General features: G+C 38.1%; 1 protein-coding gene across 4 annotated transcripts; it reads right to left on the bottom strand.

Moving 5' to 3' along the window:
* Positions 1-54,028: 54,028 nt before the first annotated feature.
* On the bottom strand, positions 54,029-131,890 carry RB1CC1 (RB1 inducible coiled-coil 1). 4 transcript variants are annotated; one of them, XM_055799083.1, is made up of 24 exons: positions 131,641-131,890; positions 119,162-119,274; positions 117,175-117,302; positions 114,596-114,722; positions 114,163-114,333; positions 103,331-103,533; positions 101,771-102,206; positions 97,615-97,785; positions 90,207-90,391; positions 87,597-87,783; positions 87,435-87,516; positions 86,511-86,572; positions 85,366-85,469; positions 82,737-82,863; positions 74,085-76,000; positions 69,552-69,711; positions 67,224-67,332; positions 66,862-67,102; positions 63,768-63,819; positions 62,378-62,425; positions 60,230-60,288; positions 58,333-58,469; positions 55,369-55,439; positions 54,029-55,004 (listed from the first exon to the last, which is right to left on the bottom strand). In XM_055799083.1, exons 3-24 carry the CDS (start codon positions 117,243-117,245, stop codon positions 54,927-54,929), a joined length of 4,797 nt encoding a protein of 1,598 aa, XP_055655058.1. In that variant the 5' UTR covers positions 117,246-117,302; positions 119,162-119,274; positions 131,641-131,890; the 3' UTR covers positions 54,029-54,926. The 4 variants fall into 4 exon arrangements, with proteins under 4 accessions (XP_055655058.1, XP_055655060.1, XP_055655059.1 ...); XM_055799085.1 differs by having other exon boundaries at positions 58,342-58,469; XM_055799084.1 differs by lacking the exon at positions 131,641-131,890 and adding an exon at positions 131,179-131,342.
* Between the last annotated feature and the right edge of the window lie 12,289 nt (positions 131,891-144,179).

Raw genomic sequence — 144,179 nt, 5'->3', positions numbered from 1 at the left:
TGCCAAAATCTCTTGCTCTGCTAAACTGCGAGCATGAATCACCTCGTGTACTTGTTTTGCACAAACACACACTGCAGTAAGTGCCACTGTGGATGCACAAGCCTTGCTCAGCCACAGATCTAACAAGTGGTCCTGGTGCCTCCATGGAGACAGGCCCTTCCCCAGGCTGACCGTGGTTCCCAGGGTCAGGGTAGGAGCTTAGTGCACTTCTACCTGCCTACAAAGAAGAGGCAAACATTCCCCAAATATGTGGAAATAGCCCGTTAGCTATTTTAGAACAGATTTTCATATATAAAAAAGAATAAAATAAATATTCCCTAATAATTTTCCATATAGTCTTATGACACACAGCTGCTTAATACTGCCAGAAACAATTTTTTTCATCCATTTAGTTTTTTCAACTTCACACCAGCACATTTTATTTCTTGCAATTGGTCTTAATTTTTTTATTATTATTATTCAAGTTTCCAAAGTTTTGTTTGCTGCTCCAAGGACCTGGGAAACGTTCATTTTAATGAATGAGAAGTGACATTTTAGGCTATCTATTTGAATCACTATTCTGCTTTTACATAGAATACCAGTTTTCATCTTACTTGGTGAATCCAGGTCATACAGTAAGTATTTAGAGAAAAAAAGTGCCATCTGAGGAATTCAAATCCCAATCTATAATTAGCAACACAAATATCATGGCTGAAATTTGAGGCTTCTAAAAAACTACATAAGTTAATTTGTAGGAGGACCTAACTTCTCTCAATGTGTTTAGGAAGGTCTATAAGCCATTTACTACAAAATGGAAAAAAAGATTTCTTTCTTCCAAATCTGTTATGCCTAATTCCCTAATGCAGAATCCAAATAATGCAATTGAAGTATAAAGCTGCACACAGCAAAGATCTTTATTTTTGTATTAATTACAACACAACTGCAATTATGGCATGACTTATGGTAAATTTATGCTGTTGTCTTTCTAGCACAAACAGCTACAATTTCTAATAAATTTAGTGATATTGAGCCATTGAAGATGTGGTTAAAATTAGTTTTCAATTATTTACTTGTAGGTATGCAAATCTTTTGAATGCTGAACAAATAAATATATTGAGAGTTTCTTAGTGTGTTATTATGTTTGTTAGTTCTGTGCACTTAGTATGCTCATTAAGGGCTATTCAGACATTGGAGATTAACTTTTTAGATATTAATAAGAGGTTAGTCACTTATTTTCTTTTGCTTTTGATTGATCCCAAAATCGCGGTACAGTTCTCCTTTACACATTCAAATGGGTAGAAATCTCATGCAGCAAGCCTTCCCCTGGTGGGTTCTTTTTTTTTTTCTATCAAGGCCAATGTGATAATGATAAACAAAAATATGGCAGTCAGTGCCTTTCATTGAGACCATCTTATGGTACTTCTCATAAAATCTGTGCCATGAGCAAGGAATTTCTCCCTCAGGCAACCAAGTTATCTCATACTTGGGAATTCCAATTTGTTAATCCCCTGGAGCTCTTCCAGACAGGTGTTTTCTGTTGAAAACACGAGCACAGTCTCATGTGAATTATACAAATGGAGAGCTGAGTTGTAACAGACAAAAACATCTAAGTAACAGGGAAGCTAGCATAAAGGGTGCACATTTCATGTGGTGTAATACTTTCATTTAAAAAAAATCATCTTGAGACTCAGTAGGCTGAGAAGATATATGATCATCTTTAAGAGTGTAGCATGTTCAGTTTCAGGTCAATTATAGAATTTCTAGTGCATTATCTGTGGGACAGTAACGTTAGCTTATTTGTTACCAATAGATGGCAGTGATCACTCAGTTTCCTGCAGCAGTAAAAACTGTGGAACAAAAGGCAGGTGTCGAGATGAGTAGGTATTCAGGCAGATCCTTCTATAAATTCTGCAGTTATTGTTATTATTATTGTGCTTTTAACTATAATATTACCATAATTTCATATGTTCCGGTATCAGGTAGTCCTTGGATTAAGGAAACCTCTTTTGATGCCTACTTTGAAACCAATTCCATGTCCTGGTATTAGTCTACTGGACTGAAACCTTCCCAGTAAGCTATTCATCCCTCCTCAGGAGGTAAGCAGATAGGTGTGCTTCCTTTGCTACCATATATTACATGGTTTGTAGGCATCTCTTCTCTGCAGCCTTCCCTTACTGCTTTCTGATGTCTGTCATGCTAATAGGCAGCTACCAAGAGTGACTCATCAGGCAGTAACTGCTCTCTTTGGAATTGTAGTCAAAAGCAGAGTTGAAGGACAATAAGCTTTGGGGGGTGAGAATGGCAAATTGTCTGAATAAATGTTTTTGTGTCACTGGTGATGCAAAGAATTTCCTCAGCTGGTGTATGAGATGATAGATTGAAAATTTCTCTTTTCACTTCCTGTAAGCAAAACAGAAATCAGGATTTCTGTGCCATCAGCATGAAAGCAACAGAAAAGCAAATCTTCACCAAGTCACTGTTAGTCTTTTTCTGATCCAGATGCTACTTACTGGGCTTGAGCCCTCCATAGCTCTCAGCAATGTGGATATATTGAGTGACTCAGAGCATGCAGACATGCGTGTTCACTCCTCACGAAGATCAGCCAGCTCCTTGAAGGGTCTGAGTATGCAAATGGTAAAATATGCAGCACTTTCAAAATTTTCTTTTCCAGCACTTGCACAGCTTGCCGAGACACAAGGTGACCTCATCTCAAATCTTATTTCTGACAGCTGTGCCTTCCCCAACATATTTCAGTCCATAGCAAATCATCTCATAGCTTTAGTAAAGGAGTTAACTACTTAGTTTGTTTTAACTACTTCCATGGCCACTCTCCGTTACTTACTTTCCACAGTCTTAAAGAAAAATGGACGTTCACAACCATAGAGTCATTAAAGGACTTATACACTTAACTCCTGCTTTAAATACCTAAGCACAATCTGTAGATCCTCGAAATATCACAGTTATCACCTAATCGTGGTTCCATCTGTAGTCTGAAGATTTCTGTTTCCAGAACCTTCTAAATATTTGATGATCAGCCAGGCACCAGCACTGTAACAAAGCTCCAGCAAGATTAACAAATAAAGGCTTTCCTTGGTGAGGCAACTCTCAGGACAGCATTTACACACACCCATGCCCCACAAAAGAGAAGCAAAAGTGGCAACACATTTTTACTCATTAGAACAGTGGTTATAAATTTATCTGGAATAGAGAAAATCAAGGCTGACTCCCTCTTCTACCTGACAACCATTCAGACTACAGTTCTAAAGAGAATGCCCTAACTCCAGGCTATAAAAAGTTTAGAAATTTTCCAGCTGCTACAATCTGTAAAGCTGAAAATTCACAGGAACAGAGGCTGAGCCCACTCCCCTTCCCAAAAAACTTCCTAAGCTATTAACTCATTTTTCTCCTTTCATCTCTCCATTTATTTTTCCCACCACCATTTGAATTGCGTGGAGGTTTTCCTAACTACAGGGTAAGCACCGTAAAACAGAAATACCCTCTTTCCACCCTTGAGCTAAGCTCCTAACTTGCTAGAGGAACTACTGATGGCTGCAGATCCATGTCAGAGCCTTACAAAAAGACAAAAGGAATATCTCTCTATAGTACTGCAAGTACCAGCTTGAATTTCCACTTCATTTCTAGTACAACTAACTGAATTTGTATCCAGCACATTTTCCCTAGTTGCAAAAATCTCCCCTCCTCAGATAACTAGGTTCTCCACATCTCAGCTGCAATACATTGATTAACATGGACCAGTAAATGTGTGAGGACAACCATTTACTAATTTCAGTTACAGTGTCTCAGGCTGGGAACATTTTAGGATTTTAAGACAGATCATGGTAGGGTTGAATGGGTGTTCCTCACCTACCAAACTTCTACTGCATTATTACAAGAACTTGGATTGTAAATTTCTCCATGTGGGTCGGTAATGCATTAGGTGATAGAGTGGGGTTTTCATTCAGATCAGAAATAACACCAAAACACCTGCTTGTGCTATTTAAGTGTGCAAACACTCGCACGCTCATCTGGAAATTAAAGATCTTACACAAAGCAAAATATGCTCAGTTCATTTTTGTTAAAAGGTTTGAATGTTTGAATGTTCTCACTTCCCCTAACTCAGTGAATGCACTCATATACAAGAATTTGTGTTTTCCAGTAAGGATTTTTATTTTTTCTAGTAGCATTAAGAACTCCCAAAGTGAGACAGGAGATCTTCTGTACTAGACACTTTCAAAAGTAACAAAATCTTGCCCAAAGGGATTTTCTATATAAATAGACAAGACAGACAAAAAGGAGGAAGTGTTGCTATCTCTGTTTTGCAGATGAGACACTGAGGTACAAAAAGATGAAATGGCTTGCTTCCTTAATGCTCATAGGAGCAAAAGAAACTGATTCAAGGTCTCTGAAGTCCCACATCAGCCTCTTAAAGACTGTAAAGACAACACCCCAGGACATGCCCATTTACAGTGAAATACTTTATCAATGTATAAATAACTTACAAATGCATACAAAAGTCTTAAGGGTGAGTGTCAAGAGGACGGGGCCAGGCTCTTTTCGGTGGTGCCCAGTGACAGGACAAGGGGCAACGGGCACAAACTGCAACACAGAAGGTTCCATCTGAAGATGAGGCAAAACTACCTGCTTTGAGGGTGACAGAGCCCTGGCACAGGCTGCCAAGAGAGGCTGTGGAGTCTCAAAACTCCACATTCAAAACATTCAAAAACATTCAAAAACCTCCTGGACGCAGCTCTGTGCAATATGCTCTGGGAGAACCTGCTTTAGCAGGCGCTTGGACTAGATGATCTCCAGAGATCCCTTCCAACCCTGACTGTTCTGTGATTCTGCCATTTCTGAGTGAGATCAGAGCCCCAAGGCAGCCTGCAAATGGCGGCTGCTGTGAATATGTAGAACATGGCTAGCGTTTGTCAAATGGCATGTGTGTTTATAGGAAGCTTTAACATTGCTTCTGCCCTCATTATCACCACATTCACATTTATTCTTTTAAAGAGAAGCAATGTTGTTATTCCTGTTATAAGTCAGCTGGAAATCTGGGTGACTTGATATCAAGTTACCTAAGATCACAAAGATGAGGGCTAACTGTAAAGAACTGCAGAAGGTCTACATGACTGGATGACAAAATACCAGATGAAGTTTCATGGAAATAAATGGATGATGATTCACATGGGCAAAACTAATTCTAACTTAGAAAATGAAGCTCTGACATGACAATTAGCACTCAGGAGTAAGATGTTGGAGCTGTGAATAATAGATTCATGAAACTGCAGTTCTGAGCACAGAAGCAGTCAGAAAACCCAAACCAATTGTTAGGAATTAGTAGGAAAGAAATAGAGAAGGAAGATATAGAGCACAAATTGCCATCCTGACACCTACAAATCTTCGGTTTACTTACACTCTGCGTATATTCTGGTTCTCTTATCTCAGAAACGACAAAATAAAATTTAAAAAAGTATTCAGAGGTGGACTACCAGGTTGGTCAAATGTACGGAGTGGCTCCTACCCTGAGGACCAAAGAAGAACTCTTTAATCTGGAAAAGAGAAAACTGTGGGACATCATGCTAAAGCTCTACAAATCCATGAGTGCCACAGACTTAGAGGTTGGATTGTTCACTTTTTCTTCTATTACCAGAAGCCAGGGTGCATCAAATGTTTCTAGGACTCAGATCACCGTGCATGAGATATGTGAGCTATGTTCTTCCTTGCCACAGTGTGTTGCAGGTGATGAAAACTAACATGAGTTTAAAGGAAGACTGAACAAACCTTCAGAAAAAGCATCCATCAAAGGTCACTAATTACACAAAGAAATGTGTTCTAAAACATACACAAATGCAGATACAATTCAAACAGTTGTGAATAGGTTTGTAAGACACAGAAACACCTCAATATTTGTCCTTATTTGGACACTGTATTCAGAAAAAAAAAAAATCAGTCTATCTTTACATTGACAGTTTGGATCAACCCTTGTAAAATACATGTAAGTACCTCTGTTTGCACTATTTTTACCAGTGAAAAGTTTATATTATTCCTCTAAAAAGTTATACATTTGTTTGGCATATTACACATACTACCAAAAAACTCTTTGAACTTGGTTGCCTCCATCCTTACCTTGAAACATAAAAGAGGTGTACCTAGAGATTAGGTTACCATTCAAGAAAACCTTGTTTCAATTTGTCCTAAAAAGAGGGAAACACAAATAAACATATGTTTAATCTGTTCAGTTATATGTGGTGGGTTGACCCTGGCTGGACACCAGGTGCCCACCAAAGCTGCTCTGTCACTCCCCTCCTCAGCTGCACAAGGGAGAGAAAAAAATATAACAAAAGGCTCATGGGTCGACGTAAGGACAGGGACATCACTCAGCAATTACTGCCATGGGCAAAACAGGCTTAAATTGGAGAAATTAGTTTGATTTATTACCTATCAGATCAGAGTATGGTAGTGAGATATAAAAACTAAATCTTAAACCACCTTCCCCCCACCCTTCCTTTCTTCCTGGGCGCAACTTCGCTGCTGATTTTCTCTCCCTCCCCCCGGCAGCGCAGGGGGACAGGGGCGGCATGGGGCTGGGTCAGTCCATCACACGCTGCCTCTGCCGCTCCTGCTCCCTCGGGGGAGGCTCCTCACACTCGGGCCCTGCTCCAGCGTGGGATCCCTGCCACGGGCACGGTCCTCCATGGACTTCTCCAACCAACGCGAGCCCTTCGCAGGGCAGCAGCCCTTCCCAGCCTGCCCCAGCCGGGTCCCCCCCCCGGGCGCAGCCCCTCAGGCACAGCGGCTCCAGCGCGGGTCCCCGCGGGGGCACAGGCCCGGCCAGCAAACCTGCTCCCGCCTGGGCTCCTCTGCACGGGGCCACAGGCCCTGCCAGGAGCTGCTCCAGCGCCGGCTGCCCGCGGGGCACAGCCTCCTCGGGGCATCGCCCTGCCCCGGCCTGGGGTCCCCGTGGGCTGCAGGTGGGGATCTGCTCCACCACGGCCCTCCACGGGCTGAGGGGCACAGCCTGCCTCGCCAGGGGCTTCACCGCGGGCTGCCGGGGAACCTCTGCTCTGGGGCCTGGGGCACCTCCTGCCTCCCTCTGCGCTGGCCTGGGGGGCTGCAGGGCTGTTGCTCTCACATAATCCCACTCCTTAGGGCTTCCCCCCTCGCTAAATACACTGTCCCAGAGGCGCTACCACTGTCACTGACAGGCTCGGCCTTGGCCCAGCGATGGGTCTGTCTTGGAGCCGGCTGGCGCTGGCTCTGTCAGACCCAGGGAAGCTTCTCACAGAAGCCACCCCTGTAGGCCCCTGCTACCAAAACCTGGCCAAGCAAACCCAATGCATTATCTGACACATATAATATAATGGTGGCTGGAGATCTTTCATTTTCTTTGAAATGCTATGAGGTTTAAATTGAGTCTGTGCAACCTGTAGCCCCTTAATAACATGCCATTGCAAACCTTCATCATACCATGTTAGAAGGGGATTGCAAGACCTACATACAGCATGATACTTAACACTGACCACAGAAGATAACTGCTAAATATTTTGCTGTAAAGGCTACATTCATTTCCCCTCATACTTGTGCTGTCTGTAGCACTGCTCTAGCAGGTTTCTGCTCTAGCTCTTGCTTTAATGTGCCTTGGTCCTGCCTCCACTCCATTCTCCGCACTGACTCCTTAATCTAAACCTTGAAAGCATTCATTGTCTGCCTAGTCCATCATTGAAAAGGAGAGAACAAAGCCATAAGAGGATTTGAAAATATTGGGACAGAAATATCAAGAGGAATTCTGAACACTTTACAAGGGAAAAGACAGGAAGACTTGAATGCTGAACACAAGATGCAAGGAAGAAGGAAGATAATGAAGCCAGATAGACACTGCAAACAAAGCAGGAATATTGCCAACAGCAGCAGGGAAGGATCAGGATAACTGGAAGTTAAGACAAGTACACTAAGAGATTGGTGTAACAATGGTAGCTAGAAATGATGGGAACTAATGAAATCATCTACACACAGATAATGTTTTTCTTTGAAAATGATCACAAATTTTAATTTTTGACCTCTAGCCTGTCTCCTGAGATTTTCCCTAAGGTTATCAAAAGTGCCATAGATGCTGATGGCAGTACTTTTAGCAGATTAGTCATTATATTATACGTTACAACCACAAGTGAGTGCTTCTTTTGAGGAGGTTATGGAACAGCACATAAACAATTAAAAGGGGACAAACCCACCAGCCAGCGGAACACAAAAACCCAAGGGGAGGGAGCCTTTTCCCAAGCTATTTTTTTCCCCTGCAGACTGAGTGAAGAGGGAGTGACAGATTATCTTCAAGAAATACCATTAACATTACTTCCTTTTTGCAAGGGCAAAGCATATTTTAGGATTTGTATGTCTTTCATCCTTGTATTGAAAGGAGTGGGCTGGTTGAGAAGGGGAGGAGAAGTCTTGTCTGCAGATTAGTATCACACAGGCCACCAGCACATTACATGGGCAGGTTTGGGTAACCATGATTTGTTGTATCTTTGGTTTCACACTGCTGTCTGAAAGTATGCAAAGAAGATGAGGAAGAATTCCCTGAAATGCTGACACTAAAGAGAGGTTCTAGGAAAGCTGCTACAGCACCAAGTAGGGCAGGCCACATTCTCTGCATTTACCAGTCTCTGCAGAGCTCCCAGCAATAATATTAGCACTAAAGCTATTCTCGGTTTAAATCTGATCTTCATGAAGTTTTAAGTGTAGATGATTTTTTGATCATTATCTATGGAAAAAAACCTTTTTTTTATTTTTATGCAGAGAAGATAATGCCTTCTGTATGGCAAACAGTAGTCATATGGCCCTCTAAAGGGCCAGCTGGGACAGACAGAGAGAAAGGGATACCCAGCTTTTCCTAGTACTCAAAGCTTGTTGACTGAAGAGAGTTTTGTGGTACAGAAAATCACTGAAAGTATTTTGACTGAAGATAAGTCACCCTTGTCATGGACAGAAAGCAAAGATGGGAAGATATGTTTACAAGTCCTTTTATGTTGGTCTTAACCTAGCTGAGCTTTTTTGTTTAAAAGTGATGTTGTTCTAGGTTATCTTCTAAAACTTTTAGCTTTAGCAATACTAGGAAATGTGCAAGCAGACTTTGGCTGACTCCAGATCCTCTTACAACAGTGAATATAGCAGAACTGCCTTGCCTTAAATTAATTAATTAATTATCAAATTTATTACATATAGAAGTGCCTTACATTAAATTTATGCTCACATAAATGACTCATGATAAAACACACCAAAAGTTAAAAGTTATTCATAGGAATGCCACAGCTCAGAGAAACTAAGAGAAACCCTATTTTATTCTTTTACTCTACACTCCAAATAATTAAATTCAAGCTGTGATAGTTTAGAAGTGAAGATAGAAAATGTAAACTGAGTAACTTCAAATGGAACCTCCCTAACTGTTTTTCAGTAGAACCAGACATAATCTGATATTATTTCCCATGTAAACTGGTCTAGCCTGAGTATGCTCAGCAGAACTAATTCTTACCATGGTACAAAAAGTCCATGTAAGACAAAAGGAAAATGGCAAATAATCTGTTGTATCTCTCTCCTCAGGATGCCTCCACATGAGCTACACAGGTGAGCTGGGCAAAACCTAAACCCAAAATACAGAACTTTCAGCTATTGTCCTTTGTAATACCTGATTCCTTTATTGTACCTGTTTAGTAGTCAGTACCAATAACATCCTATCCAACATTATTCTCCTCTCAACACTATTCAAAAGAGGAGAATGCAAAAGAAAGGATAGAATGTGAAACAGAAGACACAGAAAACAAGCTGAACTTTCTTGCCTCCTGCCTTATCTTACAAAACTAATCAGCCAGGAAGCTTTTTTGAAAGTGAGTGTACATATATTGTCTTGTTACTCTTCATGTATAAATCTGTGTTTAATTTGGCATTAGATTTGTTTTCTGCTTTGAGTCTAAAGTATCAGCCTAGACTCCAAAAGAATAAATCATTTTTTTGGCATGTATTTCACTAGATTTTATTCCAGTGTAGAATCTTAACTCAGCTGTGGCCCAGACTTCCATAGCTGACTCAATGCATGACACCCATAAATATCGTAATTTATGACACAGAACTTAAGGCCACCAAGACAAAGTGGCAGGAAGTTTTCCCAGATCAGAATGCCTTTTTTCATGTGAGTCTTGATAGGTGTTAGCAATTTCTCTTTGACCTTTTCAGAAGGGAGGTCAGACTTCTCATTCACTCCTGAACTCCAGACTGCCTTGATGATTTCTTGAGTCTCCAGCCAGTTCCAAAAGAGTTGCCAGAACAACCTTACTGCTGTTTATTTATGAGTTCCACTGGTTTCTCATTCGCTTCTGAATAAATCCAGAGTCATTACCTTAAACCTGCATGAGTTTTTCATTTCAGAAACATAATCTTTTTTCTGCCTCTTATAGTAGCTCTGAAACTTTTAAGCTTTTCATCTATTTGGCTTCAGAAGAATTTTTATGGTTGCATTGACTTCTAGTTCATAGTGCCAAATTCACTGCTGTCCTCAAACATGTCTGAAAGGAGTAGAAGTCATTAAGATGCTGAAAATACACTTTTTCATTTTTAATTCTTGGAAAAGCAAGAAAATGTTACTAGATATTTAATTCCATACTGATATGTATAATAAGCATACTTCATAATGCACTTAATATGTTAGAATCAATCCATTCATAATAAAGAATAGTAAACTGAGATTATTTGTTGAGCATAGGTGTCAAACAATCTGTTGCTCTAACCAAACTTTTCTTGATTTAGTGAAAGAGCACGACAGCAGTTCATTAATGATATAACCTATTTTTGGACTAGAGACAGTTTCCTAATTAACAAGGCCCCATGCATAATATGCAGGCGTTTAAAAGGGAAAATAAACCCAGAGTAGTTAGTCACTGCCAGAAATGTATTTCAGTACTTGGTTGGTATATCACTTTAGAAAAGCAAATAATTCCAAGGGTTTCAAAGATAGGAGCTCCTCTGTCCATTGATTTTCCTCTGGTTTATAATAGAGGTTGTATTTGAGTTAGTAAAGTACTTAATTTAAGCATTAGTTGAGTTAATATATGAGAGTTATAGTCTGTTAACCTAATCTACCAGGGTGGGAGGGAGGGCAAGGTGATACAGACTGAGGCTGGTGTTATCACCACTTGGCCAGTCACCAGTCAGGGCCATTTCCAGGACACACAGAGAATTTGCAGTGAATTCTGACCCTGTTAACTGTAGGTGGTTTAGCTCCTTTGGTGGCTCTTCTAAGGTCCCTTCTCTCTTGTGTGTTCTACTCACTGACATAACTAGAAAAAAGTTTAAAGAAGACTTGGGGCTAGGTTCAAATCTATTCATTTCAAAGGCATGGCTATGTTAAACTACAAAAAAAAAAAAAATGAAGTCAACATGCCATAAACCAACAAATGCATTTAAAAATTTCACCCATAATTTGCAACTGCTGTATAGGATCTCTTCTCTCTTCTGGAATAGTCATTTTAATGACAACAAAGATTTGTTCAATGAATCATGACAGATACATAATACCTTTCTCTCCTGGTTTCTGGCTAACTTGCTATGATGCTAATTAGAAAAATCTAATTTGTAACCCCCAAACATTTAATATTAACACATAAGTATTACAATACAACACAATCTTTCTGTAAACAGGAATTAAATATTAGAAGAATAAACATGTTTTCAGGCATATAAATGGGGGCTACAAACTCAAAGAACTTTCTATTTAAACACCATGTATGGTTCTAACCTACAAAGTTCAGAAAGGGCTAACGTAATAAAGAACACACTACCAAGGCAAGATTCTCAGCTGAGAAAAATGATTCATCACCAGTCCTAACTAAATTCTGAAATGACTAGAGATAGAGTTAACCAAGTTATTAAGGGTCTGAGCCACTGCAAAGAGATAAAAGGTGGTCAAAACAGTAATGCTACAGACACAGACCTTAGGGATATACAACTTGATGGAAAGAAAAAAAAAGATTTACATGGCTTACATGCAACATTCACTTGAGAATCCAAATGCCCTGAATAAGACATTGGGAGAAAAAATATTTCCCTAGTAGGCAATATGTGTATTCCCTTCAAGACACAACATCCCTGATCCACTTCCTTCTAAACTCTGTCTCGGTCCAGTCAAGAGAAAGGGCAAGTCAAATGATCTTCATTTCAGGAAGGAGACGCTGGGAAATTAAGCTTCACAGCTGTCCAGTTCCCTCTAACTCACTTCTCTTGCCACTTTTCTTACAAAAGGGACCTGTGGCAGGTCTTCTCAACAGTTATTCATCATAGCAACACAAAATTCAGGAACAGGAGAGGCTTTACACACCTGTTCCACTGACTGTGAAGCACAGAGATAGCACAAGCAGCTGGTACCTAAAGAAATAAAGGTTCAATCTGCCTCATAAAGGAAGGAGTCTGCAGTAACTGCCAAGGGAAAAATGGGATTTGTGCCAATTGAACTTCTGGCTGGATTCACAGAGCAAAGTTTTCTGTAAACCTCTTAGTTTTCAATTTCACCAAAAGCTTTTAATGCAGATCTACTTTAAAGGTGACATTAATCCTAATTTCTATGTTTTACTGAATGAAGTCCACTACAGTTAACATAAATTCTGCAAGTGGGTAAGAAACAAGGCAGTGAGGGACCAATGGATTATACAAGGGGAGAAGCCTGATTGTGAAACATTTATGCACAAATTTAATCCCTCAAAATTATAGCAACATTACTCCATTGTACTCAGTACTTACTAAAGTAAAATTGCCCATTTTCTCTGATTTTATTGTGGTTCCATTGCTCGTTTAAACATGTCTGAAAAGAATCCTATTACATCATCATTTTTAGTAATATGATTACATTTGGACAGAGTGTCTGTCTAGATTAACTCCTATAACTGTTCAGCCAACAGGATCCTTGACATAACAGGTGAACACATTTCCACGGGGCTGGCAAACTGGCTTGCACTGTGTGATAATCAAAATGGCAACAAAGATGCCCCCTTGAGCAAAAGGAGATGGAAAAAACAGTTATGGAGTCTTCAGAACTCTTCTTTGATCCATTTGTCTCAGGAGACAAAACTTAGACTTGTCTTTGAAAAGAGTATGGGCATTTGTTTGGTTTCACTCTTATCATGTCCTTAATAGAATCAAAACCAGAACAGAATTCACAGACAATTCTCTACCTGCTTTCATTAAAAAAACAACAGTCTAAATAAACCAAATTCTTCTGTGTATCAAATCTGCAGAACTCCATTGGGTTTGATTACCTCATTGCTGAACTCAGCCTCATGAATCTACTAATTTAATTCATTGTACATTCCTCACTAGGCACAAAACTCACATATAGATACACAATTATTTCTACCCACCTTCATCCTCTTTTTCTAGGCCAGAGTCACCTTGGCCAGAGATGGGGAACACAACTGATGAGTTAAATAAAAAATACTTGCCATGGACAAAACCAAGCAAAGAAAAAACCCCTCATACTGACTGAGAAAGAGTAGAAAGATGTCATATGTTAGTTAGAGTGATTGGAAAGTATCCACATGTGTTGTATAAGACAGATAATAAGATAATGAGAAAGAAAGAAAATTCAGTCTCACAACGATATGCATTTTCCACTCCCTGTGACTGAATGCAGTTTCAGAAATTGCTGATTTACTATCAACCTGGTATTACGACCAGAAAAATAAGTACTGCTATAATTATCCTTTAAAGAGCATGTAAAGAAAGTTCTACTTAGCTACTTTTACTCTATCACTAAAGAAGGTGGCCAATACTCTAATTTAATCTCCAAGATACATGAATAAGTGAAGCAACATCTATTTGATGAGGAAAAGCAATTACCATATAAAAACCTTTCTGTTTTGTTTCTACTGACTGAATATTCCTTATGACATTCTTATCCCAGGATCCTTATAAAGTAAATATATTCTCAAGACAAAATTGTCTACAAGAACTTTTGTATAATTTAGAGAAACCTTGCCACGTAAGCTTGGGATATTAGTTATGTAGTTAGACTTCCTTTCATTTGCTGATGATTTGATGATTTTTACATAACTTTTTTTGTTATAAGGCTTTGAAATGGTCACTGTTTCTGTTAGCTGCTATGCCCTAGGAAGAGTACTCACCCTTTCACTGTTGTCATATTCTTCCTCGGACGTGTGGTTGTAAATGATTTGCCATTCCCCAGATTTACTCATGGTGACATGAAACTAAAAATGCTTCAACAAAAATGTTTCTTTCCAGTGTTTCTGTTTTCCTTTGGTGTTATTCTGGCTTGTGACCCACCAGACTGAGCTGCAAAACATGGAATATGGAGGTCAGGTCAGTGGGTTTTGGTAAGTAGAATTCAGATATCACTGTAGTTGTGCTGAGTTGACAGTTTGAGGGTAAAAAAGAATCTTTCAAATGCAAGGTCTTTTAGCCATGTGCTCTAGCATGACTGTTTTCCAGGCAAAGCATCCCTTTCTGGCAGGTTACTAGATCTCTTTTCACTGTTCTGAATTTATTGAGACTGAAATTAATCAACCCGTCTAAGGAATGCTCAGACTTGAAGAATTCTCAAAGTTTTTCTTTGAGGATCTCCTGGGAATACAGTGCCTGTCCATTTGGCAGTAGGAACAGTATATTTCGTTTAGCTAAGAACTACTAACCAGACTCATATGGTTTACTTAAGATTGACTGGGAACTCTGAGTACTTGACTGCTTTTGTGTGATCTTGGACTGCCACTCAGCCACCCTGTGACACATTTTCTTTATCTGCAAAATAGAGTAGAATTGCTTGAGTAGCACTCTGAGATCCTCAGCTGAAAGACTTTATGTAAGTGCAGTTGTACGTTTCTTGTATGCTCAGGCTAAGCAGTAATCACTGAAAGCAATAGCTGAGCTCTCAGAGCCTGGTGCCTGCAGGAATCACACTGCATGTGAGGGAATTGGGTCAGTGTCTCCTCTGGAAGTAGCCTGCAGCTAGTAAATGCTTCCTTTTCCATTAGCAAAGATGAAAGCAGAGTGAGCTTAAGCCTTGCAGGCACAACAGAGAAATGGCATTGCTTTCACCATCATCCTTCCATTACAGGTCATACTGTTCATTTTCTACTTCCCCTATATACGGGCTGATGGTCCAGCATTGGTACCATGGAAAGTGTACTCTCCACTGTCTGCTTTTAGAGGAGATGAGTGTTACTCTTTCTGCTTGCAGTTCTCAAGCTCCCTCTTCTTGTAGGAAAGTAGAGCTGGAAGCAATTATAACATTTAGCCTTTCACTCTCCTCCAAAACCTCAAACACTGTGTTCAGGTTTGGGCCCCTCACTACAAGACAGACATTGGGGTACTAAAGCATGTCCAGAGAAGGGCAGCGAAGCTGGTGAAGGGTCTGGAGCACAAGTCTTATGAGGAGCAGCTGAGGGAACTGGGGTTGCTTAGTTTGAAGAAAAGGAGGCTGAGGGGGAACCTTATTGCTTTCTACAACTATCTGGAAGGAGGTTGTAGACATGTGGAGGTATGTCTCTTCTAGATAACAAGCAATAGGACAAGAGGAAATGGTCTCAAGTTGTGCAAGGGGAGGTTTAGATTGAATATTAGGAAAAATTTTTTCACTGAAAGAAGTGAAGTCAGGCATTGAAACAGGCTGCCCAAGGAAGTGGTGGAATCACCATCCCTGGAAGTGTTTAAAAAATGCATAGATGCAGTGCTGTAGGGACATGGTTTAGTGGTGAACTTTGCAGTCCTGGGTTAATAGTTGGACTTGATAATCTTAATTAAAGGTCTTTTACAACCTAAAAGATTCTACAGTTCTGTTATTCTAGAACACACCACTGGCATTCCTGACAGATGCTTGTCCAATCTATTCTGAAGAGCCTACAGTGGCAGGCGACTCTCCCATCTCTATGAGCAAACTACCTCAATGCTGTAAGACAGTTTTCTTCCTATATGATTTACTGTCACTTATTCTAACTTAAACCTATTATTCCTAGTCCTGCTTAAAACAGGGTGAGTGCTTATTCTTCCATGTCTACCTTTAACATAATCAAGCCTTCCTCAAATCTTCCCTTAAGTAACACCCATCTCTGGGGGAGACTAGTGACTGTGCTGGTTATTTGTTTACTGAGGGCCCATGGCATAGTAGGATAGTAGGAGACCAGGAAAAGCTTTCTGGCTTTTTTTTCTTTTAATTTTTTTTTTCTCCTGACCATTGCTTAAGGCCTGACTCTGATCTGAGCTGGTCAACAACAAAGCCTGAAACAACTCCTGAAATATATCATTATTTTAGATTTCAAAGGCAAAAGTTATTGTCTGGAAATATGAAATCGTATAACTAAGAATTACCTAACCCTTGAACCAGTTTTTAAACTATGATTCACTGAAGACATCAATCAATGATAGAAATAAGTATTTTTCCAGGAAGACAGAAACACCTTAATAGAAGACTAAGGCCAATAAAAAAATCTGTCTCTTAAATCATAGTGTACCTTTCAGAAAAGCCAAGAATCTATAACATTGCTACATTACTGAAATTGCCTATTAGAGTCCTTAGAGAATTTCCCTTAAGACTTTTGAAACATTCAGACTGAGAAAGGAACAGGAAGAAAACTACTCTTGATTTTCATCCTGTGTTATTTAACTTGAAAGCAAAGTTATAACAAGGTAGTGAATTCAGCTGGGGGCATTATTTCTGGATGATGGGTTTACTTGAAATATTCTGACACCAGCAGCTGGAAAAAAGGGGAATTTTTACAGTAAAAGTATCAGCATTTTCACAGATCTGGGACTCCTCTTAGTGTTACTTTGCCTTAGTTTACCAAATCTGACTCTAGCTTTACAAACAAGCATACTGAAGGTGTTTATCTTAAACTAGGTGTCTCAAAAATCCCCTTCCTTCTCCTTCCCTCCTCTGTCCAAACTGTATGTCAATTGTCAGCCCCAAGCACGACTCTTTCAGTACATGTCTGTCTACAAACAAGACCCTTAGCTAACAAACAGATATGAAGAAAAAGTCATTACTTAGTGACCAAGCTCCTATTTTTCTGTATGCTGAAAAAACAGACTAAAAGCACAGTGTTCTCTCTAGAAAGCTCCAAATGAGGTATCTGTCACTACAAGAGGAAAGGGATTGAGATTTTCCCATAGAAATGGTATCTCCCTGTTCATACAAGCCAAAGTGAAATGAAAGATTGCCATCACTGTGTAGATGATGTACTGCCCGCAGAAGATGGATTTTCTCTCCTTTACTTACTAAATGCTTGGAAGTCCACAGAGAAAGGTGATATGATCACAATAACAAATTTTTCAGCTCTTCTGCTCTGATTTTCTGCCTGGGAATTGTAAATCACTTTTAAAATAGAAGCTTATGACAGAAGAAAAGGCAGTTCCCATTAGTATCTCTCTGTGAGCTGACAGATTATGAAATAGACTCATGGAACAGATTTGTGTAATCTATCTAGAAAAGGCATTTTGTTGCATGGTATAAATTTCTACTGGATAACCTGTAAGAAAGGCTAAAACCCCTTAATTCCTCAGTGCACTTCTTAAACCTGCTCAAGGAAAAGCACTGGGCAGGCAGGAGAGAGGTGTGAGTTTCCTCTTCCATCATCTTACACTGCTTATGAAACAGCCCAAATACTTTAAAAAGAACATATTGATTCACAAGGCTTCTTCATCTTTTTCCTGACACAAATCACTGAAATAACAGAGTACCACCACTTTGCTAAGCTCTACTGGGAAGCAGAACCTAGCTCTTGCATGTCTTGCTCTTCAGCAGCTGCAAAACAGCAGCATAGCAGTATACTCAGTGCACACCACCATGATTTTATGTCTTTAAAAACACCATTTGTAACCTGTTTTCCTTCCAAAGCATCTCCTTGATTCTCATGTATTGCCTTGCAATTAGACTGCACATGTGGGAAGTGGGTGAAGGGGCCATTTCTCCAGAGGTCCCCTAAGAGCCACCTGCAGCTGAGTTCAGCCCAGTCCTGGGCCAAGCGTGCAAAACGCTATTGTATTACAGTACCCATGCTCTAAGTAGCTAAGCCACTGGTGTCCCCCAGCCCTTTGATATTATCTGTACAGGTACCTGTTACAACCAGAATCTTCATCTTCAGTATGTCGCTTATTTGCCCTGTCAACCTGAAACATTAGTCCAGAAATTAAAGGGGAAAAATATATATGATAAAAAAATGAATGAAGTTTGATAATATGCCAATGGCATTATGGCATTTTTAACCAGCTGAAAAAGTTTATTTTGAAATATTCTGCCTTGGTTGACTTATATTGAATTATTAATATCCTATTGAATTATGGATCTTTTATTATTGGTACTTTCTGGAAAACATTCTGAACCTCTTCTTAATCAGCTAAGAACTAGAAATGTGTTTTCTTACAAGCTTGTTATACCACTGAGTACTAACTGGGAAGAGTTGGAAAGAAACAACTAGAATCATAAAAAAGAGTGGTCAAAACAAACCAAATTTTCTCTTCTAGTCTAACCTGCCCCAAACGTGATACCAATACCTAGGGCCAAAGTTTTCGAGGATGTTTTTGCAAAGGTGCACAATAAAAGTTATGTTTTGGTACCTGAAATCAAGCAAAATGTTCAACAAATCTGGAGAAAGAAAAAGAATTAAGTCAGTATTTAGGTACCAGGTCTGCAAATTTCAGGCTTTAACTATTGCATCTTACAGTCAGTAAAAAATAATAATACACAGGCTGAATTTCTCAAAATGAGTGAAGTAACGTCCATCACTAGAAGTTCTGAAACATCTTCTGACCTTCAATATTTAGCAAATAATACCCAATATATAATAAATAAGGATACTACTTGTATTTTTCCTTTAAATCGCAAAGGTACCAACTCTAACAGGGAAAAACTGGTATGGCAGGCATTATACAGATACTTAGAATGTGTAATCCCTCTCCTTAAAAAGCTTGAGTGATTAATTTATATAATATAAATACATATATATATATATGTGTGTGTATATATATAAAATATATAATTATCAAAAGTAATTTCCTCCCCGCCCCCCCCCCCCCCCCCCCCTCAAACCATTTTATTCACATAAACAAGGAGTTTACCAGTGCAAGAATGAAGGTGTAAATAAACCCAAATCTGGAAAGCAGGCTATATCTTCATATATACACCAATTTTGAAGGCTAACCCTGATATCACTAATTTCTGCCCAAGGATATGCTTATGAAAACTTTTTCAGAATACTTCTTTGCAAGTAGCAATGTTCCCTTTCTGTGTGGAAGATTCTATTTTCTGTGACTAACAAGTTAATTCAATTACAAAGACTCATTCAGCAGTACTGAATATTACAACTAAGATTGCAGTATGAGCCATTAAGAAACACTTCAAAGTGACAGCCAGAGGTTTTAAGCCCATCATCAAACATTCAGTCGCATGACACAGGGACAGAAGGTGGTTGCAGGTGTAACTCTCTCACTTGATGACTCATTTCATTGACTCATTTTAATTATTTTAATGACTCGTGATGATTCCAGCAACATAAATTCAGTTTGTTTTGTCAACAACATACAGATATCAGCTAAACGATCCAGAGGGAATCAAATAACATAAGCAGCTAACATTAAATTAAAACTTTTTTTTTTTTAAAAGAGTATTAGCATTGATGTCAAACACATAAAACCAGTTTTGTTTACAATACCTCTAATTTGCTTGTGGCATTCCTTGCAGAAGAAAGCGGCTGTTAACTTTTTAAACAGTGTTTCGCAGACGATACTCTTGCGTCTCTGTTGAGCTTGACGAAGGCAAAGCTCTGAAAGGTCTGGGCAACCACTGTTTAGCTACTGTGACTCTCAGCATGTAATTTCAAAGCATTTATTAACAGCTGATGTGTTCATGCTAGTACACTTTCACTCAACTGAATACGCTAATTGCCCTCTCCCTTTGGGAGAGGGGTGACAGGTCAGAGTGGAGAAGTCATGGCCACCCACCCATCTTCCTTCTGCAGGCTCTCTGTGGAAACTGCCAGACACATACCTGTTATTCTCGAACTGTCTGCATCTGCAGCACCCAGTTTCCCCAAGGGGTCAGTAAAACCCCAAACAAGTCTGTTATCACCATTTCTTGCTGGAGCTGAGAACTACTAAGACAGGAAATATTTCAGTCCTTTAACAGTTTTTTGTGGGTTTCTGAGTGGCTGGCCAGGAGGACACTAACCTTGTTCCCTGGGTTGCTGGTGCTCACAGAGGTCCCCAGTAATGGGAGTGCCAGAGAGATGATTTCCATACTGAAGACACAGAGAAATATTTCCTATATCACATGCAGGCTACCAGGCAACTTGGGTATCTACACATAGTTTCAGCCCTAATTACCGATAAACTAAAAACTTACAAAAAAACCCATGAACCAAATTAAAGCCATTAATTGTTAGCTCAGTAGTGAACAAGAACTATGGACAAAATGCCCTCAACTAAGCCATAGACCAGTCCTCTTTAAAATTTTCAGTACCCAAGATCTCAATTGAGCTCATCTTTAAACTCACCTTTGAAAAAGTAGGCTAGTTAGTATAAAGTTTTCTCAGACATGTACCATGCAGGAGGTTAATTGTCATCCACTTCCCTGAAATCACAAAAAAACTCTACTGTGCTGATGACAAGCCTATTCTATTTTTTTATTATTCTACAGCGTTAATATGCAAAACCTTGATGTTATCAAAAAGGCATTTTGTTTCCAGTACTGGTAAATATAACAGTAATCTGTAAAATGTATCAAGACTTTTCATCACAATTAATAGTCCTAGAGTTCCTATGCTGTTAAAGTGAAATACCTCAAATTTTCAAATTGTTATTTTGAAAAGATCAATCAAATTTTATCAGGGATATATCTACTTTTTTTTCTTTCCATTTCTTATTAACTTTAAACATCTCAGATGAGAAAATATTTAACAGCGGACTTCCTCATTACATATCTGACTATTTGAGTACTGACTTTTTGTTCTGATCTATTTCCCTTCACATTGAACATTTTCATATAGCACTTTTATTACGGATCTGTGGATAACATGTCTAAAGATTTGCTGTCACTCTTTCTGTGGTAGGTACCAACAACTGAGCAGAAAGAAAAACTTCAGACACCAGTACACTGCAAACTACCATGCAAAATATTGCACTGCAAAGAAAGTTTCGGCAAAATTCATCAAAATGTGTGACATGTTTTCACTGTTGAAACCACATCAATTTCATGTGAAAGTAATCGCTAGTCTAATGAGAAGTTACAGAAAATAGAACTAACAAAACACACATGGCTCTGAAAGTTAGTGGAAAAGACATTTTTTTCTGGGCCTGAGTCTACTAAAACCATTGCAGCCCAGGCTGCCTTAAGTCACGGTAGTCACACCTAAATAGCAATTTGATTACAGGATCTATTCATTTTAGTTCAAGCGCTCCATCCCTGATGCCTGACCTTAGCTCACCTGTTGTATTGGGTTTGTGTGGCCAGGTTTTGGTAGCAGGGGGCTACAGGGGTGGCTTCTGTGAGAAGCTGTGAGAAAATTCCCCCATGTCCAACAGAGCCAGCGCCAGCCAGCTCCAAGATGGAAAAAAACAAAGTTGTGCCCAGGAAGAAGGGAAGGGGGCGGGGAAGGTATTTTAAGATTTAGTTTTTATATCTCACTACTGTACTTTGATCTGATAAGTAATAAACTAATTTCTCCAATTTGAGCCCGTTTTGCCCATGGCAGTAATTGCTGAATGATCTCCCTGTCCTTATGTCGACCCATGAGCCTTTTGTTATATTTTTTTCTCCCCCTTTTGCAGGAGGGGAGTGATAGAGCAGCTTTGGTGGGCACCTGGTGTCCAGCCAGGGTCAACCCACCACACCTGTGTACCAGGAGGTCTGTTCTCAGAAACAGGTACTGAGCTGAGGTTTACTGTGCTGCAGGAGATTAAGTTGGAGGACAGGGAATATTTGATATCATTTTAACTTTGGAAGAATTCAGCATTAACAGATAGATCTGGGCTTTTTGTAGCGTTAGCATTGTGGCTGGGCTGAAGTAACCACAGCAGGATGAGCTTGTAGCTGTGAAGACTGCTATATTAGCAACAGCAGAAACAAAAGATCCTTCATACCCAAGAAACAGAAAAAAAGCATCAGTTCTTTTTCTGATGTCACTCTCCTTTACCCACTCATAAACAAGTGGTCTCCAAGGAATAGATATCAGTTTATTGATATATTATCGATTGGTTGATCTATGAAGTTTTTCTTAATTTTTCATTTACCACTGGGATGCATGGGCTCTGCCTGGGCCCATATATATGTACCTGTTGTGGTTTAACCCAAGCTGGCAACTAAGTACTATGCAGCTGCTCGCTCACCCCATCCCGCCTACACCCAGTGGGACAGGGAGGAGAACTGGGAAAAAGGTAAAACCTGAGGGTTGATGAAAGAAAAATTTAATAATTGAAATAAAATGAAATAACAACAACAACAATAACAATTGTAATGAAAATAAGAGAAGAAAGGGAGAGGAATAAAGTCCAAAGGGAAAGGAAAGAAAACCCTAAACCAGCAAGTGATGCACAATACGCCATTGACGCTACCAGTTGCTGACCTATGCCCAGCCAGTCCCTGGACATCATCCACTAGCCCCCGCCAGCTCCTCCAGTTTATATACTCAGCATGATGTTCTACAATGTGGAGTATTCCTTTGGCCGTTTGGGGTCAGCTGTCCTGGCTGTGTGCCCTCTCAATTTTTTGTGCCTCTCCAGCGTTCTCACTGTAAGGGCCTAAACAACTGAAAATTCATTGACTTAAACTAAAACCATCAGCGTGTTATCAAGATTATTCTCACACTAAACCCAAAACACAACATTGTACCAGCTACTGAGATGAAAATTAACTCTATCCTGGCTGAAACCAGGACAATACCCTACTGATTTGTTACTTGGATCAGTAAGCTGCCATATGGCTGTTTTAATTTCTACTTATACGGGCAGCAGTGTGACACAAAAGCCAAGGACTTGTCATAAATTGTCTTCTTTTCCCTGCTTTATTTACTGTAAATTGAAAAAAGCACCATCATCACATGAGGGAGGGTTAGTTAACTACTGCAAGTACATGGAGAATGCTATCCAGATGCATTGCTTTTTCCTTTTTTTTCTGCGGTTGCAGTCACAAACAACTGGTGAGTTGCATATAATTTAGGATAAGCCCACATCTTCCAGGAACCAAATGCAGTGTGAAGGATTTCATGACTGACCTTAAACCCCATTGCCACCAACTACTCATGGCAAGTGATTTCTTGATGAGTTGATGGCTCTGGTTTTTCGACTAGTTTTCCTTGATAAAATGGAACTATGCACTTTCCTGTGCTTGTCTGTTCATAGAACAGATCACCAGAAATAGTTAAATACGTATTTGTTGACCTCAGACATCACAGAACTTTAACAGAATCATAATTTATAGAAACTGAAGTTATTTCTCATATCTAAGTCAAACTCCCTTTTGTTTTCTGTTCTTTATCTTCTTCTGTTGCCACATCAGATCAGTAACATTAAATGCTTCCTTTCATCAAATAAACAAAGTGGCCAAGCCCTATTATAACAATGACCCCAGCAGCTCCTCCTAACTCTACTGAAAGGGACAAGACACAGATTTCCTCCCAGGACACTCCCAAAAGCAAGTGCACTGTTGGTCATGGCTACAAGTCCAACCAATTTCTTTAGGATTGTCCAACTGGAGCCACTTTTCTTCAGTACAGGGCTCCACATCAGCAGATTTTTTTCTAAGGGTAAGCAGAGGAGAGAACACCCTATTCTAATCCAGGTTTTGCAACAAAAGCAAAATAAACCATCACTATTTGGTCTTTCTGATCTGGTACCATGATGGGTTTTACAGATAGACAATTACTATTAGCTTGGTTTGGGTTTTGTTTTTGTAACAGATGTGTGTTCAGGGAGATAATTTTTCTGAAGGATCTATCTTTCTCAGAACCTTTTGCTTTTTGTACGTTTATTATAGTATGAGACCAGAGTAATGTTGGTATGGGGTAAAAATCCAATAAAAGATCACTAGACTTTAAAAATAGAGCTTTAATTTACCATGAATGAGCAGTCTGGGTTGGCGGGCATCCAAACCACTACCTCTCACCAATTTTATTTCAAAGGAAATGATTCTTAAAATAAATGTTTCTGTTTTACAATGCTGTTAGACGAGGCCAGCACTTTCACCTGATGCTGCGGCAGGCTGAATGGTGTCCAGTGAATTTGCAGGGGCTCCTGTCTTGCTCGGTCTTACTCGCTGACACTTGCTGTTGGGGGACTGTGCTGTAGTGCAAAGGCAAGTTTTGTCTGTGTGATTGAGACCAGTCCAGCAGCATTTGACTTCAAGGGGGAAATGCTAGCTTACAAAATATGAAGCTGGAGCAACTCAGACCTGCTCAGGAAGTTTACAGCTAACCATTCTGGTGTAAGACATTTCAGGGACAAGGAATCAGCATAACTGAATTGAGAGATGACCAAACAAAATTAGGAACCCTAAACCTTCACTACTTCATCAGTCAAATGGAACTATAAAGGCTTTAAAGTCAGATACATTTATGTGTGTCAGTGACAGCAAACTACTCAAGCCTTCAACACACAGAATCTACTGAAAGTTCACAGTCCTGCTGCCTGTGCTGGAACTACTTGTGCCCTCTAGCAATCCCCAAACTCAGCTGAATGGGGGCCTTCAGGAACAAGGCACTAGTTAAAATATTTAAACTTCTTTGAGATTAAGTTTAAACATCCCTTTAAAGTGGTGTCATCAGGAGGAGTTGTGAACAAGCCTTTTTGAATGGCCATCATCAGGTCTAAAGTAATGTATGAGGAATATGTCCTAAAAACGCTGACTAAGTCCAGCCCATATTAGCAATGGCCAAAAAAACCTAAAGGTGTGGGAAATCTGGGGATCAGTTCATTTTTCAAGTGACAAGACAAAGAAATAACATAGTTGTTGGAACGGATGATGGCCTGCCTAAAAGGAAATGGATGCCTACAAACCTTTGAGTCCAAGAGATGAATGTATTATGCTGGGCTTGAGCCACACTCCCTAGATCATCTGGAGGAAGCCTGCAAAACTCTGTGTTATATTGTTCCCTAACTAGATAGCAGCTTCCAGAATTCAGGGGTTCCTTTCTGTTATTTTTCCAGCAGGACTAAAGTATGTCTTTACATTGAAAACAGGGAGCAGGGCAGGGTGTAGATTCCTTGGAAGAGATTGGGTTGGTTTGCAAATACATACTGGTGAAGTTCAGACATTTGGCTACACCCTGACTTACCTACAACAGCTAAAATAAGGTCATCAGCCTGCAAATGATTTCTTGTGGATCTTGCAGCAGTCAGGTCAGGTAATAATTGCCATTTTGGAAATGAAGGCAAAACATACCCTCTGAATATCTCTGATCTATATATTATACACCTCAACTGCAAAATTTTGCAGTCTCCTTTCCAAGCTGACCTCATTATCCAACATACCCTTTAAAAAGGTGACAAAAGTTGAATTAAAAAGTGTGAATAAAATTAATTTCTTGATAAAAAGGCCAAATCAGAAGGTTCACCAAAAATTCTTTGCTTGTCAAAGAATATTTGAATATTAGTTTCAAAACAAGAATCCACTTAGATACAGTAAGTAGATTTCCACAGCTCCAAGCCAAATAACATTAGGGACAGCAATTGAAATCCCCTCTGTTTTCTGTTCATTTTTACTATTTGGAAAGGCACATTTTTTCCCATTGCAAAAAAATGTAGCATGTTGTATATTTCTGTTGTATTGCTGCTTTATTTATTCTAACAAATAGGATAAAGGAGGTCTTCAAGTAAACACAACTTTAAGAACACCCTTATGATAAATCTGCTTTATTTATTCTAACAAATAGGATAAAGGAGGTCTTCAAGTAAACACAACTTTAAGAACACCCTTATGATAAATCTGCTTTATTTATTCTAACAAATAGGATAAAGGAGGTCTTCAAGTAAACACAACTTTAAGAACACCCTTATGATAAATAATTGAATGCCTCCCATATGAAAAGAAACACTTACTTTTTGCATGTCAATTTAGTCGGTTCAGCCATCAATCTAAAGTGTGTAATTGCTTCAGTTAACAATCAGAGGACTTGGAAGCTTACACCAGCCAAGACCACGGCAGGAAATTACCCAGTTTATTGTGATTTATAAGAGATATTAAAGAGTTGAAATACTGAAGGGTTGCCTGGGAAAGGATATCTTTTCAATCAAGTGCAAGTACGCAGAGCTCAGCTTGGAATCACTCCTACTAAACTTTCTTTAAGCATTCACACTTTACTATTTTTTCTGTAAATAAGTTCCTGTTAGAATTCTTTTTTTGCTTGTACATAAAAACAGCCAATATTTCTGAAGAATCCTCCCCCTCCCAATTTAAATGTAGCAATTCTGGTTCCTAGTGTCAACAAATATTCCCTAGAAGAACAGTTCAAGCTGGTTAGGAGGGGGATGTTTTCAACAGCACCAAAAAAAATATCTAGTGAAACAAGCAAAGTGATTTTTATTCAATTAAGAATATGTAGCTGAATTTTAACCTAATCTGTCTACTGCTACTACAGCTGAAAAACATTTCAATCAGAACTAACAGAGGTTTAATTCTAGCCTTTGTATAAATATAAAGAAGTCTTAAATCGCTATTTAAAGGTGAGCAAAAAAACCCACAAGCTTCTGGAACACCATCTGCAGTGCCCAGAAGGTAATAATCAGAGGTTGCCTACTTGCTGTTTTGCCAGTTCATTTGTAAATCACAAAGCTTAAGCATCAGATCTGCACTGCACTTATGGAAGAACTTGAACAGTTCCACAGAAAATGCTGTATCACAGCAAGTAAAGAGGCAAGCAGCTAAGGAAAGATATTAAACACTTAATCAAACTGCATATATATATATACTATACAGAAGTATAGGCTCTATTTCCGATTCAGTTCTCAAACAATTACACAGTTATTTTCATTTGTGTTGTTTTTTCTAAAAAGTTGGGCTCACTCAGAGGGAATGGTTTGCCCTGTGTTAAATGGTGGAGGCAACTTAACAGAGAATTGTTCTAAGCTTGTTTTCTTTCAAGTTACCATAAAGTTTAGGTTTATATTACTGGGAAGTATAAAAATATGAACATTCTTGCAGATACTGCTAAGTCCTTTAGATTTTAATAGTTTCTGGCAGATACCGATATCTCTATTTGCATAAACTGGTCCACAATCTAGATAGAAATACACCCACAGGGAAAAAATAGAAAAACCTATTCAAATGCCTTTCCCTCAAAAGCCCCTTGTGGTCCAGAATTAATTTTAGTAGAATCTGCAGAGAAACCAGAAGGTCACTAACACAGCCCCACATCTTAAGCGGGTTGCTGGCATTTCAGTAGTTGCTTGTGTGAATGTCAGAAGCCATATATACCCCATAACTTCAATAACTAAGACAAAAGAATACTTGACTGTGCAAAAATATAATCTTACATAAATATTTAAAGAGAGTAGTGATATTTTAAAATTAGCATCAGCAGTATGACCCAGGGACTCTCTCCATAGTAGTTACAGACCAGTTTCCTCCTTGTTCCAGCCTGTTTGTTTGCTGTCCTCTGCAGGTCCAAGTGAAAAACAAAGCATGAAGATTTTAATCAAGGCAAAGATAAATCCCATTCAAATGCAACAAATTCATCACACTAAGTGAAGTAAGCTATGTCGCATGCAAATATCAAAAGAAATTTCTCTGCGGTCTGAGTCCTCTGTTAGTAGCAGGTCCCATTTGCGAGCACCACTGGTCAGACTATACCTACACCAGAGGTAAGATTGCAGGAATGGGGAAAAGGATGCATAGAGCTTCTTGGGATTTGTCTTTGTGTTTCTCTTCCAAAAGCTTTCCTGAATACACTTTACTGCAAGAACTGAAGCTTCTCCATCCTGCTGTCTCCACCTGTAATTAAGGTTAAACTTGGTTACCCACTAGTCCTCATCCACAGCTCATTCCCAATTTGACTCCCACCATTCTGTCAGCCTGAGCTCCGAGTTCATGCTGGGCTGCTGGGTACAAGCCTTCACCTGGTCCCAGTCTTTGCAGTGCTCATCTCCCCATCCCACTGCTTCCAGCAACAAGTCTGGATTTGTTGGGCAGCTGCCAACCTTAAATAGCGCAAAACCAGCCAGTGCTTACTGCCTTGCATTTGGCCCTTCTGAACACCATTTGGGGGGGGGGGGTGGGGGGGGGGGTGGGGGGGGGGGGTGTCTGTGTGCACACACACAGAGACAGGCACTGTGCAGAGCAGTTCCTAGGGTTCTGCAAGGGAGGCTACCACATATCCTAGCAATGGGCCACTAGAGCAAATCGCTGCTATGTTTGACATCAAGCAGGGAGAAACAGTGCACATGGTCTACTTGAAGGTTGCCCCTCAGCTGAATGAACACTCTCTGGTTTCACCCCTGTGATCAGTAGGACCACCTTAGGCCACTTTGTCCCCTGCCACGTGCTTCAGCCCCTTGTCACTTTACATTCCCAAGACAGGCAGGTGGAAATCAAGCCCTATTCCTCTCATCACTACTAAATTGTAACAGCTTTTTGGACAGTAAGATACTGCCCATGTTTGCAGGAGGAAAGCCAAGTACAGTTTCTGGTCCTGCCTCCATGCTGCAGCATCTGTCTGAGCTCCCCACTGCAGTTCCTTCTGCCTCCCTGGGGTAAGAGTCTGCAAATGCCCAAGGGCTGAAAATCTGCCCACATCATCTAACATGCAAACAATATTCAGAGACATCAGAATAAAACTTATTTAAAAAATAATCACAAATTAATAAAAAAAGGGCTTTCTTATGTGTTTTGTGTGTAAAGAACAATTCCACCAGTTCTAACTGGTGAATTGGTATACCAGCATTTATCATCCAACAATTTCATCATTCAGTTTGCCACACCTCAGCAGTGATCTCCACGTGTTGAAGAATCAGCATAACTGAGAGGAACAAGAGATTACAAAGCTTTCCTATAACTCAGTCCTACCTCAAGAAAAAACTCTGCTTAATATAAGTCCATTCTCTCCATATAACATTACTAACATTACCCTTCTCTAATATCAGCCCAAAAGTTTTTAGACTTAAGAAAAACCCAAACAAACCTAAAACCAACAAAAAAACCCACCCAAAGACTAAAAACAACAACAAACCAACAACCCTAGAAGTCAAGATCCATATCCTCTTTCTTTGGAGATTTAGGGAACATAGTCATGTGTAATGGCAACTTCAAGGCTTTCTCAGTTGATGATATGAGAACCTTTGGCTTACGCTGGTTTCACTGGACAGACATAAACTTAGCCCTTCTCATTGCTGCCTGGAGCCTTACAGAATCCAACCTACATTTGTCCGAAAGTCCTGAATACACCACTGATGTGCCATTGCTCTAGCTGCCCTAGGACTGACAGAAGTAAAAGGAAGACATTTGATGAACATATGGATGCAGTAATTTTCACACTGAGAGTCATCTGGAAAATGCCATAAAAGCAATAGATCAGAGAAAAAACACCACCCCACTTTGCTTTAATTTACTGTTTAAACAATTTCCTTCCCCCCTGCCCCTTCTTTTTTTGAAGGGATACTAAAAGGAGAAAAAAAAGTTTCCTCTTTAAATGCTTGGTACTGAATTATTTCCAGATGAAGTGTGGCACCTGACTGGGTAACAGAAAAATTGCATACTTTAGGTACCTAGTTCTATTTTTCACAGATTCCTTCACACTTTCAAAACACTGCTGGATCCTGTACTGTCGGATAAGCAGTTGCTTTTGTGCCAGTATTGTCACTGCAACACAAGTGAGAAGATACTTCATGTACTGTCGCAACCATAGGTTTGCAGTGTGATTTGGGGGGGGTTGTGTGAGGGTTTGGCTGGTTGGTTGGTTTGTTCAACTTAGTTTATGGCACTTAGCTGATGGAACACTTGTGAAAAATTGGAGTAACCAATGATAATTCTTGAACTGTTGTGTGCCAAAAATTAAACTCCTGCAACCCTCCCACCTCCTCAGGCTAAGAAAATAGGAAAGGGCCATATGATCCAGACAAAAGTCCTTAGTTCAGGTGCTCTGCTCCAACTAGTTCTTATGATGGTGAAGAACAAAAGCAAAGGGAAGAAGTTTAAGTGTCAACAGTGTTTATGCCCGGTTTCCAACACACCAAGGTTTAGTGACTTCCTGAGCCAGCAGTTATATTGGTACCTTCATGTACAGACATATCTGCAGTAAGCAATGCAATTTTATTATACTTTGTGTATACTATCTTTTGCATTATACTTGCTGCTTAGTAATTCCACTTGGTCACCGCACTTTGTGTCAAGAAAATCTGTGAATATTCACTCCCTGTATATCGTTCTACAGCGGGCCCTGAGACAGGCGGCTCCCACCCACAGGCACAACACAGCATCACACAGCTGGGCACTAAGGCATCACCCACCTGGCTGATAACAATGCAACTGCAAAGCAATCAGCATCCCAAAGCAATTACTCTCATTTGACAGGCAGGACTGGTGTTTCAGACACAGCAAACGGATTGCTGAGAATAGCTTTCTCCTACTGCGAAAGAGTAAAGAAATGATTAAAAGCAACCTGACATGTTCTAAATACCAATTTCAGGTATTCAAGGTACCCACGTGTGATCCTCTGAAAGAGGCAGAAACATTATCAGGCATACAACCGGCCTCTTTGCTGCGACTATTATACAAGAAGCAGCAATACATGCTCAACTGTGGTTGGAAATCACAGCCCTGGGTGGTGCAGGATTGTGTGTGGTTGTGCTGCGGCCGACTGACAGAATGCTCTGCCCATCCCAGCTGGTACCTCGACCAGCCCCCACATGAACTGCCTCAGCATCGTCACAAGCAGCATCCCCAGCAGCATGGCTTGCCAGGTGTCACACTGGCTTCAGGTGGGTCTTGCTGCTGCTGCACCTGATCGCTGTGTCTCACCCCACAACCTTTCCCAAGGAAACACGATGTTGTCCACATCTAAATTTTTTCACTCCTCTATTTCCCACATCTGCTTTCATCTTCTGTAATCCAAAGCTTTGCTTGGTACCATGAATTTTTCCCCTGAACTCCTCTCCCCTATCTCAGGCCCTCCTACGTACCTGGCCACCATGGCGAGTGTCTGAACGTCAATAAAAAATTTCAGTTGATTGACTGGGGCAAAAGGATAGCAAAATCATGAATTAATATGTGGTTGCAGCAGGGCTATGGGTTAGAACAGGAATCTGTAATTACTATTGATTTTAACAATGCTCTGAAAACTGGTGATCTGTAGTCACCTGGCACTACGTTGACAGTGTAAAACTACAGTATTTGTAGTGTTTATTGACTCTTTGAAAACTAGAGGATAATTTTTTCATTACAGAATTGTAAAGAGTTATAGGAGGAAGAAAGGGAAACATGAAAACTTACTTCAGCATCACACTTTATGGTAGTTTCTTCTCAGACATTTCAATATTTCATCCTTGGGGGGGGGGGGGGGGTGGTGTGGCTGCAAACTTTTCTGCTTGCTCTGTCCCTCCCAGCACCTGAGACATCCTTCCTCTGAGCTCTTCTCACTGTTTTTGTTAATGATAAAATTGCCTCACTCTCTCCCATCTCTCTCTTTTCAAGATTTTCTTTGCTGCTCTTCACCCCAATTAGCCAACTCTGCCTTTGAAGTTTATCTGAATTTACTGTCTTCGGCGTTTCTTGCTTAACACATTACTCCTGCCATAGGCAGTTCTGAACATCAGTGTCAGGGCCAAACACAGGAAGTCTAAGAGATGCCCTGAGAATGATAAAACACACAAACCCCCCCCTCTCAATCATATTAAGTGAAATTGTAAAAAGTAGCCTGAAAGGGATATGAGAACTCGGTGCTGTCATAACAGCATACAGAAGAGCTATCATAGAAATAACCAGTGCTCCGAGAATGTATACAAGAAATTTCTGTGCTCCTTCCCTGTTAACACAGTAACAAAGCAGATTTCCAAAGCTCTTTTCGTCCTAAGTGCAATTAAAGTGTTGATAACATACTGCCATGAAAAGCTGTGAAGGTCAAGAAATCTGCAAAGTTCAAGGAGACAGCAGTCATTTCTGTGGATGATAGGAACGTACACAGTGTCATAATTCATTACAACTGATCCAGTGCAAAAGACATTAAACCACAGGCTTCAGGATCTAAGCCAATTTAAAATGATTTCAATTCAGAATTACCCTTCAAATGTTAGTAGACGAGCAAAGGCTACATAATCCCATTTTAATCTGAAATATGACGCTAATCATTTCTGGAGACATGGTATGGGATTAGGTGGGTTTTGGACCTAATCCATGATGGTATTTCCCATATGCCTGCTCAGTTCTACTTTTAGCTTTTCTGCTAACCCCCTTCAAGGTGCCCAGAAGCAAAACAACTGTTGCCTGCATTTGTCTTCGTTTGCAACCTTGAGACTATAATGCTCTCAAAGACACAGAGCATGATATAAGGGTCAGGAGATGAATCCTTCTCCACAAGAAAGAAATACTACCAGAATATCTCCCAATTTCCATAATTTTTGAACACTGCAAAGGGAAAAGCAAACGTTCAGGGAAAACACAGAATGGAGCAAAAATTTTAGAAGTTCAAATGTATTGTCTGAACTATACTTTTCTATTTAATAGTTGTTTCTCAGCACTGCTTTTTTAACGCTAGACTTGGACAGAAAGGGCAAAGATCTCTAACCAACTTTTGCAGCATCAAGAAGGTTGTTTTGAAATACATCAGGATTTGAGAAACCTGGGGAGATCCAAGACTGGCTAATCCAAGCATTCCAGTACTACAGGTCACATCCCAAAGCATCACTTCATAGACTGAAAAACATAAGAATTTTTCAAAAAATCATTAACTTTCAATCTATTTGTCTTCTGAAATTAGAACATTTAGTCAAACTATTTTTCCAAGCCTACACATATACATGAAGCATTAAATTCCATGGTTCAAGGCTTTAAAAAAAAAACCAAAATCAAAACATTACAAGACCTAGGAGTTCTCAGTTCTAATGCCATTACAAAACAGCCAGCATACCTGCAGACTTTTCTTTTTTCCTCTGCTCTGATCAAGCTGTGAAAAAAAAATGAAAAAACAGGGTAAAGTCCTGATATAAAATAAAGAACTCCTATTTGATCTCCTGGAGCCAGACTTTCATCTCATGAATTGTTATAACATGGCCAAGAATTATATCCAGCTATTGTTTAACTAATCCACCGTCCCCCGATAGCAAACGCACGAGATTGTGTAAATCAGTGTCCAGAACTATGAAAGGATTCCTGGGAAACCCCTAAGTCATCAACTCTGTTATAAATAAGGAATGTGATTAAATAAAGCAAAAGTATGAACAGACCCTCAGAATATTGTACTTTTCTTCCTGGAGCTTTTCTTTATTGTTCCAAAGTAAACAATTCACATGATATCTTTTTTCCTCTTTTGCATGGCCTGTTCACAAGCACATACCGCATCTGCCTTCTCTTCCAATTTCCTTGCTGCCTCTAAAGCTGCTGAAGACTCTTCACCTTTTTGATATTTCTCGACTGGCAGTATACTTCACACATCTGTTTTTCCAGAGTAACAGATGTTGTTGCTCAACAAAGACAACAGTCTATACGTTTAGGCTAGGAAGTGCAGAAAAAGCATTTAGATCTAGTTTCTGCTTTTTCTCAACAGATGCTTCAACAACATAGATTCCTTAAATAACGTGTATTTCAAGTGTATGTGCCCAGGGTTTATAAAACAGACCAAAGTGCAGTGGACATAGATCATTCTTGCTGCTCAAAAGGGCAAAAGGCAGCATCCTTCTCATACATAAAAAAATCAAGTCCTTAGCCCTCAAGCGGTCATTAATTGTAAATAACCAAATCCACTACAATCATGTGATTTTGAACAAGATATTAATCTATGATACATTAATACATACTAACTGCCTTAATGTGATTCTGCTCTGTTCTTTCGTGTTCTTATTTGGGGCCTTGTTGCTCAGTAACATACCACACCTTTTAACAACAAAATATCTCCAAACTGAGACAGAGAAAATAGATTTCACTTAGCAACCTGGACAGAAATACTCGGGGATTATCATTCTGTTCATGATTGTTGTTTCTTTTCATGACGGTTATTTTCACACATTAAATAAGTATTTCCTTTTCTGATGTTTTAATACCATTGTAACTAAATCCATGTCCTTATTGGAACCAAAGGTGTGTCCTATATGTGCTTGCAGTATAGCTTGGAAGTTACATGGCTCCACAGAAGAATCTGTAAGTTCTGCTAAAGTGACATGACCATACTAGAAGTTGACACAGGCATTGCTACTCAGTCAGTAAGCCAGAGCCTGTGAGGACCAGCAGTTTCCCTCACACATTTGAAAGTGTGCATCCGATATATAACGTGTCCGAGGGAGCAAATGCATCTCTAATCCTATGAGAGTCTGCTAACATCTCTATTACTGATGGCTGACATCTTCTGAATCAGAAGGATTATAGTCTTGTTTTGTTTTCCTTTAGTTTTAACTGTGAAAATTATAGCTGCTATATAGTCGTATGTATAAAAAATATATGAAACCTCATCAGATTCATAGGATCATAGAAGCACTGGTTGGAAGCCACCTCTGGAGGCCATCCAGTCCAGCCTCCTGATTGAGTGGTAGGAAAGTCTCCAGCACTAGAGCAGGTCAGCCATAGCTTTGTCCAGCAGAGTTCTGAAAGCCTCCAAGAATGCTGATCCCAGCTCTTTCTGGCAACCTACCAAAGTGCTGCACCACCCTCCTAGCCAAGAAAGGCCACTCTGAAATCCCTAAGTTATGATTTGTCCCACGGTTTATCATATTCCACTACCCAAAAAAGCTTGGCTTTACTGTGCTTGTAACTCCCCTTGAAGTAACCTGAGGCTGCTACTGAATCCCCCCTTATCCTGCTCTCCAGTAGCTGTATGCTGCCGCTAACCCCTCCCTGCCATAGTCCCTTAGCCCCTCCCCACAGGTCAGGTACCTCTGACTAGCTTGGTAGCTCTCTGCTAGACCTTCTTTCAGTCCAACATCCTTCTCAAACCCAGGGACCCAGAAGAGGACACACTAGAGCAGCCTCAGCAACACCAAGCAGACAGAATAAAACCTTCTGCTGGCCATGTTTCTGCCAACACAGCCCAGCATGGGTTTTGCCTTACTAGCGATTAGAGGCCACTGTGGGCTCATGTTCAGACAGGTTTCTGCTGTAACACCCGGTCCTTTTTAATCAGAGCTGCTGTTCAGATGGCCAGGCCACAGACTGTGCTGTGTGGATTTATACCTCTGGGGGAGCAGCTCTGCACATCTCCCAGATGAAACTCATGAGGGTTTTTAGCCCAAGCCTCAGTTAACCCAAGGTCCATTCTAACTCAGTGTCATCCACAAATCTGCTGAGGGTATGCTCTGCATCATCATGTGAGGCATATGGTCCACGATGTTTCCAGGAACAGGGATGAAGCAGCCTGAATCTCCCCTGATCCTCCATTTACCTTTTCCATTTGCCTTCCATCCTCTGTCACCTGTTACTCTCAGTAATGGCTCTCCGTCTTCTTCACAAACTGCGACAGGTTTGTTTTTTGTGTGAAGACTGAGGGGGAAGGAGGGAAAAAAAAAAAAAAAAAAAAAATGTGTTGAGTACTTGTCTTCTCTGTATCATCCATCCCTCAGTTGTCTCCCACCATTCACCCAAAGCCCACATTTTCCCTGAGCTCCGTGAGCAAACTTGTAAAATGCTTCCTTTATGTTCCTTACTACTCTTAGCTCCAGCTGGACTTTGGCCTTCCCAATTTCATATCTACATGTCCAAGCAATGCTTCTATACTACACCTTTGCAGCCTCTCATGGTTCCCCCTTTTTATGTGCTCCCCTCTTGCATTTTGGTTCAACAAAAAGCTCCTTCCTTGGCCACATAGGCCTGTTGACAGAATTATCTGTACTTCTGACCTTTCAGGGCATTTTCTTTGAAAAGCAACTGCTTTCCTGGGCACCGTGGCAGTTTCTCAGTAGATCTTTGCCTGGCTATCCCCTAAACAAGCCAAAGTTTCCTCTCTTATAAGGCATGTTGGAAAGACAGACCGATTGCCCCTGCTTTTGTGGTATCTTTCCAAATATCTGCAGGGACAGAGAAGTTCCTAGCATAACACTGCACTCCATTTGCTGCTTTACATGTGTATCTTCCCTTGTAAGTATCTTCCTTCCGCAACATCCCACTTCTTCTTTGCACTTCCTTCTTGTTTTCATCCCAATAAACTGAAGACATTTTTCATCCAGTAGCCTTGTCTATTCACGCAATATTATGTGGAACTGCCCTCAGGTTCTACAGAAAAGTAGAACAAACTGCTCTCTCAGTGGTACTTGAGGGCAAAATACTAAGAAATTTATTACTTGGAGGGATAAAGTATTTCTTGTAGTAACAACCAGCTAGCATTTCCTGATGTTCAGTAGCATAGGACACTGGACGTCTGGGAAACCTGGACAAACAGGCACACCGTGATCAGTGAGCCTCAGGGGTGTAACTGCCCACGCAACAACGCACTGCACGCTGCATGCGTGTCCGGTACCACGGATTCCCTCTGTAATGCATCACAGGGTTTGCCCCCACATGTACCCTAAGCACAGAGCATCATGAAGGCACGGAGCCAGAGACTCCTTGCTTTCCACAGTATGCTTTCAGGCACTGAGAGACATCACTCACTATCCCACTCCAGATACGTGCTTGCTGCTTCTTGGACCACACTGCACGTCAAACAGAAGAATTTCGTACATGGTCTACAGACATAGGCCAGCTGTCTCTTAAGTAGAGATGCTAAAATAATATAAACAATAGAAATGTAGTAAAATGCTCTTTAAGTCTTCCTTAGAAGTAAATGTCTGTGATCCCATAACTTACCTCATTTTCTTAGAACTCTGCTGTTTGCCTTCAGAACTTGCATGTGCTTGGAAAAAAGTAAGTGTTTGCCCATTTGGGTTTGCTCAACAGCTATAATAAGAACTTCCTGAATTTCTGTACTCCTTCTGTGGAAAAGGTGTCACAGGACTCAACTGAAAATAAAAATATTTCTAGATGGTTGTGGATTTTTTCCCTTTATAGAAACTTGTTGACTTCCTAATTATCACATTTTGAAGGCTGCAAGTTTTTTCCCATAATACATTTTGGAAAACATTCCCCCCACCTGTGACATCTCTAACTCATTCTGCTAAGTATCCACTTTTAAGAATATTTTTCCAGGTTTAGCCTCACCATTCCCCTCCATTCGCTATTAGGGCTACTTTATCCTAATGCGTTTGTTTCTGCAGACCTGATACAGCACTACTTTTTTTATTACCCATATTTGGGTAATATTCCTTCCAATTTTGTTTGCCTATCCCTCCCAGTTTCAAGAATAAGGGATAAAAAGGCTGAGAAAGGTACATGTGAATGACCAAAACTATGCATAGGTTTAATTTTGGCAGAAGATAATGTAGCTTCAAATAATTGATATTGCAATTTCAAGTCGGCTCGGCGCATAAACCATTTAACACGAGGCCTCACAGTCAGATTGTATTTTAACTAATTCCTATTCACTTATGAGGACTATCATTATTCTAGGAGATAATTGTTTTTAAAGTATTAAACAAAGCCAATAATTTCTATGATATAGCCATATTGTAAATGTATATACGCTGTATGTACACGTTACTAACCTGTAATTTAATCTACTGCATTTATGAACAAACTTAAATGTCAGACAGTGAAGGAACATAAATTCATCATGCTGTCCTCTGAAAATATGTCCCCACATTTTACACTTGTAGCAGTGTAAAATCTGCACCTTTCACCTGAAAATGATAACAGAATGGAAACACAACGCTGCCCTCCACCTACAAACTCTCATTGCTCTCAGCAAAGCCCAGCCCTGCACTGTTGCAGCACAGATTTCTAACATAATAAAATGCTATATTAGTCAAATATTTTTATAAGTATGGGTCATGTCTGTGCTATGATGCATTTCACAGCTGTGATGCACTTGTCTCTAATGCGATAAAACTACGAAAGCTGAAAGTTTCTTGCAGACAGTTTACATTTTGTGATGACATTCCCTTGAATATTAAACGTAGCAGCCTTTCTTGTTTGTGGGCTTAGAGCTCTCCTCTGGGAATGGAAACATTAGCTACTGATGAAAATATTCATGAACTCTTTGTCATGCTGTTTTTATGGAAGGAAATTCCATCTATATCATGATCATGAACTGACAAGTAAACTAATCTTTGCTGTTAGGTATTAGTCATATTTTCCCATATGTTCTTTGTAGAGCAAGCGGCACATGCGTATTTAATTTAATTTTGTATGAATATTTAACAGGGCCTTTATCATATCAACTTGATAGCTCATTTGGGCTAACAGCATTTAGCCTTAGAGCCAGAAAAACAAATTTTCTACACTTAATACAACAGCATGTGACATTTATCAGCACTCAGCCTTGCGGAAGTGGATGCTGATTTAGGATTAGTTATTCTTAAATCTGCACATCCCGCTAAGGAACTGGCCAATGACAGCTAGGATATCCACTTTATTGTTCACCTTCAGTTACAGCATTCATCGATTTACCTGCAGGTTTTACTCATTGTTGTGTGCAAGCATTATTCAAAGCAGCTTTTAAGTGATGACACACTGGAATTCTCCATTTAGCCTGTCAGTTGGCTTTCTGTACGTTGTTAAATGGTTAGTAGTGGAGAGTACAGAGTATGGATGTATCCCACGTATGGTGACACGACAAATAGAACAAAACCTTTCTAACTTGCTTATTGCCCTCAGAGCAGTACCTGCAGCTTTCTGAAGGGATTTGTGGTTCCAGCTCACCAAAGACCTCTGAGAAACTTTCGTACCTGTTTTGCCTTTCTTGCAGAGAAAACCTCTCATTTTCATCTCCATCAACAGGACACACTTCTGCACGACTATTAACATCTGCCATCAAAGGTGCAGAGAAAGCACCTGCACTGCACGTATGTAGCTGCACAGTTTTCCTAGGAAGTGATGGGGAGGGAAGCTTCCCACATAGTTTGCCTCTTCTTTAGAGGATATATCACCCAGTGCTCTGGCCCCTCAAAATGCAATTGCTAACAGGGATGGGAGGGGAAAGTCATGACTGTGCAGCTGCACTGACTGCACGTTGGATGGGGCACAGAGAAGTAGCCTAGGGGCTCTGTGCATGAACTTGAAATCCCTGGCTGTACCCCTCCTCACCATACCAATATTACATCATTCTATTAGGACAGCCAGACCAGTTTTTAAACCGCCATTGAACTGGAGGACAACTGAGTTCATCTTCCCTACCTGTACTATTTATAAGCAAGATTTTCAGGAAAAGTATACTGCACACTATTTCTGACCCAAACATATGCTTGCAAGGCAGCAGCCTACGTAGAACTCAAATACAGCAGGACATAGGAAGGAAGAAATTCTGACGCAAACTCCGGCATCACTTACACTGTAATACCAATTTAATTTGCCCTACAAGCCAATGATAGGGAGTTCAGAGTTATGAAAAATGAGTTCAGCCATTCAAGGAATGCGCCTGGGCAGCCAGTTTCCATGATTATCCATTCTGCTCCCCGATGCCTTTCTTACATGGGAAGATGCTCTAGCGGTTTAACTACTTCTCAGTGGAATGTGTTTTGCAAATGCTTTAATAAGCAATGACCCTACTTGTCTATGCAATGCAGTTCCTCAAATACTTCAGCTGTGCTCCACTCCTCGCTGCTGTTTAAGCTGCAAATTCCATAATGCCTGGGATGTTTAGGAAAAAGGGAAGTTTATAACTTGCTAAATAGGGCTATTGCTACCCTATTGACAAATTCTCTGGCTGGATTAGTATCTGAAAATAGATTTTTTTTTTGGTTTTTAAATCACGTTTATTATCTTTCATGACTCCTGGGAACCCTTCAGGCTGCACTGGATGTTTCCACCTCCCACAGCACAACTGTCATGGGAGATATAACTTGCTTGCAGATCTCTCCACATCTGGCAGCTGCAGCAGCTGAAGAAATGCTCACAGAGGAAGAGTACCTTGCCCCCAGCTTAAATGTTCATTCCCAGCATTGGCATCATGTCCTGCTTAAGCACAAATCCTAAGGTGTGGGAAACCTTGGCATTCATCGGCTATCAAGGGGCCTCTGCCTCCAGGAGCAGCTGTCAGAGGAACATCATCTGTGTTTGAAGGAATCCTGATATTACCTATGCCATCAAAATGCTTAGGGAATCATTTTATTTAACAAAAGCAGATCAGAGAAAGATCAAAAGGCTAACAGCAGCTTCAAACCCCAAATCCCAAAACAACAAACCCAACATATCATGCCCATCACATTTCAAGAAGGCCAGCATGAAAAGAGTGTTTAATACTGTTTTGAAGGAGTGTGAAAAGCAGAAACCAAATCAGTTTTTTGTTTACTGAGCCAACAACAAATGCCTTTAAAAACCATATTTAAACCATTATGTCTACATAAATGTTAGAAGTATAAGTAGTTATATTTATCTTCAACTGTTACTGCCTTGATTGTTTTGATCCCTCTTGTGTTTTCTCCCTTGCTAAGGCCTCAAGAGGCTGCGTGAATTGCTTTTTATGTAATTTTAAATATTATACCATTCTTTCTTCTGAGCAACCCAGAGCTTTGTTCTCTAAAAACCAGCCTGACCTTCGGTCTCTGCAGCTTTCAGACAGCAGCAGCCTGTTAGCAGAGACGTACTCATTACAGTGCTTCACTGCAAATGAGATGCCTGTGTGGGATGTGGAAGCAAGATTTGTCAGTAGGACCCAGGTTCTCACAAGGACTTTGTTACAAGCTAAGTACTTGACAACCGAAGGACAGACAGACAACAAAATAGGTCTAAGTTCACAGAAGCCAACTCACATAGCAGATCTGCACGCATTCAGAAGGAAGAACAGAGGAAAAGCATGAGGGATCTCAGGATGGGTTTTCTTTACGCAACACTCCAGTCACCCAGCTAGGCAAACCTGGGACCTCTCCCAGTGACTCACATCCACCAGTTACTTCCATTTCTGTGGTATTTAGGAAAGCTAAACCAAAAAAATGTTCACAAAGGAACTGTGAAAGTGCTACCCTCCTCCTGTACAGAGGTTTAAATCACAGGCCTGGTTAACAGGAGACCTGAAATTGGCTCTTTTTGGTGCCTAAGACCTGAACAGTATTTTTTTTATAAACTACTTATTTACTGAAGATAACCTAGCACTCCTTTGAGAAGCAAGGTCATTACAGACCAGCAGCTGACAGCACAAATGCCTCAATGAGACCTTGCTCATCAGCAAGTCTAGAGATAAATCAAACTGTTGACCGATGCTGGCTGGGGGGAGAAAGGGCAAACAAAACCCCCACAACTTAATATAAAAATGCCGACCCAAAGTCCCGTTTGTAACAGTTAAGCCATTAAACTCCAAAACAAAGGGGCAAAGCAAAATTCCTGCCCCTTCTTCAGGAGATCTGACTCCACCTCTTCCACCACCCAACCATTATGCCATTGCATCTAAATGGGACTTGGAGGGAATTGTCTCCTGGGAGGTTTGTCAATCACCTTTGTGTCCATCCGTGACTGTAAGCATCAGTGCACTTTTTATTGGTATTTAACTTGCCCAACACTGGTTTTGGTTACTGCCTCTGAATGTAATGGATACTAATTTTAAAAATATTAGTAATATTTCTAAATAAATACTTCAGTAGGAAGTCTACACATCCAACGCAATGGACAGCACCTTCAGACATTTTCTCACCTGGCAACAGAGCACTCAGCCAATGCAAATTTGCCCTAGAGATGATTTGATACCCACCCTCAGGAAGACAGTCTGCTTGGGGATTTCTAGTCACAGAGCTGAAGACTGGACAAACACCAAGCAGCGTGTACACAGATACACACAATGGATGCAGGATCCAGACCACATGTTCCCTCCTGAGAGATCTGGAGTCTTTGCCCTTGGAGGCGTATTTGGTTGGGGTGGTCAGTCTGCTTGTTAGATTTTTGTAAAGGTAAAAAAACCAAACCCCACCCCACAAACCTCTTGAAGACTTCTAGAGATCAATCAATGCGAGTCAGTCAAAGAGAAGAATAAGACTCAAGTATCTTCAGAAGGGGAAGATGCTTTCCTGCTTCCCATAGCCCAGAAGACACAGGGTCACTTAAGCATTTTTGCATGCAACATACCCCCCAGGCCCTGACAAATGTGCCCCGGGCCAGAGACCAGCAAACAAGAAAATGGGCTGGAAACTAAGCCATATGCTTTAAGATTTAGTAAGCCAGGCCCATGGTTTTTTGCTCTTATTTTTAGAAAGTGGGATTCATCACCATAACAAAAAGCTAGGAATTAGAGTCTTGACACCAAGATCAAGTGTCCTTGTGGAAGACAAGTTTGTGTTTTAAGTTATTTTTAGTTAGGCAGGTTGTGTTCAAATCAGTCCTAATGAAGGAAAACATATGGCCTATAGCATGTCAAACTAAGGTCACATTAAGTGATCTAATCAGCTGACTTCAATACTATAAAATTTCCAAAAAAAACCCAAACCAAAAACAACCAAAAACCCATATGAAAACACCCAGTAGAACAGCAGCAAGAAAAGTCATCTCCAGCTTTTCTAGCAGATGGAAGAATTGTTCATACTGGCTTAATACACAGTTATTCTAAAGCCTTTACTCAGCATTATAGAAATAGATCAGTCTAAACAAAAAATAATTATTTTTTAATAGAAAGATCACTATTGAATTACATTAAAAATATTCATATTTATCCATAATTGAGATTCTTTCTCAACATGAAAAGCACTCTAAGAACATACTTGCTAGCTGAATTTCAGAGCTCAATGGATGTTTTTGGGTTTTAAGGCACTTTACCTAAATAGCTCGTAGTGGAAGACTGCTCTAAAGGGCCAACTCCCAAAATAGATGTTTAAGCTCATTATAATGAATGTACATTTGCTTAGTCTCACAGCACAATGCCACAAGATTTTTAACATGATTATTTTAGTTTTCCCAAGACATAAAAGCTGATGCAAATTTTTTTCTACACACATACCCGCCCACCCTTCCCCCCCCTTTCAATACTTTCCTCAACTATCAGAGATGCAAAATGATTTTTAAGAATACATTCAGCATAAACCCGTGAAAAAGTATTTTAAGTGAGATCAGATTTTTTTTTTATATTGTTGAAACCCCAAACATTAGCTAGTACAGATATTGAGAGGTTTAGCTTATACATGTTTAAAAAAATACCTTTAAATTTATTTACTTTTAATAAAATCCCAGAAGGCATCCTTTCTCACAAAATGTATTTTTATTTTGGCATATGTATTTCTTTGTAGATTGTTTCTGGTTCCTTTTATTATTTTAAAGATATTGGAGAAAGGTTCCAACAACATTTTTCTGACCAAGCTGGCCATTGCATGATCCTGCAACATCTCCCATGGCGTGTTTAATATCTAGGACTTCTTGAATTCTTGCAGAACACTCCATATCGATTAATAGACTACCTTGTCCATGGCATTGCAGATGTTAGAGGAGTCAAAGGTTCGTCTCAGCAAGACACTAATAGAAACCATTCTTGCTAAAGATAAGGTTTCTCATGAATAATGACAAAAAATCAAAGGCAATTTCAACAGTTGTCTTTTGGCTCATATTTCCTGTCACAGATGACTTTTTCCTAATTTGAAAAAAATATTATTTCAAAGCAACAGCAGGTTTTTTATTAGTTGCATAAATTCATGGGAATTTCCCACTACTATGCCTGTGATATTCACAGATTTATAGTACCAAAACCCTATCTGCTTTCCTCATGGATACCCATCCAGTTGCCGCTGATTTCCCTAGCAGAAAAACCTCTGCTCCTTTCTCCTTTGAGTCGAGAAACAGTTGTGCAAAGCTTCAAATTCCTGCTACCAGAAAAAAAAAAAAAAAAGAAGGTAGCTTTACATCCTAAAAATTGGCATTTAAAAAAACATTCCAAACTCTGAATGGTTAGGACTGCTCCACTAGATTCAGTTTATAGTTGATATTTTGCTGTTGCCTGGACTTGCAGGTTTTCCTTTAAATAGCACTTCTCTGCTATCAGGAGGAATTACATTCATTTAATTTCACATCACCGGGCCTCAAAGCAAGAGAGATTCTTTCCTGCAGCAGGATGGAAGATCTGGCATTTTTAATTTACTTTCTCATGTGTCTTGAAGTCACTTAATCCTCTATTTGTCTGTCTCTGAAGATACCTTCATTTTCTCAGGAGATTATTTTATTTGTAAACACTTATCAGAAAGCACCACCTTTCTCCCTGCACACATCATGCTACTGCCACAGTATCAACAGCTGGCATCTTAAATAACCATGGATTTCATTATTTTAAAAATTTTTAACCATTGCCTGCTTTGACACTTCGGTGTTAGAGAAACTTCAGATAGGTAGGTTTCTAACAGTTATTCTGTGTTTTCTGTTAAACAAATCAGAAATTGGCAAAATAACTTGAGACTAAAGATCCTAGATCTTCAATGGCTTTGGACATCATCTTCCCTCCAGTGCTTCAGGATAAGGAAAAAGAGCACCTGGAAGCCTGAACACCTCTGCAAAGCCCTACATTTCATGGTCAAACTGTGGAACGTTACAAACATGGGACCATCAAGATACCCTTCAACTGAAGCCACTAGAGTGTTACTTTGCAGTTGGTGGATGTACTTTGTAACAGCATGGCAAAGCCTAAACAGGGATAATGGTACAAGAAATTAAGTGTAAAAGCGTAAAGCAAGTGCCTGTTTCCCACCCTGCCCTCCCAGGTAACACAAACCAGCCAGGATAGCTTTGGTCATCCCTAAGCCACCAGTCTGGGTGCTCTTGCTTGTCTTGGCCTTTATTTTTAGCACATACAGTAAAGCTTTGAGCATTTCTTCAGTATCTCTGGTCAAAGCAGTATGAAAAGGCCTTCTCAAATCTCTGAACTGGTCAGAGACTTTCACATATTCTTTTAATATATCTTTATGTACCACACGAGGTACCATCCTTGTATCCTGGAAATACAGCCCCATGCAGGATCAGACGACTAACTACTTATATTTGCATTTTACGAATAGTGAGGATTATGGGAACCTTTTTCCATGCTAGAAAACTAGAGATACTGGGAAAACGAGGATCCATCATAATATTGGTAAAGCACAAGGAAGCCTAAAGAAAACATCCATAATCTTCAGCACAAACAAAAAGCAGCACAGCTCACACTGAGCCACGCTATGGCTGTATTCGTGATATGCACACTATCAGCACACAATCCTTCCATTGGTGTGAAAGACGCACCAGCAGACACTGCTCTGCAGATGTCACTGGGACCCTGGAGCCCTGGCTGGCTTTCCCTGGGGTCACAGCCACCGCTGGCCTTGCTCCTGCCAGCAGTCTGCACCCAGTGATCTTCCCCAGGTTGTCCTCTTGGCTGTGGCAAAAATCAACCAAAAGTTTCTTCCCTTTTCAAAGTCGATAGATATTTCTGTCACAGGACTTTCAGAATTATTCTAGAATCAGTATCATATTGCTAATTTCCACCTCAAAGCTGAATAACATCATTTCCACTCTAATATTTCTTAGAAAAACTGCAGCGTTTTCAAGCAGCTAATACCATGAATTATCAATTTTCACTTTTACCTTGACGACAGCAAAATTTTGCTTGCCTCTTCATAGTTGTAATATCTTCCTGAAATGGAAGCAGCCATTTCCTCCTCATAATTGCCATCAACTGAGGCACTCAGTGTGTGAAGTCTTCAGGTCAGAAGCAAACTACCAGCAGATGAGCTTTAGCTACCTGGCACAGCACTGCTCCTTCTCTCCTTTCGCATTTCAGGACTCTGGGGTAGCAAATGATGCAATCTCCTCAAAGCCAAAAAAAACCCCCACCAAACAAAAACCCTACATATTCTCCCACAGTATCAAATAATAGAGATGAGAAATCAGGAAACATGAAAAAGAACAAGGGCTAAACATACAGTGTAGAAAGTGGGGGGAAAAATCATAAATAGGAGAAAAGGAAAAAGATGCAGAGCAGCTGCAGATTGCAAGGGCTAATCTATGTGAAACACACACCTCGAGAAGCAACTCTGACACCCTCTATCTACCAAAAGGTTATAGAGAGAAGTGAGTGGAATTATGAGTACCAGCTATTTACTGAGAAACTATATATAAATAAGTGTAGTAAAACATTGTTACTTTTATCTTTATGCTCCACTCCAATAGCCAGCAAGTTCTCCCTTCATGATTTGTTCTAAAACTACTCAAAAATTTGCAGGTTTTGCTTCTCCCACAGCAGAAACGTAGCTTGTATAGTCCCATGCTTCCCTTATCTTCTGTTTAAAAAAAAAAAATCACATGTTCACTCTCAAATCAAAATTAGAACTTATTGTAAAGTGAGGAAACACAGGCTGCTTAAACTAATAACTTGCAGGAAATTACTCTTTTTGGATGTATTCAAGACATGTAACTTCTTTTAAAAGCAGGCCTAGACAAAGATGGTCTAATGAAAAGACTAATTTCAAGTCAGACAGAAACAGGTGACAGGAATTATCGGCTTTACATTAAGCACATTCAAAACATCACACAACCATATAGCTATCCACACAGCAACATGGTATTGCTGTTTTCATGCTATGTAACCTATATAGAAACATAAGTTAGAGGCAGAGCTCTAAAGCTGAGACATACTGCCTTCGTCACAACCATTTTCTAAAGGATGAAACACAGAAGGAAGAAAGTAATTCCATTGTAGCTGTTACCATATTTATTGTCTACTTCTACTGTTCAAATGAACACACACGAAAAGTGAAAAGTGTACCAAAACCACAGAATAACTAACTACCCTGCATACACAATTGAATGCAGTTCAGTAAGAGAACCTTGATTTTTTAACTCTGGTTTTAAAACAAGAAAGCATCTGATTTATGTCTCTAAAAATAGATTTAAACATAACTTATGTCAAAAAATTGTATGAGAATAATAGTTTGCTTTTATCCTTTCCATTGAAGTAACCCACGGATTTTGTGTTATAAAAAGATTCCTGGGACACACTTGAAATAGTAACTTAACAAGATCCATTTTGTTCCTTCAAAAATTTAATAATAGACCTCCCCAGCACTGGAATTTCATCACTTTTTTTTTCCCCGCATCTACAATGGATTTTACATGAAAATGACTACTAAATCAACTACTTTAACTTTCACGTTATAATCACATGCTTGTTTAAGGAGGAATAACTATGCATGCAGAAATGGAAGGGCTACTCTATCATTTGCCTAATAACTGCGTTCATAAACTTAAATATTCTCTTGGAAAGAGCCCACCAAAGGTTATGCAACAGTGACAGACATCATCCTATAGAAACTATTCCTCTGTTTTAAGAGGCTAAAAATGTGGAGACTGTACTTTCTGGAGGGGTATTAAAGATATACAAATGACACAACCACAAGTGGTTGGGACTCTGAATACTTGTGATTGGCAAGAGCCTGAGCTGGCAGAGCAATAGGCTGGATTTTTGAGGGGGCTCGTGAATCAGTACCTCTTGCAGCATCACACTTTGTAGAAAAGGTGGTCAGCTTCAAACAGTGTCCTGGGTTTAGTTTCTTTGAGAACAACATGTACAGAACTGCTTCACCACTGATCTTGCAGACACTCTTAGCATTCAGCTGAAGGTTAAACGTCAAGAATGGTTTCAAAAATCACTTTTTGTTCTGCTGGCCAAGGAGCTAAAACCTGTGCTAAAATGGTTTGGACCGTCCGGGTACCAATTCCTGCGATTTATGTTAAGAGGTACCACAGGAAGCTTGTGGCAGGGCTCCTTCAAACCCCCACTGCCGCCCTCCTCTTCCTCACATCCACATCCAGAGGCCAACACAGTCACAAAAGCCTGGCTCAACGCAAGGGAAGCCATGAGACAAACAAACATCCTAAAGTACCTGCCTGTTGATCCCGTGTCACCAGTACCATCAGTCAGAGCTCTGATCTCAGTGGTCTCAGCACTCCTCAGTGCTCCTCAGCACATATTCAAGCATCCACTCCTCCTTCACTCCCTCAAAGTGCCTTCGTCACCTTCACCGAGGGTTTACAGCAACAGGGATAGGGCTTGTGTGTCAGAAGTGTCAAGCAGTCCATAGACGCCAGGCTGTCATTGTTAATTCTGGCACTGTGTGCCTTTGCACATATTGTTTTTCTTTGTAATAGTTTCTCACTTACACCACGGAGAGAGCACAAGCCATGAAAGCACACAGGATTTGAAAATACCAACTGCTACACTCTGGCACAGCGCTCCCAAGTATCTCAAATTGGTCACCCTGCTTTTCAGGTACCAAAAAAGAGTGGATAATCTGGAAACTCTCACGCCTTACCTAAGAGGCACATGGCAATTTCCAAGCAGAATGCTTGCTATCATAGAAAGGACGAGAATGTAATCATATGTTCAAGGCACAGTTTTAATGTAGAACTGTGAGAACAGGTGTGGAAGAGACAAGAGCAGGAAGACCACCTAATTAGCCAATTGAAAAGTGCATCCTCATGCATATGAAAGCAAAGTGGCAGTCACAAGCTGACATTTCCTGATTTTTCAGTACTTAATCATTGCAAAAATTGAAGCATACGCCATCACAGTATATGCACACACAACATAATCACCCATAGAATCATACAACAGTTTGGGCTGGAAGGGACCTTTATAGGTCACTTAGTCCAATCCCCCTGCAAGGAGCAGGGACATCTGCAACTATATCAGGTTGCCCGGAGCCCTGTCTAACCTGTGCTTGAAGGTTTCCAGGGATGGGGGATCTACCACCTCTCTCTGGGCAGCCTGTTGCAGTGTATCACCATTCTCACTGTAAAAAATTTCCTCCTGATACCTAGTCTAAATCTACTCTCTTTTAGTTTAAAACCACTAGATTTTGTTTTATCCTATACATAGGTTCAAAAGATCTGGTAATTTGGACTAGCACAGCACTTTATACGTAGTTACACTTCACTGTTAATGTGGAAATTTTCTGAAAACTCTAGTGTATTGCTGTTATGTCAACAGAAGCATATTTAACTGCATGCATCATATCACTGGTAAATTATTTGTGCTTACAAAAGTTCCCTTATACATAAGAGCTACAAACATAAGGATTACAAATATGATGAGTATTACAAGGTCTAAAATTAAGAGGGTATTTCATTGCTTAGCTGTTTTGTTGAGTAACTACTTTAAAAGGTAAAAATCTCCGAAAAATTATTTCGGTCCCATTCAAGAAAGCTTAGTATATATATCAAGAAAGGTTATTTCCAGCTTACAGTCTTCTTAAAAGCAGACAATTGATTTCAGTGTTTCAATGGAAACTAAGTACATTTTTTCTGTGTGGTTACACAAAATAAAGCTCTCTTTGAAGTTTAAACACTTTACTACGTGATCATCAGGAACTTTTGTTAAGTTCCGCATTTACCATAAACTTTTCCTACTATTTCAACCACTGCGCTAAAAATACAGCCCATCATTCACAAAAGACATGGCAGCCAATTAACGCTGACCAGCACCCTGCGAGAGGCCTCATTCAGCAGTCTCCCCGCTACCACTGCGATCGCATCAGACATCCAAGTGCTCACATTTCAATTGCTTAAATTAATACAGGCTCAGAGATGCATTGGTACTTAAAACTGACTGCTTCTCCTTAGGTATCCAGGATCTTTAGGCTATTTTATTTGGTCTTCCTTGATAACTGATATACTATCATGTCCTTGATAATAACTATAGAACAGGGAAACTCATAGTGTTACAACTCCAACAAACCAGAAACTCTGTCGTTATACAAACACATAGCTCCTAGTTCTGTACCTAATCTTCACTGAAAATAAAAATGAGGCATTACTTTATGAATTTTTCTGAATCTTTAACACTTCTAGCACAGGTAAACAGGACCACAACATAGCAGCTTTGGCTGCAAGAATCAGCATTTGTTAGAAGTGTGTACACAAACATGCATCCAAGTGTTTAGAATAAGTAGATCTTATGTAGAGATCTTGGGCAAAACCAAGAGTCATTAGCTACAAGACTGCAATGACAAAGGTTCTTCATTAACACCCTTTGACAAATGGTACAAATTTTTGATTAGGAGGCAAGATACCAGAACCGCTCCTCCCACTGCAGAAAAAAATCTGCTCCTTACTCTAGTTTTGCCTAAAAGGTAAAATACACAGTAAAAACCATCTGTTAAAGTAAGTCCCAAGACGAATAGGTAAAAGGTAAATTTAAGACCAACAAGCAAAAGTTAGGGAAAGAAAAGCAAGGCTGCCACCCACAATCAATCACAAAGAACTGAAACAAAATTATGGAAAACTATTCAGCAGTGCAGTGATATACTATAAATTTACAGTACATGAAACACTTTAATATTCAGAACAAAAACCTGTTTTTTACAATTACTTGATTTACTATTACTATGATTACTGGAGTAATAATAGAAAGTATTAGAAATAATAATTTGGCAGCAGTCACATTTCTTGCATTTAAAATCAAAAAGTTGTAATGAAAGCATGTTAAAAACTAGCATTTACCTCAGAATGAATTTTTTGAGCGGAAAATTTTAAGATTACTCAAATTATACCATTAGTTTCAACCCAGGCTTCAAAACAAAGGACTAAATGGAATGTTTGCCCAGTTAGTTGTACGTTCAAGACGTTTAGTGAAAAAGTCACAGCAATTCAGCCTGAACAGCGGGATGGACAAGACAACCGTGGGAGATGCCTTCCAACCTCAGCTGTTCTGTGAGTCTGACACTGCTTAAGTGCATCAACACCAAACTCAATTCTTAGCCACTATTTAGAGCCTGGGGACTCCAGGCTCCTCAGAATTTTATGTGGAAGTTGGTAGTATGAGTGAGTGTTAATACAGGAAGAGCTAAAGGAAGTAACTGTTTATCCTTTATCATCACTGCTGGGAATGCAGAATGGCTTGTAAAGTGATCTAAAGACAGCGGTGACCTTAAAATGCAGCACTGAGACAGCTCACTGAAGTTTAATAGGCAAATACAGCTTGAAAAGGCAATAGAGTTGTTCTATGGTGAATGCTCCACTTCTAGAATTTGGCACTAAGTAGTAATTCACTGCATTACAATTTATTAATGAAAAATTTATAGGCATGAATAAGCACTACAAAGTACTATCCAGTTTTTGCTGTAACTGGTTACAGGCAATCTGGCTTCTACCTAAACGCCACACAACAAGAAAGGATGCAATATTAGGTCACAAAGAAAACTAGCGCTGCAAAAAGGCACACGATCTTGCACAGCACAGGGCAGACTTTCCAGCCCTGCTATGCAACCTACATAATGACAACTACATTTAGGGAAAAGCGTATACTTAAGTGTACACTGGTCCTACTCATAGACCATCTAAGATTCAGATGAACCACAACTGAATCCTAAACAGCACAAACTCCTGACTTGAGACCTACTGCAGAGCACTGCAAAAAACTATCTGCTTCTCAGATTATTCAAATAGATACAGCCTTCCAAGAACACTGGAAAAAATAAATCCCTTTTAAATTATCACATCCTTTTGGTGTTAAGTCTACAGGGTAACATTTGCTTTCAGTCAACTTTCTCTACCATTCCTATTACTTTTTGTGCTTCAACAATACAGTTGGCTATATAGCCAAACTTACAGAATAAACATATATTATTAGCAGTAGCACAAGAGGCTTTTTTAGTAACCTGTAAGTTTCCAACACGCAGCTGCCCAAAAGAATTAAGAGAAATCTCAGATCATTAAATTTATTTATTCGACTTCCCCTCTGAATATGCTCCTCATCCAAATTACATAGATATATACAAAGTTTTATTATGGAGCAAGATGAAACACATAGGTGGTACATAACAAGCATAGTTTCAAGAACTAGTAAGGCTGTGACATACACAAAATATGTAAACTACATTTTTTTCTTGACTGTTCAGAATCATTACTGAATACGTTAGGTAGTTTGTTTGACAGATTTTCCATTTTGAATATACATAAATATTATAAAATGAAGCGCATGACAAATATTCCTAAAAAGTAAAGCCATTGCTGGTTATTTATATTTTAAAAATATGATGTCATGTAACAATAACAGATATATCCTGGCATTTCTTTAAGCAGCAAACATCAGCCGGAAAGGACGACTTCTTTCCTCATAGTTTGCATTACTCCAATCAATTTATGTGCTTCACAAGTTCACTTTCATTTATTGCTCATGTGTTCCGAATTATATAAACATCAGTCACGCCTTTGTCTATCTTAAGCTAGAAATCAAGCCAACTTTCATAGCATCATAGATCATCACTGCTACTGTCCACATATAAGCTTAAATACATATTTTTAATCTGGGCAACAACAAACAGACTAGAAAACTCAGATTTTTTACAAAGATGCAAGATTATTATTTTTTTTTTTCTTTCCATAATTCTCAGCATGGAGTTCTGTACTCACCTCACTTCTGCGCTCAGGACACCATGCCAGAGCCTGCAACGAGCTTCACAGTATGTCATCCACACAGAGCAGCAACACACACAGGCCTTAGTGCATAATGAGATTAGAGCATCCAAAAAAACACTTTCATTTTCATATGAACAAAAATAAGTGCTGCTTGTACATGCACGGTGCTGTAGGGCCATCATCTAACCTGTGATTTTATCCAGCTTGGAAGAACTTGACAAGCACATCCTTTCCTCTACGGGGAAAATTCTGGGGGACTTTTACTTATCTTTGAAGTAGACTATTCAGTAACAGAAGAGCACGGTCTTACATTGTTGTGCTGGATTGCATGTTGTTATACAGATCCATTGCTGCTACTCAAGGAGTAACTGTCCTCCCAGAAATAGAAAGACTCTGTGCCTCTTGGTAAAGGCTGGTGACTTCCAAGAGACAATTAGTCCCTGCAGGACACAATATTCACAGCAGTAGGGAGATTATCTGAGGCTGGGAAAGTTTTGTCAGTAAGGTAAAAGATGTCAAGGATTCTAAACACTCTGCATGTTAGAAGCAATGAATCGTGCCACATGTGCATCTTTTTAAACCACTTGTGAGTCAGTTGACTAAAGGTACAAGTCCGCACTGAATTGTCGACAGAACTGAATTCTCATGTAGTTGGCCAAAAATTCAGTAAGAAAAGATACTGGGGTGTTTTTTTTTGGTTTGGGTTTTTTTTTTTTTTTCTTTAAACCTGTTCTATAGTTCTGTGTTGTTTACCTATTTGACACTGGGCAGTACTCAGCTGTGGTAATGTTCTTGAAGAACAAGGGGCATTTTTTTTGTTATTTAAAGAGTCAGTACACCAACTAGCAAATTTAATCAGGTATGAATGCAACTTGACAAAATGACATTCTGTTTGTCAGAGATCAACTGTCTTACATTTTTCTATTTATTTGAAAGGTGAGATACAAGTACAAGCCCATGCATTTCATAGAAATCTGAACTTAAAGTTGTTATAGAACAAAATTTCAAAGCATACACATAAGTCTCTGGGTGTTCAAGTGGACTGATTAGTCTAGAAGAATATTATTTTCAACATATGGGCTGAAGCACTGACATTTTCATGTGCTCCCTTTATCTCTTTTCTTCCTCCACACCTTCTGAAGATAAATTACATTTAAATAACTCTATGGATTAAGTCCTAGACATAAGCTCATAGTTGAAGCCAGAATTTCACCTTCCATTGACTACATACTTATAGTACATCTTTTTATACTTATGAAAAAATGTAAGACTACATTCTATTTTGAAAAATGTCATTTATCCATTTAATTTGCTGACAAAATTAATTTGTGCCTGCTTAAATCCTTTATCTTAAGGTAATTCTTGTAATCCCTGAATGTTTTGAAAATTAATGCCTGTTGCAGAAAATGCAGGTATTTCTATGTAATGAAACTGCTGGAGGAATCAGAGAGAAGCTGCAACAGATTAACATGAAATTAAAGATAGTATTTAAAACACACAAATACTGCAAACACATACAGTTTCAAATCTTTATTGTTTTAAAATTCTACATGTCTTTTACAATTACAATAATTTGTTACTTAAATGACTCTTGTATGGTTAATGTACAATGAGTTTTTTCCTGAAACTCAACCATGAAATACAGTTTCATCAATATGATTTTTCTAAATAGATTAATACAAGATTTCTGTTTTGTTGGGAAGAACAAGTGCTTCACTTTGAACAAACAGCACAGGTGTCTTCCCTTCAGAATCTGTGTGATCAATCCTTCGAAAGTGCTTTTGAAGATTGCAGATCTAACTGTGACTGATTTTCAAAATCAGTCTATCAAATAACAAGTTTTTTTTTAACATTAAAGAGCATTTTCATGTAATGAAACAAGTTGCAGTAGTTATTTTTATTCATCTACTGAGGCAAACTCATGTTGAAGAAAAATTATATGATTATCTGCATGCAATGAACACTCCTCTTTAAATAGTTGATGAATTTTATACATATAAAGAATCTGTTAAAGAGTGCAAGTACTTTGATAATGATTTCACAAAAGGACGTATGCTGGTAATAATGGTAACTAACATTTAACATCTAAACACAAGCTAATGTATATTTAACAGGCAATTAACATGGTAAACAAACCATGTTTCATGTGGTTGCCCTTTGAGAAAATGAACTCATTTGGTCCACACTCCTAAAGTTGTCTGGGTAAAAAAACTGGAACAGTTAGGGCCAGAGTTTTTGATGAAATTCTTGTTTCTAAAATGTGACCTGTTAAAAAGTAAAAGCAGTACATCAATGATGTATCTTGTCACATGACCCCCGTATAAAAAGATGGCCTGGTATTTGGAGCGATGAACGAGCACTGAAGGACAAGTCAAAAAAGAATGGAGACAGAACAAACTAAACCTCTGTTGTGTTATACTTTCTTGTTCCATGGTACTGCTTTCACTCTGTAGAATTTTGTACCCAAAGGAACTTTAAATCTGTTTTGTGCCTACAAAAAAAAAAAAAAAATCAAGTTACATTAGAAACGTGGGATTATTGTTCCGGTTTTTTTTATATTTTTTTAAGCAGAAACTGATTCCCAGCCCTCAGCATTTATGAGGCCCTTTGGAGTTTGGCAAGGTTCTGGGCTGTATGGACACAACTACGCAAGCCACTGCTCGCTCACTCTTTTTTCTAGTTTCCTTTCTCTTGCTATTCACTGACTGAAAAATGGAGCAGGAATGGCAGAACCTAGAACAACTTTCATCTCGCTTATTATGCGGAGAGTAGTTTTCACAACTTTCACAAACATTTAAATGTGAACTTCTTCTCTATTAATCTCATCAGATGATTTTCCATTATTATGTCCTTACCTTTTTTGCCTGGCAATATTCCTTTTCCATTACTTTTCCTAGCACCCAAGGTCTCCTAGATGCACCTGAAGCTAAATAGAGAATATATTTATTATTTTAGATAACCAAAACCTGATATTACATCCAATATGGTTAAAGATTATTTGCTAAAATTATCTCATTTAAAGCAGAAATTCTTCAAAAACCCTTTTGAAATTGAGTTAAATAAGTTCAGATGTCATGACAGTTCACTGGTGTTTTCAATAAAAAAATGTTTTTTCAGTTTAAATTGTTTTTAAAGTTAACATTAGAGCAGACAAAAGCAAATCAAAACTAATTCATTTAATGATTCAAAATTATTCTCATCAACCAAGCTTGACCGTTTGATCTTAAAGTAAGAATTTCCTTAAGTATTTCAAAGAATGTCTTCTGTACTCAGCTATTATTATTGCTCTTACTGAAACATTTGATTATTTTTCTGTATTACTGATGGAAATTAGTTATGCATAAATAATAATTTTAAAGCCCTACAAGGCTGCTAGTTTTGGTTGCAGTCTTCTGAGAGTACTCAATACTGTTCAGAAAGGAGAAAAGCGAAAAACCTCAATAATAATCTGACAGGTCAGAAAAGCAACAGTGGGCATAAATAAACATTCAGCTTGTATCTATTTCTGTAACAGTGAGGAAACATACTTGTCTTGTATTCCAAGAAATTCTATCCATTTTCCTTGCTTTGCTCTTTCGTAACTATCACTCATCACAGCATGAAGAAAAAAAAAATCAAAACAGTCTGAAGGAACAGCTCACATACGCTCTGCGTAATGGTAAAATCAATGCTTTTCTAAGCATGACAATGAGATACTGCATCTAGTGACTAGAACATGAGTCACTCAAGAACCAGTTTGAAATTTTGGTCTTATTCTTCAAGATTAATCTGGCTATTGATAGTGGAGCAGATTCTGTCCTACCTAATACTCCTACAAACCAGTGCAAATTATTCATAACTGGTCTGAATGCTCCACAACTAATACTTAAATCACAACAAAAACTTGGGGTTTTTTTATTTTCTTTGCTGACAGACTTCACTGATGTAACAAGGATAGTGAGAAAGACGCAGGGATTTTTTCCTTACATTTGCAGATGAAAACTCCCATATCCTGAAGATAAGGGACGACAAAAATCTTAACCAATTTCAGTGTTGTCACAGCGTTTTAAGTGCTCTTAATGTAGGCAGAGACAACCTACGATAGGCCAGATCCCTGACAATACTGTGGGTGGATCTACAGAATTACTAACTTTATACGTACATGTTGGTACAAAAGGTCAGATTTAGATGCAATGCTTTGGCAGCCCTTAAAACAATGATTTGTAGTACCCAGGTCCACAACAATTTTAATCTATTGCAAATGATACTAGTGTTCTGTGCTTCATTTTCCCCACTTCCCTGATGCAGTAATAGAATCAAGACATGGCTTCCTGAAGCACTGATCTAGAGACAAATGTGCTCCTAAAGCAAATGGTAAGTCTGTGTGTTTGTTTTACGTGCAGTTTTCTTGAATTTGAGACTAACTCTGGTTAGCAAGTGATAAGGAGTGGAGCAAGCCAAGTCCACTTGAAAACAGACAGATCAGTGAATTGTGTACTCAGGGTAAAATACAGACTGACATACATGGCTTTTACCTTACATATGTAAACCAACAGTAAGAAAATCAACCATACTTCACAGTTATATATGTACTACTAATGGCGCAGTTCAGAATGTATTACATCTGTAAGATAGGAGCTCTTTGCATATGTTTCACAGAGCACATGGGACAGATCCTTCAGCAGTCTCAGTTCAGTTAGAGCTTGGCGGTCTTCTAGAGACTCCACAATTATTTATGAGCTATCATCTTTCATCATAACTGACATCTACAGTGATCCTGTTCATTGAAAGTAAGTTGACAGCTTTGCACATGCAATAACATATAGAAATGTTTACTGGTAAATTAGAATAAATACATAAAATTTCCTTCTGATGCACATTCTTAGACATCTCTGCAAAGTTGACAGCGTGAGTGGGTTTGCAAGAATACTACATGTGATATAGATATTTACCTGAATCTATTTCACACAGCTCACAGTTTAGTGCAAAACATAAGTTAAATTGAAGTAGTAATCTTTTTTTAAAATGAGGAAAAATAACAAAGTTTACATAGGTGCCAAAAACAGTCAATACAAAAACCTGAAGATTAAGGGAGGGAAAAAAGCAAATGTGCCATCAACCTGAACATAAGCAGATTAAACAGAAACTGTTTTCTGAAAACTTATGAGCCATGCTAAACACCATTTGAATTGGGTGGAAAAACTTTATCAGCCAAAACACTGCTTGCAAATCCCCATATACTATGGTCTACATTTTGTTATCTCAGATGTGTATTTGGGTTCATAAATTCCAGTCACTTTGAGGAAGATTAAAGAAAAAAAATATTCAAAAGACAATCTTCAAAGAACAAAAATAGGTATTAAAAAATAAGAGAGCATGCAGTTTTGACAGAAATGTTACCTTGAGTTCTGTATTTACTTTCCGCCTCAAAAAAGACATTGGAAGCAGAAACCCACATAAAAATATGCCTGAGACCTAGACAATTCGTGCTACCAAACAGCTAAGCAGCCTGATGAGAACGTTTTCCCCATAGCCACATTAACACACTCCATGTGTGTACAAAATCGGCATTTTCTCTCTTTTTTTTAACAGCTTACTTTGAAGATGCAGATATTTTCCCTATTCTTCCAAAACATCAATGTCTATGTACATTTTTGATTTAAAATGTCCTGCACTGAAAGATGTTCAGCATCAGAACAAATAGCAAATGCTACAAAGACAGCTGATAGCTATCTTACATGCTTCTCAATTATCACATTTTTATGACTTTCTAACAGTAAGTGATTTTAAGAGTGTTGTTTGCATAAGTAGATAATAATTGGAAGTAATCTGACACTTACCACACTCACCTGGTTTGAGATCCAGTGCAGCAAGAGATTCTGAGTGCAAGAAATACAAGGTTGGACTAACAGTAAACAATACATAGTTATCATGCCTTTCGTCCAAGATAATGAGAACCAAATCGCCAACCTGAAAACTGGGAAAAAAAAAAATAATCAGGGAACTAAAAAGGCATAGAAGTTTAAAGCTACATTAATTACACTACAGTTTTTTCCCCCAAGTACTGCACAGATTGAGACCCAGTTGAACAGCAGCACAGATGTTTCTGCCTGCTATGCCAACTCATATATATTTTGTATTTCCTGAAGTCAACAAAACTTTACCTTTTAAAAACTGTCTTTGAAATGTTCTTCTACATCCATCAACTCAATATTTTTTCAGAAGAACTGACAGTTTTGCTTTAAAACATAAATAGAATTTTATATTACTTTTATTCTTATGGTAATGATCAGTGTACCAGTGTTTAAAAACACTCTTTTGATGTTTTAAACTGAAGTCAACTTGAACACAGAAAAATACAGCAAAACATTTATGTAGCTATTCAAATCTCAAAATTTTAAGGGCACGGGACAAAGAAGGGATGAAGTGTTCATCATGAAAGGGTTAAAAGCAAAAGACAGACAGCAGTGACATTACATGAGAAGTTTCAAAAAGCCGCTTCTTTTTGACACTAGGATAACAGAAAAAGCCACCACGTTCTAATACCAAGATACAGCACAATATTCAGAGAACTTTTTCTGTCTCCAACTTCTGTTTTACAGTGCAAATGTGCTGGAAGTAAATTATTTGCCCATTAATGAAACAAAGTCTAAAAAAGCTACAAATTAAGCATTAGACCATGAGAGGGCTCCAAAACAAAGTATTACTACTGCTCTTGAAGATGGGGGAGGAAATGGCACAGGGGAACACTCTTCTCCATAAAAGCAAACTCCAGATATATAGTCAAAGGTAAACAGGTACATTTAGAGAGAAATTTACATCTTCTTTGAAGTTCACTTTCAGATTAAATAAATAATCCAAGCTTTTCGGCCTGGATTTACTATGACAACAGACTACACTGACTTAAAGACATCTCTGTTGGACAGATTAATTCTTCTTTCACAGTATTTTCCTCACTTACCAAGAGACTACAAAGACAGTTACCGGAATATTCAGAGGCTAACAGGAAAATCTGATTCTACACATACAGCAAATTGCATTTTTATTGCAACAAGGTCAGTAATTCAGAAACCATTAAAGGAATAATTGGTGCTGGTTTTCTTTGCAAAAAGATTTTTTATATTACTCATTTAGTATCAGAGCAATAAATTACTTAAGAACAGTTTTCTGTAGCTTTCATATTCTGCAAGAATTAATACTTTTTTTCCCAGCAATTTCCATTCTACCTGGAGCTGCCACTGCCAACACAATAATATATAACAGAATATTTGAGTTTATTTCACTTCATTCTGTCAAGGTAAGCCAAAAATTTTGAAGACTCTAGAAAGGTAAAACTTCTCTTGAAATATAATGAAACACTATGCATATTCAGGGTGAACAGGATTCCTTCTACTTTTTCTTAGCACAATTTCAAGAAGGTTACAGATAAATAAAAAAGTAATCTAAAAGAAAACTCTGGGAGGATTCTAGAAATCCCATGAAGGAGTATTCTCATGAACAATGTAAAGAAAGGCACAGAACACAAGACAGCCACCAACACACAGAATTCAGAAAGGCCTTTTTTGTTTATTATTTATTAAGCCAGCTGGGATGGTTCAATAATTGACAGCTAAACTACACAGATGGCCTATAAATCTTTTCACCACACAGCAAGAACAGGAGGACTGTGACATTCTTTAACTACATACCTATTGAAAGCATATCCATCTGTTCATATGAAAATTAACATGTACTTACTCTCTAATTGCTATTTTTTCAGAGTGTCTTGAGGATACTGATGACATGCTCTGGGACATCTATACAAAAAAGAGAAACACCATGAAGTATTGGCAAGCTATGATAAGATGTATATTGCAGGTAACAATACGGTTAAGAGAAATAATTTAGTATTGATTTCAAAACAGTGTCTATTCTTGCAGATTTTATATTCACTCAAGAACACAGCACACCTTTCTGCCATTATGAAATTTCTTACATAACTGACTTCTCCCTCATTATTTAAAACTGCTTTCCAGATAAGTGCCATTGAAGATTTCTTCTGAGTATACACAAGACCTATGATATAGCTGTGCACCCTAACACAGAAGACACTGGCATTCTAAAAAAGGCTGATGGTAAAACACTTGAGATTAAATATGTTTATTACAATTAAATTCTGGATGTTGAACTCTATATGATCTCTCAGTTTTACTACAGACTGTCACATAACCTAAAGTTTACTGTAACAGACAGAGCAGCATTCCCTTGAACAAAACTTGAGTCAAAATCACTAAGACCAAACAAAGGCTCAATTATGTAACGTTTACACAGAAAAAAAGGTTCCCTTTCTCAGTAATTCATGTAAAAACCCAAATACCACCATTCCTGGTATGAAAAGGAGCTTCTTTTTATTTTTTGTTGCTTGCAGAGGTAACTCACAAGTTTTTCTGCACAAGCCAGTGTCCTGAAACGAATTTCTTTTACTGTGCAGAACCCCTTCTGGGCTCCTTATCTGAAGCAGCTCAATAGAATTAAATATTGGTATTCATGTGTTTTAAGTGTATTTCAGTTTTAGAAATGTACTGGGAAGGAAGGGGGGAGAAAGAAGTATGAAGAGACAAGAAATAAGATTTATTTTATCTACAAAATAACCAATTTTCAAGTAACAAATTGAAAAGATATTATGTTCTTATTAGAACCCATTTAGAAACCAAATTTGAATTGCGTTAGACACCAATGAGCTGCCAATTTCTCTTACAAAGGCTTGGTATTAATTATAACATATTTTTGTATTTGTCTTGCACAACACTTTTCTTCAATTTCACTTTACTCTGAGATGACAAGAGATTAAGAGTTTAATTCAGGAAATCTACAGAGAGGTTTAGAGGAACGTCCAGCATGTTTGGAGTTCTACTGTAAAAGCTAGCCTGAAATACCTTTTGTACACTTCACTGACATTCTGAATAAGAAAAATCCTGTTATCAAATATGCTTTTAGGTGTCTTGCAATCCTTTCTTATGCCCTGCACTAGTCAGGGTTATTATATACAAGTGTAATGTGAAATGGAAAGCGTTTGAAAGATACTGCAATTTCATACCTGAATACATAGCAGGAGTAAATTACATGGTAAATTTCAGTCTTACCTCAAACAGAAAAGTGGCAGCTCCTACTTGAGATCCTATCAATCATTTTTGCTAGAAATCTTACTTGCAACTACACAGGTATCAGTTCCTACCAAACTCCTAGGTATCAACCTGTCGCTTAAAGTGAGATCTCCACGGCCAGTTCAAGCAATAAACTGCTAAAGGATGTGTTTGTTTCCCATATGCACAGCAATTTTTGTTAAGACTCAAGGTTGCGACCTGTTAGTAAGGATAAACTGTGGGTAAGCAGAAGAAGTAAACACTCTTCTTTTTTCTCCCATAGGCACTGACTATTACTTCAGTGTTTAATATGATGGCTGTTTGTAGTTCCAGCTGGTAGGAAGAATTCAAGTCTCATGCCTCACAAAAATGACAGGTGCACTTTTCCAAGCACAATCTTTAAGTTCTTACTAACACTACTAATTATGTTTAATGTGCAGGTATATTTAACATTCTTATAAACTGGCCTTCAATCTACTATTGTAGAAAAACTGAGCCATGGAGCCACTGAAATTAACTCCCCCTACCCCAAGCCTGGATGTTCCGTGTTCTGTGGGAAGAAGTTTCTTTCTCTACAGTCCTGTGAATCGTTTCCATGAGAAGACTGCTAAGTTGAGGTACCTCTGAAAGGTTACTAGGTTACACTCACGTGCTACTTCTCTTAACACTTTAAACACTTTTCAAGTTAATAAACCTCCACATTTTTAGTAAGCTTTTCTTATTTTTTCAGGTGATTAAAAACATACATTGCACAAATACTTACCAGTCTTTGATTTAATCTCTTGTTTTCCTCTTCTTTCAACTGCAAAGTCTGAAAAAAAATCTTATCTGATTAACCAATTAATACACCTTATACAGTATAAATTGTCTAAAAAGGTTTTGATATGACCAGAGCCAGACTACTTACAAAATATACGTATTTACTACAGCTTTCAGTTTTAAAACTATATCAAAACATCTTTTGAATGGAGCCATCTAAAAAAAAATTCAAGTCTAGCAATTACCAGTGCTATAAAGCCCACTGCTAAGCTATGCTCATCTCCATACTCACACTTATCCTTAAGGTACAAAAACATTTCACTGATAGAACAGCAAACAAAATGTAATTTATTACTATTTTACAGCTTCTACCTGTGATATCTATCCTTTGTAAGCAGATGACAGAATAAAGCATGTTAGTGCTCCTATTCAGAAACATCCAGCCACTTGCCTCATACAGTGCTACAATCCTTTAAGATGACATTCATCTTCTCTAAGTGATTAGAAATTTCAGTCTAAGTGATCCTAGAAAGCTGAAAGCCAAACACTTCTTTTTTAAGGTCAATTCTGAGAAGGCAAGAAAGGCAGCTGCAATGGATAGATATGACCGAATAGTTTAAAATTACTGGAATCTAAAAGATTCCAATGTAACTACTGAGAGTTAATCTAGCGCCTTTTACCAAGAATAACAACTTTTATTTCATCAAAAAGGTTCAATTACGCACTGTACATTAAAAGCTATGCTCAAAATAGAAGTTTTAACTGAGGTGAAAATATAAGGAATGTATTTGGGAGAGGTGGGGGGTGTGAGAGAGAAACTTATAATTCTAGCTTGTAAAGGCATGACAGTTACTTCAAAAAATGGTAGTATTAAGCACGTGTTATTTCACCTTTTACAGAAGTAATACTGTCAAGATTATAATGCACTCCAGGTCCAATTAAAATGATCTAGGTAACAGCAGCCAAAGAGGAGAAACTACTCATTTCCAAGAGAAACAGGTAAGTCAACCTTAATTTCTGTCGAGCTGCTTTGGATGTCTTAATTTGAAAAAACTTATCAAAACTTTTTTGCTACAGAAAATTCCCTAGATCAATGAACTGTCACTCCTAAGAAGTAGTATTACACGTGACTCATTCATTCTGAAGCCTACATAAACAGAATAAACAAACTTTAAGCTAGGCAAAGTATAATGTATTAACACTTATTTTTAAATATTTCAATGAATTGTACTGTTCCAAAATGAGTATCATGAAAAATCATTCTCTGGAATGATATTTATAAGCCTTGCAGATACTATATTGCATCAGAGTGTGTAACTAACCACAGCACAACTTCATACATGTACTTGTACGTACTTAGTTGTAACACTTAACCTCACAATCAGTCTACTCACTCTTTCTAACAACATTATCCTCTGTTTTTCTTCAGACATATGGACATTTTCACTGGAAGAAAAGGAAGAAAATGGACAGGTTAAAAATGAAACTTCTTCTCATGATCAAAAATTATCTTTCCCACCCACCACAGCCCCCATCTTCACTCAGTGAGTGCCAACTATTTGCTAGCACAGAGGGAACAGCATTGAAAGATACCTTAAGAGTCAGCATCAACATTTCTGGCAGGTTTTGGGGGATTTTTCCACCCCCCACCCCCCTTTAAACCCAAGGAAATTCTTGCAACAAGACAGCAAGTTTTCAGTCGTTGGTTAGTTATAAAGTTACATGGGGCTGTTTCTGCATTTTTTGTGTTATTTTTGAAACACCAGGATGAAAGATACAGCTCCGAACGCTGCTTTGGCAGTTCACTCGTGATATTGCAGTTAAGCTCTGAAATGTCGTATTTTCCTAATCTTTGTAGTTTAAAGTTTCCATGCCATGGGGTTCTCTGGTACAAAGATATCAATGTGAACTTGCTAATTTCTTCTGTTTATCTGTGACAAGCAGAGCACTGAAGCGTGGCAAGATAATCTAACATACTAATAAAAAAATTCTTAAGAACATAGAGTAATACTTAACACAAAATGTATTTTTAAAAGGCAGGTCAATAGGGAGGAAAGTAGGTAAAGGGGTAACAACCAGAAGCTTACAGTCTGTTTTTTCTGCTTTCCTTTCAAAAACGGTAAACATTTGCAAGCTTTATCAAGTGGGTAATTCAAAGATGCAGCCAGTTTCTTCAGATAAAGTTTTCTTAATGAGCAAAAAGAAGCCTTTAATCATATTAGGGGTATAATAAAATTAATCTTGGATTTTAAGCTTCTTTTCCATGCAAATGAATTCAACATTACACTGTACAGTTCTGAAGCATAAATCAGATGTTTTGAAAACCCTCAGTAATAAGAACTCCTGTTTTCTTTTAAACAAGGTGACGAGATCTGTCTTCCCAAAACATCTCATTGCACTGAGGTAACTAGAACAAAGCAGGCTTGCTGTTTATTCAGGGTAACATGACACAGCCTGTGATACTTAGGAACCTCACAAATGAGAAAGTCTACGGGAGGATGAGGAGAAGAGAGGATACGTGACAATGCAATCATAATGTATGCATTAAAAGTCTTTTAATAAACTACTGCAGGTGTAAAAGCATAAAAGAAACCATTCCATGTGGCTGTGCTTTCAAGTTCAAATCCAAATTTCCTTAATCGGACATGGTAGGAAAGGATCTTAAAACGAGCATTACTAGTATAAGGGAATTAAAGAAATGCAATCTTCCACCACAAAGATGTAGAAAGTGTTAGCATGAAGAATAGTTCTCATGAATCAGTAAAAAAACCCAAATGTTGATTATTTCAGTTTTCTTAGGCTGCTATAGCAGCACATACTCATACTGTAGACTTAAATTTTCCTAGTTTTCCTCAGTTTCTACATGGGGTTAAAAAAAAGCAATTTGAATATGCTGGACAAAACTTCTTTACCCTTTTTGCCTGAATTCTCTCCCACTAATCCATTCTGAAAGGATTCCGATACTGCACTAAGCATGATAATAGCCGAGTACCTTCTAGTAATGAGTCTTATTTCAATGCATACGCATCACGCACTATTCATTTTGTCTTGTTCTAGTCAGAAAGTAAATATAATAGAACATGCATATTTTAGTACAGAATTCCTAAGTCTAACATTTTACATTTAAGAGAAACATACAAAAATTGTTAAAAAATAGGAAAAAATAGGATATTTGTATGTATCATCATAAACCCTTCTCCTGGAGTATCAGACAGTCTTTACTATTCAGAAATTTTTACGAAATTACTATAGGTACATTTGAAATATGAATCAAGGCTATGAACTTGATATATGTTTTTACAGTAGTCCTTACTGAACAACACAGAAAATACATTTGCAGTAAGCTGGATTCCTGACAACAACCAACAGGACAACTTTGTGCCAGTCAGCACTACTGAAGTTCAGAAGACTTCATAGTCACATACTAAAACCAGACTTAAAAAACGTCTACTAGCTTTACATGTAGAGTCTTAACTCACTAGGCAAGGTGTTATATGCCAATAACAAAGCGCACTGCTATTGTAGGGCACCCAAAATAGGGAATACAGTGAAGCTGATGGCTGCAGAAACCAATTCCCTCTGATCTCTATAATCACCTCAGTATTTCAAGCACACCTTCAGACACCTGCTCACAAACTAGCCCCTAATTAAACCTCCATACAAAAAGAGTGATAATCAGTGAAATATCAACATAATGCTAACTGAATCTGTTGTAAATCCACAGCATTAACCAGATCCAAACACAAATGAACGGATCTTAAAGTTCAGTTTGAAGTACGTAAGTTGCTTCCCTAGCTGTTTTCAAGTAAATTAGTTTAAATCACTGCAGTTTTTTCCCAGCCCCATCACTGCCCTCTAGTAAGTCAGCAGTACATCACAGCTGATGGTACTGATGATTCAGAGGTTATACAAAGAGATGCTGAATACCTGTCTTTCTCTCCAATAGTACAAAACATCAGTCCAACAAGGCCCCTTGGTCAGCCTGAGTCCCATTATTTGTTTGGAAACCTGAGGATTCAGCTTAACTTCCACCAAGCATACCCATCACAGCCTCCCTTTTTATCAAGGAATGCTGTTATGCTATCTTACAGCACACATGTACATGAACAATAAACTTCTTGTCTTTAAATGAGAGCCAGCCACTGTTCGAAAAATATGCCAATAACATACAGCCATCCAGCTCATTCACCATTACAACTGTTCTTCTCCTGTTTCACTTATGTTTCATACACTTGGATTATTTTTTCATCTCATAATTGTAGGGCCGAGTTTTGCCTTTAAGTTGCATACCTCTAAGTCATCAAAACCACACACTTCTGATCATCATGACATCACAATTGTATGCGTAATTTAAAAGATTATTTTTAGCAAGAACAAAGGCAGAAGGTGTGTTAAACATACTCACTTGCCCTTCACAACACCTAACACCACACATTTAAAGAATGAGAGCACACTTTGTATATTTCTATTACAACGTCCCATACTTACTGCACAGCCATCATACTGGTTTCCATTGCGGAATCCATTCTCCCTTCGGCTGCAATGTCAGAAACCAATCTGTCTGTGTCAGTGGGAATATCAGCTGCGCAGGCTCCACAAACTTCTGAAGCTGCTGCCGAGTAGGCTGATGGAGAAAAATTACTACTTCTCAGTTTATTAACTTCTTCTTCAAGCTTTTTCTTCTCTTCAAGTAAGCGAGCTCGATCTTCAGAAAGTGTTTCAATCAAATCTATGAGACAAGTGAATAAACATGCTTTTTAATTACAGCAGCACTAAGGATCAGGACCAATCTGTAGTGAATGGAATTGTCCTATTAAAAAGAATGAACACTTCTTCAGAAGTTTTCTTACCCTTATCTTTTTCTTGCTGTTGCGTAAGCATTTTTAATTTGTCACTAAGGTCATTAATTATGTTTTCTTTTTTCATTTTCTCTCTTGCCAGAACAGTGTTAAAGTTGGTCTGAAAACAGAAAGTAGTATTACTGAAATAAGAAATGTACTGCATAAATATAACACAAAATACTTCACTAGAACAAAAACGTACAAAAGATCACATATTTCAGTTTCCCAAATTATAATTAAACAAGAAATTAAACTTGTTTACGTATTATTTTTGTGAAGAGACAACACCTCTGTATACTTTGTTTTGAGGTCTGTGTAACTAAGTTTATCCCTCTGATTCCCTCAAGCCCAATACACACACATATAATAATAAAAGAAATCATTGTCAAAAAAATAGTAATTTACATGGTTTTGGTTTATTTTTTTAACATAGTGCTTATAGCCCAGCTAATGTACAACAGTTGCCTGTTTTATATTAAAAACTATTACTTTAAGGATTATAATTATTAAGACAAAGCTGCACTACATCAAAACGTTACATATGATAAAAAATTAGTAACAAAACTAGAATAATATACTGAACCTGAATTAAAAATACATTTCAAGTCATGCATCAACTCCTCAGTAAACAGTTCATTAATGCAGAAATCATACTGGAATCCTGGCTAATAGCTTGAATAACTGACCATAAGAACCTAGCATATCCTTTGGTATCAGTCAGACAAATCTTTCCACTTCAGTCCTTCTATTAACCACTATGCCTTCAACCCTTTACTCTTAAGGCTGTGCTGAAGAGACAAAAAATACAACCAACCATCCACTAAAAGGATATTTTAAATTACAATTTTATTTTTGTGAGTTTTAAGACTGTCTTAGCCTGCACCTATCAACTCTCAGTCTCAAAATGCAAGCTATTTGGCACGCTACACACCTTACACAGTGCACAGCAGCCTTGGGTATACATCTGCATAACAAAACTATCACACCCCACAAGCATAACTAACACCTCTAAGATAATTTTACTGAGAAAAAAACCAACATCAACAGTGAGGTTAAATACCCAGCATGTTCACTGATCTGCAGAGCCAGTCCAGCAAGGTTTCAGCACAAACTGATACAACTTTTTTATAGTTTTGGGAAAGGTTGTTTTTATTTGTTTGTTTTCATGGTGGATTTGTTTTGTTTTCTTGTGTTTGGGTTTTTTTTTTTAATAAAAGCTTCCATCTTTCCTTGGAATTTGCTGCTAATGCCTTAAGAACCTTCCCTTCCACACTCTGCTGCATAAATGAAGAATAATATTAGATGAGGAAAATGGCCTATTAAAGCATATTCTGATGGAAAAAGAAATCTTATGATTAGCACTATAACATATGAAATATTCCCATTAGATTGACTATGTAAGCCTCACTTCGGTATTAATGTTTGCAGTTCAAAATTTCAAAAATATTCCTTCTTTTGTAATTGCCTGCAATTTTCTGCTCTCTGCACTACGTGATTCATAGAGTTCATTCACCAAACTGGCTGATCACTACACTGTCTTTGTCCTTATCTGATCCTACCATAGCTAAAGTAAATACAGGTGCTTAAAACAGAAAATCCTTTTCTAGTGTTTAAATGCAACAAAACTGTAAATAATAGCTGTTACTAACAGATTTAATTTAAGAACTGAAGACTCATCTATAAAATCCAAGAGATTCAAGATGCTTTGAAAGGAGAAGTATGTGGACACAGATAATTATTTATCCAGTGCAATATATTTTTGTATCAACATGTGGAGTACATAAAGTTTCTAAGTTTAAGTACGATGTAACATTTGTGTTGAACATCAAATGCTACCTGCCCAGGCTAATAAAGTTTAAAAGCCATTAAGAAGCATTCCTAATTAGTTGTGTGTTGCCCACAACTTTTGTGTTGTTAACTTAAAACTATACTTAACCAGTACCTTTCTGGAGTTCAAGAGATTAATGCATAAAACACTTACAGCACCTACCTTAACAACTTAAGCAAAAGAAGTCACCAAATAACAAAAGTTGAATCTGGATTGCCCAGTTCAGCGATACTTAAGGTGCAATTTTTTATTTTTGTGAGTAGGGGGGGTTTTGTATGTTTTTGTGGTTTTTTTCAGGGTGGTGGTGGGTTTTTTTTTTTTAAATGCTTAAGTATTGGATTCCATTACCACATCATCTCTTGGCTCCAGATAATAGTGCAAGTTTAGAATGCGCAAGGGTTACATAGCAAAAAACCAAACAACCTAAAAACCAGCTCCATAACTTCAAAACAGCAGAAGAACACGTAACTGCCATGGGAGCAAAAGTAATAAAATAGAATCAGCTTTACCTGCTGTTCTGCAGTGAGCGATGTTCTGATGTTCTGCATTTCTTCATTCTTTCTCTTCTCTTGTTCTTCAAGTTGTTCTAAGAACTTCATTTTTTCTTCCTGAAGCTTCTCTTGAAGTTCAGCAACCAAGCTGGATTCAGCCGATGCTTCAGTGGGAGGACTTAAAAGAAAATGTTTAGGCTTTAAATTCGCAGCATATACAGAATACGTGAAGTAAGCAAACACACAGACATTTTTTTCTGAAATATTTAATACTGTGTTCTAATTAAGTCATTACCAATCTTCAATACTACTTTTTATCATTACCATCTCACCAAATTCTTCTCTTTGGCATTCTGGATTTTTAGGGTACAACACTGGCTCTAATTTTGAAGATTTTTGACGGGGGAGGCGTGTTTGTTTTCACTTTTCTAACTAATGGAAGGTGTAGAAAGCGGTAAAACGAGAAACAATGACAATCAACTCCCTGAAGATTCTTAGCATGTCAAAATGCAAAGCCTCCAGGACTATCACATCATTAAAGCAATTCAGCAATAAATCCGATAAGGAAACCAGAGATGAAACTCAGAACTATGGGTTGCAGAATCTGGAGGACAGTAGTAGCGATTTAAGAAAACATCAACAGTCATCGACAAAGGAAGGAAAACAACTTTAAATGGCTCTTGAAACAAGCAATGTTATGTAGGCCAAATATTTTCCATTACTGAAACAAAACCTTAACTACACTCTGTGTCTTGGCTTGAGTTATCAAGAACCACCACTGAAGAACACTAGGATAGAGAAATCCCTTGGTTGGGCAACATTTGTAAAAAACTGTATTATTTTAAGTTTTTATTATTCCTCTACAACAGAATCAAATTTAATATAAAGGATCGCCCAAACCTAACTCTCCATCTACATAGATGTGTTAATGGTTTTCTCTAGTTGGAGCAGCCTGAAGGTATGGTCTCCTGATATTAGATGGGCTGTGCTGAAAGCAAAACATTGTGTGCTAATATACTAACACTCAAGCACAACTCCTAATGCTAAAAATGCCCCAAGAATAATCCTTGCTTCATAATGCAAAGCTTCTCTGTTAAGACAAAGGACTACAGAACCTCAGAGAAACCAGAAAGATTCAGTACAGATAACATGAAAGGAAACTGAATTGCAGAGGAGGCAGTGAGCCTAAAATTCTGATCACTGCATATGGGATGGAAGTTTGGACATCCATGAAACAACCAGTTCCAGCCATTTCTACAGTCTTTGCTTTACCATACGATCCAGCACATACTCACCTACCTCTGTTTGTGCCACCAGTTCTCCCCATCAAGTTAAGCAAGTACAGGCTAAGTCTGTTAAGTCTGTCTGAACTGTAAAGAGGTAGGCCTGCACCTTACTTTACAAGCAAAAAAAAAAAAAATCACTGATACTACTCCAGGTAATCTAAATGCCAACTTAATACATCAGCCTAAACCCAAAGAGCTGTTAGCTGCACTAAACCAAAGCAGGTACCATCTGCCCCTCAGGCTGCCTGGACTACTGACTGCAGATGACAGCCAAGTAAAGGATACTGTTACTCTGCACAGGAAGCTAGCACATTACCAGCTTTTAAACCTGGTCACTGTATTAAGTATTGGGTTTACAGCTTTAATTTGAAAAGGTCTTGACATCTATGGCAATAATTACAATGCCTAAATGTTCAGTGTTTTCAAGACACCAAAAGCACATTTCTTCAGAGATCACGGCTCCTCTGCAAGTACTACTCTAAGATGACAAAGGATCTATTTAGCAACACCAGCACTGTTCCACCACTTGGGTACATGCTGAAGATACAAACTATTAAGCAGTAGCTGAGCAGTCAAAAAGTCTGTAAGTAGGTGTAAATAAAAGTTTTGAAAGCCAACTGAAGTACTCAGTGCAGCAAAGCAACCTTTGACATTCCAGAAATCATAAATAAAAGAAAGCAAGTTATGAAACACCCAGGCAAATCTTTTTTGTGCCACTGAGAAAGCATTTCTGTGCTGAATTAAATTTCAATTTATTTCTAAACTGAGGCTAGCTGCATGAGACAGCACATGTTCTCTACACGGAAGCTTCACCACTGATGATGGTCTGATAGAAGTGGCTGCATAATACCAAGGCTGAAAGACACCAAAGCTGTATTTTAGTTTTCAAAGCAGTCAGGATTCCTATTCTATTTTTAACATTCTTTACAATGTTATGTATCTTTTAACTAACCAATGAACCACTTAACAGAAGTCATTACAGAAACTGTGTTTTTCAGTTAATCTTGGCTAGCACACACTACATACAGTAAAAAGATTAAATAGGAGAGTAACAAATGCCTTGCAGTTATATTATCTTTCCTAATCATGATTACTTGAATTTCAGGCACATTTATAACCAAAACACAGTAATTTTCACATGTTGGCAATGCATGGGTCACAAACTTTTGTCACTTCTAAATATTTTTGTTAGTTTTCACCTAAGTTCAAAAACTAAGTTCTGATACCAATGCAACACTTGAGTCAAATTTAACAGTTCAACTCCCTGTGAATGCCTTCTAGACAGCTAATGTAACACGGCTCATGCAGAAAAGGAAATTTATCTGACAAGCATATAGACACATGACAAAAAAGCTGGCTTGTGCCTTTACAAGTTAACTGCTAAACAACCAAAGGAAAAAAAATGAACTCAGATTACTGACATAACTTTGGGTTTTAGGAGCTCAAAATCCAAACAGCTAGACCAGTGACTCTGAAATATTAAGACAGATTCACTTAACATATATGCCCTCTGGAGAGAAAACACAGCATGTCTTCATTCCCAGAGAAAAACCTTACCAGCAGATTAAAGACATAAAGAGGAGCCTTAGGAGCAGATACATATTTTATCACCACACAAAATCAGATTGACAGAATTCGTAACGAACTACTAACACTTTAGACTGAAGCAGATAGCAATGTATTTTGAAGAAATATTATCTGTTTTATCCTGTTCATATAAGAATACACACAGCTGTGTGCAGCTGTTGTGTAGATGCTGGATTTTTAAGAAGTCTGATGACAGAGCTACATCTTTTTCTGTTGACTCAACTTTTTAAAACTCTTACTGTGCATTAATACATATATAAGGAAAAGAACATAGTTTATCTTTTTTTCTTTCCTCATTTCACCGTATTTCATTAATAGTTTCTTCAATTCAGAAGGGCAGTTCTTAGTTTCATTATATCCTAATCTTAATTCGAAAACCCTATCTTATTATCTTGATGTATTTTTTGGACACTGACATACAAAACACAGACATGATACAACACCATTTAACAATGTATATGTTCACATATGAAAAATCCTTAGGTAATGGGACTGAAGTGGAAAATTCAAGTGAAACATACTCAGTTTTCTGTTGCACTGTGCAAGGGAATTCTGCACATGTGTTGGACTCTGCATAACCTCCCCTCCCCCCCTTTATTTTTTAAACATGACATCGATATTTGAAAGTTAAATTCCAATTTAAGTCTGTATCCATGTTCTGTAGCACCCTTCTGGCTTTTATGCCCACTCTGTCCATTTTATTTATCTGTCCATTTCTTCATACTCATTTCACATACTTGGTATATCATAATACCTAGGAAAAAATGATCTGTTTGAGTATTATACAAACAAGATCTATCCACTGCATTCCTTCACGCTACAAGAACATAAATTACAAACTCTAGCATTTCAAAACAGACTAGTTTCTAAGCATCAGCCACATATAAAAATCCTAGTATTTCCATTCCATAACAGCATAATCTGCTCTGCTGACAGGCATTATGAACTAGTAAGTAGATAAGGTAAGAGAAGTCAGAAAGAGTAATGCTAGGCATTCATGGCAAAGGAAAATGTTTTCTTTTTTTTTTTTTAAATGGAAAATCACTACAGAAATCAACAATGGAAAAACAATGTTAGAATGTTCTTTGGAATTATGTTGCCCATGTGTGTTTCTTTATGAAGCTCAAACTGAAGACCCTGAAATACATAACCATGGCAGCTAAAGTCAACAGAAAGTCCAGGTGGCCATGGGACAGTTCCCAGTCAATCATACATATATTCCCACACACATTTTCATGCCACCATTGGCAACAAGAAGCATATGTACTTAGCCAATAAGAGAAAGTTACCAGCCTAAAAGCTAACCACTGCATGTTCACACAGCGCTAATACCAGAGCAATGGATGGGAAAGGAGAGAGGCCAAGACCATTAAAATTAGAATTTCAAGGAACATGCTCTGGAAACATTCCTTCAATGTATCATTGCAAAACTGAAATACAAAGCCTTCATTGCTGTCTGTAATAATACTCTATAAGGTATTTTAGAAACTGAATTTTTTTTACAGACACAAAACTATCACTATCTATAAAATGGAAGTAACTCGAATACAGAAACCAACCCAGATAAACACCATCACAAATACAGAGAAGTTTTACTTAGTACACAGCACATCACTAATATACCATATTCATTACTTTAAAATACTAGGAAAACACAGTAACTTAATTCTTACAGTACCTCCGGTTTACTTGCATCTCAAGTTGCTGTATTTTTTCCAAAAGCCCTTTTTCAGCAGCTTCCCTCTGTAATTCAAACTCTTTACAAGCACTTTGCACTGCATCCTCTTTTTCACAATTGAGCTTCTGAATGAGCAACTGCCTGTCTTGTTCTTGGTTAGATACTAACAGTTCTTTCTCTTCCTTAAGCTTATGGATAATAGCTTCATATTTTTCCTGCTGCTCACAGAGAAATAATTTTTCTGTTTTTTCCTTTTCTAGGGCATTCACTTCCAACTCTAACTTACTTTGTAGTTCCGTTACTTGCTCTGAAAGTCTTTTTTCTGCCTCAGAAGTTTTTGTATGAAGAAGTGTTACTTTATTTAGTTCAGTTCTAAGGAAGTTTGATTCTTCTTCATATCTGTCTACTAGCTCAGAAATGCACTGATCTTTCTCAATTGTCATCAGAGTCCTTAGTTCTGATAAGCCCACTTGATATTCATCACTGTTAATCTGTATTTTATTGTTTAATCTATCTATCTCCTTCCTTAAACTTTCAGTTTCCTTTTCAATCTGAGATTTTAAGGTCTCTTGTTGCTGGTTTCTGCTTTCTTCCAAAAGAAGCTTCATTTCATCAGTTTCTGCCTCTTTCAGGGCAAGTTCAACTTCTAATTTGCACCTCAAATCAGACAGATCTGAAACCTTGAGTCGTAACTCTTCTACTTGTTGTTGTTTCTCTTGAACAACTACCGCATGAGATTCCTGCATTTGTTCAAGTCTGCATTGGTTCTCTTTTTTTAATTTATCTAAACAGTCCTTGTGCTCAGCTAGCAGCTTCTCAAATTCCTGTAAATGCCTGGCTTGTAGGTTGTTTTCCAGTTCCTTTAAATGGCTTTGCTCTAAACTCTCGAGTTCTGCCCTCAGAAGTTGTAGTTTTTCATTGTTTTCAACATGAAGTTTTTTCAAGTCTTCAAGTACTATCTCACGTGACTGCCTCAGTTCCTTAATTTCGCAATTTTGTGTCTCCATTTGGCATTCCAATTCAAGTAATTTCTGGTCTTTTTCATTCTGAAGGCAAACTACAGCTTCTTTCTCATTTTTCACCATTGCAAATTCATCATTCTTATTCTGAAGAACTTCCTCAAGGCCTAATAAGTCACCTTTTAACTTCTTAATCTTCTTTTTATTTTCTTCACCATCCTCCAATAATTTATTAATTTTACTTTCATATTCAGTTTTCAAAGACTGTAGTTCTTTTTGATGTTTATCTTTTAGTGTTTTTTCAAGTGAAAGTTTTACCTTCTCTATAGTATTTACTATTTCTAACGAAGTGCATTTTAAAGAATTAGAAAAGTCACACTGTTCTCTTTGTACAAGTGTTCTAAAGTGGCAAAGATCCTCTTTTATACCTCTTAAATGTACCTTTGAGTCTTGGGCAATAACCCTACACTTCTCCACGCAAACACTGACAGATGCTTTTTCTGCTGGAACATCCTTTACACAAGAATTTGTATCTTGCATACGTCTACTGTCTATTGCATTGATAACTGAAGAATAAAGAGATTCCACCATCATTTCTGGACTTTGTGGATCACTTATTACATTAGGAGATACTGGATTTTCTTCTATTACAAATTCATTTACTGCTGACATGAAGTCAGATTCTGGACTTTCTGCTAATGAATCCAAGTCCAATGATCCTTGCTTGAGAGCTTGCTCCAAGTTTGGATGGGCAATAGTTTCAAAATCAAATGTATGAGCATCAATGCTGTCTGGAGATAATTCTTCTAATGGAGCTGGGGGACACACAGGAGGACAGAGGGGACCCTGAAGACTGAGTGATGGAGGAGTTCTCGAAGAGGTAGCAATTGCAGTTCCTATTGTACTTTCCATCCTTGGTGTGGTAGCAGATTGTGGTGATGCTTGACTGTTGGAGGCCTACAAAAAACAATGAAACAAACACTTAACGAAGTGATAGGCAAAACTTAGTATTTTAAATTGATTAAAAATTACCAGGCAAAACAAGAACTTAGAAAGTCACGATATATTAACTGTAATAGTCCAAGACATGTAAAACTAAAATATAGGCAAAAATTGCAGAAATTCAGAGATATGTTCTAGTAAGTTTCAAAAATGCAGCATTTCTAAATACATCTAAATACATCTATCTATCCAAAAGTCCTACACAGACCACATGTAATTTTACTTGAAAAGGCTGAAACACAAGTTTGGATGATACAAAACCCTGAAGTAACCAGTAAGAAATAGGCTTTGTTTTCTAACAGCCTACTGATTCTAGTTTTCCTAATAATTGTTACTAAAAAAAAGGATTATTTTGTTGCTAAAACTGCTAAAAAAAAATCAGTTTAATCCAGTCCCTATTAATACACTAAACTAAGGTGGTTTACAAAAAGCTCTACCACAAAAAAAAACACCCTGTTGTCTACTAAACATACTAAAAACATAGAATTGTTCTGCTTGTGAGAGTGTAGTAGTATAGTGCAGAGTCCTCAAACTATGGCCCATGGGCCGGATACGGCCCCCCAGGGTCCTCAATCTGGCCCCTGGTATTTACAGAACCTCCCCACCCCCACCACCCCACCACCCCCCCCCTGCTGGGGGTTGGGGGGGAAACCAAGCAGCCGCAGATGACTGCCTGCCACTTCATCCGCGCGCTGGCCCCCTGGTTAAAAAGTTTGAGGACTCCTGGTATAGCATAACACAGGGCACATTCTATTTAAAAGCAACATTCTGACTTTTCAGAATGCAAGACATCGCAGCCTGAGTTGATTTTTTTTCCCCCTCCATGCTGCTCCCATCACTCCCTGGTTTTGTCATTTGGCTCTAGACCTTGGATAGCACCTAAACTGATACTGTAGTATCAGATCCTTCAATTTTCAGCTGAAAAACTAATGGTTAGAATAACCATCCATAATCATCCATGAGTAACAACAGTTTGTAAACAAATGGAAAGATTAAATAAAGCTTCTCCACCTTTGTGGAATTGTTTCCAAGTAATTTCGATCAATTTCAGAGCTTTTGATTCTTCAAAAGCTAAGAACTTACCTTCAAATCAATTTTCCAATTAACTGTGATTAGATAACACATTTAAATCTCATTATCAACAGCTCTTGTTCATTACCATATGAATTATTAAGCAAGATCAAGTCCCAGTGCCTACTCTGCTGTAAAGTGTACATTCATGATCAGTGTTTGAAACCATTTTTTGCTATTTCTAAGACGACATACTTTTCTACACTGCCATGGAATATACACTTTAAGTTAATTCAGCTAAAGTCTGATTCATCATAGCTATAATAGTTTTAACTGCAGGCCAAGTCACATGCATTTATTTCTATGCACCTGAAATTCAGTAAAGTACCATTGTGAAATGCTATAAAAAAATTAATCAAGCACAGCAGGGCCTTAGACACTGCAAACTGCCTGTGTCCTGTGATTTTCAAGATTTTTGTTTTGTGACTGAAACTCAATTTAAGTTACAGTATGATGCATCTAGAAGATTGCACTTCAGTTGTAAATTTCTTAGCTTTGTTATTTAATAGATTTCACATAATAAATTTACTGTTTGCAAGCTTTGCTTGACAGAATAAGCAAAGCGTGCATTGAAGTCCTCTTCCATTACTATCTTCACATCTACCAGAACTAGGAACAAATGGTCAACCTGCAATATCTTATACTATTAACTATTAAATACAATAGGGAATACAGAAGCCCTAATGACAACAATAATATCATCTGCAGATTCTCAGAATAAAAATATAAACCTTAGGCTTCAACAAGGGTAGAACACATCCCAGTGGAAGTCAAAAAGTAACATACAGCCAAAAAGTAACATACCCACTAAGGATACATTGCTGAACAAGTTTTTAACAGGATAGCAAAGCAATTTTTCCTAAGAAAACTACAGTGAAATACACACAGTTAAAACACTTATGGAGAGTATCTGTGACACATGCTGAGAACAAAATCATCAGGATCACAAACTGGAAGAGACACTGAGTTTTTTTAATGGAACACTGCCCTAAAGTCTCAGATGCATTATGTGCAACACCATAGCCCAACCATTACCTTGCTTTTCCATCCTTCATGCTTGAAGGACTTACGTTATTCATCTGAGGAATGTGACTATCTTGAAAAGAAACTGCTCCTACAGACTCATGGGAATATTTGCAGTGACAGATTCCCATAAGACGTTCTGTCTCCAACTACTGAGGATCTTTCAGAATGGTGCTCTTCTCCAAAAACTCAACACTGCCTCCAGCTGATAGTCCTGATGATCCTGCTTGTGCCTCTTCCCCAGACTATGCACACTGTCTCCATGCATTTAAATAGGGTGCCTGGTGTTCTTCAGTATGTTAATTTTTATTGAAGAAAATTCTGCTATCCATTGAACTCAGTTACTTGACTGCCAACGGTTAGCGGAGTTGTGCAATAAACGGTCAGCAACAGAACTCCAAAAAAAAAGACAGAAATAACAGATACTGGACTGCTGATATTTAAATAGCCAATTTTTGTTTCCTCAGTCTTTTACAAGTGTGTGCTACCCAAATGGACCCTATTCTTCTCTGTACCATGTAAACATTCTCTTAATGGAGATGTAGTGTGACTGAATTCCAAACTGAGATTTAGGAACCAGCTATTTTCAGCTCTGACGCTCACCTATTTAGTAAAGCTACATTTACACCTCACCTCCATTAGCCTTTGCATCTATATGATAGTAAGTTATACACCTTTGATATACCTTTATCAAAAGTGAACACAGGACACTAGACAAAAACAACTTACAGGGAAAGGTATTTTTTTGTTAATGGTAGTATTAGTCCAGGTTTAAGCATTTCCCTTGGGTTTAATTTTAGCTTGCTGTTAATCTAAGAAAACTTAGGAAAAGACACGCTCAAGGACACTGTATATGCTAATACATGCCCAGATTCAAGGCATATGCTTTAAGTGACAAACATTTCACATTGATAAACCAGAGTTTTAACTTTAATAACAGCTAGCATCACAGATGTCAGTAAGTATGCACTAAAAAAAGCACTTCAAGGACTTGGAATGTTAAAAGGCCCTACAGAAAGCCACATGCAAAGGAAAGATGACATCTACTTCTGGCACCCCTGCAGAATCATCCTAGAAGGTAAAAAGTAAGGATATAGCTTGAAGAAGAAAAAAACCAATAATCATCACTACATGGAATAACAAACATGCTACTTGAGCTTGGTTTCCTCATGACCTGGGCCTATAACAAATTCCATGCCTCTGCTGTGGGATAGATATCTAACTAGAATATCAGATTACTGACTAGTGAAGAGTTAAACCTCACATTTTAGATAGGCAAGAGTAAACAAAGCTTTCCGTATAGTTTCAGCTGTTCCCCCAGAAGCCAGTGCCTGCCATGTAGTTTGTTTACAGGCAGCAATGTACACATATGTCATACACCAATTCCTGTAATGACAAAGGACAAGGAGACAAGAATAAACAAGAAAAAAATAGAAAGCAAAGACAGAGAAGTAGAGTTAAAATTTTAACTTCTCAGATGTTGCTGTATTACATGCCTTGTTCTAGTTATGTTACCACAATAAATGTAGTCAGGGAACAGGAAAACTCCTGGAAGTATTACAAACAGTAGTTTTGAACTCAGCTAGAATAGTAGATTCATATTCCGATTTGGAAAGGCAGCTTCTCTTACAAGAGAAAATTGTAATACCATTGTATTGCATACATTATTCTCCTAACTGTGGAGAAGACACCTTAATCATCCTACCCGACTGTTACAGGCACCTTAACTTTCTCCTGGACATCTTTGACCCAATCACCGATTTGCTTAAACTTTGTATTATGGAGATGAGAAGGCACAGCAATAACTCTGGTGTGAGACCGTTAAGCAGATTTCAAAGCAGTAACAAAAATCCACAATATTCTTTAACTACTCTGATGCAGTACTAAAAAAAGAAACCATATCAGCCAGAGAAGCATATAGTCACTAACGTTCTATGAACTTGAAAGCTGAAACAGTAAGTTACAGGGACACTTAAAAAGAAATGCTACTAACATCCCCAGTAAGGTACTGGATCTCCTGTCTGACTTGGTCTTTGCTCACCTGTCTGCGGCCACAGCTTTTCTCTCCTGCCTAAAGCAACTCTCAAAAAGACCACCTGCTGTACCTGATGCAGTAGAACAGGGGTCCTCACACTTTTTAACCAGGGGGCCAGCGCGCGGATGAAGTGGCAGGCAGTCATCTGCGGCTGCTTGGTTTCCCCCCCAACCCCCGGCAGGGGGGGGCGGGGGGTCTGTAAATACCGGGGGCCGGATTGAGGACCCTGGGGGGCCGTATCCGGCCCGCGGGCCGTAGTTTGAGGACCCCTGCAGTAGAATGAACTCCTGCCTGACCTAGACACAACTAAACTACTGCACTGCCAACAAGCCAGGGAAGCTATCCCAGCCCAACTTAACCAACCAGGCTTCTGCCACCACTTGTGTGAAAAGGGAGGTTGGGGTTGAATGCATCTCCTTGCGAAAGGACAAAACCAACATTTTGCTATACAGGCAACACTCAATGCCTGCATGGTCATGAGCAACCCTGCACCAAGCTGGGACAGTATCTCACACTTCACCACCAGAATGTGTAGGTGCATGAAGCTGCAGGCATCTTCAGGCCTATTATTAAACGTTTCTTTCATCCTTCTAATTATATATGTAAAATCCCAGCAATACTAAGGATAAGAAAAGACCATTTTCAAATTTCAGTAATTCTATTCAATGAAAAGAACATGGGCGAAAGTACTGTAATTTTAAAAAAAAACACTTCAGATGGTCTGCAGAATAAAGCAACAAAGAGAAAGACCTAGTTACCTTTCATCAAGTAATAACAAGAACACTGTCAATAGAGAAGGAAAAAGTCTGACACATCTATTTGCTTCAATTCCAAAAACTAGTTCAAACCAGTCACTGAAATGACACACAGAGATGGGCATTTTCAAGGTGACATCATGAATGGCCCAGCTCCGACTGTGCAAGGCAGTTTAAGGAAAGAGACAATTATCCAAACCTGTCTAAGCACTTGACATTTCTGCATCAGCCAAGAATCCCAACTGGTCAACGCACAGCAAAAAGTAAGAGTGGGAAGTACAGATTCTCCTGATTGGGCAAGCATCTTTTTTTGTGCAATCAGATACTGATAAAAATATCTCAGATAAGCAACTCTGAACCAAACAGGGCAAACCATCAAGACTTGAACAAGTAAGGCACATTTCCTGTTCATCTTTCTACTGATATACACACTTTGAATTAAAACTTACTCCTTGGGTTTATTTCACTCTTTGACATTGCAAGCCTTAGTGAAAAATTATTTTGTTAGAACACCTGTCACTATCCTAGTTTCTGAGACTAATTTTAGGATGCTCCAAGTTGGGGGCTCCTAGATTTCACAAAATTTATACTACTCCTAGCCATTCCGTTCAATCATACAGTGGTCAGGCCCCACCACTTTTGTTCTTAATGGCTGTTCATATAAAAAACAATCTTCATAAAGAGAGAAAAGATCTAAGTAGTGACATAAGTTACACACCTTTCCTATATTACAGAACAATGAGCAGCCCAGATCTCATATTTTACATAAATAAAAGACTTCCAGTAAATCTCTTGCTCAAATCTCAAAGGAATAACAAGGTAAAGGACTTCATGTCACCTGGTTTAAGCAGGATTTTGCCAATTCAAAACCCAACATGCCCATAACCTTGACATTTATAGAAAGATGCTTCTAGTCCAAGTGCATACAAACACACCATAGAAGGTAACATGAAAAATGCCACCTTCTTCCTATAGCAAAGCTGCTAAAGAAACCCAATCTGAAGCAGTGAACCATACATAAAATTTTAAGTAATGCTAAATTCACCCGCAGTTTCACTGGGACAGGCTACAGTCGGAAGCTAAAAGGACCCGTTTGGTATATTATGAATGATTTCAGTGACAGAATTCAGAAGAGACTGAACACACAGAAGCAATGAAAAGCAATGGGCAGAAACGAGTTTCTAGGGGATAGAGTCTGCTTGACAGGTAGAGCAAAAACTAAGAGGTCTTTTTGCCATCTATTCCTTCTATACTCAAAGAAAGGCTACACAAATTTCTTCCCTTCCCTAAAAAGCAGGACTGCAACAGAAAAGTACATAACATCAATATTCAAGCTAATGGAGACAACCAACGAAGGCCCCAAATTCTGCCTTAACTGCTTGCACCAAAAGGTCTCAAAAAGCAATGCAAAAGTCTGGATTTAATTAAGTTGTTACTTCTAAAATAAAGCAACAAAAGCAAAATGTACACATTCTGCACACAGAAGCTCCAGAAAATGACAGAAAACAGAAATATTAGCAGAAAATTCTACTTCTACAACTTCTGTGGCATATAAGCATCTGTTAAATATTTGGAAGATATTCAATATCTTTTCACTGTTCTCTACATAGATTCATTTTACTCACTGAAAAGCTCAAAATTCTCAGAATATTTACTAGTATGTGATTAGAAAGGTGAATTATGCAGTTGAGAAACTAATCTTTACACCTCGAAAAACAAAAGTTTTTCTGAAGTGGTTGACAAAGTGGTATTATGAAAATATTCTACTCTTCCAGTATTTTTTCTTGGTAAAGAAAAGCAAAAATACCTTTTGTTCATTCAGCAGGTCTGTAATGGTTTGTGACATTTCATCCAAACTCTGTGCTGCCTTTACCAGATTATGTAGAGCACGTACATGCTGGTGAAGAGGTTCAAAGTCACAAAGTATGGGCACCCTGAAAAACAGTACAGGAATAAATCTTTTTTCCACATTGTTAATCTAATATTCAAATAAATTATGTGTATACTCTACAATACTAGGCCTCCCTCTGTATAAGGATTGTACTTCCTTCATTTCATCTATTTTACATGGAAAATCCACTCAAACCACCTGGTATTTGTCTTTTAAAATTAAGAACTTGAGAGCATTTAAGGAGCAGACAACAATAAACACAATGATGGGCAAATATGTCCATCTTTCCTCCTGAGGAAAACATTTACCAGTAGTACCTAGAGTTACAACAGTAACGGAAGAGAACTGAGAGTGATCAGCTCTGTAACTGAAGAACTTATGTTTGCAAATGACTATTCTCCTGTGCAGCTGGATTCTCTCCAATCCAGCTCTTCCTTTAAAGCAGCTATTAATTCTCTACTATTTTATTTTGATAATAGGTAACCTAAATAAAAAGATTGATTGATGTCACATTCATATTGCAAGTGTTGCAAGATAAGCTTTTGATTGCCAGTTTTCTAAATCTTTGAAAAATCAACATTTTCTTTAGAGTCCATATACCCAGATTTTTTAATTTGTTCAAGAATAGCTCCACTGAAATCATGAAGCACGAGTTAATTTAGACTAACAATAAAAGCAGATTACACTTCAGCATATTCTGCATTCTCTACTCAATATGCAAAGCAAGTGGTATCTACTGTATTTTTGTAAAAATAATATTTCAGTAATTGCTCAAGGGGTCCTCAAACTATGGCCCGTGGGCCGGAAACAGCCCCCCAGGGTCCTCAATCCGGCCCCCGGTATTTACAGAACCCCCCTGCCCCCCCCCCCCCCGCCGGGGGTTGGGGGGGAAACCAAGCAGCCACAGATGACTGCCTGCCACTTCATCTGCACACCGGCCCCCTGGTTAAAAAGTTTGAGGACCCCTGCTCTAAAGTTTCTTCTGATGCTATGTCTACCAAGGTACATAACAGCTTCACACACTCAAGCCGTCATGTCCACCACCGTAATCATAATCCTCAACCCAAAAAAATCGGAAGAACATGACATAATCCCACCTCCATTGCCATCAAGTGGAAAGCTATGTCGCTACAATTCGGACCAACTAACAGTTGGGTTTGTGACTGGTTTAACATTAAGGCAAAACTCTTCCTCAACTCGGTCCAAACTTCCCAGGAAGGCTGTAAAATTCTTACAAACAAAAATCAGGCAAACGTCAGCATGATACTACAGTTTGCACTTTTTTACTGCAGAAACACTAAGAAACAAGCCTCAGAGCTTATCAAGAGAAAGTAAAAAGGGTACATCAGCTGTATCATCATCTAGGACAAATCCTCTGTCAAGAAGACTAAGCTTACTATACTTCTTATTAATTCCAGCAGCAATAGCGTAAGGATGGCTGGCCAGGAATTCTTAATCAAAAAGGATGCCAGTATAAAATCTAAGTGAAAAATGTAGTGAATTCATCTCTGACACTGTGCAGTAACAGGCATCAGGTTAAGGCTGCTGGTGAACCTGACAGATGACAGCGGAACATCCTCCTTTTGGATTTACCTTATCATCCTTTGCAGGACTGTGGCCTTGGGGCAAAAAAACCCACACCCAAACAAAAAACCACACAAAAAAACCCCAAAAAAAACCAAACCCACAAAATCATTGAATTTCAGCAAATCTGTGACTGCTGATCTCTCCTAGCAGAATGGTGGATACATGCAACACCTGATTGTGGTCATCCTGACAAACAGATCTCCTAGACAGGACCTTACATAAAACTTGCTACTACCTATTTCTTGCCCATTATCTTGGTTGGCACTTCTCTGTCTGATTGCTACAGGTTTAAGACATATGAGTTTGAAAGCCTACTCTAACAGTCAACTTCTCCAGAAAGACGTCTCCAAGTTCTAGATAAGAAACTAATCTTGTCAAGTTGCCTGTGAGCCAAAACAGTAACCTTCCTGTCATGAGCATGTCTGCCTCACTGGGAGGTAAGAAACATAGAAATAGAGCTTCTGCTCAAAATGATGGAAGCAGAAGCACTTAAAGAACAAACTTTTCATTAAAATCAGCCTATCAGACAAAAAGCAGTAACTGAATACAGGAGATCTCCATGATCTTATGCTGGGCTAAAGATGTTTGTTTCCTCCAGAATACCACTTAAAGAGCAAATAAAACAAAAATTCAAGCTAATTTTGATCTGAAAAAACATATGTAAAGTTACGAGTTTATTTCAGTTTAAAACTAACAAAATTTTTTTTTTGTTTTTAGCTGTAAGGCAGCTCAGAGCAATGTCCAACATCCTTTACATCTCAATACAGAATACTTGTGTACATTCATGCAGCATATAGATAATATGTGTCTGCATTGTTAGTGAAGACCATTCCTTAAGAATGATATCAGTTCGAAAAAGTATGCTTGTCTGTTCCTTAGATTAAGTGAACTGGCTGAAGAGGGTGGGACCAGGGGAAAGCTACTGCCATAACATACAAAGTTTAAAAAGGTGCTTTACCTGAGTAATGGCTGTACTTCTGAAGGACAAAAAGACTGCAAAAACTGCAAGTCACTTAATGAGATATCTGGAAGCTCACTGTCAAATCTGCGAGGTTTTCGTGTCTGTATTAAGAAGATACTAATTTACACATTGACAAGGCAAATAATATCGAGATAACTAAGGAAGCTTAATTAGTAACACAAAAGTAAGTGTTAAACTCATTTCTCTCAAAAAAAAAGTTCATACTTTTTTTAAAGAAACCATGTCTGGCCCTATCCCACTAAAAAAATTAAATTAAATACACATTTGTAGTCACTAGTGTTATCCATAATGCCTCGGACAGTAGCAGAATAGAGCATTTAGGTTGCAAGGGACCTACGACAATCATTTAGTCCAACTCCCGCCCTATTACCAAGCTTCATAAACATTAAGGAAGTCTTTAAAAAGTTAAAGGGTAAGAGACGGCACTGAAGCTTCATTTATTGTGGTGCTAAACACACAGTCAAGTAATAATTCAGTTATTCAATATGCAAAACACTGACAGGAGTAGCATTCTTATTTTCCAAGTATCCTTTTGAAAAAAGCTGAAAATTAGAAGCTGGAAAGGTTAAACGAGGCAAAGTGATGTGGCAACATTAGAAGCAGCGAGAGTATTTTACTTGAATTAACCAAGCTGTATGAAACCAAAGTTTACAGGCAATGCTTGACTACAGCTATACTTTTTCAGCCCTTCATGTCATCAGCCAATAAAGAGACAAAAATGCTTTTCTACTCATCCAGTGATTACAGAAAAAAAACACAAAAACCTTTTACTTGCTTTTACTGTCCAATTAATTTCATGGCTCTATTATTCAGAAGAGAGGATTAGATGATCAAATTATCCCTCCTGGCTTTTTTCTGATCATTAATAGCAATTTTTGGTTCAGTACCACAGACTCTTTGTTAAAAAGGAACATCAAGTATCAAATCTCCCACTACACTGCAAGTTATGAACCAATGTCAATATAGGTAACTTGAAATAGCAGAGAGCACTAGCTCCCAGCTTCATGTGTCAGAGCAATGTCGCAGGCACATAGCTTGAATGAATTAAGCTTAGGCTTTTAATTTATTAAAGTACTATTTATAAAAATGAAATAAACCCCAAAAATATACTGACTACATACACAAAAGGATGGAGGCCAGGAGTCAAGTCCTCTAAACAAACGATTCCTTAGAAAAGACTTCCCTGGGCAAAGAAAAAGTGGTTATTAAAAAAAACAACAACACAGAAGTGCAATATACAAACAATGCCTCAAGAGAAAACAAGCTACTGCAGTTTAATAGCTAAACTAAATTTGAAAGCATCACTATGCCATTTGGTGACAACATAAAGTTGCAAGTGACCACAGAACTTCATGCAAAAGCCACCATCCAAACAGAACTTCTCATTTCGCTGAAGCCTCTTTTTGCTTAATGTTCACCCCTGCAAAAGCCTCAAATCCTTTTTCAAATTTTCATTCTAATCTTGCTAATTTCCTTTCCACAATTTTGATAATCTTCTGTTCAGTTTTCTTATTTTAGCAGTTCATTCAGAACATAAGCTGCAGACTTCGCAGAAAAAATATGTCAGTTTTTTGTTTTGTTGGCTTTTTTTTTTAAAAAACTTCTGCTCAAGGTCTTTAGACATGGGTCTTCATTCTTCGTTTTTTTCTTAAGTAGCAGAGAGGAAGTTGTAGCAATACCAAAATATTCAGTAATGGTTTTTAAAGTGTTATTTAAAAGTAAAGCTTATGGAGCACTTTCAACCAGAAACTGCATTCAAATGTAATAATTAGAAATCCTACCTTTTAGAAACATTAAACTAACTAGAACTTTCACATTATTTTGGATAATTTATATGAAAGAGTTCAATATTTTGATTAATAGAAAAATTAATAGATACATATTTTATTCATAGTAGGACCATCTGGCACACTGCATACATTTACTATTTAAGTAAAAAAAATTATACAGGTATTTAAGTTACAACATAATGGAAGTATTTTAACTGCAAAGACAAAAGTCAAACTTAACCGCACTTCTGATTTCACAGAAGACAAAGTACTTACTGAACAGTTTACCAAAAGATTCCCTTTTTGCCTTTTCAGCTTCATATAGGTGTTTCCCATCTTTTATTAAAGCACCTGCCCACTGTGGAAGGAAAAGTACATAGTTATTTGTTAAGTTATACATTGACACTAAGATTTGGTCTCAAAGTTCTACTTACTTACCTCCCTGTAGTGTTTTATGAACATTTTTCTCCTCACAACCTCAACAACAGCTAGACAGTACATTTGAGGAACAGTACTGAGAGCCTCTACAACCTTGACCCTTTCTAGGAGCTCTGTCACAAGACGAAGCAATGCTTGTAGTTTCTCTCCATCTTGGTCAGCATGAAGCATTACAAAACAACACCACCTACAAAAGCAGGTTACACTTTAGAAGATAACTTAGTCATCTTTCTTGCATTTAAATTTCATTAATATGAACAGCATGTCTGGATACACTGAACAATTACATCAATTTACATGGAAAACCAACAGGCTATCTGGAAGTACTAAGTAATTTAGAAATCTGTAGTCACCTTGCAGTTCCCTGTTAATTTCTCACAGTAAGATTTCCACAACAGTGCTCAAAAAATGAACACTTACCACCATTTCAGTTAAGGTATTATTTTTGACAAATAATGCTCTTGGCATACATAACCTTAGGGGGAATGATAACGTAACTTTCTCCAGAAAAATTAAAAAAAGCTGGTACATCCAGAGGAAAAACTACTTTTTGTTCGTAAATCTTAAGAATAGTTATTGAAAAGCATTAGCAAGAAATATTAAGGGTAAGAATACTGTCAAAGAAATAAGATCAAAACACTTGTTTGGGAAGTTCACACCATCTACTCACTTGCTACAAATAACAGTCCCTGTAACATACAGATTCTCACACCTTGTAACCACACCTTCAGTTATCTTATTTAAACAATCAATACATTAACTTCAAGCACAGCCATCAGGTAACTACTGCAGAGGTGATCAACTGGTGTGTTTGAGGGGAAACATCAGGAGCACTTTACCACCAGAGAAGGCATAAAGTGGAGGCACACCCCATAACAACAGAATTGAAGTATAAGTGAAACAACAAATAAGTCAATATTAAGCAACTAGGAACATAACATTAACAGAAAAACTACAAGATATGCAGTGTTGACTTCCTTATAGTAATGAGTAGTAAAAAATAAAAAGAGGGTATTATGTGAAGCCAGCAAGTGGCCAGTTCAAAACATGTATATTTTCCACAGAACATATTGTTAAATTGCAGAACTTGCAAAAAACAGGGGTTTGTGGATTAAAAGAGAAGTCTGACTAGTTTATGAGAAAAACCTCCACTAGCAATTAAAAACTGAAGAGCTGCTTCTACATCAGCTAATATTTTTCCCTAAGAATGTCTACATATAGTTAAGTTTGTTTTCCTCATTATTAGATTCCCGTTAAGGTCATTTGCTACTGCTACTGAAGACAAGCTAGAATCCCCTTTAGTTTGACCCAAAATACAATGAGGTTTTTTGTATGGTTTTGGTTTGGGGTTTTTTTTTTCAGGGGGGTAGCAGGATTGGTGAAACTGGAGGCTGGTTTGGTTTTAGGTTGGGTGTTGTTTTGGATTTTTTTGTTAGGTTTTGATTTTTGGGGTTTGTTGTTTTGGTTTTGGCGGTTTTTACATCTATGCTTTATTCTTCTTTTGAGACCTATCCTGTATGCATTCACTCTCCACACCTCAACATTCCTTAAAAAGGGATGAAAGTCTTTTCCTTTAATAACTCATGAATTAAGCGTATACTACACAAATACATAAATACTATACTTGAAAATATAAGAAATGAAAGTCGTATTTATGGCAGCCTATGTTCTACGTGCTACCCTTAAATACCTGCTACAGTGAAGTTACGCAAAATGTCATCTTTTCACTGGACTAAGTGCATGTGCATAGGCAACAAAGACAAATTCACTTTTCATTTTACTTAGCAGTAGTTTATTTTACAAACATTAACAAGATCGTTGCTGAGAGTTCACTACTGATTGTGCTTTACTCCTTCCTGTAGCTTGCACCTGCATCATATCTACATGAGCTCCAATCTCTTCAAGAAAACGTCTACTTGATGGATATCCAACATGCAAGTCTAACAGGATCACAACACTGCCTAATTGGTAGCTGCTAGCATATTTTTTTTTCCTTCCAAAAATTCTAAAGTCTGTAACCTTTTCTTATGTGTCTGACATGACAAATTATCTAAAGCTTAATTAAGTGCAGTAGTGTGAGAAACTATTTCACAATGAGAAATACAGGCTACTTACTGCCTTCTATGTCATCTAGTAACAATGCTTACAGGAAAAATTGCCATTTTTACTGGCTGTGACTAGATATAATTATTTTTCATGAATTACAAGTAAACCAAACTACTGGCACGCTTTTCTGCTTCGATGTGATCACAAGCTACTGAAGAGCGTTTCACTTACGCTTACTATAATCCTTTGAGAACATCAATGATTACCACACAAATCTTAAATATGCTACTGATTGCTTCTGAGGTTGATGAGAGGAAATGTGATTGTAGGTTCTCAGATATTGCTTTATTGATATGAAGACCACTTAAACCTCTAAGAATACTCTCTCAAAATAATATCTTGTTTCACACTTACAAATAACTTCATATAAAAACTGAAGTAATCCAACTTTCACTTCTCTCCATTAAGAAAAACTCTATGCTTTACCAAAGGTTTTCTTGAGACACATTCTTTAAAGTCTTGATGCAAGTAGAAGCAATATAAAGTTGAAAAGTTGTAACTTACTTCAGCCTGACTTGTAGATTATTTGCAAGCTCCTGTTTGGCAGTGGTACATTTCTGTTTAATATCTAACAGTTTTCTGTGATTAGTTAACATAATCATCAGCTGATTTGCATGACTCAAACACAAATCAGGCAGCACAGAAGGATCTTTCAAGTTCTCAGCTCTCTTCTGATTAGCCAAAAATCCCTAGAGGAAAAGAGACACTTTTGTTATATGCAAGCTTTGTGACAAGCATGAAAGTGATCTATCTTCTCTGTAAGAATGCAAGCATCTTAAACTTACTGTAGCCATTGAGGAGTACAACAGAATGCTACATAAAGAAGTTTCAAAGTTGCCTTCTGTTCATTCTATAATGTAGTCCAAATAAATCTTGTTATTTCCCTCCGATACAGTTACCAACACAACCCTATAAGAACTTTACACAAAAAAGCAATGCCAGTAAAAGATCGCAAGCCTTAATGCAGTAGAAAAGTAACTACTGGAATGGAGGGGATTCAGCCATCATTTTAATTTCCGCAAACCACCAGCTTGTTAACCTCTAGCATATCTAGACTTAACATCAACTTAGAGCATATTCAGTACTACTGTGGGCTAAAGAATATACTTTTTTGCATAAAGAAATTTATACATGAAACAAATTAATGAGAGCCAAGACTGGAGCTAGACATCTAGACATCTTATTTGCATGCAGAAGTTGGGCACAGCTAAAAACTACCTGTTGTAGATTGCAACAGACAACCCCTAAAAGGGCAGGGGGCAAAACAGGGAAAATTAACTGCCTTAGATAAACACGTCCTAGATGGCTGATTATAGGAAGTAACATATGTACACAGAGACAGAAGAGACAGGGAAGACAGGGGGCTGCTGGCATAACTACTGGGCCAGGCCATCACCTCCATCACATTCAACAGATGAGACAGAATACTGCTGGATGTGGTTCTTTAGGCAAGAAAATACAATGCAACACCACCAATTTTAGCTCTGATTTTGTCCACATTCATACCATGTCTCAAACGCTGCTTGAACATCAGTGGTCACTGTAGTTCTACAAACTTGCTTATTAAGCCCTTGTTTTCTTACTAAAGAGTTCAAAACCAGACAATAGTTTTAGGTGTTTTTTTCTGAAGCTGAAGTTGATGAGAACACCAAACCACAGTTAATTATACAAAACTGCTGAAAACTGAAACCAGTCATTACTGATTTGATGTTTAATGTAAAGCAATCTTGTCATAAGGTGCTATAAAACACATCTGCAAAGCCTGCAATACATATTTATATCCCACTGAGAACAGCACAGAAATCAAAGTATCAAACAAGTATATTAAATGTAATGAAAAGAGAACCAGGAAGATGCACACTGAAGATGGAAAAGAATACTGAAGTTAACCATTTACTGAACTCAAGAGCAACTCAGGTAATGCAAAACTCTGCAAAACCAAGCGAGCTGCAAACATTTTAACTGTATATATTATCTGAACCAAGTCAATGGAAACCAGAAAAGGCAAGAAGAATGCTATTAAGATGAAGAAAAGGACAGCCCCATCAAAAGAACTTGGGCTGTTTAGTCAAGGAAAACAAAGACATGGAAGAAATACGCTGCGATAGTCATTAGGGAATTGCCAAGCACCACAATTAAAGGCTGTACAGACATGACAGCATATAGATTTGAACAAGCCAAGAATACTTTCAGATCAGAGATTAACAGATTCTTATAAACATTAGGACAATGAGATTCCACACAAATTTGCAACAGAAATAGACAAGTCAAGAAAATAATTGCTTTTAAACAGCAGATCAATAAGCTTTTTATATGAATCACATGGCACAGAGTCTAACATTACACAGAACTGGATGCAGTGAGCTAAAAAATCCATTCCAGCTTTACTCTCAGTTCCAAAAGGCTATTCATAAAATTTGAGTATCTTTTGCTATTTCTGTATCTGTGGACCCATCTTTAAGATAGTATGCAAATCAGAGACAAAATCTCAACATACTAGGAAAAACGCCAGTTAAGAAAAACTGCAGTAAACCACAGAAAAACAAAGTGAGGATTAACACCAATAAAGTGTGGGAAAGTCCAATATCCAAATAACCATCTGTTCTCACAAGTTCTTGCCTTATCTGGTCCTTATCAGATGACAGAATTCATGGCCTAAGTATCATAGTTAAACTAAGAAGGGTCCCGGAAAACAGGTATGATAATGCTTTTATGGATTTTTCCCAATGACTATTTCCAAATCAAAGCAACAACAAAGAGTTTTTAAAAACGTTTTAGATTGAAGTTCTAACAACCAACAGGGAAAGCAGTCAGTGATGTAATAAGCAACTGAAAAGACCCTGAATCACTATAAGCCTATAAATCTAATGTTTTCTTCAACATAACAAAAAAGTAGGAAAATAAAAGTACAGAATACAATAGTGACAAAGCTCTTTCCCAACAAGCCCAGAATCAAGGTCACTTGCCAACCAGGTGTTTGGGTTTTTTTTTTAGTTCAACAGAGTTATGAAAGGGTAACACTCCTCTGTACCTAACTGATGCAAATGCATTTGGATTAACAAAATGTTTTGAAAAGCTATACTGCTAAACAGGGAAATTTAAAAAAAATAAAATCAAATAAGAATATGCTGGAGCAATAAGCTATTGGGCAGAATCACACTGAAAGATTAGAGAGGCTCCAAGTTTTCTAGAGGTGTACTCTTATTACATAATGCCACCTACTGACCACAGTTCTATATGCTCATGTTACAGCTTCCACAGAGAAAAATGATTTTTAATTTAACAAAACAGATTTCTCTATTAAACATTAGGGGCTGGAGATCAACTATTCAACTACATAACTCAAGATGAAATTTTTCATATAAAGGGCTGTTTAATAGTCAGTTACTTAAAAAGGCTGACTGGAAACAAAAGCACTCTTAAGGCAGGTCCAGGAAAAAGCAAACTAAGGAAGAAGGCTGCCTAGCACCAGATTGCTTTGTTCTGTGGGTTTAAGTTTGGTTTGAATATTAATAATGAAACTAAGGTTGGAGTAGAAAGTCAACTCAAATTCTGGATAGAACATTAGCTTTTTCAGGCCTGGGGAAAATAAGCCTACAATTTCCAGCAGAAATACTGCCACTGGGATTACCACCAAGATGTTCCTTATCCTTGTTCTATGAAGTACTGTTGTGGTTTAATCCAAGCCAGCAAATGAAGTACCATGCAGCCACTTGCTCACTCCCTAATCTCCCCAGTGGGATGGGCAAGAAAATTGGAAAAAAGGTAAAATCTGTGGGTTGTGATAGAACAGTTTAGTAGTTGAAATAAAACAATAATAATAGTAATGAAAAAGGTGGTAACAAAAAGAGAGAAATACAACTCAAGGAAAAAAAGTGATGCACAAACTCGCTCACCACCCACTTATGATGCCCAGCCAGTCCCCAAGCAGCAATCAGCCCATCCCAGCCAACTCCCCCAAGTTGATACACTGAGCAGGACATCCTTTGGTATGGAATATCTCTTCAGCTAGTTTGGGTCAGCTGTCCCGACTCTGCTCCCTTCCACTTCTCATGCACCTGGTCACTAGCAGAGCATGGGAAACTGAAGTCCTTGATTTTGAGTAAATACCACTTCATAACAACTAAAACACCTGTGCATTATCAACATTATTCTCATACCAAAACACAACACTGTTACTAGCTGCTAGGAAGAAAATCACCTCTACCCCAGCCAAAACCAGGACAAACACCTCCACTATTTCTTACGAATAGAAACAGTTCACTGCTGATGTGATGTAAAGAAAAACTGTATTAGTTTGGGTTTTTTCCTCCAGACAAAACTGAATATTATCAGTTACTATACCAATTGTGAGCACTTTTAAAAATACACAAGTCCTCATTTTTAAAATATAAATAAACCCTTGAACTTCATCATTCTTCTTAGATTTCTATGCAGACTATCATCCAAAGGAGTAACATCATACTAACTCTAATATCTTGCAGCCATCTAATTTTTCCCAAACAGTATCCAAACTACTGCTAAAACTGGTACGAAAATAATTCCTAAGACTCACATACATAAATTAAGGAATAAAAGCACACGATAGTACACTTAATCACTTGTTTAGCCACAAGCATTTAATTAACTGAAGTTCAAAAAGAACAAAAAACCCTAAGACCATCATATTCTAACTGACTGTTCTTAAAACCGCCTGTATCATTGTCGTGGTTTAACCCCGGCCAGTAACCAAGCACGTGGCTGCTCACCTCCCCCTCACCCAGAGGGATGGAGAAGAGAACTGGAAGGAATGTAAAACTCAAGGGCTGAGATAAGAACAATTTAATAGCAAAAAGCAAAAGCCACACATGTACGCAAAGCAAAACAAGGAATTCATCCACCACTTCCCATGGGCAGGCAGGTGTTCAGCCATCCCCAGGGAAGACAGGCTCCATCACGCATAACGGTTAGTGGGGAAGACAAACTCCATAATGTTGGATGTTCCCCCACCTTCTTTCTTCTTCCCCCAGTTTATATACACAGCATGATGTCATATGGTATGGAATATCCCCCTTTGGCTAGTTCAGGTCACCTGTCCTGGCTGTGTTCCCTCCCAGTTTCCCATGCCTCCCCAGCCCTCTCACTGGCCAGTCCCAGGAAACAGAAAAGTCCTTGATTTAGTATAAACTTCACCCAGCAACAAGTAAAAACATCAGTGTCCTATCAACATGTTCTCACAGCAAAGCTAAAACATAGCCCTGTACTAGCTACTAAGAAAATTATCCCAGCTGAAACCACGACCATCATAAGTAACGGAACAGACAATTTATAAAAAAAGGCAAAGATGAAGATTTGAAAGTTCAAGTCTGACAAGTCTTCAAAAAGGTACAAACCATAAATTTACAGTAGCATTTAAAATGAGGTGACAAAGTATCTTTCCAGCTGACTTTCAGGCACCTCACTCAAAAGTGGGATTGGTAAACTTGAGGTAGGCTCTTCATCCCCATGAAGAGGGAAAACATAGCTAAAGTCACCACTCACAGCACTGGGGAACCAAGTACCAGAATGGAAGAGCAGCTTTTCCATCATGCTAAATTCCCTTGGATTTAGCACTGTCCTACAATATAAACACTGCAAGACTGATATTTAGCACAAACTTAATTCTAAACTTATTCATTGGAATTACCTGAAGACAGGCTCCACTTTTAAACAATGCTGCTAGAAGTACTGGTAGCACCCACCTTTATGCAGCACAGCCAGAAGATGCAGCAGGAAGCTTGGGTCCTACACCACTGTCACCCCAGTTCCCTCCTCCTCAAAAGGGGGCTCTAGCCATCCCAAGATAAGGGGGCAATATTATTCACTTACTCCTAACTAATAATATACTAATGTGTAAGGAGCAATAACAAACTCTTGCCTTTCTTCACAGTCCCAGCTCTGACGTAATGGTGAAAATCTGAGTATCAGATAATTAACACATACAGATTTTACCATACCTTCAGTTGCAAACAAGGCATTAAAGGACAATCTTAGGATATAAAGTTAACTGAAGCTCTTCACAGAAACTGTTTAATAAAGAAGCTTTGATATGGTACTGTAAAATGTCATTAAAAAAGAGCTATATATTTTACATTTAGAATAGTCTTTAATAAAATTTTTTTATTACTGCAAATTACACTGTCTATCTATTGCACGCACACTGCTTTCTCACCTCACTACAAGATGGTGATCAACCATTAAACACATTACCTCTTCCCCGATCCTATACTAAGTGACAAGTCCCCAAGGACTCAGTATTTCCCTTCAAAATTAAATTTAACCTACTTAGCTCTTATTCCGTATCTCCAGCTGAAGTTCTGATTTTCTAGCTGTTTTTCTATTTCTAGACCATAAGGGTAACAAAAGCCCTCTATAACTCAAACCTGAAGGTCCCCAATTTTTCTAACTACTGAAGTATATAATGCAGCAGGGTCACAGCTCCCTTTTTCAGCTCAGAAAATAAACATGTCCTCTCAGAAAAACTAACTCCGTGGAGTGGCACATGAGCTAAGTAACATTACCAAGAGAAAGGATAAAAGGACAGTGGAGTAGCTCACCAATCACCTGGTTCTGTTTGTTTGACTCTAGATCTAGTCAAAGGTCAGAAGATGACAACATATTAAGAACAAACTAATGAATTAGTTGGTGTGACAAAGTGTTCAGAATACGCCACCTGACCACAATGCCTATTCCATGCATCGTTTTCCTTTCCCATTGAGGGGGTTTTTTCCATTTTATGAGAGACTGGATGAACTAGCAAAGATGAATCAATTCAGCATCCTGGTCTCCGGCATACGAGCAATTGCAAACTACAGGCTGTCGTTGATTGTCTATTAGCAAAAAGTTGTCTGCTCTTAAACATAGCTGTAAATCAGGTGCAATTTAGACAAATCTGACGAAGATATGTATGGATAGATACTAAGTTAATATTTAAGCCAGATGTTTTCTTCTCCTTAAAACTAAGAGTACTTGTTAAAAACATCATTTTTCAGATAAGCTTTAAAAATCTACAAAATTTACAGCTGTCAGACATCTTCATCAGATCCTATTTTTAGTAGCTTTCTACATTAATGTGCAAAATGTTACACTAATACGGCACAACCTGTTTGTATTCACTAGATTCAACATGATACATTAACACAAGAAACACCTTAAAAATTTGAAAATACTTCATATTCTAAGTGATTCTCATTCAGCCAGAAGAAATCTGATTTCTAAAAAGAAAATAGACTAGATGTATCCCATTCCAGAAACAATACCATGTACTGATGTATCTCAGAAGCTGCTAAGGTTACACTGGTGCTTTTATGAAAACGCTGATTGGCAGAATGAGAGTTAAATATATTTTTCCAAATTATAACCAAGAGACTGTTGACAGAAATAGTTTAGCTATAAAAATAAAGACAACTTAATATGTAGTGAACAACAGCTCTGCATGTTCCTAGTGTATTAAGTCTAGGACATTTTAAGACTGACTTTTTTATTTTGTGGTGACTTTTTCTCCAATACAGATCAAGTGACATAAATGAAGCTCTATATTTAATTTCTGGTGTTGTCCATCACCCACTGTTGCATTTTCAAATAACTTGATGGCTTAAAAAAGTATTTAAATTAATGTGGTAGTTGGAGTTATGAGGTGAAAATATGACTGATGTAAAAACTACCAATATTTAAATGTAAAATTATTATTAATATAGCATCTTTTTATTATTAATATAGCATTTTTGTTAATATAGCTATATTAATAATATTATTATTAATATAGCAACTCCAGTGTGATACACTGAAAATTATCCTGCATTAAGACATGCAATTGTTTCATTGTAATCTTTAACAGCATACACCTATCAAAAATCTACCATATTCCAATGTTGCACACACAAATGTGTATTACCTGAGCAAGTTCTTTTTGTTCGTTCACCAGCCTGCTGCAGCTTGCAATCATCTGGTCCAATGCATAGAGCCTATCCTCAAGGCCTTTAATAGCCTTCATGTTCTGATTATCTAGTTTGGCGATAGTTTGGCGACATTCTGCCAGAAAGGGCTGGATGATCCTTGGATCAAGCTGAAAAGAAAAATATTTTTTTTTATTAGCAGTTGACATAGTAAAAGGCAATGCAAGCTAAGTAAATGAGTTTTTATAACCTTAATATTTTTCTTCCTTTTTTTTTTTTTTTTTTTTTTTTTTTTTTTTTTTGAGTCTAACATGTGCCTACCTCTGTCACCTCCTCCAGAATTCTGAATTACCGGGTTTGTGGATTTTATACCACAGCTCAAATTTCTTTGAAGTATTCCAACCAGACTATCATAGAAATCAGGATCCTTACACAACGGGAAGGGACATTAGCTAAGGGGACAAGACAGCATGCAGGGAAAAGAGGCAGTTTAAAACTAATGGAGTGTCTACCCTAGAACACAGTCCATACAGCTACAGTCGAAACAAGTGATGAATGTGACTCAGTGGGAGGTGCAGTAGGGAGGGAGATGTGAGAAAGCTGCAAGACCCATTCGCCTTTTACCACTAAAGGAATGTTTTAATTGATTCCTTCGACAAGCACATTAGTTCTAAGTAACTGGAAAACAAGCCAGAGAAAAATAATGTATTTGTAATGTTTTTTGCTGATGTTTTTCCTAATAAATACATTTTTATAGATTATTTCATTGTATTCCTTCACAGGCCATTATCCAGAAAAAGAACCGTGTTTGAAACATTAAGAGTCTACCAATGTCCACAGATACTAAGGGTGACTCTTCAGCTTTCATTAGAAGAACAATGAAATAAATCAGTCTATTTCCTTAGTTCTAGAAATAACAGGTAATTGCAACCACTTACATAGGACAGAATTTAGTCTAACACTGGAATACATCAGTTAGGAACACACTATAACAGTCATTAGGTGTTAGCTGAATATGAAAAAAATTGTCCAAAATTATCCAAAATGGTTATGGTGTGCCATCTATTATATGACAATCTAGTGAAAAGGACACCGTCCTGTGAAGTCGTATTAGCTGTCACAGCACTAGCTTCTTTTGCTCACATGCATGGTATATGCCACTTAGAGAGCACACAAATTAACTCTCAAAAGAGAAGGCACTTTTATTTGTGTTAATCTTTAGTCATACAAGTACTATATTCCCTTCAATCTATTATTTAACTGTATAAAAGCTTTCCAACACAGCACTTTTTCATTATGGAAATACCCTCCCCAGGGTACAGAGAGGAATCTGAAGAGAAAAAGCATTACAAATTAAGGAGCAACTACAAATAATAATAACTTCTTTGATTCTCAACATGCAAAACAAAAAAACACACACCCAAACAAAGACCACAAAGGGAAGTAGCAAAACCTAGTAATTACCCCAGAACTTTTCAGAATAAATAATATTATTATTGATGTGTCAAAATACTTTGAAGTTCTCTGAAAACAGCAAAGGCTAATTTTTAGTACGTTATGAAAGATCTTATGAATCTTGGTCTTTCTCAAGTGAGTTGTCCATCTTCAGGAACCAGTAATTGTTCCTGGAATCAAACCAGATTTGTTTATAGCATCATCTTCACTGCCATCCTGTTCAGGATTATTCCCCTGTGGCATCCTAAATTACTCCAATGCAGCATCCAGAACAGTTTCTTAGCAGATAAAATAATGAAGAATATGGTGGGGTTTCCTCTTTTTACCTTCACAAACTAGTTGTGTTTTATCTCTTTTTACAAAGGGCATCTATTCCTCTCATTCCACCCTGTAATTTATTTCCTCCATCCATTCTTTTTACCCCATTTTTGACATAACTGCAGCTGTAGCACTCAGCTCTGCTTTCACTGGTAGGTAATACTGCTCTCATATTCAAAAGTCTCTTCCTCTTCTAGCCTTCTATTTAAGTGGCTATGACTGCACTTAACAGAAACATCTGATTAGCTCCTACTTACCCACTGTTTTTACTGCAGCCTAGGTTTCTCTAATTAGAAGCATCATTTTGTAGAAACACCTAGAGGCTAGGAGAACCAGATACCTAGCAACACTGTGCAACCCACCAGTTCTGCCATGACTACCAGTACCAAAGGTATAAAGCTCTTACTCTGATACTTCATACTTTCACAAAAATCTTACCTGAATTCAGAGTTTCAAATAAGAATTGCAATCATAAACCATTTGTATGGTTCATATTTCCAAGAAGGAAAGGGCATGGGGAGAATGCAGGAAAAACAATACTTTAAAAAATATATTACTACCATTTTATTCTAGCTTGCTAAGCTAAAGTGTCATCTCAAGTAAATATTAAAAGCACAATTGTGTTGCAAGATACTAAGTATTTTCTTTTTTTTTTACAGTTACAGGCCAATTGTGTTTTCAAACTAATTCTAAATCAAAGGTAGGCAAAAATTCAGTCTTTTGTCTGTATTGCTATTGAAGTAAAATGCATTGATGAACTATCACACTACTTCAAAGCTTTCAGGGTTTTGTGAACCACGACAGATCAAGATGAATCAATTACAGTTGTTATGGTGGTGGCCACAATAGTCTGACTAATGTGTTTTCCCTATCGGTCAATGCTCCTTATACCAAGAAAACAAAAAAAATCTTCATTTTTGCAAGAACAATTACATTATTTCCCTACAAAAATCACCTTAAGTTACAAAACAATTACAATAGTTGAAACAAAGGATTTCTGACTAGTCTTAGATAAGAAAAGGACAGAAATACATACAATTACAAGATAGCCTCTCTAAAACATGTGATGTACATCAGATCAGGTAAGACTATAAGTTATCAAAAAAGGTATAATATTTAACTAAGGTGATTTTTTTTTTCATTTTTCTACCTTTAGTATCACAATAATTTATTCGGAAGCAGCTTTTTAATGTCTATCTTCAAATATTGAGTTCTTAGAAGACATTACATTTGTGTCCAATTAATATTATGTAGAAAGTTAATTTATTCTCTCACAACTTAACTACTGGGTTTTGTTACTCTTGCTTTAATCCAGTAGAAAGCACCTTGTAGCGTTACTCAAACAGGACAGAGGATTGTCTCAGATTTCAGCAATCAGGAAGTCTTTCACACAAGAAATTGAATATTGTTTTTGCTAAAGAAAAAAAAAAAAACTTGAAAGCCCAATCTTTCTCTTCACTTTCCCTGTACTACTAAAATTTAGAGAGCTCAAAATCTTAAGCAGCCTTTAATATTACGCCCAATTCTCCAACTCCTTTTAATAGAGTTGAAAAATCAGTGTACAGAATTGAACACATTCCCTACAACACACAGGGTTTAGACATAACTGAGACAGTCTTCTAGTCCTACCCTACAGAGAAAAAGAGATAACTTCTGTTGTCTTTGATGCTCTAAGTTATACTATTACAACTCAATATAAAGTTATACACACGCAAACAAGGCTAAACAACATAAGAAATATAAGCTAAAGTGAAAGATGATTTCCAGACAAAAGGTTTTAAACAGTTATAATGCTCACTGGTTCAAATAATCGTTTGGAAAGTAAAGAAAGTGAGCAACATTTTATTCTAGCAGCACCAGAAATATGAACTGACATATTTGACTCTTCTGAGTTAATCTGTATCAGCTAATGAAGAAAGCATACATATAAAATATAAATTTATCATAATTAACCACATGAATTTGTCCCATGTTTTAATAAAGGCTTCAACATTTTTAATACAAAGAACATTAACTTTAGTCCAGAAAAAAAATCTTTACTTTCATTATAAGCATAATTTCTATGAAAAAGGCAAAGAAAGAATAGAAGCAAAGCCACTTTGCTTATAAACTACAAGAAGCTATAGGCTTTCCAACAGGAATGGCTATTTGAGAAACAAGCCAGATAACAAGCATTCATTGTGAAATTATACATTTTCCTAAAGGTCAAATTCTTAACGCTCAAGAACTCTTAAAATACTTCGCAACCACCCCCAGTCTCTGCTTTGGTCTCCGTTCAGATAGTTATCTGAGAAATGAGTTACAAAAAGTTGAGTCACTTCAAAAGCACCAGCATCTGGAAAATAAACAGCAACATTCAATTTTAAGAAACTATTAACTTACCCTGCTCATAGAATCAAAACATTTTCTGACCAGCGATTCAACATCATTAGGTCTATCTTGAACATTTATCCAGTCTAACAAAGACACATTGAAGGAAGGCTGATCACCATCTTTCAATTCTACTGATGTCTCATTGTCCTGGCCAGTAGCATTTTGACCAGATTCCTTATCATCTTTTACGTTTTCGGGATCTGTGCCTTCCAACGCTGAATGTTCAACTGACTTGCAAAATGAGGCTAACACTGATTTATTGTTCACTTTAGATATATCAGAGTAAAGCACCAATTCAGCAGATTTCCCATCCTCAGCTTCTTCACTTTCTGCCCCTCCGTGGTCAGCTGAAGAATCCAGTCGTCCTAAACACTCTCTGTAACTATGTCTCGTTAGGCACTCCAACAGTGGTATCTTGGCCATGATAGAAACAGCAGAACCCAAGCTTTTTTAAAAAGGGTGAGAAGAAAAAAACATCAGTATCTAGAAGCCAATGTGACAAAAACCTAGATACAAACCATCCATAACATCAAGTATTATTTATTGTAGAACTGAAGCAGATTTGAGAATTTAGTGACTGCCCTTTCAAAATACAGCGTTCAGAATCAGCATCATGGGAGGACAGTGAAAACAGAATTTTTGCGCTCTCCCACTGCTGAATATGAACTCTTTTAACGAGTAAGCTTATGTTTTCAACACAATGAGAAAAAGGACAGTTTGATAAACTGAGATATACCCTGTTAGTGGGTTCAGTTTTGCTTTTTGGGTTGTTATTTTTTTTAAACTCACAAGTGGGACTTATGTTTCCAATCTGAACAGATACCAATGCTTATTAGCAAAGATAGGGTACCCTCTGGCCAAATACTTTTGCACAGTTTCATTGGTTTCTATACATTTGATAAAAGCTATGAGGTTCAACTTCTTTCTTTTAAAGGTAAAACTTATATATACTTTATTTCTTTAAATATTCAGCATCCGCTTACATTCTATTAGGCAAAGCACTCATGGAAATACCCTAATACTGTAACAACCAGAAAAATGCCAAAGGTTTTCCATGAAGTAATATCCAGAGTTTGTAGGACGCAATTACACACATATATACATACACACACACTCCCCTCAAAGGTATATATGTACACCCAAAGTTTGTGTTATAACTTTATACTTACAACATAGATCATAATTCTTAATATCTCCTCAAGTGTGTTAGAAAGCAGTTAATTTGAAAGTGCAAATATGTATTTTTTAAATGTTGATTAATGTCTAAATTTATTATCTAGCTATTTCTACCATGCATTTGGAAGAACTCCAGCTCTTAAACATCAGTTTATTAATGAGCATATCTTCCATATAATTCAATTCAGGTTTCTGTGTGCTGATGAATGCAAGGAAAAATGTCAGTTAAAAAAAGAGTAGCATAGAAAAGAAAGAATGTTCTCCTTGACACATAATCAAACGAACAAATATGTGCTTGATTAATTAGAACTAGCACCAGAGAGATAACACATGAAAGAAGTTTAAAAATATAGTAACTTTAAACAATGAGGATGAATTTAATGGCAAACCTACTGTGTAAGTTTCAATTTGATATCATCTATGGACTGCAGATAGCTTGAATATACATTTTCAAACTTGAAAAGCAGCTTTTGGTAAGAGTATGTACAATCTTCCAAGTTGGCCATTATGGCAGCCCAGCCTTGATGTTGAAGATGTTCATCGTGTACAAGACCTTCACAAAAGGAGCAAAGTTTCTTGGCGACCTCATACATCTCCTGTAAAAAAAAAAATTAAAACGTTCTAATGAAATGCAAATCACTTCAGTTTATTACTGTGGTAACTATATAAAGCATTAAAGTGAGACTGTCAGAAAATAGTAACATAGAAAAATGTTACATTTAGGTAAGGTGTAAAACTTAAGCTACAACTTCCTAAAAAAATAACAAAACTTTTCTTTATTCGTAAATAAAAAAACTAATTAGATGATGAAAAATGTGTAATTTACTGAGAAGTATCTTCAAAACAGGCAGGTGAAAGTTGCAGTTCCAAAAAACCTTATAAAATTAATTAAATGCTGCTAATATACTCAGTGCACAAACACAAACAATAATGCTTGTACTAATCTGGTAGAAGGAGCTGGCAAACAAGGTCCATTGAAGGAGCAAACTGTTGATGAGCCAAGCAGAAGCTCAGAACAAGACAATGAAATGTAAGATCAGTCAGCAGAAGCACAGGTGCATAAAATGCAAGAAGAGATGCATGAGGAAAACAGCAGGGCAGATAACTGAGGTCTTCCACTGTTTAATAAACCAGATACAACATGATGAGAAGCAGTGCAGAGTCTCCACAAAACTCTAAAATGCACCCTGAAACTTGGTATAGGCAAACCAACATGGATGCTTTTCTGTTAAGAACTGGATGACACTGAGGCATTTTAAAGCCGTAAGAAGGTGAAAATTTAATTACCACCCAACTTGGCAGAGTTAAGAGAGACACCTATATATGGCAAATACCATATCTTACTAGAAGTACACTAACAGCAATGCCTATTTATTCAATTACAAAGTTTTAACTATTAGGAAGAGTAACTATTTTAAATTTACCAATTTAAGAAAACAGGCTGCTCCCTTCAGTGGGACTACTACTCAAATACAGAATGAGTAACAGTCACACAATAAATCCTTCAGTTCAATACAATTATCAATAACATACTACGTGGAAAACATTCTCCTGAGCAAACCTGTATGTCAGGTTTTAGTATCTACCTACCCTCCAAGAAAGAAAATCTTACTACTTTTTGCAGGTCAAGCATACCGTTAAACTAGAACTGAACACATGACTTTCCTCTGCTATAATACATTGAGAAAACCATGCATAAAGAAACAAGTTATACAAATACAGTGAGAAAGCACTGTTACGAATGGAACACATCAGTACATTTCAGAATGCATTTGCTGCTGAACACATGGTTAGCAGCACATATGCATACCCCCAAAAATTTAAAGCCCAACAACACTTATCTTCCCCCCCAAAAAAAACTGCAGAGCATTTTATCCAAATTTTCAGAATACTGAAAAAACCTGAAAATTATGAACATCCACCCCTTTTTAAAAATCCAAGCCTTGTCTCAAGCAGCATGACAAAATTCACTGTCCTTCAGATCACTGGTAACTAAACTATCAGCAGATCAATCACGAATATACAAACTTACTTATACATGCACTTCCAATAAAATGAAAAGCTACTACAAATTTCTACCACTTCATAGTAAAGATGGTAGATCATCTTATTTCCTGAACTTTGGTCAGTTTCTGTGCACATGAGAATAAGGATTTCCAGTTTGAAATGAAGTTATTTTATTTGTTCCATGAGCTCTCACTTCCTCAGTCAAAAATCAACCAATACCACAACTTGGACAGCATCCAGGTAGTGCTAAAATCTGTAAGTCATTTTCTTCAGACTGTCTCAGTTCATCTAGACGATTTAAATTCACATATGTTGACTAATGCAATATTGACAACTTTAACAATCTTTTTTTTTTTTAAATTCACTTTGTATAGAGGTTACTCAAAGACAAATTCTGCAGCATATAAAAAAGCTGAATATGATAATTGAGGAAGCAGGAATTAAGAGCCAAAAAGACAGGCTGTTTCACCCTAAGGTACACTAAAAAAAATACACCAAAAGCATGAAGCTGAAAAGGTAACAAAATGTCCCAATTTTGTTCTAATGTATGTCCCGGGAATGTGTACAAGTACTCTTTTCAATTCACAAACACTATTCTCTACCCTTCCTCCAAACCACAGGCAATAATTCCAGAAGTGAGAGCATATGTAGAACCACACATTAGTTTGAAGACTAAAACAATATAAGCCACCTACAAAATCAAAACTGATCATAGAGCCTTTTTATGCAGTTCCTTCAAGTGATTATCTCTGTTTATAAGGGAAAGTAAAGCCTAGACTTCTCCCACCTTCAAACAAAAGAGCTGCTTTAAAAGCCCTAGGTAGAGGCTTTTGTTAGTTCTGTTTTCCTTTGGACAAACACACTTAGCATGACAACTCAAATGCATAAGGAAATGTATACACTAGGCTTGCTTTGACCAGACTTTCCACCCTAAGACATACTCTTAACTAGTGGCCAATATTTGGTTTTATATAGATTTATTGTGTTCACAATGCAAGTCAAAAGCTACAAATTAGTACTGCCCTATGAAGCTTTATTATATGTCATTCTTGATGTTCCCTTGAGAACCTAAGCGTTGTCAAATTAACATTTTTAAGAAGGCTGCTTCCTCAGCAAAACACTTTCAAACAAAAAACAGAAATCACAAGTTACCAAATCTTAGTTGGGGTGGGGGGGAAATAATCATTACAATTGAGATTGCTTGTTACACTGCTGATGACCAGCACTGACACACTGGATCTAGCAATCTAATCTGTGGCGATTTACCCAAATTTAACCAAACCAGAAGCTTGTGTCTCAACAGTCTGACTCCTAGAAAAGAGAGAGTAAACAACAGTATTGCCCACACTGGAAAATTAATTAATTTATTGGTTTTAGGAAACATGTAACAGAAGGGCATTCTAATGTCAGAATCTGTCATATAATGCAGATGTGTCCAGAGGAACTGTCATATAAAAATACCCCCATGCCATCTAGGTATTCAACCAGGTATGCATTTTTAAGAGCAGCTGCAGCTCCTTGCTGTAACACAGGAGATGTGGACAATAAATCAAAAAATCCCCTTATGAAAGACATCGTAAGTATGATACTAATATACAAAAGTGTTTTTTTCTGAACTATTTAGAGCTCAAACTGAACTAACACTGAGTGCAAAATTCATTAGCCTGAAAGCTAAGTTGCTTTCAAGTATGTTTTCAAAGTTACCTGTAAGCTAATAGGCTACAAGTCAAGTTGTACAACTAAACAGAGACACATGACTGTTTCAGGCACATATGCAAGATATTACAACAGCATTCCATATTATCATCCTCCCAAAGTAATTTTCACATGTGCATCCCAAGTGCCAAAGAAATTCTCTCTGGGTGGCAGGGGGCAAGCAGAATTCTGTCTACATGGATGAACCTGAATGCAATTAAGAGTCTGCAGGAACCCAGTACTGGCTTCTTGGGCAGTATCATAAAATCAGCTCATTACATTCAAACAGTAAATAATATTACTCTGAATTCAGGTGGTCCAAGTAGATGGTTCTATCAAAGCTCAAACCACATGGAGTAACTGTCCACTTTCCAGAACTGCTTCAGTCTCAGCCCATACTAAGCAGATACCATTACAGGGAACAAAAACACTAGGTTAAATCATTGGTTTTTAATGTTGCATGGAGGAGTCAAGAAGAAAACACTGTTTCAGACAATTCTATAACCCTGCTTTCAAAATGTGAGGGTGTGCAGCAAAAAAAAAAAAATAGAGTGGTGAAGTTTTTGCTTCCTTTGGAATATCTACATGGCTTAAACGTAATTAAGAAATCAAAAACTACACAGTTATATCTTTCTTATCATTGCATCACTACTGAAATACACCTTCAAGTGATTTGGCTTGTTCTTCCTACCATTTCCATAGACAACTTTTCTAGGGAGGCCTCCTCAGGCTGCTTTAAAAGGATCAAGACAGATCTATTTCATCTAACTGGTACGTCTGTATGCAGAGAATTAAGCAGCTCTTTGCTAAATGAATGAAGTCTAAAAACTGAATTCTGTCAGGCATATAAATAAAGGCCTGCACCAACATATGCTTTAACACTTCTCAGTAAAGTTGCCAGCTCCAGCACAGAAAATGAAGCCTGCCTAACAACAGGCTTGCTTTTGTCATTGATTTTTCACAGATCCACTCAAGGGTGATTGGCAGGCACCCAATAGTTCACAGAGAATAAAAATCAGCTCTACAAAGCAACTGAAGTTACGTCCATCTTACTTGGCTGTACCAGCATACCTAGAACACTGACAGCTCCACCATACCGCCGGAACGTGGACCTCAAGAAGCACCACTACCAATACAAGACTAGACAAGCCCAAGCTGATCTCAACTTGCTGTTACATTGGAGAGTAAATAAGGCATCTTCACTTCCTAATTTGTCAAGAAATTCACAGGCCCACCAGAAAGAATTATATCTTTGGCTGCGTGCTTTAACAGAATGTTACTGGAATTCCTTTATCATCATAACTTAAATTAAAATTATTCTTCTGATAATTACTTCTGTTTAGTACATTTCAATCAAAATCAGTAGAAGCAACAAATCACATTTTATCTATAACAAATGAACTGGCAGTTTTTCCCATCAATTTCAAGACTTTGTCTTTGCATTCTACTGTTGTATTTCTGCTCATCTGAATGAAAATAATCTGAGGAAGGTCTGTTTTGTCTTAAGTAGTCTTTGGACTTACCTCTAAAGAACAAAATTCTCAGGAAATGCAGGGTTCTTTCCATTCTCTACAACCCTGTGGTAAAAGGAAACAAGTCATCAAAGTCCTCTATTGCCATGTGACTGAAATCCTGTTAGAAGGACTCCTTACAGGTTTCAGTCACCCTAAAAATCAACCTCAGGCCAACAAAAAAAATCCTTGGAAGTGAAATTACACTCACCCATATACTGTAACAGCAGATACACGCTTCCAGAAAAGGTGACCATTATCTTGCTTACCAAAATTAGTAACCAAGACCAGTATCTCCAATTCGTACACCTCCAACTAAAACATCAGCAGAGCTACTAGATAAACCACTTCAAGGTTTCAGCTTTTAGAATATGTAATTGGAACAGTTAATTTCACTGTGAGGGAGACTGATACTTCATGGCAGTTTCTCTCCTTTCATTAGACAGCTGGTTATTCCATTTTCCTTTAATACTGGTAATTTTTAATGACTGTCCTTTGGACATCTGTCCACACAGTTCATGACTTATTACATACTCAGTATTTATTTCATCAGCATAATACAGAGTAAGTTATTCTTTAAGTCATAGCTTCATAACTTTCTTCAGTACTGTTTTCCACTGCCTCTTTGCTCTAACATTAAAAGCAGGCTTAGAGAAGTGAGAATTCACTGCCAATAAAAATACTGAGAAGCAGACACAAACCACCACAGCCAGGGAATCAAACCATGGTAGAAGTTAAGTGATAACTTCTAGTAGCTTGATTCCAAGACACTCAAGTCTTTTTCTCCTGGTAAATTTTCTAGAAGCTTGATCTAACAGTTCTCATTACAAAGGCCAACCAAGACAAACACTAGATCTTTTGGTATACCTTAGGGTAAGCTAAAACCTGCTGCAATTTAACCCCACCCAGCTTGACTACTTTAAAAGAGTAAGAGACTGATCACTAATCCAAATTACAAAGTACTCTGGACTTCCGTGGAGGAGCTAGAAGTGTGTCTGGCTATTAGTCTAAATTTCTCCAAAAAGAATGAGTAGTATTAATTTGGCTACATAATTGTTACAAACACTACAACGTCTTCAAGAACATTAAAATTTTAAAGTAACTTTTCCAGAGGGTCTCAAAACAGCTTCCTAGTAGAAGGGAAAGAACATTTCTCCAAGTAGTAGATACGCAGCTTTCAGGAAGCATGACTCTACTTCTTGGCTTAAGTATTAAGAAGCATTTGGAACTAAACCAAGAATGATCTAGGTAACAGCTACAGCCATGGTTTTAGGCAACCAAGTGAAATGACCACACAGTTTCTCATCCTCATTCCCATTTCTCAAAGAAAAACTGACCAGAATTGACAGTTTGATGACAACAGCAACAGTATCACATGAAATATGAGTAACAAAAAGTCCGTTTCCAATATCCTTCTTCTGGAACAAATAACAACGGAACTTCAGCTAGATCACAAAAAGAAAAATAAATAAAAATAATCCTTTCCCAAAGGCTTAGCTAACAAATTATTTTAAGCAGTAGCGTTAAAAAATCACAAGATTAGACAAGATTCACACAACGTAGTTTACTGCACAATGCGCTGTGCAGAGAACAGCTTGTCTTCTAAGCTGGTGTGTATGTAACTTGCAAACGCTGTGCACCTCACTGTTCACATACTGTAGCTCAAGGCCAAAACTGCTGAACTGGAAGAAAGGTGGGAAACCAGGCTAGTTGTAAAAAGGCAAGCTGTAATCCTTGGGCACAGATATCTCAAAGGTAAGCTTTTAGTCGAAGGGAAACCAGGATGTCAAGACATAAAACCGAAATAGGCTTAGAAAGTTGCTTTAACTGGGATTTAAAAGCCAGATGGTATATGCAACAAACACTGACCAAAAAATTCTAACAAAAAAAGTTCACAAAGCAAAGATATTGTGCCACATATGACAGAATTTATAGCTAGAGCTTCTGTTTAATTGGTAAAGCAGTAAGTTAACCAACACAGCTGCTTTTAAGCTACCTTATCTTTATACCATGAATTCTACATAATGAGATCTCGGGTAATCAACAGGAACTTAAGAAAATCTGTATAGATGTTGAAATCATGAAAGCAAAACGGAAGAACTGAGGTATCTCAATACGGTAATCACAGTACTGTGGAAAACCAAACAGGAGTAGTAAGCTTCCCACAGGAATTATTTCTGGTTAGGAAGTATCAAAATCTTAAGAAGGCTACATATAAGTTTAATTAGTTTCAACTGGGGGAAAAAAATAAATGGCTGCTCTTACATCTACTTATAGCCTATACATACATGGGCAAAAGGCTGTAAGAATGCCAGGGCCTCCACTGTGAACGCAAAGATTACTTCCGTTTAATACCTGAATAGTAACTAAGGATATCTGAAAATTATGGCAAAAGACATGCAGAAAGCAAAAAGCAGAATTTGAATCAATAATGGTCAGTTTTAGACAGGCAAAAAATGATGGAGAGGAAATAAAGGCATGTATTAATACTTGTTAAAGGAGAATCTAGAACCACTTGTTATTGTGAAAAAAAAGATTAAAGGCCATATACAAGTGTATACAAAGTATGGAACAGAAAAAGTGAATCAGTAACAGCTGTCCAACTTTTTCCACAGTACGAAATAAAGTTCAAAATAAGGTAAAAAAACACCTTTCATAGCATTCTACAGCATAGTTGCCAAGTAGTATACAGTTCAAGTGACAGATGCTGAAAAATTTTATTAAATTCAACAGCTTTCAGGCAGGCTTAAAATGAGGGAGAAAAGACAGAAATAGAAGTCTTCATACTCTGAAATACTCAGTATCTTCCACATGACGAGTTTGCTTATTAGTAAATTAGACAAAGGCCATGAGGTACAAAAGATAACAGAGAGCTCTTAGACAGTAAGTTAGCAGCCATCTTCTCAACAATCTTTACTATTTCATATGCTGTTTACAACTTCATATCAAGTCTGATTTTAAAAATCTGTATATCCTCTGGACAGAACAGATACTAAATTAAATAGAAGCTGGTAGCTATCAAATACTCTCCACTACTTTTACATAGTTATATATCACTGTTTCTTATTGTTGATAACGGGTAAGACTTCATATCACGAGCAGTGATTTCAATTGTAACTTATTGTCCTAATACAAAACATTTTATTATGTATCAGTAGTAAATATTGATTAAATTCAATTAATTACCCTAAGTAATTACAACAGGCACAGACTCTCCATCAAGTACTGCCACTCTGCTTTTCTAGTAGAGCAGGTTACTGTCTCTAAAATTAATAAAACCACAAAGCTTGGATCATTGTAAGGCAGATTTTTCATGCCCGTTTTGCAGAGAGTCTCCCATACAGTACTCTGTGTGGCTTTTGATGCATCAGTTTCACAACTACGGAGGTTCAGAGCCTTTAAAGTTCTCCCCAGATCTTAATCAATTTTCAGAAGGATTAATATCCCATTCCCTCTTCCCCCCAGCCAAGAGGCTTATGGTGAACCTCGAAGAAGATTAATACTCTAACCACATTCCCAGTCCTGTCTCAGTTTCTTCTGAATTACTGCTCAATGTGCTTCAAGCAGGCATAATGAAAATCTGCTTTAGTACAATGCTGCAATATTCCTTTATATACTTTTCACACCTTGGTACATCTGAAGTCACAATAGCCTATTTACTAATCTTCCACTATACGTGATGGTTTTGTCACTCCCCTGAACTCCCACAGAAGAGCCCAATGCACTCTCACAGCCTAACGCTGAGCCTATGGCTTTCGAAGATTTAAAATCTTTGATAAAATTAACTGTGGGTGTAAAGGTGTATCAGATTTAAGAATACTACTACCTACTTAATCTTTAAATAAATTGCTAAATTTTTCACAAAACATTCCAATATCATTGTAGGCCCTTTACAAGCAGGGAAGAACTGGAAGTGGGGAACAATAATAATTTTCAAGGTAAACCTGTGGGGTAGAAATAAAATCTCCTTTCTACTTAGATCCATGTTTAAAGGCTTTAAATACTGAATTCCTCCCCCCTTCCCATAATATTAATACATGCTATCAAGTATGAAAAAATTTATTTTCTTCTTGCAAAACAGCTCAAGATCACTCTCTAGATAAATTTTTCAGTCTCTAGCTAAATGTTACAGCTCCAGCTGGCCAATAAAAAGCGTACTCCATACACAGACTTTTTAGTCTTTTAAGACTTACTTCTGAAATAAGGGCTTCCCTTACAAAAAGCTTGCCACCAGAACGAGCCAGTAAAGCTCTAAATAATTTAGAAGCAGAAATACCGCAATAAACTTGCTTGCTCTGCATATTAATACATCCCTCAGAATCAAGGGGGAAGAGCAGATAGCACTAAAACTTGAAAAGAATTAAGTAGGAGTATTTTTTATAAAACTCCTGGAATATAAAAAAAGCTTACTCCAGAGAAATAAAATCTGTCAGCGTATACTAGACTTCACCAGAACAAAACCAAAATTAAGAATCTACAAGACCACAAAATCATGGATAGGATGAAGAAAGAAGATAAAATATCAACCATGAGAAATGTGAGACTGGGTACCACCACCTTTCACTTGCATTACCCTAAGCAAAGCAAAAACCACAGAGACCTTAGTAATTACTATGGCCTGCCTTTCATATCAAATCAATCAATGTTAAGCATTTAACAGATACCAGTCTTGCTGACTTATAACATCCTCTTAACACCTCACAAAAAAAATGGTTTTAAAGCAGTTTCAGTTTCAGCTGCTAAAACCAGAACTCACTCTTCAAGGAGCACAAATGAAAACCTCCCACTCCTAGCTGAATTCACATCAATATCCACTCTTCTCTGTATGACAGTCATATGATTTACCGATGCCTAATAACTCAAGGTCCTATTTACTAACTCAGCAGTAACTGTCAACAGGTGATGGAGAGAAGGAAGTCTACTGGACTCTATCATTGCCTTAAATCACAGTATATCAAGGTCAGATTATTCAGGCTAACTTCCCCCTCCTGACAGGTCAGGAGGCCAAGGGGGAAAAGAAAAATGTGTACCATATGCAAGCCTTCGCACTTTTCTCTAAATTCAGCTGTACAGTATAACGAACGAGCCAGTTCAAGTGCTAGATGTTCTTTTGGACTGCATTAAAGTTGTCACTGAAACTAAGAAACTTTATTACCAAGGCAGCACGCTAAAATCATGTATTACTATTCATTTTGTGCTACACCACCACTGCCCCACTCCCACCTGCTGGAAGTTTAAATAAACTTTAGAGACATTAAAAATATTTAATGCATTTAAATACAAAATTTGAAAAGGAAAACGAGGGCAGTATTTCCTAACATGAAAAAAAGCAATCAATCCAGCTACTGAAGGCATTGTGTCACTTGAACACACAGCCATTTCTACTGTATGCACACTTGAAACCTTACTGACCATGTTGCAGGGAACTAGTTTCCCCTACCAAAATAATACAGAAGTAATCAAATTGCAATTCTGGTAATTCTTTCTATGAAAGTAAAAGTCAGCACTCAATAATAGAAGACCTAAATTTTAGGAAAAGCAAGCACAGGTTTTTGTTGCTCCTCACCAGTTGTTTAGACATGCAAGATTAAACTGAATCTTGGCAAGGTGCTCTTAAAAATTATACTGCTGATTTTCTACTTGGGTTAACGTTTCCAAAGTAACTTCGCTGTTTTCAGGCTGAGGTAGACTGAAGACAATGAAAAAAAGGCAGAGCATTAAGGCATGGGTTCAAAGCAATCAGATTGCTTTTGTTTTGCAAATGCTGTAAACATACACATCCATAAAGCTGTATTACAGTATGCTTTTAAAAGAAGCTTTGAACATGCTGAAGCAGCAAGCACATTTCAATACCTACCTTGAAATTTTGAGACAAAGGCTCTGAAGAATACATCATTACTAACATGCCATTCTTACTGTCTTTTGAACAAATTGTTTCAAAATTTTTATCAAGATTGCCCTCTGACATACAATTTTTTCTTTGGTGTGCAGGTACAGTAAGAAATTACTTACCACAGCAAGTTGTGTCCGTGACGCTACCGTATGAAACACTGCAGGCATCATGAGAGATTCTTCTACTTTCAATTCCATCTCATTCTCTGCTGAAAACGTTGTTTTGGGGATAGCTGGTGGACGTTCACACAAGATCATTTCTTTGTTGAATAAAAAAATTGGATTGGTATCCTACACTCAAAAAGAAAATGAAATCAAACACTGAATAAAGGCAACATACTGTTCAATCACCAATTATTTTGTCTTGTAGGTAATGTGTCCTAAGAACACGTTAAAGCTTACATGCATAAGCTGAACACAAACATCTTTTTCTGAAAGCAAAGAAATCCAGCATACAGTACACTGCAGAAAAATACTTTAAAATCCCTTAGTAAAACATCTTTTTCTTCCCCCTAAACTGACAGTTTAGACAAAGAATGCAGCATGCACTTACTGTTCCTGCACTGTAACTACACACTCTTCTGTCTGGTGCCATACACTCTCCTCCATTGACAACCAGTACTTGGTGCTGAATGGCAATCTTATACTTTGTTTGAATTGCATGTTTCAGATCAGCCACACTGGAAAAAAAATGGGCAAACATGATGACTAATAGAGATAGCTGACTTGTCTGTGTCAAAGAAGAACTTTTTTTTAAAAGACCTATTATTTTTCATTCTGCATAATGACATATTTCTAAGTTTTGTAAGTGCTGTACTGTGTTGCATTCCGGATATCAGCTAATAAGCTACCAGCTAAAAGATGACAGCCTCTGCATTACTAGTAAATTATCAGCAATCTTTTTCCAAGAAGATCTGATAATCCAGAATTTCAGCATGCAAAGTCACACCAAGCATTTAGGATAGTAACTGTAAAGTCATATTATGTTCTTTGAATATGTAGTTCATGAACTGCTAACTTACTGAAACCCTAGAAGGCAGCAAGAGTATTAACACTTCATTATGCATAATGTAAGCAATTTCACCTAATCAACTTTGATTTACTATACATCAAGTACAGTATGGCATTTAACAGAGAATTAAACAATCTATATATATGCAACATTCATATAAACATTACAGACACTTTTAATGAAGAAACAGTAGGTCAATAAAACATCCCTGTTTTAGTTCACCACCCTTGTACCTTTAATTCTGAGCGATGATATCTTCACTTTACTACTTACTTTACACAGTTCTAGACTGTCTTGAAGACACAGGCAAACACCAAACTGAACAAGAATTTACTAATATGATATAGTAACTGACCCAAACTATAAAGCACTGGGGTAGAACCTGTGCAAAGGTATTAAAAAGCTTCAGAGTATCAAGTGAATAACCAATATAAGCAACAATGGTTTTAATATAACTGGCAGGAAGTATAATGATATTACTGGCTATATGGTACTTGAAAAATAAGATCAGTTATCTAAAACAACCACGATTCAATACCACATTGTGAATTCACTACAAAGGAAACTATGCTACAGTAAGCATTCACCTACCACCTCCATGGTCTTTGGGAAGGTAGATCGGCCTGTCTGCATCCACAGAAACAGGCAAAGAACCCAAGAAAGTTAAGTCTTGCTAGAAAGAGCAAGTCTATATATACACAGATATACAGAACAAGAAGTTAAACTGTTCAACTGAAGTCTTGGATTTTGTGTGGGTCAGACATTGGAAAGTTTGTCCCTCAAAGAACTATTCGCAACTGAGCAAAGTGTCAGCCCATACCTGACTATTAGGTACCTGGTCTGGCAATTCAGATGCCATACCTCACTCACCATTATTTAGGAACAGAATGTCTCAATGTACCACAAAGCATAGAGGGGTGCTAACACATCTGCTAAGGACCCAACCAATCCAGAATGGCCGAGACTAAATGCTTCATGCTCAACAATACCCTGAGTGTCAGTAGGTGTTGCAGAAGAGCAGACAAAAATAAACGGTGCAGGCAGTCTTAGGGGCCTTCCACACCAAACAAGTTTCAAAATCCAAACTCACTTGTTGAGTCATGAAAATTGCAAACAGGAATTCAGGAGAAAGGAAACAATGGATGTGAGCACAAAATCCATGGTAGAACTCTTTCAAGCACAGTTACTTGCAACTCATTCATCACTGACAGAATATGAAGACAGCAGGTAAGCTTGGCTCTTGCTAGCTCCAATGTGCATGGGCTATCAGACTGCACACAATTCATTTATTAGATCAGTCCCACGTGAGAACAAGGAAAAAAAGATACAATACATCCAGTATTTCTTAGACCTCTCTAAAAGCTTCTTTATATTTGCAAGATGCTTTTAATGTGCAGTGAAATTAATACACATAGGAAAGCTGCTGGGGCTTAACTGTGATTCTGTAACACTGCTCATGCTTAAAGCAGCTGGACATTCAGAAATTCATGTTTTGCACATGAAATGCTCTAAAACATTTTGGAGCCTTACAACAGAGGACAGAACCAACTTTTACCCATCCTGGATATGAGACAAAAACCTGCATGCCAGTTCTTTAGCATCCAGTCTAAAAATATTACAGAGCACACACTTTCTTCAGGATGTATATATACTGACAGGAAAAAGAGCAATTTGCAGAATTTCTTCTACAATGCTAGTCAGTAAAAAAAATAAACATTTTACAGAGGAATCCTGAATAAAAATGCCATCCAATAAAAGGTCACAGAAAATCAGAAGTTTTTCTGACAGTTTTTCCAAAAAGGAAACATAACACCAGAATCAGTTAAGAGTAGGTCATCCTCTGTCACTGCCCCAGAAAGTAAATAACCTCTCCACTCTTTCATGGGACCTCAGACACACACAATCACTTGCAAGGCATTGCAAATGCTAATAAATAAATCTAAAAAGCAGAACACAAATCCCAAATTCACTCAAATACATGAAAACCTAGAAGATAACTACATGGACATACTAAAAAACAACTGACTATAATCTCTCCAGAACTCAGCATACAAAAAGTATATATAGTCTTTAATGTAAAAAAAAACCAACACAAATAGGCAATTAATTTACTTTCTTACTTTTGTACAGCAAGTTCCGTATCAAAGGTAAGGGTAGTTCCAGTGTTGACCAAAAATACATACAGCTTCATGATGATTTCTTTAGGTCTCTGAAGTTTGTAAGTTCCACTGCTAAAATCATTTAGAAACTGAAAAAAAGATTCCAAGTGTTAGTTTCACATATCAGTTATGAAAAGCATGTACATGCTTTTGAAAAAATGTTTTTAGATATGTAGTAGGTGAATGGATCGGCTCTTTATCCATTACTAAACATAAAGATGCTCCTCTGACCAGGAACATGGGCAAAGTAAGCCTCTGCACATACAAATGGTTAAAAGAACCAGAGGTCACCATCTCAGATCATTTACCTGGCTTTTCTCACTTATGAAATGCCTTTTAAAGCCTCAGAGAGTTATTTCCAGACATCTTTTCTAGATTTTGCATGATCTATGCTTCAATTTCTCAACTTAAAGCTACAAAGTCTATCTGCTCACTACTATCCCTATCCATAGATTTTTAACTGAGACATACAGAAGCATTAGCAAAAACCAAAAAGTATCAAAGATATGTAGTTTTCTTTTTGTATCTCTTCATAATTAAGTAATAGTTTTAAAAAAAGTATTTTCCTCTTTCCAGCACTAGCTAGATCTGTGGCTCCTGTCTTTGTTGCTAGTAGCAAATATGGAGCAATTGAGAAAGAAAGCGAGGTCCCACACATTGGAAGCATTTTCAGTCCTGTACCCTACAAGCATCCGGATGACCGTCTATAAACACGTTTTCTCCATTGCACATAACATGAAAAAGTAATGAACTGCTTTGTAAATCATTTGAGATTTAATCTGAGATTTTATCACTGAAACACTCCACACTTCTGAGCCTTTTTTTCTTCTCCATAGTAGCTCAGAAGTTTATGAATAATTTCCTCCACACTAACAGGGTTGCTGCAGGAGTAAAACTAGCACTGCAGTCAGTAATGACCTGAATTTTTTATTTTTTTAATGTGGAAGGAGTTATGAAAAGTTAGGCTGCAAAAGTTTTACCCACTAAGCAATGTTCTTCTATCATTATAAACATTACTTTTCGGATTAAATTACTTCACAGGAAACTTAATTTCCACCTTCCCTGAAACGTGAACAGGACACATACACAAGGTCTACACAGCTAACTATTACCCTAAAATGAGTCCGAATTTGCATTTATCTTTTTGCCTACACAGAGGAAAAACTGATAAACTATACAGAAAAATAACAAACATATTAAAATGGAGAGGGGGAGAAGTTTTACCAGAGTAATAATTCCAGAAAGTCAAAAGAGCTTTCTAATTTTCAAGCATTAATAACAGTGCATAAACTAGTCAAAACATGCATTTTTACAAGGCTTCAGAAACAGAACCATATCAAATAAAAAAGCCCCAGCTAAAGATCCAATCTGAATTGAGATTTGTTGTCTTTACACTTAATTCTTCAGTGGCACCAGTTCTAACTTACATCAGAAAATACTCCACAAAGTTATTAGATAAAGAAGAACTGCTGAACATCAAGAACAAGCTAGCAATAATTTATTACTAAATTATTTGGCCTAAGTTACAGAATTACATCAGCCTCATGCACACAGAAAAACTCCTTTTTATATAGGGTATATTTGTGACCGTGTCCCACGTACAATTGGAAACAAGCGTTAAATAACACAATGCTTAAAGCAAGCACCATGGAGCATCCACCAAAAAAAGCTCTTTTCCATTTAAGCAAAGTAAAGGGTTGTATGGTATCTAGTTTTCATAGCAACATTATTTTCCAAGCTGAAGTGATATTTACAAGAGAATCTGTCTGGAAACCTCACATACATAAAGTGAAATTTTAATTAAACATTTACCTCTCCATACCTTAACACTAAAGCTAACTATTTAAAACACAGAAAAAAATATTATCAAGAACAAAAATATTTATGACAGTATCTGCCACGCATAAATCAGCAGTCTCAAGATTTTTAACTTCAAGCAAAGAATTACCTCCAGGCACTATACAAAGCTATCACCTTCTTCAGGAGGAGAATAAATGCACACATTTGCTCTGCTTGATTTTTGGCCACACAGTAGCATGGCTGTTCAAAGCCAGAGATGATCTGCAAAGAAAAGATACAGAATGCAATTACAGGTGTTATTAACATGTCAGGATTTTATGGTCATCATCACATCTAATCCAGAAATCAGCGTATGTCAATGCCAGAAAGAACAATGAAGTGGTAACACTTTTTTGTTAGTTAATAATGCTATCCAGTTGCAAGCCCACTCAAAACTGCTACATACCTGAATATTTTTGCCCATAAATTTAGTTAAAAATAACCATTAAAAATATTCTTCAGTATTTACAAAGAGGCAAATTTAGTTCACTAAAAAGAATTGCTTGTACTTCCATTAACTGAACGTATTTTTCAGAACTGGCACAAAATGTGATCTGATACTAAGAGCAACAGAGGAAGTCATAAAAAAAGCAATTTATCTAAGAAAATTCAGTGTAAAAAGGCACACATACTACTGCTGTTGAATGAACAGTCTTATCCTGCAGCTGTATCTAACAGATCCCTCCAGGAATCAGCATCACCTTCCTTACCTGAAACAAGGTAACCTTGTTTGCTAAGCTATTCACCTATTTTCAAAACATTTGTTAGATTTTTTTTGTTTGTTTTAATAAACTGAAGATGTTACCATTCCCAGCTGCTTGTCACTGGCATCCTTTGTCAGGGGCTTTCTCTCCCAGAACTGCTGTTTAAACTATAATGGAAACTACAACAATCAAAATGAGCCAGATCAGCAAAGGTGGTCTTTTTAGGCTACCCTAGTTTATTTTAACTGTTATTAGTTAAGTAACAGTGCCAAAATAGAAGGAGCACTTGGCAAGGAAAGCAGTAATGAGCAGCTGGGCTCAGGGCAGTCAGGCAAGCGCACAATCAAACTCTGAACTGCAAACATTATTTCTATCATGTTAATACCCTAGCAAGCTTTCTGAGAAGATGATCAGGTACTATAAAGGGTGATAATCCACTACTAAAAATAGGTTTGCTGAAGCCTGAAAACCATTAGAACATGTAAATCATTTTATACAACTCATGTTACTAATGGTAAATAAAAAACCTTTATCTTAAATTTGAAAGACTTATGAAAAAGGAAAAAAATTACCCAGCCATCCCATGTATTTTACATTCATGGAACAGATAGCACTTTGTTAGGCTGTTATTTCAGCATTATCTTCCTCCTTCCTGTCCACTTCTCCTTTTATCCTATGCAAAATGCACACACATCACCTTGTCAGAAGCAAAGGTACAGCAAAAGGGAAAAAAGCAATATGATTAAGTACCACCATTGGAAAACCAGTAACTCAAGTGTCCTCCTTCTGTTTATCTATCAATAGTGAGTAGTTGTACTTGAACAAAATCAATTTCTGACTTGCTTCTGATCAAAGTAATGCACATTAACACAAATAACAAAAAACTACTGAAACACTTTGCCACAAAGTAGAATCACAACACTATAATCTATCCTTCTAATTCCTTTGCAACCATTAAGTAATCAAAGAACAATTGTCATTTCTTCCACACAGCATTTCAACAAACAGTCCTGGGGTGACAAAACTACACTTAACACAGGCAGGACAAATTTATATTAAGTTACTCATTACAGAAAAAGGGGTGGGGGGATGGGGAAGTAGAATTCACCCACTCCAAAGGTTGCCAAAAATTTCAGTGAGGACTTCCACAAACCAAAGAATCATGTGAAGGAAAGTTTCAGAGAATATGTGCCTTTAACACCAAGCTTTCCTGCAGATTCACCGGTGCCCAATAATGGCAGGTTGCACCCCCTCATCAGCAGGAACTATGTTAAGTGGCTCTCTCCAGCTGCCTGTTTTCACAGCAGTGGACAAAACCAAATTTTGAGAGCTCTCCCTAGTCTTGCATCTCTGGAGAACATCTGGCTGTGTCTGGCAAAGTCCAAGATTAGTTAAATGGGGAGATGTATGAAAACCAGTCACAGTTGTCTATGTCTCTTTTCTTTGAAAGGTCAGGTTACAGCAGACTGTTGCAAGCAAGGTCAGCTACGTATCACAAACTAGCCTTTAAGTTTGTTCCCAATATTCAAGAATATTATGATTCAGCAGTAACACAAATTTTTAACATAAGCGTTGAGTGAAAGTCAGGCATCATCAAGCTTCAAAAAAAAAATATATCCATGAACACACACACTTTACTCCTCTGTTTGTATTGCCTCAAAAGGCCATTAAGAGAATTGTGGACTTTAGCATTATACTGTTAAAAGTTTCAAGCTTTTTAGCATTACACTGCTGAAACTATTTTAATAGAGGTTGGACAATTACTAAATTTGACAGCTACTGAAGACAGAGCTGCTAACTAAATAATCAGACAAACTGTAATAAAATGACTAATCCACCCAGATTATTTGTTTGAACTGTGACTTGCAGCATTAGATCCTGCTATCATGTAAACTAGATCATTCAAATTATGGCATGGAAGCTTGTACGATCAATAGCCATGAATTATCACTAACACCATTACAAAAAATAGCTGAAAAGTTTGAAAAGGAAATTTCTGTAGCAGCTGTCAGAGCGGACAGAAGATAGCAGGCATGTAAGAGAGGACAAAAACAAAAGAACAGCACAAAGAAGAAAAAACTTTCAGAATTAATTCAGAAGATATGTATTTTGTTACATTAGCTAAAAAAACACCAGAATCAACCATGAATATGTTATGCTGGTTGTAACATTTATTTCACTGCTATGCATTGTGTTTACATTGAGATGCAATTACTCCATCTGCTTTACTTCATGGAAGTATTGCAAGGTTTTCCTATCCAATATATTCAAAACAGTACTTCTGAAGTCTGTTGATCAATACTTTCAGTGCATGTTGTTTAGAAGGTTTGAAATTTTGTGTACTTCAGAACATGCTCTTTGTTACATCTGTAAACAAAACTGCCTATTTACAAACCTTTCCTTTTTGTAATTGCAGTACAGAAGTCATGGGCTTTACAGCACTCAACAAATAATCCAAATAATATTAATCATCTATTTCTGCCCGGAAGTGCAGAATCCCTGCTCCATTATTCAATTCGGTTACATTGTTTCACAGTACAATTCTTTCAAATGTCAAAAACTCAAAACAATGAAGTATGGCCTTCCAGGTAGGACAAAGAAATCAACATTCATGCTGTTTGGGTTTAAAGGGGCATTATCAACTTCACTTTGAAGTCATTTAAGTTCCTTCTACAATATCCCAATATTTATGTTCATGCACATGTTTTTGACATCTCATATCCCATACCTCCTTTATAAACCCAATTACAAGCTAAACTTAAGCAAATTAAGTTATTAATACATTTTTCTTTAACTCCTTGGAATTTAAACTACACTATGCCGAAGTCATGGCTTTCCTTCAAATTTCCTTTAAACTTCCATCTTCTACATCAGCAGCATAAGGTATCTTGCTTTTTGTGCCTGGGGCTGCTTTACATCTGCACTGTAAGGGCCATACTTATCAAAGCTTCAACTCTAGAGTCACAAAGGACCAAAAGGCCCAAACTCTTTTCCCCCCCATATGTCTCCTGGTTGGAAAGGGCTCAACTCCAAAAGCAGACAGACAGAACTTGCTTAACAACCTAAGCAAGGCAAGACTCTCACTCTTCACTCAGAAGCCCTGCAATTCCACATTGCTAATTATTAGACATCCACATAGCTCTGTATGGACATTATCTGTATGCTACTAATAGAGGAAGTTTGTCTTCTCTTCCTACAGACCAGCTGAGGTTATATTGCAAGTAAGAGCGCCTCCAATATGAGTCATAAATAATACCCCTGACTACAAGGGTCAGGTGCCTTACAGGACACCGCTGCAGAATTCCTGCCTGTCAAAAGGGCAATTCATCTGCGGCAAAGGCTGACAAGTCTGTCATGTGCTTGAAAGACTCAAATGCTATTCCTCATTCACTGAATATCTTACCTGGAGAACATTTTTCCCTCAAGGAGAATATACTTTTATTACCTCTGGAAACGGGGAGCCAGATCTGGGACGCATTAACATCTTACTAAGCTGTGCTTCTGTTTCCATACAGCAAATCTTAAGGTTCGTATTCAAAATCCTGCAATTCCTGTGATTTCACCCTCCTCTCTTCTCAGAGCAGGATTCCCTGTTTCACTTCCAACTTAAGCAACTCTACAACAGCCAAAGGTACAAGACTAGCGCAGAATGTTCCTTCCAATTTGTTTTTCTTCTACAAACCTGTCTTCTACCTATATTTCCTTTGCTTTTTTAGATACCCTTCTCAAAAAATGTTCTCTTGATCCAATTTGCATACCTCACCTCATAACCGAAGGATTTTATACCACATAAATCCTAGTATCAAAGGAAAACTTTAAAGAGCTTGAAGCTGAATTTAAGGAAACTAACACCTTCATGTTAGTTGTAAAATTATCTCTAAAAGCAGACTTCAAGGAGCTTTCTTCAATACTGCATCTAATCAGAAATACCACCACCACAACAGACAGAATGACCTCGTTATGAGGGCACACATTCTTAACTAATGCTTTTAGCAACAGAAATGGCTTCATTTCTAAAACACAGCACAAGTGTATACCCTTAACTGGACAACTGAGTGTTGAAAGGAAACATGTTTTAAAAGCCTCTTAAGTTTAAGAAGTAAATCTTAAAAAAAAAACCAAAACCTAAACTATGTGATAGTAGGGCTGCTCCTGACTCAGTTTCAGAGAATTTCAACCCCCACTCTTCCAAAATAAATTTATCCAGATGACCACATCTAACCACCAAGATACATGTTACTCCAGGTGAAGATCCTATCTCCCATTAGCACCTTATATCAAAGCCTATAAACCTTGTGTTCAAGCCGCACTAGTCTTAAAGAAAGGCTGTCAATCCCTGACATCTGTAAGGTGCCATCTGGAGCTCTATTTATACTGTGTTGAGATGTGCATCAGGCACAGAGGCAGTTACTTAATTACAGCATCTCCAAAAGTCACTGTGTTGTTAACAGCTCTTCAACTCAGTAAAGCAAGTCTTTTGCACTCAACCCAAGAACCAAGCTGCAATTCTGCACAGCAACCAGGAAATGTGCCTAAGTCCCTAGTTCCCAATTCACTAAAGAGAAATTCCAAAACTCAGTAATTCAGTATACAGTAATTCACAGCATATGAGGCTTTTGTTTTTCCCCTCTTTTAGATGAATCATTTTACACAATATCAACTTAATACTGAAGATTTACAGATCATCCCCACATTCAGAGTTGCTCCTCATTCAGCAAAGTAGGTGCAGCCATACCTTCACAGATCCTCAACATTATCAACAGTGGAACAGCAGGAGATCAAAATCAACTGCACCTGGGCAGGTAAGAAAACATCGTGCATTAAAGAGTAGCTTTTAAATTGGCATGGCCCAAAACAATGCAGCTTCTTACAAGTTCAGACAACTTATATTGTGGGTTCTAGGAAAGCGATAGTTTCAGACTATGAGGCAACAAGCCCATTATTAGGCATTGGATCATGATTCTATATGTACATAATTATAAAACTTCAGATCTGAGTGTTAGCATCTATTTACATTGCAGTTTTCACTCATTTGAGGAGCTGCCAAAACACAATCCAAATAATGGGTCAGACAAGTTTTTTTTTGTTACTGTTGGAGGAGGAAAAGTAAAAAATTTTACATTTTCCAAAACCCCACATCTCTTACCTGACAAGAAGTTCACTTTCTGTGCCTCAGTCAACAAGTACAAGTCAGAAAAAAAATCAAGCGTTTCTGACTTTCCTATTGCTAGGGAACAGCCCACAGCCTGCTAAAGTACCCTTTTTCTTTCTTTTTTTCTTTTTAATTGATGGAAACAGTCTTTCCACAGCTGTCTGACTTGTTTTTTGACAAAGTTAAGCAAAGGTTTTGTCAGCCTTTTTTTTTTTTTAACGTATAGTTTTGACATTTCAAAAGCATTTGTAGACACAAGTCTCTCCCCAATTACAGTGATTAATACATTCACTTTGCAAAGAATCATGCTTTTGGGTACATGGAGCTTCAGGTGGTTTTATTCAAGTTCCCAACTGACTCCATACTGGTGGGAAGGTTCTCCCTGTAGACATAGTCTTTAAAAATAATTAGCATGCAAAATCTCACAGTGTTTGCAAACAATTCTACATGAAATAGCCAACAAAAATCCCTTTATTTCTTACACCAAACTCAGACAAGTCAGCACCAATGCATATTTCACTAACACTCTCCAGTTAACCAAGACCATAATCATATAAACAGTGGTTATACTAAGAGCACCAGACTTAAGAATTCCTTCCCTCAGCCACTTCTGCTCCTGTCCCTACAGCAGCTTTCAGTGGTACAACTTCACAAACTACCATGGACTAAACTGGATCACTTTGCTCTAACAAGCTAGAAACAGCATACTTCCCCAGGTTACCGCTAGCTCAAATTAGTTCCATGATCCAATTCACTACACAGCTCCACAAACTGTTACACTACAACTAAGGCTGGAAAGAAGCTGATGAATACAGCACCGTTAGCCAAGAAGACAAGTCAGAATTCAGAATTTCCAGAAGGCATCATTCACATTCCTAACTGCCCATGCTATCATCAGTTATTAAGATAACTTCTGATAAATTGTAACCTATTAAAAAAAATGCCAGTATCCTCTTAAAAAGCAGGCTAAGATAACCCCAAAATGGGCAATCGCTACAGATGCAACTGAGGACAGTTTATCAAAATGTAGTCTATGAGGCTACTCCTCCTGCCCTCCCCTCTCCACACACACCATCATAATACTACAAGGGTTTTTTTTATGTGGATAGTACAAGGTAACTTGGCCAGACCTACTTTAAAGGATGAAAGCACAGAAAATAAGTCTGATAAAATGGCATTTCTTTCACAGGAATGAAAACACTACAGGTAGAAAATAAAGTAAAAGATTGACAATAATGAAATGTAAGACAAGTAAAGACCCTTGTGATTTATTTTGCCATTGTGATCCAATTGCCTACATAAAAGCCACAGGTTCTTCCTTAACCAATTTCTATTCATAAGCAGTCATATTTTAGAACAACATTAAACTTTTCTAGTAATAAAAATATCCACCACCATCTTGGTCAGCTGTTCAAATGATTAGCAACTTACAAACATCCATATGAATAAGAAAATTTTGAAACATGTTTGTAAGTTTAGCATTTGAACTTGCATGATCTAAATATGGAACTCCTCTAATTTTGCATTTTTAAGTTCCTTATAATTCACATCACACCCATGAACCCCCTCCTATTAATCAACTATTTTTTCCAGTGGTATCTGAAACAGACAAGTAAAGGCTGTAACATTCAAAAATCATATCTACATTTCTGGCAACAGAGCTTATACTCTATTTGCATGTTACATAGTTACAAATCACCTTCAGATCTCTATTGACATCAATCTGAACAAAGATAACAGCAACGTACTGAGCAATTAGAAAAGCTGCAGGATGGATTTAAAGAATATTAAATTTTACCTTATCTCAAGAAGATGTTTAGTAGTTTTCAACTGCCCTTCTTCATCTTTCTGGGATAAGTCTTTGGTAGTTTAAAACAGCTAACAATACATTAATAAATCCCTTTATGGGATATTACCAACTTGAGAACTATAATACCTGACAAAAAAAACCAAAAACAACACAACCACAACTGTCGAGATACTTCAACTGTACTCCTACCTTACTGTACTCTGGCTGTGCTGTTTGCAGCCATAACATGCATGTGAAATCATTATTATATTACATTTGTTCCTTGAAATTTATAGGGATTTTATCTCTTGAGTCTTTCACATAAATAAAGGAAAGTTTACACATTACACCCCCTCTTTTCATTCAGACAGAAATGAGAATTTGGAGCCGTATTTTCTTTTTTTGTTTAAAAAACAATTCATTGGGTTTGAATCAACTGTCTTTCAATCAGTGGACAACACAAATATTTGTAAAGATTTTTTTTTAATTATAATAGCCAATTCGGTCATCTTGAGTTTACTAGCAGGAAACCTGCAATATCACATAAGCATAATATATTAGAAGAGAGCTGCTAGTCCAGTTACACAATATATTCTTATATAAGAACCTCCACTTCATCTGAATTTAATAAAAATACACACTCTGGAGGATGGAAGGAAAACTGTATAAATAATATAAGCACCATTTTGTCAGTGTGAACTGTTTATCCTAGGCACAACTACACTAAATAAGGGTCAAATATCCACAGTTTTGACATATCACCACAGCTACTTGGCCATCAACCAACCCCCCCAAAAAAATTGAGATAAACCACTGACATTTAGAGTCCCTGCAATATCAGGAACACATCGCCATTCAAATAAAGAGCAAAAATTGCTGCAGCCATATCTACAATATATGTAATACACAAAAAGCATATTTTACAAGACTAGCATGAACATATTCAATCATACAATGAAGTGGCAGATAAGTCAGTTACAAAAGAACAAACACCAAATCAAAATAAAATTTGGGAATTTAGGAGCAGCTACCTCAAATGTTCAGAAATCACATCTCAGCAAAGTGCCATTCTTAATTTATGTTTTAGCTCTGCTAAGAGTGGTCTGATTTAATATAAATAAACCTTTTAATTAGTTCTTCAATGATGCTTTCATCTCTAAAATATACATTGTTTTCAATCTGTTCAAACTGAAAACAGTATACTGGTTTTTCAAACACATCTTCAAGAATAATAATGAAGATCGGTGTATTGTGTTTCTATCACACAGCTACTAGTTTCACTTAATCCTTCCAAATAAAAAGAACAGGCAATTTTTAAACACTGAATATATTATTTTACCACCACTACAACTTCCCTACTCTCCTGAAAAAGCAAAAATGCTGTTTCAAAAATAAGTCTTTGGTGGTAAGAAAACATGAGATATTTCTTAACAAGAAAATAAAAGCATGGTCTATAGTCAGAGACCCATTAGAACCATGTTTAAGCAAAGATGCTCTCACACATCATCCTTATTATTGGACCTACGGCATTACACAGCAAGGCAGGTGCAGGACATTTGGAACCAGACTAGTCAACAAAGCAGTTTAATATTTTACCTTCAAACAGCAAGTAATCAATGCAGGTCAGAAAGAAATTAATATAACACTTAAACAAGTCATTTCACACAAAGCAGACTACCACATTGGACAACAGCTAATTTTCTAGATGTATAAACTACTAGAGGTTTATATATAGCACCCTGTAATCATTTTACCTTGGCACAATAAAGACAGCAGGCCCAGCTGCAAACTGTGCTCCCAAATGATATTGTCAACATCTTGGATGCACGTAAAAATTCTACACTGAGCTGTTGCTTGACCTGGTAGTTTGAGCTCAGAACCCTACTGGAACTGCGGACTGTAAACCTGAACAACAAAAAGGAAATACATACCTGGAGATGGGCAGAAGACAAGCACAAATTGCCCTGATGTTCCAGGTGGTGTAGATACTACTTATGTATTATTAACAATTTAGTTATGCTCAAATCCCATTAGAAAACACACTAAAGTACATCCACTTCCAACCATGCTTACAAATGAGAATAGAAAGAGCTGATACGTGGCTACGATGCCTTCCAACTTCTCTTTCAACTGAACTAAAAACTAAATTAGAAGTGGATTTGCAATATGAAATAACTTATAGACAAGTGACTTTCATAATAACTACAGAATGCTAATTAGCTAACAAAAACCATTGTTAGCAATTTCTCTATCAAAATGAATCACACGTAGTATTTTGCAACAAAGCATCCATGTAAGACTCTTTCAGCCTGTACACTGAAATAATTACTCTGACAAATCAGCTAAAAAACAGGTACTTTGTAATTCTAGCAATTACATAAATAATATACATATTAGTGATACCAAGCAGGCAAAAAAGTATCAGTGCATTCAATCAGATACTGCAGTATAATACAACATTATCATGTAAGTTGGCATCTTAGGATACCATCAGTAGGGTTCTTGAAAGTAGCAGGGTATCAAAAATTTCCTTTTTTTTCCCCTCTTCAGAAATTCCTCATATAACATCATCGTGCTGCAGACCAAAATGAAGATCACAACTTTCTTGAGCAATATGCATACGCAGGAGACACATGACTGCTTGGACACTGTCCAAATGACTCTGAAGTAGCTTGTGTGACAGCCGGGGTTACACAGGCTATAGTTTTTCTTTCTGACTTGCTTCACTTTACCACAATATGGGAATGAATCCAGCCTGTGCAATAAAAGCCTCAAGACCCTCACACCACTCTGAGCAAGTCTTCCACAGAAACTACCTACCAGCTTAAAAGCAAATAAAGACTTAAAAACACACTGGTAACAAACTACTCTACAGGACAACATAAAGAAAAATTATTTCAAATGATCTTACTGTAACTGCCACTCTCTAATCAAAATGAAAAAAAAATAACATGTGCTACCTCCCATCCCCCCACATACACTCACCCCTTAACCAGAATAACCGAAATTTTAAGAAATATACTAATAATTTAGAAATTATTGTTTTCCCTAATTTTTGCAAGACTATGTAACCTTAGCTGCATTCACACAACATGCAGGGACAAACAATGTTTTAAACAGACACCAAAAAAGACCTCAGAATAACCCTTGCCCTCTTCTCCAGTCAGAGTGCAACTCTGCTGCGTATGCTTCTAATTATAAATATGGTAACATGACATGGAAAGAGAGACAGCCCCTCAAATATGATCTCAGAGACTAGTAACACAAGTCTGTGCTAAGCATAAGGCTAGATCAACACAGTACAGTGTAAGATAGGTTTACCCTTTTTTTTTAATTCCACAAAACATAAAGCCACTTGTACAAAGCATACAATAATATATTTCCAAAGTGCAATTAGGTCTACCTTACACTAATCCATTATCCCAAAAAATTGTTTGCATTTCCAGCTCTGTAACTGGCACAGCTGAAGTCCCCTGCCTCACTCACCAGTAAGCAGTTTTCTTTACTAGTCCCAACATAACAAAACCATTTTGAGTTCCTGACAGCATTTAGAATAAGTATGCTCTGCACACTTTCATTTAAACTACGCTTCATGATGTTTACACATCTAATTTCTTTCTTGTTAATATTTGCTTCATGGCACTAAAGTTTATGTTAGAACACTAGATAACAGTAAAGTCCTTTCCTCATGCACCTTCTCTTCTAAAAACTTCCCAAGGTACTAGGTATTAAGCATTCTTAACGTTTACAGCTTAAATACTCCATAATAGCACACAGGTTTTCTTTATTGTTATGCAGCATTTACAGCATCTACTGTTCCTCCCAGTACTTCATAGCTGTATGAACTTCAACTGTAAGAAGCATGTTTTCCAGCCTCATTATTTCTTCACCACCACTGAGGTACCTTTTACCATACAGCCAACCAAACACCTCCAGAAGTGTAAGTTCTTCTGTAAAGCCAATGGCATGAACTACTTCTAGCACAAATTTATGCGACTGGCAGAAAAAAATACTCAACCTCCTCATTCTCTCCCAGAAAGAAATAAAGGTGAAAGCTTTAAATACAAACCACAGGGAATGGCTCACAGCCAGAACATACCACTTTATTATCACTTTTTTTTTTGTCTGAAGTAATTAATAAAAAAACTATTATAAAAGGATTAAGCTAACATATCTGGGTCAGTTACAAGTATCTCAGGTTCAGATATTATGGGTTTTTTTCTATCCCTAGATGAAATTAAGTAAGAAACATGAGTACTACAAAGATCAATTAATTTTCCCAGCATTCATATTAGCTTTTCTACCTCTGGATCGCTGTCAACCAGAACTTCGGGGGGCACGCATCAACAAAAACGGCTGAAAGCCTACCACAAAGCAGTAACGACAAACCGACGGGGAAATTCAGGCACAATATATGCTTCCTCGGGAGCAGAAACAAGTAAACAACCGAGGGAAAGGCAGGACAACGGCTGTAAACACACCGCTTCTGCACGGCGCTCGTCCGACCGCTGCCGACGGCGGGCACGGAGGCGCAGCCGGGCTGAGTCATCCCTTGTAGTAACTTCATCGCCGATCACTCGCCCTGACAGCGGGGCCCCGGGCAGGGAGGCAGCACCCCGGCCCGCCCGGCGCTGCCCCTCCGCCAGCCCCGCAGTCGCTGCCCGCTGCCGCCGCCCCGGCCGAGCGGGAGTCACCCGGCCACCCCAGGACCGCCACCGGCAGCGCGACCCCGGTCCGCCCCGACCCCCGTCCCAGCGCTCTGTCGCCCGCCCCGCGGGTGCAGCCCCGCGCCCAGAGCCGGGACCGCCACCCCTTGCCAAGGCCGCCCTCCCGGTAACGGTGGGCCCGCCGGCGAGGTCCCCACCCTCTCCTCGGCTGGGAGGGGCCGAGAGGAGAAGCAGGGGGCAGCCGGGGCAGCCCGCGTCTCACCCGGCCGCACTCACCCGAGGGTCCCGCGGCAGCGCCGCGCATCTTGCGGCGGTGGCGGTGCGGCCCCCCCCCACCCCCTTCGCGGCCGGGCCCGGCGGCTTCGCAGGGACAGGCACCGCCCCAGCGGCCACGGCGGCCAGGTGGGGGGTGGTGGCGGCTGGCGGGCGCGGGAGGCGGCGGGGCCGGTGGGGCGGGATGGGGAACGCGGGGACGGGGAGTCCTGGCGCAGCCGCCGATGTTTGTTATTGTCGTCAGCCGCTTCCGGCCCCGGTGCATGCCGGGAGAGGGCGGCCCGGAGGAGGAACCGCGGGCCGGAAGCGGCGGCGGCGCGCGGGCCCGGGGGAGGCGGAAGTCACGCCCGCGCGCTCACCCCGGGAGACCCCGTGGACCGTTTGTTCGCGCAGAGGCGATGGCTTGGCCCGTGGGGATATGGATTCCGAGGCCTCCCCGGCTCGGGGCTATAGGCTGCTAGGCGTTGCCCCAGCGCGGGTAACGAGGCGGCAGCAGCCCTCCTCCAACTGAACGTTAAATCCGGGCGGGAGGGGGCGGCTCCAGGGGTACTCACCACCCAGGTCGGAGTCCTTTCCCTGCCCTGCAGGGGCCGCGGTGAAGGACTGGCGCCTGTGAGGGCTTAGGGAGCGTTTGACACGAAGCAGGAGGAAAGCTGCAGGGCAGGAAGCGGCCTCCTAGGCCTTGTCTCTAGAAAATGAAAGTAGCACATGTCGCTTTCATATTTCTCTGCTACTATAGGTTTCTGTGGAGGCTTAGCCTACTGAATGTTGAGGTGAGGACATAGGTACGTAAACTGGAGGAGAGTGGACTGGAGAGGGGTGCAAGGAAGCAGGTTCTTTAGCTTGGAACTGCAGGTGGGGATCGGGATGCTGGAGTTACAGATACCCTCTAGCAAAGATGCCTTGAGCACAGCATGTGGCAGGGTCATACCTTCTCTGCTGCCCCACCATGACCTCTTCTTCCATAAAATACACCATAGGCAGCAGGCCATGGAATGTAAGAAAATCAAAGCACAAAAGTATGGCCAGAATATGAAGCAAGCACATCATAAGAGTAAGGCAAAAGAAAGCGCAAACATCCAATTTTCAGCCTGTAGGACATGTATTCAGCAAAATAGCTAGGTTCATGGTGTACAGCATTTTCTTCACCTCAGATTTCCTCTTAGGCCTGTTTAAACCTCATATGTACAGCCCTACCCCTAATCTTATGTTTTACTTCTAGTTCATCAGCTTGTAAGTCTACCACTTCTCACAGGTTTGACCAGGCTTATGGTTTTCACAGTTAACTTTTAGTAGCTACTTCTGCCATGTTCAAGAGCTTCCTGCCTGTCTGTCATGTTAAAGTCTGTTGAACGGTCACAGCTTGTCCAGACAGGTATTCTTTAGAAAATGCCCCAGCTGTGGGTTTTTGAAAGTAAGCACAGCTTCACCACCCCTATTTGCCACCTTGTGGCACATGGCAAACAAGCACTCCCCATTTTGCAGCTTCTTGGGAGATGTGTCCTACCACATTCTCAAAGACATCTTTGGCACTTCAGACTACAGTAGTGAATGAAGCTGAGAAGACATTGGTACTTGGATGAACAGACGTAATGGGATATATAATACAAGTTTCTAAGAAAGCAATTCAAGGCAGCTTTGTGTAATATAACACTGATTGTGTCAAAGTTCAGTGTTTAGTTGTACAGATATCAATTTCTGCTTTTTGCATCTCCTAAAATGGTCCTCTCCTTCATAAATTCCATGAATGTGATGAAGGACTAAGATTTAGCGTGAAGGGATGGACATCCAGCTAGAACTTGACAAAATAAGTGTCATACATGCTACAACCAGGGAGGTAAGCCAGAGGTAAAAAACGGCTTTGAGGTTTAGTAAGCCTGAAGCACCAGCGAGTCTCATTCAATTTGTCTTGACATACTGAGTGACCTCTTTCAGTTTGAGGAGCTGAGAGATCAGCAAGTGAAGCAACAGCACTGACAGGGTTTGTAGTTTTCTGGCAAAGCACCTCGGCCACTCAAGCTCTCAGCAATTGCATAAAATGAGGCTTCAGGCACTTAAGCACTGTTCAGTTTTTTATAGCACATGTGGGACAACTGTTGAACTGGGAGGCAGCTCAGGCTGGACTGAAGCAGGAACTGGGGAGTAAGCAAAGCTCTGCTAGCAGAGCAGGTTGGTCTGGCTTGTTCTTGTAACATTTCATTATGTTGCTTCCTCTCAAAGTGATCCAGAGCCACTTCATGCCAAGCAACTAATTACAGGGTTTTTTCATGAGCCTGTCTGAACAAACCCAAAAATTTAACATTATATCTAGCACTTCTATCCTGAAAAAGCAGTATTTTATGAAAATTATTTTACTTCAGGGTATAAGAAAAGAAAACATTAAACAGGGTTGCTGATAGTTCTTCACATTTTCAAAGCGCTGTACTAAATGTAGCTGATTATTCTTTCAACATAGTTTTTAGGATTCACCTGTGGTATTTTTTTTTTTTTTATAGACAGAAAGGTTGAAGGAGTTTTTCACTGTGTGCTTTTAACTTTGGGTGCTAAATTTGGTATACCAAAGAATGTGCCTTTCAAACTACATGTTTATGCAGCTGTATTCAGGGAGCAAAAAGAACAGGCTGCTTTGCAGGGGGAGGCAAGCTGAGAGCTAAGGCTGGCAGCAAGGGAGTCAGGGACAAGGGGCGCAGTCCCACAGGACCAGAGTGAGGTCTGGTGGCAAAAACCGGGTTCAGCCACCAGTTCGGTGACTGGTGGACAAGTCCAGGGCGAGAAGGCAGGTCTGGGGTGGAGCCAGCACAAGCGGCAGTCTAGCTCAAGAAAGGGCCAAGGCCAAGGGCTGGAGTTTGAATACGGCTCCTGAGCAAAGGGCAAGCAGCGAACACACAGCACTCTGACAGCAGCCTGACCAAGTCCCACAGCCACACTCTGTCAGAGCTGGCCTCAAGCAGGAGCAGCCAGCCCCCTCAGAGGAGGAGAAGGTGTTGCAGAGCCTCTTAGTAATTCCAGGGCTGTGGCAGCTGCCATGACTGGAAATATATTTATATGCAAAGTTAAAACAGTGTGGATACAGAACCCAATATAAAATAAACAGGTAAACCAATTTCTGTTACAGATTGCCATCTCCTTCTTATAGTCAATCTCAAAATTGTTTTATCTGTTATGAATATTAATTTCCCAAATTATTGTCAAATTATATCCATCCTAACACCTTAGCTATTGCATTCATGACCCCTTTTAGCTTATGCCATGACTGCTTCTTGTAATTTAAATATACACTTCTCAATAGATTTTGTCTATTAAGCTGGATACTGTAATGTGGTTTATAATTAAAAATTCCAATTGTAAAACAAAATTGTACATGTATTGGAAGCATGGTTGATTAGCTACTACAAACTATTGGTGTGGTGGATTTCTTGAAGTCAGGAATTCTTTTTGAGAGAGATTTAGAGAAAAAAAAACCAAAACAAGTTATTGAATTCATTCAATTCCAAAAGAAAGTTAGGAGATGGGAGTTTGAGCACTCCACTTTCTTCCAAAAACAAATGGGTCAAGACTGGGTAAGCTCCTATTTGATGTGTTTTAGGAAAAACATTGAGTGTGAATCTGAACTTTCAAGGATTACAGTAGGTAATTAACATCACACAATTACCTCAAGTGGGCTGTTTCACTGTCAGCCATTTAATTTGTTATGTGTTTCTCTGGAGATGTCTGTTCATGTGGTTCTTTAACACCTCTCAGTTTTCTCCATGGTACCAAATAAACTAAGCCTCTTGAGTTCTACTCTTAAGAGTTTATTCCCATAGCTGATCTGTAATATTCTTAACACATCAAAGCACACCTCTTAAACTGATAACACCAGGTCAGAAAAATTATCTCAGTATCAAACAGAGAAGCAGCATATAAGTTTTTCTGTACATTATAGCCTGCCATGCCAGTAAGGAACCAATGCTGCCAGTATTTACTTAGTTCCAAATGTAGTTGAAAAATAATATCTTCTTATTTTCTTTAGCTCTACTTGCCATAAATTCTCCCTTTGTACTTCTGCTTCCCTTAGAGTTACTAGCTTCATCAGCTTCCCTTCATTTTTGTCTTGTCGGTTTTTCCTTTTTTTTTTTTTTTTTTTTTTTTTAGTATTGGAGACAGCGGCATTCACTTCTCTGCTAAGCGAGGCTGATGTTTTAAACCCAAGTTCCTTCCTTCTCCTTTGATAGTTTGTGGCATCTTGCAGAGTAAACTGGAACAAGTATTCATTTTCAATTTTAAGTTTTCTTCAACTGAACAATTTAATCACTTTTTTAAAAAGTCATTTTTTAAACTACAAAGTAAGTGTTACTGTTCTGACCTGGAATATACAAAGTAAATACCAGTCTCCAATAACACAAGTTTTCCTGCATGTTATGGAGAGATACTTCTAGAACTTCAATTATCCTTTAATGTAGCCTGGCAGTCCATAGCCAACACCAAGTACTATCTCATCCCTTGCTTCTTTTCCAGAGCACTGACTGGTACATAGCTGTCAGTAATTTGTTTTTGAATGGTCAATGACTCAGGAGCAGCTGACGCCATTTTTGAAGGCACGCCACTCCCTCTGACCCCTTTATGGATCATTCCTAACCAGTGATTTTAACACTCTGTGGCTTCCCAATATGTTTCAGTAATTCTGACTGCACAGGTTTTGAATTCATAAGTGATTTTTCTGGTTTATTGCCAGAGGTCCTTGCAGGAAGGGAATGCTTAGCTTCAATTTAACATCTAGGTCATGAGATCAGTTCTTGGTCCTGTGCAGAAATATGCAAAGGACATTTAAACTTCAGAAAAAATAGTCAAAGTGGACATACCCTCAGAAGTTGTTAAGAACAGAAGCTCTCAAGGGAAAACAGGCAGCCTAAATAATCCTATAAAAATCCCATGCTGCATATTTTAAGAGACCCCACTTGTGTGCTGGAGCAATGACCTTACCACACCACTACCACCCCTTCACAACACAAAGACAATACTGAATGCAACAAGGCCAAACAACTAACACACTAAAGACTACATGGAACAGTAACATTACATTTATAGAAATATATTGCTATATTAGTGTTACTGAATATTTAATATTGCTGAGAACAGAGTTCCCATTTTTTACTGTGTAGCAGCTTTGAGTTTTTATATTAAAGTACTTAAGTCATGTTCATAGAATCACAGTCATGGAATGGTTTGGGTTGGAAGGAACCTTAGATGAAACTAGATGAAAGATCATCTAGTTCCAACCCCCCTGCCATGGGTGGCAGGGACACCTTCCACTAGACCAGGCTGCTCAAAGCCCCATCCAGCCTGGCCTTGAACACTTCCAGGGATGGGGCATCCACAGCTTCTCTGGGCAACCTGGTCCATTCCCGTGTCTCACCACCCTCACAGTAACGAATTTCTTCATCATATCTAATCTAAACCTACCTCTTTCAGTTTAAAACCGTTACCCCTTGTTTTGTCACTACAAGCCCTTGTAAAATGTTCCTCTACAGCTTTCTTGCAGGTACTACATTTTAAGTATTGAAAGGCTGCTATAAGGTCTCCCCAGAGGCTCCCTTTCTCCAGTCTTAACAGCCCCAACTCTCTCAGCCCATCTTCATAGGAGAGGTGCTCCAGCCCTCTGATCATCTTTGTGGCCTTTCTCTGGACTCACTCTGGCAGGTCCATGTTCTTATGTTGGGGGCCCCAGAGCTGAATACAGTACTCCAGGCGGGGTCTTACAGGAGAGGAGTAGAGGGGGAGAATCACCTCCCTTGACCTGCTGGTCATATTTCTTTTGATGCAGCCCAGGATTCAGTTGGCTTTCTGGGCTGCAAGCACTTTGCCACACATTGCCAGGTCATGTTGAGCTTCTCATCCACCAACACCCCCAAGTCCTTCTCCTCAGGGCTGCTCTCAATCCATTCTCTTCCCAGCCTGCATTTTCACTTGGGATTGCCTCAACCTACATGCAGGGCCTTGCACTTGGCCTTGCTGAAATTCATGAGGTTTACATGGGCCCACCTCTCAAGCCTGTCAAGGTTCCTCTGGGTGGCATCCTTTCCTTCCAGTGTGTCGACTGCATCATACAGCTTGGTGTTGTCAGCAAACTTGCTGAAGGTGCACCGAATACCAGTGTCCAAGTCACTGACAAAGACATTAAACAGTGCTAGTCCCAATACTGACCCCTGAGGAAAGCCACTTGTCACTGGTCTCGATTTGGACATCAAGCCTTTGACTGCAACTCTTTGAGTATGACCATCTAGACAGTTCGGAGTGGTCTCTCTGTCAAATCCATGTCTCTCCAGCTTAGACAAGGATGTCATGTGTGACAGTATCAAAAGCTTTGCACAAGCCCAGGTAGATGATGTCAGTCATTCTTCCCTCATCCACCAACACTGTAACCCTGTTATAGAAGGCCACTAGATTTGTCAGGCACAGTTTGTCCTTAGTGAAGCCATGTTGGCTGTCACCAGTCACCTCATTATTTTCCGTGTGCCTCAGCATAGTTTCCAGAAGGATCTGCTCCATGATCTTGCTGGGCACACAGGTGAGACTGACTGGCCTGCAGTTTCCCAGGTCTTTTTTCCCTTTTTAGAACTGGGTGCTACATTTCCTTTTTTTCAGCTCATGGGAACTTCACCAGACTGCCACAACTTCTCAAATATGATGGATAGCGGCTTAACCACTTCATCTGCCAGGTCCCTCAGGACCCATGGATGCATCCCATGAAGTCCCATGGACTTGTGCACCTTCAGGTTCCTTAGATGGTCTCATACCTCATCTTCTTCTACAGCAGGTGGTTCTTAATTCTTCCAGTCCCTTCCGTTCCCTTCTGTGACTTGGGCAGTGTGTCTGGAGTGATTGCCAGCAAAGACTGAGGCAAAAAAGTCATCGAGTACCCTAGCCTTCTCCATATCCCAGGTAACCAGGTCTCCCATTTCCTTCCGGAGAGAGCCCACAATTTCCCTAGTTTTCCTTTTATCACTGACATACCTATAGAAGCTGTTTTGTTACCCTTGATGTCCCTGGCCAGATTTAATTCTATCAGGACTTTATCTTTCCTAACCTTGTCCTTGGCTGCTTGGACAATTTCTCTGTATTCCTCCCAGCCACCTGTTCTTGCTTCCACCCTCTGTAGGCTTCCTTTTTGTGTTTGAGTTTGTCCAGGAGCTCTTCATTCATCCATGCAGGCCTCCTTGTTCACACATACAGTCATAGTTTTAAATGTCTAATTCCTGCTACCAAAATTAATTACATAAGCAGATATTTCAGTTGCAGAAGTTATACCAGGAATTAACTTGGCCTGCCTTGCTAGAAACCTGATTTATTTTTTCTTTTTACAGTTATGGCATAGAATATACTGTCATCATCTGCAAAATAACATTCTAAATATCTAAGTCTTTCTGCTCACAGATGACATACCCTGATCCTTTATGATTTGCATCAGTCACTCTCCTGGTTCAGTAACCACAAAGAAGGGATTTATAAACAGAGGGGTGCAGGCATACCTCTGAGGCTTCAGCTCCTTCCTTACCCGAGCAGTGAACTTTGCCTCTCATCATAACCCCTGGAACAGTATGGGAAGCCCGTTGCAAATGGCAGTATTGTCCCAGGAACAAGGGATTTTTGGCATCTCCAGCTGAAAGCCAGCCAACATCACAGCAAGCAGTGATCCAGAATCACCTGGAAGTGAACCTCATCGGGCACTCCAGTGAGACAGGCTCAGATGCTTCTAGACTATGCACACTCCTTCTGTAGTTTGATTTTAATGTGCAGTCTATTTTTTTTTATTAAGACTAGAAAAGAATGATTATATTTAATCTAAGTCACTAATTTAGACATTTGGGGTTTTTTACATTTGTTAATAAGAACTAATTGCCTTCTAATTGCCTTTTTAAACAAGCATATAAATTCCCCTCTTCCCCAAGCTTTGTATCAACACAAACTGGAAATTCAAGATGCAGAAACTCTGCATTTAATATGTTTTATTGATGCTATTTAAATAAGCTCCTATGAGCCTTAAACCGAATATATAAACCTCACTTTGTTCTTCTATGAAGATGAATTGTTAAATGAAAATATCATCTATTAACATACTGAATTAACTTTTTGTCCTTTGTTCTAGTAACTTATAGCATTCATCCCTTTTTGTTTCATTTTTATTCCTGAATGGAATAGGAACAAACACATCATTTTTTTCCAGCTCACAGAGTCTCAATTCAAAGAATTAGTCATTGACGTCAATTAATGGAATAAACTGAAATGATGAACTAAATAAACTGAAATTATGGTTCTTTGCATCTCCAGAAGAGACTACACCTTTCAAATATTCCTAAGTACCTAGTTACATTATTTTAAAAGATAATGTAGGAGTAGACTAATTTAAACTAGGTTTTATATGCTTTTCAGAAAAAAAAATCTGACTATTCTGAGTACACTTGCATTCATTACTCATTCTTAGGAGCTTTTTTATATTCATTGATGAGATCAGGTGTGGGTGCTGGTAGAATCCTCTTTCAGGGCTTTGCAGCTTTGGAATTTGCTCTGCATTTGCGCTTTCCAATACAACAAAGACGACTGCTGGTTTGATTGCATCATTTATGTTCGCTATGCATTTTAAAACCCTGTATAGATTGTTCAAATCAGTGTAGACAGGGAATTATTTAGAGAGGTGGGGACTGTGGCAGGCTATTTTGAGGTTAATAATATCCAAAGCTCTTAAATGAATGCTTTCTAAAATCATTGCATTTAGTATCTTTATACTGCAATGTGTGAAGGACACCAAAATGGAAACCAACACATACAAATATCTACTAATTACAAATTACTCTCTTCTACGGAAATAAGCAAGTTAGAGGTTTTATTGTTTCCTCAAATACATAAGCCCAGAAAAATGAAATTTACTGTTTTGAATCCATTTGCACAGAACCTTTCTGAGCAACATTGACTGTGTTCTTAATCCTTTTATCTGTATTAACTGAACTATTGGCATCATAAAGAAAAAGTGTGATATAGGAATCACATCAAACTATAGATTAAGCCATTTTATCTGTTTCCCCTTTTTGAACATTGCCCAAACGTTAGTACTTTCAATCTTCTAGAGTTTCCCTGATTTTCACATTTTTATTAATATCAACTTTAGTGAACCATAGCATACAATGCCAAGTTAGCTGAACTTACTGAGTTCTGTGAGCGTCTAGTAAATTCCTTAATTGGCAGCAAACAATTTTAATGTCATTAATATTTCCAGCACCTTGTTATAAGCTTTTTGTTCAAGTCTAGGACTTTGGGAACAAGAGCAACTGACCCCTGCCTCGACTGGCTATGGACTTCAGCTTTTCAGTGTTTCATGTTTTGTAGCTTCCAGTTCACAAAGCTCCTATCCGTTTCTCTTTACCGCTGGTGTATTACATAATACTGATTAGTTTTGCGGTTGCTGCTGCTGTTTAGTTTCGAACTATGTCTTTTATATAACTGGTGAACAGTAGCTCTCTCTAGATGGTGGAGTTGGGCCTTTTTCTCTACTTACTAAATCCTTTGAAAGAATACTCAATGTTCATCCACACTTTTCTCATTACCTTTGCTTCTGCAAAATTAGGCAAACGAATTGCCAAGTTTATGTACATAGCCTAATCAAAAAAAAAAAACAAAACCAAAACACGCCTGTTCTGAATATGAGACAAAAAGTATTAGTGCTCACTAAACAGTCACAAATTCCAGCTGAAGAATTATTTTATCGGGATTTATCTGCAGGAGGAGTTGTTTCTTCCAGCTTAGTTATAAGAGGTTATTTTTGTAAGACAGAGCTGGAGAAACTCATAAAGAATATTGTTTAATATTTCTTTAAGTACTAACTCAACTTTGGAGTTTGCTTATGATGCAGAAGATAAACCCTTGGCCTGTCCTGAACGCCACTTAGATTCTGAGCCTGCTTAAGCTTGGGTTTGCATTGTGCTCTCCAGAGCCACGTAGAAATTCAAGAATTTCCTGTAATTTTTTTAATTCAGAATTTTTGCAGACTACCATCTCAAAATGCTTTTTTCCCCACACCCCTAAAATCATTGTGCTGCTTACTATTTTGTGAGGAGCATTCTAGCATGAATCAAGGTATTTTGTGATTTTACTGCAGACAGCTAACATTAGAATCGACACACAGTCCTAATACTCTATGCAGGATGGCAGATTGTAGAAGTGGAGAGGAACCTGCTTTATGCAACTGTGTCTTTTATTGGTGACAGCACAGCTGAAACATCATACGGCTCATCCGAGGCTGCGGAACCAGTGAGGGGGATTCACAATTCGCTAACCCAGCCTGAGCTCGGTGTTGCTGCAGCTGTGGCATCGGCAGTGCTGCAAACAGTTTAGGGCTAACAGAGTGAAATCTTTGACAAGAGATTTTATGGTGACTTTCTCTGTAATTACAGGATGACATTTCTGAAAGTTCATGATAAAAATAATCTCATATGGCAGGTAAAGTTTGGGTAGAGTATTGCAAAGGTGTACTCTGAAAAAAAGCATATCCACATTGATACAGGAAGCAGCAATAAAATAGAGGCATTTAAAGAAAAAGAGCTAAATACCATATGAAAAGTCCTACAGCTGTAAGGAATAGCTCAGCAGTGTGCTTAACATTGTTAGGAAGAGAAAAAAGAAAGAAACATTAAGAAGAAAAAGAAGTGAGGAGCAAGTGAGAGCAAGCCAGATCCAAAAGTGGAATTAGACACAGAAATTTTACTCCCGTCCGTGCTTGGTGACCAGAGCAAGCCCTAGAGAAACCTGGGAAGATCATTTTGCATTTTCAGTTCCGCTATATTTGAGAAGTAGCCCTGCATCCTCAGGTAAGCCACAGCAGGATTTCACAGCAGATTTCATATGATCTTTTTAACAATCCTGCTGTGGTGATTTCTCCCTAAAGACAACTTTGCATATTTCTGACGCTACAGACTTTTCTTAAAAAAAAATTTAGTAGAAATGAATCGATTCCACTTCTTAAATAATTGCACAGGAAATCTAAAAGCAAGGTCTGAGCTGTAAGGGCTAGGTCAAGAATTTTCTGGTGTTACCAAAGAGAAGTATTCTATTTCCTCTGAAGCCTAAATGGGCAATGGATTTAGGTTTTAATACTGTCTTTTTTGAATGACATCTGTGCATCTAAGGCTTGTTCTGTTCATGCTCATGGCTGATAAAGCCAATATGCAACAGGGACATTTGCTTGTATAGGGGACAGTAGTAGCCTTAACCTTGCATGAAGGTGGTATCCTCTGTCCCTTCTCCACAAATGATCCAAAGGATGCATATCCAGCAGTAGTATGAAATAAAATGGCCCCTCATTTTCTCTTTTTGTTGGGATTTAATTCACTTTCTCCTTCTCCCCCTGTCCTACCTGTCCTGGACATATGAGCCAGCCAGAGTGGCATCCCATCTGATACGTAATCCATGGTTTTGAACCAGCTGCAAAGAGTATAGAAGGTTCCCCCCCGTACTGCCAGAAAGAGACACTATGAATCTAAACAGTGTTCTCCTGTTTTTTACTAGCTTTTAAGGAAAGTGGAAGAGTATTTCCACTGCTGTTAGCTTTAGTTAATAGGCAAAGCATTTTTTTTTTATTCTTTAGAAGAGCTGCTTCTGTGTTACACCACATAGTTGCATAAGAGAGTCTAAAATTGCCTGTTTCATGGATTCCGTGGTTTATTGCTAGCCACACTATATTGCAGTAGTTAAACCGCAGCACTAGAGGTCCTTGCTAGTCTTTACATTTTTAATCTGCCTGAAAGCAAGTGTTGGAGCTCTCAGAGTTTGATGATAGGAATTACTGGGGTTTTTTTCTTCTTTAATCAAGATGCACAATGCATCTTTACAAGATGCAAAAAGGCATACCTTTGAATATTTTTAATACTGTAACAAAGGACAAGTAGAAATTTAGAGGTCTGTTGTAGCATGACATCAAATGTTTAAGTACTGATACTTACATATTTTACTAGATTCATATACTTCATTTCAAAAAGGATTGAAGTTGTTGGAACTGCTTAATGGGTTCCAAGGTTATGTTCCAATTGAAAATTACTATGTTCAAAAATCAAAGATAACCATTGCAAAACAATTTTTTTGGAACAAAATTTTTGTTTTCTTAAACCAACATTTTAAGTGGGACAGTCACCTCTGGTATAGTACTTTCTACACAGTTCCAAAGTTACTATTAGATTTTCTTTCAGCACACTTTATTGCAAGGAAATTTTAGTTCAAAGATACAGAATAAATTGTTTTGTTTAGAGAAAGTTAGTTAAAAGACTTTCAGAACCCCAACTATGGAAATTTCATCAGTTACTAGGTGAAGCAATAGACAGAATAATAAATGATAAACATATTTAATTGTGTTCCAAATGTCTTTGTATTTGCCCTATGGACCTCTGAGGCCATACTGGGACTTAAAAAATCACCTTCTATTTGTCTTATCCTAACACTGACCAGAATACTGTAATCAAGACATCACCACTTCTTATGGTAAGCTATAGAGGAATGAAGGCAGTGGGTTAAATAACATT

The sequence above is a fragment of the Falco peregrinus genome, chromosome 3 (assembly GCF_023634155.1).
Source record: "Falco peregrinus isolate bFalPer1 chromosome 3, bFalPer1.pri, whole genome shotgun sequence".
Classification (NCBI taxonomy): Eukaryota; Metazoa; Chordata; class Aves; order Falconiformes; family Falconidae; genus Falco; species Falco peregrinus.
This window is presented reverse-complemented; position numbering and strand designations above follow the sequence as displayed.

Excerpts from the sequence above, each read along its gene's own strand:
- RB1CC1 (XM_055799083.1), bottom strand. The coding sequence starts at position 117,245 with ATGAAGCTGTATGTATTTTTGGTCAACACTGGAACTACCCTTACCTTT. Across the intron at positions 67,333-69,551 it reads CGCTCACTGCAGAACAGCAG|ACCAACTTTAACACTGTTCT; the intron begins GTAAAGCTGATT and ends TTCTGTTTTCAG. Across the intron at positions 55,440-58,332 it reads TCTCAAACCAGGTGAGTGTG|CTTCAGGTGCATCTAGGAGA; the intron begins GTAAGTGTCAGA and ends TTCTCTATTTAG.